This window comes from Hippopotamus amphibius, chromosome 2 (assembly GCF_030028045.1).
Source record: "Hippopotamus amphibius kiboko isolate mHipAmp2 chromosome 2, mHipAmp2.hap2, whole genome shotgun sequence".
Classification (NCBI taxonomy): Eukaryota; Metazoa; Chordata; class Mammalia; order Artiodactyla; family Hippopotamidae; genus Hippopotamus; species Hippopotamus amphibius.
Window position 1 is genome coordinate 206,245,142 of NC_080187.1, and position 119,939 is coordinate 206,365,080.

General features: G+C 42.6%; 3 protein-coding genes, 1 long non-coding RNA gene and 1 pseudogene across 14 annotated transcripts; 2 read left to right on the forward strand and 3 right to left on the reverse strand.

The window, feature by feature from the left end:
* Positions 1-1,233: 1,233 nt before the first annotated feature.
* Positions 1,234-12,711, forward strand: LOC130846384 (uncharacterized). Its single transcript, XR_009051556.1, has 4 exons — positions 1,234-1,272; positions 3,009-3,190; positions 12,032-12,343; positions 12,508-12,711. It is a non-coding gene; the product is annotated as an uncharacterized LOC130846384 (long non-coding RNA).
* Positions 12,712-16,943: 4,232 nt separating this feature from the next.
* On the forward strand, positions 16,944-42,105 carry ANKDD1A (ankyrin repeat and death domain containing 1A). The gene is made up of 12 exons (XM_057722831.1): positions 16,944-17,036; positions 21,901-22,005; positions 22,687-22,785; positions 26,607-26,705; positions 27,244-27,342; positions 30,101-30,199; positions 33,597-33,695; positions 34,715-34,813; positions 35,873-35,968; positions 38,312-38,516; positions 40,497-40,628; positions 42,011-42,105. The coding sequence occupies exons 1-12, from the start codon at positions 16,944-16,946 to the stop codon at positions 42,070-42,072; spliced, it is 1,287 nt and encodes a 428-aa protein (XP_057578814.1). The 3' UTR covers positions 42,073-42,105.
* SPG21 (SPG21 abhydrolase domain containing, maspardin) lies at positions 34,218-81,793 on the reverse strand. Of its 10 annotated transcripts, none has more exons than XR_009051414.1 (11): positions 81,648-81,779; positions 77,793-77,879; positions 75,085-75,246; positions 74,606-74,650; positions 65,874-65,954; positions 64,844-64,989; positions 62,846-62,954; positions 62,040-62,147; positions 59,923-60,063; positions 59,216-59,369; positions 58,147-58,826 (listed from the first exon to the last, which is right to left on the reverse strand). XR_009051414.1 is itself a non-coding variant. In XM_057722836.1 (11 exons), the coding sequence occupies exons 3-11, from the start codon at positions 77,853-77,855 to the stop codon at positions 58,710-58,712; spliced, it is 972 nt and encodes a 323-aa protein (XP_057578819.1). In that variant the 5' UTR covers positions 77,856-77,879; positions 78,150-78,280; positions 81,655-81,778; the 3' UTR covers positions 58,147-58,709. The 10 variants fall into 10 exon arrangements, 9 of the variants coding, with proteins under 9 accessions (XP_057578823.1, XP_057578824.1, XP_057578819.1 ...); XM_057722836.1 differs by lacking the exon at positions 59,216-59,369 and adding an exon at positions 78,150-78,280 and having other exon boundaries at positions 81,655-81,778; XM_057722835.1 differs by lacking the exon at positions 59,216-59,369 and adding an exon at positions 78,150-78,258 and having other exon boundaries at positions 81,648-81,749.
* A 7,376-nt stretch (positions 81,794-89,169) lies between these two features.
* On the reverse strand, positions 89,170-110,028 carry MTFMT (mitochondrial methionyl-tRNA formyltransferase). 2 transcript variants are annotated; one of them, XM_057722829.1, is made up of 9 exons: positions 109,791-110,028; positions 107,747-107,956; positions 106,136-106,258; positions 103,981-104,083; positions 102,782-102,857; positions 99,166-99,257; positions 91,718-91,796; positions 90,753-90,835; positions 89,170-89,571 (listed from the first exon to the last, which is right to left on the reverse strand). In XM_057722829.1, exons 1-9 carry the CDS (start codon positions 110,009-110,011, stop codon positions 89,386-89,388), a joined length of 1,173 nt encoding a protein of 390 aa, XP_057578812.1. In that variant the 5' UTR covers positions 110,012-110,028; the 3' UTR covers positions 89,170-89,385. The 2 variants fall into 2 exon arrangements, with proteins under 2 accessions (XP_057578812.1, XP_057578813.1); XM_057722830.1 differs by lacking the exon at positions 90,753-90,835 and having other exon boundaries at positions 89,441-89,571; positions 109,791-110,025.
* On the reverse strand, positions 91,803-99,151 carry LOC130845519 (protein kish-A-like; annotated as a pseudogene).
* Positions 110,029-119,939: the final 9,911 nt, after the last annotated feature.

Below are 119,939 nucleotides of genomic sequence, written 5' to 3' on the forward strand. Positions count from 1 at the left end.
ACTTCTTCGAGGCCAGGGCTGGCACCAAAGACTGGACCATGAGCTTTGGGAACCCCCAAGAAAGAGCAGCATTTTGGGTCTGGGGCAATCAGAGAAGCCTCCACAGAGGAGGTGTCCTGCCTAGCCTTTGTACTGGTTACAGAGCACTTTTAGAACACTGACTCATTGAATTCTCACAATAGCCCTTTGCATTAAGTAGTCGTATTATCTCCATCTTTCAGATGAGGAAACTGAGTCCTAGAGAATGAAGGTCTTACCCAGCTCCATCCTCCTGGCTCTCAACTGCCTTTTGCCTTTCTCTTTGCTGTGCGGCCCCCATTACCTCTACCCTCAGCCTCCTGCCCCACATCCTGTGCCACCTTGGCTGGGCTGGCAGAACCCTGCACTGTGGGCACTGCCTATGGACTCTGCCCAGAGCTGGGTCCTCCTTAAAGACGCCTGAGACCCAGACCCCACTGTCCAGGTGGCCTCGGCTTTCACAGCTGGCTGGCCCCCGCCCCTGCTCTCGGACCCCAAACCTCACGAAGCTGCCTCATTTCCCAACCAAGGAATGCCAGGGCATCCTATCCCATCCCTTCTCCAGGCAAACACCTCCTTCAGAAATTAGGTCTTCAGAATTTCTTTTGGGTTAAGCATTTGCTGCATTCTACATTCTTCTAAATGCATGCCACTCTGACAGGAACCCACAGTAATTCCCAGAAGTTCTGTGTGAATAAAGTTATTCTATCTTTTCCCTCAGGTTAAGAAAGGTCTGAGGCTCTATGACAGGTCCTTGTGAAGTGGGAAATAAAGGGAGTGGAAATTAAACTGGCAGTTAACCCCATACTACCAACATCTCCTTTGCAACTCTTCCTCCCTCATCCCGTCCTCACCCAAGTCCTTAGCCTGGCGTTCAAGAACCTTCACTGGTAATTCTGGGGAAAGCCTCAGAAAACAGAGCAGCAGGAAGCCCGAAGTGGAGGACCCAGCAGGGAGAGCCTCCTCCTTTACTGAAGGAGGTAATCAACCTCAGGTCAGACTACATACAGCCTGTATCCATCAGCCTGTCTGGTGATGGGAACAGATTACATACGCGCATACTAGAGGGAATTACGGTATTTCCCTACGGCGGTTCTTTGCCGGCTCTGGCTCCCCCGCGTGTCGGCAACAGGAACTGCAGTCGAGCCAAACCGGCTCCGCCCACTCCCGGCGGAGTTCCGGGAGGAGGCGCAGCTTCGGGAAGTCCGGCCCCGTGCGGGCGGTGACTGTCTCGTCCGTCTCCTTCGCACCGGGGTACTTGCTTGCGCTGGTTTCTGAGGTTTTCCCCCAAATCGCTTTCCTTCCTGACGACAGAGTTACCCGCTAGAGTTGGGGTGCTCTAGCGGAAGCTGGCCCGAACGACGTCCTCGGGCCTCATCTGCGGCCGCGCCCGCAGCCCCGCCCGGAAGCAGCAATGAGTGCGGTGCCTTGGGGACCACTGAGTTCGCCTTGGGAGAAGCGCAGCTGAATTCCACTCTGAGCGCTCACTTGCTTGCAGTGTGTCCCTGGGCGAGTCATTAACCTTTCTGAACTTGTCTCCTCTGTAAAATGGAGGTTAGATTTACTAGCACTTGCATCATAGGGTTGTAAGATGACTCAATGGGATGACCCAGGTGGCAGGTGGAGAGCAAAATAATCACCACCATAATGGGACGCTCACTGCGTGCAGGGAGGAGACTTCTCTAGGCATTTTGAAATGGCCCTATAAAAAGGTATCATCCCCAGATGAAGAAACTGAGGGAAGAAATTGAGATTTAGTGATTTTCCCAGAGTCAGACAGCTAGAGAGGCAGAGCTGGGACTGGACTCAGGTTGACATGGGTACACAAGTGCTAGGGGTGGGGGTCCAAGGTTTGTGAGTTCAGCGGGATGCTCAGAGGCTTGAAAAATATCCAGCCCTGCCTCCCTTTGGGTCGTTAATCAGTGCTTTCTTATAATGGATTGTTCGTGTCTTCTTGATATAATACTTTTGTGGGCAGGGATCTAAATGACAATGCATGCCTATTACCTTATGAAGAGCCAGGGAGAGACTTGTCCAGGGTCACATGGCCCCACAGCTCAGAACTGAACTAGAGCTCAGTTCTGTCCCTGTGCTCCTGCTCCTCCACCCACGCTTCTGCTGTGGGGGGAGCAATTCTAGTGTGTGTGTGGGGCGGTGGGGGGGGGTGGAATGCTCCTTCCCACCCACAATCAAACTGCCACTCAGTACAGGAGCCTCTCCAGGGGCTGCTCACTGGCCACCCCTGACCCCACTTGCCAGGACCTTGTGCCACTCTCTCCCTCCTGCACACACTTCTGGCCTCTCTCCCCTCCCAGGGGTAATTCTTTGAGCAGAGAGGAAACCAGTGCAGCCTCTGGCTCCCAAGTGCTGGCACAAGATCAGCCAATATTTTGCCACCGTGTGCGCTTGTGTGCATGCATGTGCATCTTTTTGTTGTTGTTGTTAGAAAGGGGCTAACCTAAAATACAGAGCAAGTGATTGCCAGTGGCATCATTGGATAGATGAGTTGTGGGTATTTTTTTCCTTGTCTGCGTTTTAAATTTTCTTTAGTAATGAACAAACATTATTAAGACAAGAAATAAAAGTTGTTCTAAAATTCTCTTAAGAAAAAGGCCAACAGTCATAAAGAAAAATGAGCTAGAGGTAAGAACAGATTGTTCCCTGAAAAAAAGAAAATGTTTCTTAAACATAGAAAAAGATAACCAACTTTGCTTATACTGATAGAAATGCAAAGTAACATTATACTGAGTTAGAATTTCTTACGTATCAGGTTGGCAAAAATCCAAGTCTGACAAGTTCTGTTGGGAAGGCTGTGAGGAAACACTTCCATACATTGCTGATGGGAGTGCAAAATAGTATAGATCCTACGTAGGGCATCTGACAATAGCTAGCAAAATCACACGTGTTTTGACCCTTTAACCCAGAAATGCACTTCTAAGAACAGATCCCATAGATGAACTGGTAAAAAAAATACCAAATGATGCTTGCAGGGAGCTACTCATCGTAACGCTATTGTAATAGTAAGAGACTGGAAACGGCAAACATCCATCAGCAGGAACTGGTTGAATAAGCCACACACTGGAGGACTCTGAGGCTGCAAAAGGGATAAGAAAGAGCTCATACTACTGCAGAGAGATGGCTGAGGTGAGAGCCGTCCTGTGAATAAAGCAAGGTAAGTGTCCAGAATAGGCAAATCTGTAGAGACAGAAAGTAGATTAGTGGTTGCCTGGGGCTATTGGGGATGGGAAGACTGGGGAGGGGAATGAGAGCTGTAGGGTATGGGGTTTCCTTTTTTATTTTTAATGAATACTTATTTATTTAAATTTATTTAATTTTGGCTGCGTTGAGTCTTTGTTGCTGTGCTCAGGCTTTCTCTAGTTGTGGTAAGCGGGTGCTACTCTTTGTTGCGGTGTGTGGGCTTCTTATTGCAGTGGCTTCTCTTGTTGCAGAGCATCAGCTCTAGGTGTGCGGGCTTCACTAGTTGCAGCATGTGGGCTCAGTAGTTGTGGTGCACAGGCTTCGTTGCTCCAAGGCATGTGGGATCTTCCTGGACCACGGATCAAACTCATGTCCTTTGCAGGCGGATTCTTTTTTTTTTTTTTTTAACTGCTATTTTTAAAAAATTTATTCATTTATTTTATTTATTTATTGGCTGCATTGGGTTTTTGTTGCTGCACACAGCCTTTCTCTAGTTGCTGCGAGCGGGGGCTCCTCATAGCCATGGCTTCTCTTGTTGCAGAGCACGGGCTCTAGGCACGTGGGCTTCAATAGTTGTGGCACACGGGCTCGATAGTTGTGGCTCATGGGCTCTAGAGCACAGGCTCAACAGTTGTGGCATACGGGCTTAGTTGCTCCGCGGCATGTGGAATCTTCCCAGAGCAGGGCTCAAACCCGTGTCCTCTGCATTGGTCGGCGGATTCTTAACCACTGCACCACCTAGGAAGTCTGGCAGGCAGATTCTTAACCACTGTGCCACCAGGGAAGTCCAAGGGGTTTCTTTTTTGGGGTGATGAAAATGTTCTGATATTTACTAGTGATGACTGCACAACTGAACAATACTAAAAACCATTGCATTGTACACTTAAATGATGAATTGTACAATATGTAACGTATCTCCATAAAGCTGTTACTAAAAAAAGACAATGTGAGAAAAGTGTGTATAGTATGCTACTGTAGGGAAGGGAGAAAAAAAATATATGATTGAATTGAACAATATAAGGCTAAGCAACATCAACAAAAAAGGTTGTTGTGTCCGTCAGGTATCAGTCAGGATTCAGCTGAGGAACAGAATTACTTTGAGGTTGTGGGATGGAGGCTTTGTGATAGTAATTTGCTTTGCACAGTTGTGGAAGGAGCTGGGGAAGACAGTGATCAGAGGAGAGTCAGACCATCAGAGGAGTCACTAGCCACTCTGAGAAATCAGGTTGGTCCAGCTGTGAAATGGAACCACAGGGGAAGCTGCGGGAGGTCTGTGGGAAGCTGTTTCCTCTGTGTAGAGGATGCCTCTGGGTCTGCTGTTGAGCATCTGTGGTGGCAGGAGGCCACTGGTCGTCAACTGGGTCATCAGTCGGGAATGAAAGCCGGATATGGAGTGGAGGAGAAGGAGAACAAGGTGGAAGCTGCAGGTCTTAGACAGCCAGCTATGACAGCCTTCAGAGACTTGACTTTGAAACAAAATTAATGTTAAAAAATATCTAAAGAGTCACTGCTGTACATTATATATATGAAAGGGTAAATTCTAAGACTTCTCATCACATGGAAAAAAATTTTTTTTCTATTTCTTTTAAAAAAATGTATTTATTTGGCTGTGTCGGGTCTTAGTTGCAGCATGTGGGATCTTCATTGAGGCATGTGGGATCTTCAAGTTGTGGTGCGCGGGCTTCTCTCTAGTTGTGGTGCGTGGGCTGCAGGGCGCGTGGGCTCTGTAGTTTGCGGCATGCAGGTTCTCTTTTTTTTTTAAGATTTATTTTATTTTTTATTTATTTTTATTTTCGGCTGCATTGGGTCTCTGTTGGTGCACACGGGCTTTCTCTAGTTATAGAGAGCAGGAGCTACTCTTTATTGTGGTATGTGGGCGCCTTATTGGGATTGCTTCTCTTGTTGCGGAGCATGGGCTCTAGGCATGCAGGCTCAGTACTTGTGGCTTGCAGGCTGCTCAGTAGTTGTGGTTCACAGGCTCTAAAGTGCAGGCTCAGTGGTTGTGGTGCATGGGCTTAGTTGCTCCATGGCATATGGGATCTTCCCGGACCAGGGCTCGAACCTGTGTCCCCTGCATTGGCAGGCAGATTCTTAACCACTGAGCCACCAGGGAAGCCCCACACGGGCTCTCTAGTTGAGGTGCATGGGCTCAGTAGTTGTGGCTCACGGGCTTAGTTGTCCTGTGGCCTGTGGGATATTAGTTTCCCGACCAGGGATTGAACCCGTGTCCCCTGCATTGCAGGATGGATTCCTTACCACTGGACCACCAGGGAAGTCCCTCTATTTCTTTAATGTTGTATCTACATGAGATGATGGATGTTCACTAAACTTATTATGGTAATCACTTCATAATGTACGTTAAGTTACATCATTATGCCATATACCTTAAACCTACACAGTGCTGTACATCAATTACAACTCAATAAAACTGAAGGAAAAAAAACCTGAAAAGCAGAATGAAACAAATAAACCTATGCCTGTTGAGTTGGTAGCATAACACAAAGAGAGGAACTATTCCAAGTGGCTTTAATACAGTAGTGTGACTATACAGTTATCTGTTGGTATCCTCAAGGGATTGGTTCCAGGACCCCCTGATATCAAAATCTGCAGATGCTCAAGTTCCTTACAGAGTGGCATAGTGAAACAGGAGGGAAGGGGGCAGGGCACAACCTTTAAAAGAATGACATAGGAACTTCCCTGGTGGTGCAGTCATTAAGAATCTGTCTGCCAATGCAGGGGACATGGGTTCGAGCCCTGGACCGGGAAGATCCCACATGCCACGGAGCAACTAAGCCCGTGCACCACAACTACTGAGCCTGCACTCTAGAGCCGTTGAGCCACAACTACTGAGCCTGTCTGCCACAACTACTGAAGCCCATGTGCCTGGAGCTCACGCTCCGCAACAGGGAAGCCACTGGTTTGAGAAGCCTGCGCACCACAATGAAGGGTAGCCTGCGCTCACCACAACTAGAGAAAGCCTGCGTGCAGCAATGAAGACCCAACACAGCCAAAAATGGACAAGTAAATAAATAAATGATAAATAACTCTTAAAAAAAAAAGTTTAAAAAACCCCCCAAACTTTATAAAAAAAAAAAAAAGAATGACATAGCCATAGGACATGACAAAAACACGTTAGAACCAAAACTAGGTCGAAGATGGCAGAAGATTCAACTTCCAGTGGACCTTGAGCCTCATTATATGCTCATTGTAATTTATTAGCATCTAAATAACACATCCACCAGCGCCATTACAGTTCTGAGGCTAACCATAAAAAGGCCAAAAAGTGGGCAGTGGCCCAATTCCTGGAAATCCCTGCCCCTTCCCCAAAATAGTTGGAATAATCCTCAAACTCATTAGCCTATGAAATTACACAGTCCATAGAAACTAACCACACCATATTTCAGGGCTTCTCACTTTCTGAGGTGGCCCACGCTGTCTGTGAAGTGTGTTTCTCTCTAAATAAATCCACTTCTAACCTATCGCTTTGTCTCTCACTGAATTCTTTCTACAAGGAAACATCAAGAAGCTGAGCTTTATTAGGTCCTGAGACCAGGTGTGTGATCTCAATTAAAAGACCTTGGGTTCAAGTCCCAATCTGGGTTTTGGCTGGGTTTGAGTCCTGGCATGTGGATTCAGGTCCCAACCTGAGTTGCACGGTTTCAATAGTATTTGCATATAGCCTACCCACGTCCTCCCACATTCTTTAAATCATCTCTAAATTACTTGTAACACCTAATACAATGTAATGCTATGTAGATAGTTGCCAGTATGCTGCAAATTCAAGTTTTCTTTTTTGAAATTTTCTGGAATTTTTTTTCCCAAATATTTTCAATCTGGGGCTGATTGAATCCTTGGATGCGGGTCCTGCAGATACGAGGGCCAACTGTATGCCCCTAGTGGGGCATATCCAAACGACAAGACAAACTTTAAAAACAGTTTTCCGGAATCATGTTATTGGTTGTTACATTGAAATTGTTATTCTGAGACTGTTGTGAGTAGGTTATAGGGTAAAGTGAAAGAGGATTTCCCACATGGGAGAAAGAAAACACAGATGTAATTTTGTGTGTGTGTGTGTGTTTTAGGAGAATATTTAATGTGAAGACAGATCGTTCCAATATGACATTCAGAGAAAAGAACAGAATACAAAACAGCATGATCCCAGGTTTGCTAAGCACATGGAAGTCAGTGCAGCGTACTTGCCAGGCATGTACATCCTGGAGCTTTTCTACCTGGGTTCAAATCCCACCTCTGACACCTACCAGTCATATGACCTTCATAAGTTTCCTATTTTCTAAGTTTGAGATAAGGATAGCTCATCCCTCACTAATCATCAGGAAAATGCAAATCAAATGACAATAAGGTACCATCTCACATCCATCAGGATGGTCGTTATCAAAAACAAAAGATAACAAGTGTTGACGAGGATGTGGAACCCTGTACAGTGTTGGTGGGGATGTGAAATGGTGTAGCTGCTGGAGAACATAATGGAGATTCCTCAAAAAATTAAAGAGTATTTATATTTGATCCAGCAATTCCACTTCTGGGTATTTATCCCAGAAACTTAAAATCATGATCTCAAAGGGATATTTGTCCTGTCATGAACCTTGCAGCATCATTCACAATAGCCAAGATGTAGAAACAACATAGATCCATCAACAGTTGAATGGATATAGAAAATGCGGCAGAGATGTACAAAGGAATATCATTCGGGCTTTTTAAAGAAAAAATTTATATACTTATTTGGCTTCGCCAGGTCAAAGTTGTACCACATGGGATCTTCAGGTGTGGCATGCAGGATCGTAAGTTGTGGGGTGTGAACTATTACTGTGGCATGTGGGATCTACTTCCCTGCCCAGGGATCAAACCAAGGCGCCCTGCATTCAGAGCGTGATGTCCTCTCCACAGCGCCACCAGGAAAGTCCCAGTCGTGGCTGTTTATATATTTAATTTCTTTCAATCAATTTGATGTGATGCTAAAACTGAAACCGCACACCTCAGATTAGGACTTGAACCCAGGTGGCTGGGACTCAAATCCAGCCCAAACCCAAGGTACACAGATGTAAATTTGATGATGTTAGCGGTAAAACCCTGTTGTCTTGAATTTGAGTTGATAGTCATGAGTATGAACTCATGATGCATTTTGTCAGAAGACAGGCAAATGAACATTTCCTAGCTCTATCCACTGAAGGGTCTTAGAAATAAGACCTTTAAACCCAGTAGCAATTATCACCCCTAAGTTTACCAACTTATTATAAAAGGATATAACCCAGGAACAGCCAGAGGGAAGTACGGGAAAAGGGTGCTCTGCTCCGGGTTGGTGCTCCCCTGGAATCTCCACGTGTTCACCAACCTGGAAGCTCTCCAAACCACCTCCTTTTGGATTTTTATGGAGGCTTTATTACCTAGGAATGATTGATGAAATAATTGACCACTGGTGACTGATTCAAACTCCAACCCCTCTCCCCTCCTCAGAGGTTGGGGAGGGAAGAAGACTGGAAGTTCCCACCCTCTAATCTCAGTTGGTTCCCCAGGCAGCCAGCTCCCAATCTTAGGTCACCTAGAGGCTTCCCAGATCATGTCATTAGCATAACAAAAGACACCTTTCTGCTCTCCACACGTGGGAGATTGCAAAGGTTTTAGGGGCTCCGCTCCAGGAACCCAGACAAAGACCAAACATATGTTTCTTATTATGAATCACAATATCATAGTAGTTTATAAATGAATTTAGGGAACCATCAGTGGCTCCTAACATCACACAGAGGGACAAGACGTTGTGTACTTTCTGATGGAAATACACACTGCTTCTATGAAAGGAGCCTCTCTAAAACTCCGTTTACAAAGCTTTTGATCAATCTACCAACTTATAGGAAACACAGAAGGCAGAGGAATGTGTTAAATGACATCCTAGGAAAGTCATCAGCAAAATATAGACTGTGGGAATCTCTACAGGATACACGACCCAGTACAGTGAATCAACAAATAAGTTGTGAGAGGGAGGGAGGGTGGGAAGGAAAGAGAAAGAGTGGAAGAGGGAGAGGGAGAGAGAGAGAGAGCGCGCGCGAAACTTGTAGACTGAGACAAATCAGCCAATTTCAGTGTATGGAGCTTATTGGAATTCTGATTCAAATAAACTATAGAACAAATACATACATACATATGACATTTGGAGAAAGTTGAACACTGAATAGTTGATGATATTAAGGAATTACTGTTAATTTTTAGGTGTGAAAATGATATTTTGGTTACGTTCTATTTTATTTTTTAATTAATTAATTAATTGGCCGCATTGGCTCTTGGTTGTTGCGTGCAGGCGTTCTCTAGTTGTGGCGAGTGGGGGCTGCTTTTTGTTGCGGTGCGCGGGCTTCTCATTGCAGTGGCTTCTCGTTGCGGAGCAAGGGCTCTAGGCGCAAGGGCTTCAGTAGTTGTGGCGGAAAAAAAAAGTATTAAGCTAGGCGTCTTTAGAGCCTCTGAGGAAGGAGACTGGCTGCTTGGGGGCACCGCATAGGGCTGTTGGGGCGATGGAGGAAATCCCAGTTGGCAGGAGGGGTGAGCAGACAAAATTGTTCTATGTGGAAAACGAAGCTGGGCAGAGAACATTTGGGTGTCACAGAGAGTCTGGCTAGAAGAGAGCCAGCAAAGGAGACTTGGGAGACGTGGGGGCCCTATTGGGATGAGCAGACCTTTGGGGAAAGAGATATGGAAATATGGCTTTTAGGACATTTTGCTGTGTCTGAACGTCCCTGAATTCATTGCCACTTGTGTATCAGTTTGATATCCCAGCTGTTTATGACCGAAACGCAGTTGTTTTAATACACATTTGTGTCAGAGACAAACAAAAAAAGAGTTGTTTTGAGAAGTAAAGTTGTTTTGATATAAGAGTGAAGTAAGCGGTGTCAGGATGTCTTCTCATCTGTTGCTGTAGATAAGCACTTAGTAGCTCAGCTGCTGAGGGGCCCCGATGGGGGCTTATCCATAAGAACGTGTGGAGAAGCAGCTATGGCAAGGGGACATTTAGACTAGAAATACGGAGAGTTTGGGGGGAATATCTGAGGATTTCGGTCTGGGCAAAGCTACCTTTTGCTGATCTAGCTCTCCAAAGACCTTGGGGCATTAGCTCCTGCCCTGGTAAAGGCGACACCGTTATCAGCGGTGGTGACAAACCACACAGCCTAGAAGGACATCTGCCTGCCAGTCAACACAGGCTCCATCATTGCCTAGCAACATGCTCTAGCAACAAGGGACTTTTATTTTTGCGTTGATAGCTGGATGTAGCTCTCCCTTTGCAAAGATGTCTCTCCTGAGAAACCAAAACTGGTAGATAAGGTACACCTCAACTGAATTTGGGCTTTATTGTCTTCATTTGCCCCTGCCTGGAACAATAGTGTTATTAATCTGTCATTTGTTTGGAGTATGTTATTTCTCTGTTAGCTTTTTAAGAGACATTATCCTGTATGCTAATAGCTTGTGAAATTATTATAATTCCTGCAGTGAGCCTGTGTTAAATAAACTCACTGTTGACAATCTCACTTGCATTATTTTTCAAGGCTTTGGAACCATCCTAGTGTTTCTTTCGAGTATGAAATGACAGGGCAGTGGACTCTGAGTGGGAATAGGTGGACCCAGTGTTATTTGTGTGTCCCAGAATCACAAATTGTGACCTCTCTTTAGAGGAAACGGCATCGCAGGGAGGTTTGGAAGAGAACGTGAGATAATGCTGGTAAAGGACTGATACAGTAGCTGGTACACAGCTGGTGCTCAAGAAATGACGAGAGCTCAAAGAGATTAATTAGACCTGCTTGGGGAAAATAGGCATAAAAGCCTGAAAACGATGGATTGGAATGAAGTGGTGTTGACAGCTTAGAGCAGTGCTTCTCATATTTCCATGTGCACAGGAATCACCAGAGATCTCGTTGAAATGCAGGTTCTGATTCATTCAGTCTGGGGTGGGGCCTGGGATCCTGTCTTTCTAACAGAATGTCACCCAAATAACAGAGGGGTATGAAATCAACTAGGCAGATTGTGAAACACAAGTCGCGGTTTTATTTTGTAAAACAAAAAAACCCTCTAATTTCTCAAGAGATGAAGTAAGAACAAAGAAAAACTAGGAGGGCTATCTTGTGGAGAAACCTGCTACCAGTGCTAGGGGTGCTCTCAGGAAAAATCACTATGGCTTGTCCAACCATGGACCATCAGGGCTGAACAGCTCACAGGCTCTACCTCCAACCTAATGGTTTTACAGATAAGGAGACTGTGGCCCACAGAGGGGAAAGGACTGACCTAGATCACCAGCTACTTATAACATCTACAAGGGAGCCTTCTTGGGAGGCTGGAGGCTAGGGGTGGGTGCTATGGAGTTGAATTTGAAGGATGAAAAGGGGTTGAATAATAATAATAATAATAAAAGGGGCAGTTTGGTCCAGACTGAAATGGCGGTGTGATGCAGTGTGAATTTGAATCCAGCCTCTACCCCTGTTTGTTGCTGTGACCTTGACAAGTTATCGGACCTTTCTGAGCCTCAGTTTCCTCATTCATTAAATAGGGGTGACAATGACTGTTTTGCAGAATTGTTGTGATGATTAAGTGAAATAATGAATTTAAAAATCCCTGGCCAGAATGTGGGAGCACTGAAGGCTGGGGGAGGCCTCCTAGAGGAAGCCCATAGAACCTGCTGGGTTTACCTGAAAACACTGGATGCATGTGGCCTAGCCTGGGCCGGGGCAGCTGTTCTGGTGGAGATGGCCAGGCTTCTGTCAGTCACCCACTTCCCAAGGGTTTCTCTACTGCTGACTCATGGTCACTTAGGTCTCACTTCCAGGTTCCCCAGGGAAAGTGTGGAGACATAGACTGTCTCCAGGCAGCAGGAGGAAGGTGATAAAGCAGCAGCCACTTCGTTTTGCTGGCTCAGGGCCATGGACATCAAGAATGGCAGCTGTGCAGCTGTGCCAAACAACTGCTTCGTGGCACCTCTGCATCCATCAGGGAGGCCAGGGCTTGGAGAGTGACCAACCACCAGCTGTCTGCAGCTTTGACTCCATCAAGGTCCTATCCACCTACCCGATGGTCCTGCCATGGCTCTTAAATCAGATCAGCTGGGTTAGAACCCTGGCTCCACCACTTACCGTGTGAGGTAGGGAGAGTTATTTACCCTCTGTATGCTTCATTTCCTCCCCCATAATCTGGTGATAATAATGTCCATTTCATAGGGTGGTTTGGGGGACAAAATAAGATAATCCACACAGTCTTATCGTGGAACTCATTAATTGTTAGCTATTATCATTATATTTTTCAAAGGCCATTCCAAGTACTTCCTCCTCCAGGGAGCTTTTCTGAACTACACTAATGACTGAAAGATATTCATCCTCCTCTGATCCCAGAAGAGAAAGTAATGACTTCCTGCCTTGGAATAGAGATGCCTGGGACCCCACTAACCCAAATCTGAAGAGGCTGCAAATGCCTAAAAGGCAAAGAAGAGAAGACATGCACATCCCCCAGGGTCTGAAGTACAACCCTTTCTGCTGTGTTTAATGTGTATCTTTTTGTTTGTACTGTATGTATCTTTGCAAATACATGTTATTTGTGTGCAAGCATTTTTCTTGGTATTGTGTTTTAGTTCTCATTTGGTTGTTTTATTCTTTCCACTTAGCACTTGGTGTCTCAATCCATATTGCTGTAAATACACCTGGTCCCTTGCATAGTAGTACCACATTTTACCTATCCATCCTCTCCCCCAATGTGGACATTTAAGTTGCCTCCAACTCCCAGGAACCACAAAACAACCCAACAACAGACATCCTCTTACATGTCCCCTTATGAGCCTGTACAAGAAGGAGCTGGACTTTAGGGTCAGAGTTCGCTGTGTTTAGTTTCTTTTAGTACTGCCAGACTCTTTGCCAGAATGGCTGTCCCAGGCTACCCCCACCAGCAGAGCACCTGGCTGTGACACCTCTCATTCCCCACCACCATTTGGTATTATCCAGCTTTTGTAATTTTTGCCAGTCTAATTAGTGTAAGTGGTATCTCATTGTCATTTTAATTTGTATTTTTCTGATCATGAAAAAAATCTGACCATCTTTTCATATGCCTGCAGGCTTGCGGAAGTTTCTGTTCCTTAAATGCCCACCCAAGTGCTTGGGGTCTGACTTTCAGCGCCTGGGGGCGCCAGACCAGACCCTCCCGAGCCAGGGGCCTGCGGGAGGTCGTGCATCCGGGCCCGGGAGGCTGGGACAGCTCGCGGGGGAGACAAGCCCATGGGGACCCGCGGAATCCCTAGTGGCTCCGACCGCCGGGCCGTGGGCTGGTCGAGGGAGCCCGAAGAGGGACCCGCAGCTTGGCCCGGGATGTGGGGCGGGCGGAAGGCCGCAGCAGCTGCGCCCGCATCATACCCAAGGGGCGAGGAGGGCCGAAGGGTCTGGAGCAGCGGCTGCCACCTGCACCCCGACGCTCCCGGGAGCCTCATCCTCACCCCCAGCTCAGCTGCCCCTCCCGCAGCTCCTCGGGCCCCGTCGCGCGGCTGCGCGGCTCGCGCCCAGGCAGAAGGCAGAGGGGCTCCGGAGCCGGCGGCATGGTTGACCAGCTGGCGTGGGAGACCCAGGGCCGTGAGTTCGCGGGGTGGGGGCCGGGGCAGGGGCGGGCAGAGGCCGAGAGGTCGCACCCCCGCGGGGGCGACCAAGGCTGCGATTGGCGCGGTCCGCCTGGTCACCTGCGTCTTGGGCTTCTTTGTGGCGCCGAGAGGAACGCGCACCTGGCCGAGGGGACGTTGGCTGCTGTCTGGGACTCGGGGGCGCTCCCCGCCCTGGAGCAGGGAGCTTGGGTGGGTGACAATTAGCCCGAAAGAAGATGGTAATACGATCCTTTATTGAGTACTTACTTTGTGTGCCAGGCTGAGCTGGGGCACGCATGTTATTTGATCTATTTGATCTCCACAGTGGCCCTCTGGGTAGGACATGCTGGTATCTCCATTTTGCAGAAGAGAAAGCTGAGGCAGAGTGGTTACACCCTTAAAGTGGTAGAAATGCTGAAGGCCCCAGCTCCCTCAGCATGTCTGCGGGCTGGATGGGGAGTGAAAGAGGGGTGGTGTGCTGTGGGGGAGCGATGAGGGCACCTCAGAGCCTTCCTCCAAGAGTGTGCCTGCTGCTAGGACCTCTCGGCCTGGCAGTGGCATCCCTGTGGGCATCTGCCAGCTTGGGGGCCTTTGGCCGCACTGCCTGGGGAGAGAAGGATTGTGCCATTGTCCTCACTGGGGTGGAGATGTGCATGGGGATGCTAAGTCTTTCAAAGGGTACGGGGTTTGGGGCAGACGTCACTTGAGCAGGCCCTTAAAGAATGTGCAGCAGTGGAGCACTGGGCTGTGTGGGGGGAAATTCTGAGCAGAGGACCCAGAGTGGGCAAAGGCTCAGAGGCCAGAGTGCAGTATGTGTTTGTTGTAGCGAGAAAGGATTGCGATGGATGGAGGAGATGCGATTGAACTTGATTTGATCCGTGCTCTGCAGAGTCTCCTTGCTCTCATTCAGACTCTTGGCTGTTTGCTGACACCAACCAGGCCACTCCCCTGAGGCTTCCAGCTAGAGACAGGGAGTCAGAGCTGGAAGGGATCTTCACAGGTCACTTTTTCACCCTCCCCCAATTTTACAATGGAACTGAGACCCCCAAGGGGGCTGTTTCCTGCTGTCAGAAAGTGGCAGGGTGGGTACTAAATCCCAGCTTCCCTGAGCTCACACGTGAACTGCCAGATCTTTTGCTGAACCTGGATCGTGGTGTTTTTCATCCAAGAGGTTAAGGAAAGGAAAGCTCAGGACACAGTGCTTCCCAGAGATGTTTGAAATCTAAGAGGGATTCTTCTAGAAGGGCCCTCTCCAAACCTCTAGGAAAGGCAGACCCTATCAGTGGGGACCACACTTGGAAGGCAGTGTTTTCCCCTCTCCCCTGAAGCATTGACACGAAGCTGGCAAGAGGCTCTGGCTCCCAGGACTCTCCTCCCCCAGCCCTGAGCCTTGACCCTTTTCATTCCCAAGTTCCTGCGGGCTTCTCCCCCCGGAATCTGTCCTGTGTGTATTCTTTCCCTTCCTCATCCAGCCAGCCCGCAGTTACGGATCGTCTAACAGTGCTGGGTCTCCTGGCCTCTTTGGCTCTAGCTGGGACCAACTCCTGTCCCCACTTGAGGGGCTGTGGTGGGTCCAGCCCCTTCCCCAAGGCTTCAGGAGGAAGGGCTTACATTCTTGTGGTCACTCTTGGCTCTTACTTCCAGCTTCTGCTGTCCTCTTGAAAAATAGCTCTTCCTGAGGTGGGCTCTGCATTTCTGTTCCCAGCTGGACTTGGGGGCATTTGCCCGCTACACGCCTGCTTCTTATGCTTGTGGGGAGGTTCTTTGGTCCATCAGTACAAGGCCACACCGTGGGCTCATTCTGTGAATGACAGGCCATTGGCCTTGCCAGGGGGCCCAGAGCCACATATGACCCTGTTTCTGTGGGAGAATATGTTCTGGTCTATGAATACCCAACTTACAGACACACTTTGGGGCTGCCCAAAGCTGCGAGAGGCCAGTGCAGCCTGTAGGCGGAAGGTGGTGGTGATCTCCCAGGCCTCTGTTCTGCTCAGACCCTGCCTGATGTCACCACACTCAAGGAAAGACAGAGAAAAACCACTTCCAGGAGGGTGGCTGGCTGTCAGTGCATCCTGGGAGGTGAGTTTGGAGGCCTGGGAGTGCTCTTCACAGAGAAGGGAAGACTCAGTAGATGTGGGAATGAGGGCTGCCCTCAGATGTAGAACCCCACGAAGGTGGAGTTCAGTGCAGGGGCTCTGGTGACCTGGAGGCACTTTGTAAATGTTGAGGAATGGCATCCTGCAAATAGGATCTGGGCTGTCATCAGAAGAAGGCCTACATGTATTTTCAGTTGCTCCAAAGGGTCAGGAGGGTGGAAAGCACAGGGATGCAGATTTCAGTTCAGCGTGAGGAGGGACTTTTCACGGTGAGAAGTGTTTGACAGTGCAGTGGTTGTCTTATGCAGCGGCGAGGTGGTGTCCCTGCGTGTGTGCAGACCTAAGCCATCTGCCTGGAGGATGTTCTGCAGGAGATGCAAGCAGCTGATTCTCAAATGCCCATCCAGGATAAGGTCTTCACCAGTCATAGCAAATTAGAAAATTAGAACAATGCAGTGTATGTTTCATGAAGCTGTATTGGAAAGAGGATACTCTGAGACTGGCTCCTTGCAAATTTGTTGTGTTCAAATGGTCCATCGTTATGAACTGGTGGTGAGAGGAGATGGCAGCTGTTTTATTTTTGAGTTTTATTTAGTATCCCTGCAAGTTTGCCGTTGTTGGGAGAGTAAATCTTCAGAGTTCTCATCACAAGGAGAAAATCTTTTTCCCTTTTTTCTTTTCTTTCTTTTTATTGTATCTATATGAGAGGATGGGTGTTAGCTGAACCTATTGTGGTAATCATTTCACAATATATGTAAATCAAACGCTCATGCTGTATGCCTTAAACTTGTACTGTGATGTATGTCAATTATTTCTCAATAAAACTGGGGGAAGAAAGTTTGCAATAGTATATCAGCCTCTATTTAAAACAATTTCCTGGACTTTAAATCCCTAAAGCCCAGAGCTCCCCAGCCTGGGTGGCACTTAAGGTCCACGCAGTTTTGCAAAGCAGACTTGGGCCCAGGTGGCACAGCCACGCCTCCTCACAGGCCTCCTCACGTCCTGCCCCATGTCCTCTCCCCCAGTTTGGGATGAATGCGCTTCTCCTGTCTGCCTGGTTTGGCCACTTACGGATCCTCCAGATCCTGGTCAACTCCGGGGCCAAGATCCACTGTGAGAACAAGGTAAGGCCTCAGCTGCAGCCCCCCTGCCCCCTCAGCCCCCCGCTGCACAGGGCTGCCCCCACCTCTACTGCCTGTCCCCACGGCTGTCCCTTCTGTCCCCTCACGCTGTGCCTCTGCCTGCCCCGGCTTGCCCCGACCTTCTGAGAAGCATTCTGAACCCCCCGCTGAGCTCAGCCTGTGAAGCTGGGAGAAGGGCCTGGGGATGCCTCTTCCATCAACGTTGAAAGCCCCTGTCTTCTGATCCCCCCACCCTTTACCACTCTGTGACATTGGGACAGTCCTCAGTCCTCTGGCCAGCCTCCTGTTCACAAAGAGAGATTAAGGTAACACCCTCAGAAGATTAAATGAGGGGGAGGTGGGGCCCCTCCTGCAGGGCCCTGGCTCCCTTGGGGTCAGTATGGCCAGGTGGAAGGAGCAAAGCACTGTTTACTCTGGGATCTTGGGCCAGTTATTTTATGACCCTGAGCCTCAGGTTTCCCATTTGGAAATAGGGCTGCTAGTACCCACCTCCAAGCTGAGGCAGAAACAAGAGCGGTACTGTGTGTAAAGTACCTGGCCCAGTGCCTGGCACGTTAGGGACCCTGGCAGTCCCCCTTTGCTCACTGGTGTGTGCTGTGGTTTGAGGGAGGAGAGCTCCAGGGAGTCAGAGTGCCCAGAATCCCTGCACTGGTGTCTCACCTTTTAGGGGGTCAATGGTGCTTACGAAAACGCAAACATTTCTGGGCCAAATACGTTCAGCTGGGAGTTCTCAACCTTGGTCCTTAGAGAGACAGAATTCAGGGATCCATGGACTTGGAGGGGAAAAAAATGTACCTTTTTTTTTTTTTTTTTTTCTTAAACTGCCCTCTGCTTGAAATTTTAGCATTTCTTTCAATGGTGAACGTAGGTAGTGTTAATATTACCTGTGACATTGTCTCTAAGACAAAATGTAGCTCTTTCCATATCACATTACAGGTTTTGCAGTTATCTCAAAATACTGTTTATGCAAGTCATTACTTTGAAATCATGGCAGTAGTTATTAGACCTTTCACTAGATCTTGTTGTTTAATGGATCAATAAAGCACATATAAGATTAAAAATTTGGCTTTTGATATTTTGATAATTGTATTTCAGTATCATTGTGTTTCTTTTGTGGTAGGCAGAATACTGTCCACCCCAAGATGTCCATATCCTGCTCCCTAGAACCTGTGAACTCTAGAACCTAACCTGGCAAAAGGAATTTTTCAGATATGATTGTTACGGACCTTGAGATGGGGAGATTATTCTGGATTACCCACGTGTGCCCACCTGTCCTTTTAGGGGAAAGAGGGAAGCAGGAGAGAGTCAGAGAAGGAGATGTGATTGAAGGAAGCAGAGGTTGGAGTGATGTGACCCACAAGCCAGGGAATGTGGGCAGTCTCTAGAAGCTGGAAAGGCCAGGAAATGGATTCTCCTAGAACCTCCAAAACACAAGCAGCCCTCCCAGCCCATTTTAGACTTCTGACCTCCAGAACTGTAAGATGATACATGGCTCCTCACCAGACACCGAAAAGGGCTGTGTACACAGGAGGTCTGCCCCGTGCCATTGTCAGGATCTTGTTGGCAATGGTGGGAATGTCTGACAGCTCCCGGTGAAGGATGGCCCTAGATTATAGGCCACAGGATCCAAGCCCAGAGTGTGGGAGTGAGAGAGAGAGGGGCTCTCAGAAGGTCACGCCATGAAGATACCCAGGTTCAAGCTGAGGGCCCTCCTGTCCAGTCTTGCCTGCCTGGCTTGGCCTCGGAGAGTCTCGGTGGTCCTGGGGAATCCAGTAGTGAAGCCGAATCCGGCCTCTGTACCGCAACACCAAATTAAATCTCGGAGACAGAGTTTGGGGTGAAATGGAAAAGAATAGCTTTATTGCTTTGCCAGGTAAAGGGGGTCATAGTGGGCTAATGGCCTCAAAACTGTGCATCACCAACTTGAAGAGGGTAGTGAGAGGTTTTATAGTAGTGGTTCAAAGAGGGCGTGATCAGCTCGTGGACATTCTTCTGATGAGCTCCGTGGGAGTCAGCGTCATGGTTCCAACTGGTCTGGGGTCTACGTGCTTGTGGGCAGCATGCCGTCATCAACTGTTAACTTCTTCCACCTGGTGGGGGTTTCAGTCTCTGCAAAACAGCTCAAAGATATTGTTGTGTGTCTCCCTCGATGAGGAACCAGGATCTTGCCCCAAGGCTGCACTATTGTTTCTCCCTGGTCTCACATCCCCTCCCTTCCCTAATGAACACCTGCTTGGATCTTCCCACTGGAACTCTGGGAAGGTCTTGGAGGCTGAATGAAGGCTGTTTCTTGTAATCAGAGAAATGGGGGACACAGGGAGACGTTTGTGCCCAGGAGCCCCACAGGGCCCTGCTTGGCATCATAGCTGTCGCGATGAAATTTGCTATCAACATAGAAAGAGTCAAAGTGTTCTAGAATGAGGGAGGTGAGGCCTTAGGTGTGTGTGGAGGGCAGGACTCTGAGTAGTGGACTCTTCTGGTTAAGCAGATCCACCCCATTTTAGTTTTCTATTTTTGGTAACAAATCACCCTGAAATGTAGTGGCTTAAAATAACAATGATTTATTATTTTTCATAATGTCATTTATTATTTTTTATAATGTCATTTCATAATGTTCCTCTGGCTTGCCTGGGCTCACTTAAGAGAACACAGTCGGCACATGTCTGGGGCTTCTGCAGGGGTGGGGAACGTTGGGGATGGTGTGTCTCCAGGTAGTGGCTGATATTCATGGAGACGTCCTTCTGTGACCGCCCCAGGATGTCAAAAGAACAAGAGTGGAAGTGGCAGGATTTCTTGAGATATTACTTCTACCACATTCTACTGGTCAAGGCCCGTCACAGGGTCAGCCTCATTTCAGGGGGAGGAGAATATCGGATTCCTTCTCTTGATGAGAAGAGTAGCACAGTCCTGTTGCTTGATCTTATGACAGTTTCTCAGTCTGTCCTGTTTTTCATGACCTTGCCACTTTTGAAGAGTACTGATCAAGCATTTTATAGACTGTCCTTCAATTTGGTTTTGTCTGATGTTTTTCTCATGATTAGATTGGGGTTATGGAATTTTGGGAAGAAGACCATGGAGGTCAAATGCCCTTCTCATCGCCTCCTATCAGGGGGGCATATGATACCATTGTGATTTGTCACTGGTGATGTTCTCTTGTTCCAGTTATGACACTAATTCCGATAAGTGTTTTTTCCACATCACCAAGCAGTTAACTCAATTCCCCATGGACACTGACTGGAAGTCCATAAATTTAACTCAATTCTGACACTACCTGGAGATAGTGTCAGATTCTGCAGGTTCAGGGCTCAGTCCTACAAGACTGCCCCAGTTCGGATGCCAATCACGAGTCCAGGTGGTTGCCTGGCTATTTAATTGCCTATAAAGCAGACGTTCCCACGACCCCCTCCCCAGGTTCGATTAATTTGCTACAGCAGCTTTCAGAATTCAGGTAACCAATTTACTTGCTGTATTACTGGTGTATCACAAAGGATATTAAGGATATGAACCATCAATGGCCAGATGAAGAGATGCATAGGGGAACGTCCCAAACACAGGTGCTTTTGTCCCCATGGAGTTTGGGCCCTGGCACATGAATGTGATCTGATTCACCAACCTGAAAGTTCTCCGAGCCCCATCCTTTGGGGTGTTTAATTGGAGGCTTCATTACATGCACTTGGTAGATTAAATTCTCAGCCCTTGGTCATTGACTCAACCTCCATCCCCACCCCTCTCCCCATAGGTGGGGAGGTGGGACTGGAAATTCCAACCCTCTAATCACTGTTGGTTCCCCAGGCAACCAGCCCCCAATCCTTTGGTTACCCTAGGGGCTTCAAGTCACCTCATTAACATCATAAAAGACACCTTTCTCACTTTTACCAGTTAGGAGCTTCCTAGGGTTTTAAGAGCTCTGTGCCAGGAACGAGGATGAAGACCAAACATATATTTCTTATTATAAATCACAATATCAAGCTTGATCACTTGGTTAAACTGGTGTCGGCCAGGTTTCTCCACTGGAATGTTAGCATTTTTGCCTTTCCAAGCTCTATCGTTAGAAATCTCTTTGTGGTTTTAATTTGCATTTCAATAACGATTAATGATGTCATATATTTTTTCATGTGTTCATTTGCCATTCCACATATCTTCTTTGGTGTGCAAATTATTTTTTAATTGGTGTAATTTCTTATTGATGTGTTTTTAGAGTTCTTTATAAATTTTGGATGCATTTCAAAATAAATTGCAGACATCAATGTACTTCCCTCTAAATACGTCAGCATGCATATTATTAACTAGAGTTCACATTCTTTGTATACAATAAAATTCCCACTGAGATTGACAAATGCTACTCCTTTGTAACCCAAACTGCTGTCAACATGTAGAAGACTGTTGTATTGATTTTTATGACCCATAGATGGATGCAATCTATTTGAAAAACGTGCTCCAAACAATCTAGCTGTAATGCAAGGCCTGGGTAGAAGCACTGGGATTTGCAAACCTCCCTCACTTAAATATTGCTTCTGGGGCTGAAACCTTCAATAAAGCAAAATGCAATGAGCCTGTATTATCCTCATTTGATCTACGAGAAAATGGGGGCTTAGAGAAGTACAGGTAACTTGCCCAAGACCACAGCGCTGATGCATGCTGGAGCTGAGATCTGAACTCTGCCATCCTGACTCCCACTAGCCCCTGTGAGGCTAAGTGGGTGCTGCGGTTGCCCCAGGGGCCCATCCCCATTTTTCAGTGTGATTTCCTTTGGAAAGCTGTTAATACTCATCATTTGGGAGACAGCCAGTGTGTGAGCAGGGCCTCCCTTCACAGACTGCAAGGACCACCCTGGGCTTGTTTCCAGGACGGCCTGACCTTACTGCACTGCGCAGCCCAAAAAGGCCACGTGCCAGTGCTGGCGTTCATAATGGAGGACCTGGAGGACGTGGCCCTGGACCACGCTGACAAGGTGAGTGTGGCCTCAAGGCTGTGTGTCCTTCCCAGTGGGCTTGGGATTCCTGGGGCCTCTCCTGTACATTCCTTGAGTGCATCCTTTGACCCGTGGGTCGTGCAGACGACCCACTCAGGGAGCTGCTGGTCCGAAGGGGCGTTAGGGCACGAATGAGCAGGGTGCCCGCAGCGTATGCTCAGTTCCCTCGGAGAGACCCTGATATGGACTAGACGGCTTTGAGAAGGGAGGCATTGACTTCTGCTTCCTGGAGGAAGTGGAATTTGATGAATGAACTAGCTTTCATCAGTAAGATTAGAAAGCAAGGGGCGTTCCAGATGGAGGAGAGACCATTACTAGAGCTTTAGAGGAAAAGGGCTTTTGGTGTGTGAGTTCAGATGGATTAGAATCTTGGGAGTGAAGCCCTGAGAGGTTGTTGGGGGCCCTCATGGAGATCTCAACCCCAGCCTCAGGAATGGACCCTTTATTCAGTAGGCAGCAAGGAGCCACAGGAGGATTTCATTGGGGGAAGGGCCCTCCCAAGTGGGGTCTTGTTGGGAAGATGGTCTGGGCTTTCCAGGCAGGGTGTTAGGGCAAGGGGAGGGGAGAGTGTCTGGGGCACTGCAAGCTCAGAGTGGATGGGGAAACTGAGGCCAGGTGGGCAGGGCGAGGAAGATTCACTTTCTTTTTCTCCCCGGGCAGCTGGGAAGGACGGCATTTCACCGGGCTGCGGAGCACGGGCAGCTGGATGCTCTGGACTTCCTTGTGGGCTCTGGCTGTGACCGCAGTGTCAAAGACAAGGTACTGTGACCATGGGTCCCAGGGGAGGACCAGGACCTGGGCTTCCGACCCGGGTGGTCACTGGCAGCTCACCTGTGTCAGCTTCCAACTCTAGCATACTAGAGGGGCTGGTGGCCCAAAGACTGGCGTGTGTCTGAAGTTCACCCAGCAGAACATTTTATGTATGTATGTATGTATGTATTTATATCTTTATACAATTGTTGCAGGTTGGTTTCCCAGGAAGCAGGCCTTGAGATGGAGATTAGACTACAAGAGGTTTATTAGGGGGTGTTCTTAGGATCAACACCTGTGGAAGGAAAGGGAGGGAAGCAGCACTGGACAGAGGAAAGTTGGCTGTGATGCACTTTCAGTGATGGCCTCAGTCAACCGTACAGGGAGCTCTGGAGCTTGGGTGGCCCTTTGGAGGTGGCCCTATTGCGGGCTGGGGAGAGTGGGCAAAGCCTTAATCCCTCCATGTCAATAAACCATTGAATGTGGGCTGCACTGAAATTTGACTGAAGTTACCCAAGAAACTGAAGCCAGATTTCAATCCCCACTAGAACTGAAAGTTGGGAGGGTGCTGAGGTTGGGGAGTTTATCCTCCTGGCTCCCTCCAGCAGAACGTTTTTGAGCACACACTATGGGCCAGCCTTGTGCTGTGGGTAAAGCGCACAAAGATGCCCAAGACACAGTTTCTTACTCAAGGAATTCAATGCCTCAGTCCTAGTAAAGAGCTGTGATCCAATGTGGGGACCCCGGATGGCAGATCTGATTGGTTGGTAGTGATGCCTGGAGTGGGTTTGAGCGGGGCTGTGATTCCACTGGGGATGTCTTGCCGGGGTGAATGGGGAGGAGTCAGGGGGATGGTAGCCACAGGCCTGCTGGTTATTTGCTTTCTCTGTGTTTTTGTAATCTATGATTATGGCAAAAGTAGATGAGAGCGCTGAGGAGGGAGTTCATTCAGGGTGGAGCGCTTACAAGCAGGAATTCACCAATCTGAGAATAGATGACAGGTTGGGACCCAAGGGGACTACCCTACAAATGACTTGTATCAGTGGACCATTGCAAATCATTAGGCAAATATGTGGCAGCAAATTCCAAACAGTGCTTCCAACAAAGGGAGGAATTGCCCACTATTAATTTTCTGATTAATATGCTTGGTTAGGATACAAGGAGTTCTGTTTATAAGCTAGTGACAGAGCTCACAGACTAAGGGACCACAGCATCTTAGATGAAGGGCCAGTGCAACCATCTCATTTTACTGATGTGGAAACTGAGGCCCAGAGAAGGGGATACTTTAGCCAAGGCCACACAGCAAGACAAAGGTCGAGCTGGGTTTGGAACCAGCATCCTGATGCCTACCCCTGTGCGCCTCCCTCTCATCCGGCTGCCTCCTGGGGCTCTGAGCCCTGGGAGTCTTACCAAATCTGTCTGCCCACACTCATCCTTTCAGGATGAAAAGGCTAAGTCAGGTCCTGAGGTTCAGATAAGGCTGATTTCCTTCATTCCAGAAACACAGGCTGAACACGTTGCGCTCTGTGCCAGGCCCCGAGCCAGGAACTGGGAGTACATAAGGGGTAAAGGACAACCCCTACCGGGACACTTCTACCCAGGAGGCAAAAAAAATGATGTGCTCAGGAGCGCTGGGCCCCAGGACAGCAGGAGCAACAACACCAGAAAGCAAGAAAAGTTCAGGTGTGGTGACTTACCTAGAATCTTGCAATCAGACATTCTAGAAAGAAGCTTTTAAAATTGCATGCCCCTAAGTGTGGTACTTTCCAAATGAGGAGTGTTTTCATTTTGAATTTCATTGGGGGAGAGGGCACAGGAAGCTTTTCAAGGCTTTGGGCCTCTGAAGGGCTGACTCCTGCTAGGACCCAGCCTGTGTAGGAGGACAGACCTGTCGGAACAGGCAACAGCACACCTCACGCTGCAGGTGCTGTGGGAGGGAGGCTTTGAGAGCCTGGAGAGAGGGATTAATTCCTCTGGAAACATCAAGGAGATGCTGACAGGGCCTCACAGAGGTGGAGAGGCTGGATATCCCCACAGGTGGCGGAGAGAGGCCAGGCCCGAGGTCAAAGCCTCCTTCCACCCAGCCCCCTGCCCTGCCTGGGCAGAGTGTGAGGACCCTGTTAGGGGGTCCTTGCCACCTGCAGCTTCAAAGGGCAGGAAGTGGATATTTATAATCCAGAAGGAAGAGGAAAGCCTTGCCCTGTCTCCACAGCCCTGCTAACAGGGGGCCCCCCACAGTGCACCCACTTCCTGCCTGTCTCTTTAAACACAGAGACTTCCCGCCGTGGCTACAACACAGAGACTTCACGCTGTGGCTACGTCGCCCACAGCCGGATCCTCCCTTGCCGTGATGAACCGACCACGGAGCCGGGGAGGGGAGCAAAGCTGTTGAGGGGATTTTTTTAAACTTAACTTTATTTATTAATATAATATGATGATGATGATAAAGGAAATGTAAGTGTTTCATCTTTGATCCTGCAGGATAATTATAGCTGTTTACGTGTGTGGGGGTCTAGCATGGGGGCGGGATGTTTATAGCTACTTTAAGTACTGCTTTGGCTTCTGTATGTGTCCACATCCTCATCGGGACCTTTATAGATACCTGTGCCTAAACTGAATGTCTTGATTCCTTTCTGGGGAAGGTACTGAGACAGGCCAGGGTGCAGGAAAGTGCTTAGTTCAGATCAATCGTCCCCTGGCCCTCTGGGCATGACGCATGGCCAAAGCTGAGTCTTCCCTTCTGGATGCTTTTGTGGGTTCCTCTGGGGTCCTTGTCCTGGTCCCCCATGTGTGGTTCCTCTGTAGGGACTTACCTTTTCTCCGGCTGGCCATGTCCCGCTGCCTTCTCTTCCCTGGGCCTCTTACCCTCCTGCGGCAAGATCCCTTTAAGGACGACCCCAAACAGGTTACCCTCAGTGGGGCCACTTCCAACACAAAGAACACTATGCCCTTTGCCCACCCAGTGGAGCCACTTGTCTTGGCTCTGTCAGTGTCACTTTTAGACTTCTCAAGGCTGAGGCTGCTCCCGGTCCTCTGGCTATCGAGTTCCAGGAGACACAGGTCAAAGTCTCCATCACATTATTTATTATTATTGAGCAAATATATACTGACTGTCTGCCATGTGCCCCAGGCCCTATTCTAGGCACTTTGGGGAAACTTCAGAGAACAAAATAGACAGAAATTTTTGCCCTTGTGGTGCTTATGTTCCAGCCAAGAAAGTCAGACAATAAACAATTAGCACAGTATACAAGTAGACTGTAGAGGGTGTTAGGTGGTCAGTGCTGTGGGGGAAAGGAAAAGTGGAGCAGGATGGGGGGATCAGGAGGACAGGAGGTGAGAGCTGTGGTTTTCAATCTTGTGGTCAGGGTGCGCTGCACCATTCAAGGAGAAGCTGACATCTTGAGCAAAGATGCAGGAGGCAGGTGATTGGGCCATGCAGCTTCTGGGCACAGCCTGAGCACAAGGGGAGTCTCTGGGGATGTGGCCTGAGCAGAGGGAGGGGATGGATCCTCAGGTCACAGAGTTGGGATCAGCTTTAGACTGGAGCATGGAAAAACAGGATTTTTTTTTTTAAAGTAATGTGTGTGTCTTAAAGGGTAAGAAAAGATACCAGAACTTGTCCTTTGAAAGTGCCCCTGGTTTTTGGTAGTTTTTGGCACAGTTCTCAGAGCAGGGTGGCGTCGGCCCAGCGTGCAGGGCTGTAGCTTGTCACCGACCTGCTCTACCACCCTGGACATGTCTCCCCTCTCTGGGTCTCAGCTCCAGTGGGTCCCCAGGGCCTGCAAGGGTCTGTGATTCCACTGACCCCTCAGGAGCCCTTCTCCCCGCAGGAGGGGAACATGGCCCTTCACCTGGCCGCCCGCCGGGGCCACCTAGCTGTGCTGCAGCGACTCGTGGACATTAGGCTGGACCTGGAGGAGAGGAACGAAGTGAGTCGCCGCCTGGAGGGTGCAGAGATGTGTGACCCTGGCTTGCCGCCTGCCTTCCAGGATCCCACAGCCCGTGGTGCCGTCTGATTTCCCCTGGTAGGGGCCCTGAAGCCAGGAGCAAAGACATGTCCTCAGACTAACAGCCCACGAGGAAAAGAGGAGGGACAGCACAAGACTCCAAGCTCAGAAGGGTGCTGGGTGTGAGGGGTTATAGGGACGCCATCACCCAGTGTGTGTTCAAAGAAGGGAGAGGTCACTGTGGCCAGGGTGGAGCAGGGGGAATAGACAGAGCAGGGGTGGCTTGAAGGGCGGGGAAAACATAAGCAGAGCTGCGGGGGAGGCCGTGAGTACACCACATGCCCCTCAAGGTGAGAATCGGCTGCGGGACTCAGGGAACCACACATCACCAGGTCAAGTCTGCAGCAGCGGGGAGGGGAGAGCTCGAAGAGCCCTGGACCCCTGGCAGAAGGGGTGTCGTCCCTCCTCGGGCTCTGGCCTCAGCCTCCTGCCGTCCTCACACTGCTCCCCTGTGTTTCAGGAAGGTCTGACCGCCCTGCACGCAGCTGCTGAAGGGATCCACCCCGACTGTGTGCAGCTCCTCCTCAGGGCTGGGAGCAGCGCGAACGCCCTCACGCAGGTAGCCGGGCCTCCTCAGGACTGCTGTGTGTCCCCGGCTGCTCGCCGAGCTGTGACGGCGTCTGCTGCAGCAGCCGCGATGATTCCTGAACGTTGTGTGAACAGGGCTGTGAGGCCACAGGCTCAGGTTAAGGACTTGGCTTCTCTACTGCTGAGCTCTGTGACTTTGAGCGAGTTACTTAACCTCTCTGAGGCTTCTTTCCCAACTGTAAATTGAGATGGTGTATACTTACTTTTTTATATTGCTGTGAGGACTTAATACCTAGCATCTTGTCCAGGACATAATAGGAGCTCAGTACCCATTAGTGTCTTACTGTTGGACACTTGGCAGTTCACAAAGCCCTTTTATGACTATTACCTCAGAAAAAATCCCCCCATTTTACAGATGACAGAGGTTCAGTGACTTTCCCAGATGACAAGCTGGTAAGAAGCAAAGGTGAATCTGAAAAGCCTATTCCCTAGATTCCAGAGCCCATGGCCTGAACCGTTTGCCTTGCTCAGTGGAGGTGTGTGTGGGGGGGTGTCCCCAGCATGAGGCCCACACCTCAGTTAGAGCTGGGGCCTGGGTGTGACTCTGGGACAGGCCTCTTTTCTCCCTTACCATTGCACTCTGTGAGTTGGCCATTAGAAATTCTCTGTGTCCGTGAAAAGAGGGGTTGTGGCCTTTCTTTAGGTAGGAAGTTGGTGTTTTTGTTTTGTTTTGCTTCTTATTTTTAGATCAGTGACAAATAATCTTTCTTGGCTGGTTGAATAGCTGCAGGGTCTGGAATTATCTTTTTGTTCTAAATTCAATAACGTAGCAAAAATAATATTAATAGTGAATAATATAAATAATAGCAAAAATAGTTTAAAAACAGGAATGAAAATGATATGCTAAAAATATTTAACACAAAAGAAGCAGTCAAAGGGAAGCAGAACAAAAAAGACAGGAGACAATCAGAAGAAAAATAGCAAAGGAATTCCCTGGTGGTCCAATGGTTAGGACTCTGCACTTTTACTGCTGAGGGCCCAGATTCAATCCCTGGTGGGCGAACTAAGATCTGCAAACTGTGCAGCATAGCCAAAAAAAAAAAAAAAAAAAAAAAAGAAAAGGAATAGCAAAATGGCAAATGTAAATTTAATAATAATATCAATCATAAATTCCCTTAAATGTGAATAATGCTTTATAAGCCACAAAACATTTAATTTTCAGAACTCCCCTGGAAAGTGTGGAGACTACTGCCCCGGGGGCGGAGTGGGGGGATATTACAGGCCAGAGACGGAAAGTAACCGTCTCAGGCACCAGCCATATCCTTCTGCTGCCGGTGAATTTAAGGTTATTTCTTGGTTGTGAAAGAATTCAGAGACGAAGTGATAGGTAAGAATCAGATTTATTTAGAGAGAAACACTCTCCACAGACAGAGTATGGGCTGTCTCGGAAGGCAAGAGGCTTCAAAATACAGTGTGGTTAGTTTTTATGGGCTGGTAATTTCATAGGCTAGTGAGTGGGAGGATTATTCCAACTGTTTTGGGGAAGCGGCGGGGATTTCCAGGAATTGGGCCACTGCCCACCTTTGGACCTGTTATGGTGGGCCTCAGAACCGTCCTGGCGCTGGTAGGTGTGTTATTTAGATGCTAATGTATTACAATGAGTGTATGATGAGAGTCGCGGTCCACTGGACGTTGAATCTCCTGCCATCTTCGACCTAGCTGGTTCTCATTAGTTTTCATCATGTACTGTGGTTATGTCAGTACATAACCTTTTTTTAAAGGTCGTGCCGTGCTCCCTTCCCTCCTGTTTCACTGCCATCAGTAAGATGTTGCTCCTTAGTCAGCAAGGCCCTTTCTCTGTGCCCAGCGGTAGTCAGGGGGAGGGGGCACAGGCAAGTCCTGCCATGGCTGCCTCCTCAGCGGTGACGGCACAGGAGTTTAGAGACTTGGCCGGGGGCGGGGGGGGGGGGGTGTCAAGTCCAGCTGGTGGTCGTTGGTGGCTCGGAGCTGCCCACCTCACTGGGCCTCGTGCTCCAGCCTTGACCTGAGGTTTCTGGCAGAGGCCACGATGCCTTCTGACACTCCCACCCCCAGCAGTGTCGTGTAGCAGGGTCTCTGGCGGGGGGGGGGGGGGGGGGGGGGGAGGAGCCCAAAGGGATTGCATTTCCCACTGGGAGGTGGATGGGTTCCCACCCTGTAAACTCATTCAGACTTGACTTTGGGAGGGTGACCAACTCATCCAGGTCTCCCCCATTCTGTCGTGATTTTAAAGTAGAAAGTCTTGCATTCCAGGAACCTTCAGTCTCAGGCAATCTGGGACAGTGGGTCACCTGGTGGGTCCTGCCTGAGATGAAGACTCATCCAGGAAGAAGCCCTCCCTCTGGCCCTGCTAGGCTCCTCTGCAGACGTGCTCAGACCAGCTCCTGCTGGGCAGTACCTGCTGGGTGGAGTCTGCCCTGTACAGGCAAATCTTACTTGTCCTCGTCTTTGAAAACCATCTCCTCCCGGTGTCTATACTCCGCATGTCTTTACTGGCTAAGGAATTGTGAAGGCGTTGGCCTTTGTTCCGGAGTCTGTGACTGGCGGTGAGGAAAATCCTAAGACCATAGTGAGCTCCTCTTACTGGTCACCAGGCCTGAGGAAGTCATCGATTTCTCCCGCCTCAGGGTTTAATGGGGATAATAGTCCCAGGGGGTTGTAAGCTGCGAATGGAATGAGTCCCAAAGTGCTTTGTAAACCCCATTCTGAGGGGTCGTTAGGATGCTGCACTGATGCCTGTTTCCCTCTAGAAAAAGCAGAGCTGCCTCCACTACGCAGCCCTTGGTGGCTCTGAGGACACGGCCCGGGCCCTCATCCACGCAGGAGGCAGCACCAACGTGGCGGATCATGTCAGTGTGGGGCCTGGATGGGAGGTGGGGGTGGGGAGGACACTGCAGAGTCTCCCATGATCTCACTGCTCAGAATAGGCATGGAGAACAGGTTAGTGGTTGCTGGAGGCTAGGGATGGGGGGGATGGGGCAGAGAAGGAAGGAGGGTGTGGTTATAAAAGGACAACACAGGGATCCTTATGGTAATGGAACTGTGCTGTGTCTTGTGTAACGGCTACACAAACCTGCACGTGATAAAATTACACAGAACACACATGTATACAAATGACTACAACTGGGGAGATCTGAGGAAGACAGTGCGTATTATCAATGTCAGTGTTCTGGTTGGGATGTTGTACTGTGGCTTTGTAAGAAGTTGCTATTGGAGTGGGGAGAACAGAGCAGACCGGTGGTGAGGCTGGGAAGAAGGCTTTTCACCAGATACCTTTTGTTCTTTTTGGTTCTTTAGGTTTTTATAAATAAAATGTGACACAATGAAAAGCAATACTTGCTCTCTTGCCACGCCCCTTTCCCACCGCATTCCCACAGACCTATTTCCAGGACGTCGGAGGCCGTATCCAGCGTCCTTGGTTATTTTATCTCCGGGGTCTGCTGCTTCCTGGAAAGCCACCATTGTAGCTCTGATAAGTTTCCCTCGCTCATCTGAGTTGTGTATTTGAGCCCGTTTCCCATTGTCTACCCATTGACTCTCACAGCAGACCTTCTTTTGCTGATTTTGATCTCACAGTTATCTAGCAGTGATCTGAGGACACTGCTGAAATTCTGTGGTAGTTTTACCTAGGTTTTTAAATTTTTTCTAGATGTGTTTCAGAATACTTTTCGTCATTTATTGCAATTTGGGTTTGGGATTACATGAAGCCTGTAAATAGCATAAGAGAAAATGGTCATCTTCGTAATATTTTATTTTTTCACTAGGAACGTGTCTTGCCATTTCTTGATGTCTTCTTTTATATCCCTCAGTGATATTCTATGGTTTTCATTTGCCTTTGTAATAGCCATTTCCAATTATAGTCTTTGTAGGTACTTTATATATATTTTGACAGTCATTGTAAATAGACTTTTTTTTTAAAGATTATTTTTATTTTTATTTTTTGGCTGCGTTGGGTCTTTGTTGCTCTGCTCTGGCTTTCTCTAGTTGTGGCGAGCAGGGCTACTCTTCATTGTGCTGCGGGGGCTTCTCAGTGCTGTGGCTTCTCTTGTTGCAGGGCATGGGCTCTAGGCATGCAGGCTTTACTAGTTGCAGCACGCAGGCTCAGTAGTTGTGGCACGTGGGCTCTAGAGCACAGGCTCAATAATTGTGGCACACGGGCTTAGTTGCTCCGCAGCATGTGGGATCTTCCCAGACCAGGGATCGAACCCGTGTCCCGTGCATTGGCAGGTGGATTCTTAACCACTGTGCCATCAGGGAAGTCCCATAGACTATCTTTTTAAAATATGTCATTTACTGAATGTAGGCATTCAATACAGTAATGCTATTGACTTTGGCATTTGTATCTTCTATATGACTTTTCCTTAATTTTGCTAGGGTTTTTTTTGCGGGGGTAGGGTATAACTATTTTAACCTTTGTAGATATACAATCACATTGCCTACAAATAATTGTATAGTTTAAACCTTCTTTTCCAATATCCATAAACTGTTTTTTTCTGGCCCAAACTAGTAATGGCAGTCGTGGGCGTTTTTGTTGTGTGTGTGTGTTCTGTACTCAATATGTGAGGGTGTTTTTCCACAGTAAGTATTGTCTATACCATTTATTTTTCTGGCTTTGTACTATCCCACTATATGTGTGTCACCATACACCTAGACAGAAGGAGGCTGTGGCAGTATCTCCACTTTGTCACGTAGTCAGGGCTCACAGCGAACCACTGGAGATGGAGTCCTCCAGCCTTGAGTGAGGCCTTGGGTGAGTGTTGGGCTTGGAGTGAGACCGCTGTTCTGGTCCCAGTTTTCTCTCTCATTCATTAAGTTCATACATAAATCGTTGTCGGGCACCTACCTAGATGCTGGGGGTAGAAAGTCCAATAACACAAGGTCTCTATTAGTTACGTGTCCTTGGGTGAGTCATGTAAGTTTTATGAACTCATTAAGTGTTCTCATTTGTAGAATGAAAGTACTAATAAGCATAGCATTCCTATGTACTTGCTAGGTTCATGTGTGGAGTAAATGAGATATTAAAGAATCTTAAGGTGCTGTTGCTAGAAGGGACCTCGGCAAGCCATCACTTGCCAGATGAAGAGTAGCAGAGACACGAGGTGACTTGCCCAAAGTCCTGTAGTCAGTTCCTGGCATAGCAAGGTCTCAAACTTGGGATTTTAAACTGATCCACCATGAGGATCAGTTGTGGGCCAAGGGATTCACGCTTTGGGCTATCAATGCCTCAGACCACTCATGTCATCCGAGAAGTGAGAAGGTCCAAACTCAGAAGCACGCTGTATATAGTAAGTCCCCTGTATACGAATGAGTTCCGTTCCAAGAGCGTGTTCATAAGTCCAGTTTGTTTGTAAGTCCAACAAAATTAGCCTAGGTACCCAACTAACACAATCGGCTATATAGTACTGTACTGTAATAGGTTTATAATACTTACACAAATAATACATAAAAAACAAACACAAAAATAAACATTTTTAATATTACAGTACAGTACCTTGAAAAATTCAGTACTACAGTACAACAGCTGGCATCCGGGGGCTGGCATCGAGGGAACAGGCAAGAAGAGTTACTGACTGGAGGAGGGAGAGGAGGTGGGAGGTGGTAGAGCTGAAGGACCGTCAGCAACAGGAGACGGAGGGCGAGCTGCAACTTCACTCACGTCTGATGCTCATGGCACAGGTTCTGGTTCCTTGCTGGGTTCAATTCTATTTACCCTCTTGAAAAAAACAACCCAGTGATGTCTGGGTTGTGGCTCATAGATGACACGGTAGCACTGGATTGCAATCTGAACGGCTGATGCAACTTTTGTGCACTGTTCGATGTTCAGGTCCTGTGCCTCAAAAACTAACAGTGTCTCCTCAAATAAAGAAAATTCCCTTGTCACTTCCTGCATCGTGAATCTCTTCAGTTCTTCAGTTACTTCTTCCTCTTGTCTCCCTTTGTCCTTTCTCCGGGCCTCCAATTCCTTCAGGTCTTCATTAGTAAGCTTCTTGTGCTGCACAGCAACAGTACTGTGCAGTAAGTACAAAAGCACAACCACTGGTAGAGGATGCAGGCGTGTGACAATGTGTGCCAGACATGTGAACTAATTTCCGTGATTGGACGTGTGAACGCATGTTCGCATCTTTGAAAGTTTGCAACTTGAAGGTTTGTATGTCGGGGACTTACTGTACTCCTCCCAACTCCCATCTGCAGCTGGGCAGTCTGAGAGGGACCCATCAGTTGATCTGTGCGTCTCCACCCTCCCAGCAGGGCGCCTCTCCTGTGCACATGGCTGTGAGGCACAACTTGCCCGTCCTGGTGCAGCTCCTCATCGACGCCGGCAGTGACCTGGATGCCACTGACAATGTAAGTGTCTGCAGAAACCATCTGGGCCCCATGGAGCCTCTGAGCATCCTCCCAGGCTGGCAGGGCTGGCAGGGCTTGTCTACTAGCCTGGCCCAGAGTTGAGGAATTGCTTTTTTAGCTTGTCAAAAGTTGTTAGAATATTTGTTGAAGGGTAGCATCATTTCGTCAACCATTCCTCTGTTTTGAACATTTGAGTATTTCAAAACATGCAATCTTTTCCTTTCATTGATTTTTTTTCCCCTTAGGGAAAATTCCCAGGGCAGGGGTGACTGGGTTAGTCTTGTGTAACAAGAGGCCTCTGAGTCCTGAAGTTGTGATCAATCAGGAGTGTTTTTAAATCCCCATCCCCACAGTCCACCCCCCAGCCATACAGTCCTCAGGGCCACCACACACAACCAGTAATGGTGGAAAGCAATGTGACAGAATATAATAATATACCTTTAAAATAGTCAGTATTCACGCATCTGAGAATTGAGCCTCAAGAAATATATTAAGAGCTCATGCACCAAGATATTTGTTGTAGCGGTCTGTCAGTTTTCATTTCAAAAAGGGCCCAAATACCTATTAAGAGAGAAGTGGTTGGGTAAATTATGATATAGACATAGATAGGCTCTTACAGAGCTATAAAAAATGGTGTTTATAGAGTTTATAATATGTAGAAAGTTATACAGATGCAAACTGTATACAGAGGACGATCTCAAATATGTAAAACCATAAAACCAGAAACATTTGTGTTAAAAAAAAGACTAGAAGAAATGTACTAGGAGTGTTACAGAGGTTGACTCCGGTGGGCTAGCGAGCCGTATTTTTTCTTGTTCTTTCCACTTTTTTGTTTTTTACCGTTTTCTCTGCTGAGTATTATGTTTATGATTAAACCCAATTTACCTCCCTCATAACTTCTTAGAGAAACTCTGTTAAGGCCCAGTTGGCAGTGTACCCACCTTGGTCTGTCCTGGCTTTGAGCTGCAGGCTGTCTCTACATGCTTTTCTGCTCCCTGTCCCCTTGGCTTCTCCTCCAGAGGCAGCAGACGCCCCTCCACCTCGCCGCCGAGCACGCCTGGCAGGACATAGCAGAGATACACCTTGTTGCTGGGGTCAACTTAAACCTGAGAGATAAGGTACCTCTGCTCACAACCAGCCACCTGTTCAAGCTTTCACGACTCCCTCTTTGCCAGAGATCCTGATGCAGATGCCTCCTGCTCCCAGAGTGTTCAAGGCTTCCCATTCAGCTCAAAGGCAGCCTCCTCCAGGAAGTCTTCCTGCCCCTCCATCACCTTCCCCTGCCTCCTCTGAGGTCCCTCAGCACTTGGCCCACCCCTCTCCTGGTCCTGGTCTGTGGTACGGTGGTCTTCTGTTTCATGGCCCCCATCAGACTTTGAGCTCCTTGAGTCATCTGCTGGGGAGAGGAGAAGGGGCCTAGAGGAACAGCACGTCACCACCCTACAACTCCCTACATGGGAAACAGGGTCGGGGGAAACATCCCGGGTCACGGTGCCTGTGGGGTGGCCAACTTTTCAGGGGACCAGAGGTTCGAGAAGAGCTGAAGGCTTAGCATGAGACTGAAGAGGCCACAGGCTCATAAGAGGAAGGGCCCTTGCACACACGGCCCGGCCCTTGGGATGGTGTGGGAAAAAGATGGAGACAGGGACCAGGCCCTGAGGCTGAACCTGGGAAAGGCTCCCTGCTTTGAGCTGGGCCCTGGGGCAGCTGGCCAAGTTCAAAGAGGAGCTTCCCTTCTCCCCTCAGGTCCCTTGAGGTGCTTGAGGCTGGCACTGTGCCAGAGGCCTGGAGCAAAGGGCTGGGAGCCTGAAGGGAGGCAGCAAACTTGACACAGGAGCCCAAGCCCCTTCTCTGGGTTCTGGTTTCACCTGAGAAATGGGGCTGGTAACATCTGTCTCACCGATGACCTTGAAGAGTTATGCAGGCAGAGTTTTATAAGCTCTAAGACATCCTATTCTAAAGGAACACAAGAGGGGGTTGCTGGAATTATTATTATTGCCTTATTCTACCTGTGATTTTTCCATACCCGGAGTTATTCTCAGAAAACCTTTCTGCTCTCAGGTGTAGACTGCTGGAAACTGCTTTCTTTGGGCAGGAGGGTTTGTAGTCAGTGCTAGAGGCCACCCGACACCCCTCTAGTAGAGACTCTGGCTTCCCTTCTCACTTCTTACCTGCAGCAAGGAAAAACTGCCCTGGCCGTGGCCGCCCGCAGCAACCATGTCAGCCTGGTGGACATGATCATAAAAGCCGATCGCTTCTACAGATGGGAGAAGGTACTGAGACCCTGCCCTTGGTCTCTCCATGTTGGAAAGGGAGTGGCCATGGTTTAGCTGGAATTGGCTTTGAACCTCAGCCCTGACCAATTCAGGGGCCCCTCAGTTTCCAAGGGAGGGATAATCCCTGCCTTACCTAACACTAGGGTTCTTCGGGGGCATCCACAGAGGAGTGAGCACCCAAACCACACTGAAATAAGGCTGACTGAGGTCCATGCCAGTGTGGAGATACTAGTAGATGCTGCTCTAGCTCCTAGTTGATGGATGAATGCATTCGCCTATGAATAAAGAAATGGCAAGTTGGTTCCAGCTCACTGTCAGCTCCAGGTGATTGGAATTGTGACTTGGGGTGTTCTATTCAGGCACCTTTCTGAGCCCAGAAGGAAAGTGTGCTGGGATTGATTAGTGATGTCTGCTGTGAAGTTGGGAAAGAGACGTGGCAGGTGTAAGATCGGGCATTTGCAGTTCCAGTGTCACAAATAGGAGTAGGTGGAGAGTTTTTTGGTATCTTTGAGGATTGTTTTTATACACAGAGAATAAATTTTTGCATTTATTTCAGTTTTAGAAATTAATTCTAAATTTTTACAAAATTGAAATCCTAGTTTTCCTTAAACTTTAAAATTTATTTTCACAATCTTATTGTATTTATACAACTAGTAAATTTTTTTTTTTTACAACTAGTAAATTTTAACAGTCACTTTCAAGGAAGCCTTTTTTGTAGGGGGAGCAATATTAATGGCATTTATTTTAGCAACGACATTCTTACAAAAGCATAATTTTAATAGGCTTATCTGCTCGGATACTTTAATTAGCAGTGCTCACGTATACAGATTTATGAATCAACTTTGGTGCTCTAGGAACCTATAGAAGAGATAACATTATTCAGAGAAATGTAGTTAAGTTGAAGCTTGAAAGAGATCACATGAAAAGCATCTGGCCCCAGCCTTAACTTTTCCTGTTGATCATAAGTAAGATATCTGCAGTATCTTAGCGCCCCTAAGACAGATGACAACAGAAGACAATCACACATGATGAACTGGTTTTCAGAGGAGTTCTTCTCTGAGTCAGTGAACAGGTGTCAGTTCATTCCTCAAGGAGGCCTTTTGATTAAAGTTTAGTCCCATGTTTAAACTTAAACTACTTTAAACTTACTAAACTTAATGAATAAATTTAATATAATAGGTTCTCTTTTTAAGGACTTCAAATGCTTCTTAAATTCTTAAATTATCCCATTAATCCAGTAAATTAAACCTATAAAGTGAATCTCAAATATCAGAAACTTTCCAGTACTGTATACAAACAGTAAAATTCTCTTATACCTCTCAAAAAAATCATTGACCCCAGTCAATACGATAACAAGTTTCCATAGGAATCATAAGATTTTCACTGACGTGCTGGATTCTCGTAAACATTACAACCCCTTTACATACAGCAGGTTACTCCTAAATATTAATACTAACGATCTGATGAACTGATTCATCTCTATGCATATTTTTCAACCACCTCAGGCTTTAAAAGTTCTCAACAGCAAGGCGGTAGTGCAGTTAGAATCACAAATCCTTCCTTCCTACCCCTAGACCAATTCAATCAGAATCTCAGGGATGAGGGCCAAGCTTCTGTGGTTCTTAAAGCTCCCAGATGACCCCAATGTAAGCTGCAGCTGAGAACATTGCTCTAAAGAAACATTTTTTACCACCCCAGGAGAGAGCCAAGCTCCCAGGTCGTCACCTCCCAGGTGACTGGCCAGACACTGTTAACCAGGGTGTCAGGTTCAGAGCTGCAGATGCCAGAAATCACCTGAGCTTTTAAACAACGAGAACTCTGTATCCACGTCCCTTCGACGGGCTTTTGTGGGTTTAACTTATGCTATTACATAATTTTTTGGTAACCTCTTATTTTGTCACCTGCTTTGCACAGAAAGAATTCTGTAACCTTGCCCCTCTCTACTTGTTGGCATTCAGGAAGTTTAGTGAGTGCCTGATTCTTGGCTTGCCTAGTTTTAGCCACAGCTGCTGAGTCATGCTACTGACACTCGTGCTATAAGAACACAAAGAAAAGAGAGAAATTGGGAAGGCTTCCTGGAAGAGGGGGCATGCAGGTGGTCTTTTGACTATGGCAATGGGATTGAGAGACAGGGAGGTGAGAAAAGGAATTCTGGGTGGGGAAACAGTGTAAGCAGCTCAGTTTCCAGCACTCAAAGCAAGGCATAGAGTCAGAAAGCAGAGTAATGGACAGGAAGCCCCAGGCCTGTGATGACACTGGTTCTGGGTCCAGGCTCATAAGGGAGAGCCTGGCAGGGCTTTCCCCCAGATGGCGGCTGCACTTCTGGGATCTGCCCCACAGGACCACATCTCGTGCAGGGACCTCTGGGACCCCTCTGGGAAGAGCCTGACCTTTAAGCAGGACCATCGGCAGGAAACCCAGCAGCTCCGCTCTGTGCTGTGGCGACTGGCTTCCAGGTACCTGCGACCCCACGAGTGGAAGAAGCTGGCGTATCGCTGGGAGTTCACCGAGGCCCACGTCCATGCCATTGAGCAACAGTGGACAGGTACCACCTTGCCTTGGCGCCCCAGAGCCACCCTGGGGGAGAGGGCGGGGGCACGTGGGGTGTGTTCAGTTTTCTGTGCTTCTGGGGAAAATCCTCACCAAGCCACACGCCATTTCCAACACACCACGTGCTCTTCCCCTCTCCAGGCCTTTGCACAGGCGGGGCCCTCTGCCCCTCCCTCCACACTGACCTGTGAACTTCACATTTTTCATGAATCAGCTTTAGCTGATAGCCATCGTTTACACACGAAACTAAAGGCACTCCCTATAAAAAGGAGAGGAGCTGCTGTTGCCACTGTTATCTCACATCTATTTGGAAATTTTGGCCCTGATATTAAGGCATGAAACAGAAATAAAAGTTGAGTGTAAATATTAGAAAGGAAGAGAGAGATTTATTAATTTCAGATGCTATAATTATATACTGGAAGCCCAGAAGCATCAACGGAAAAGCTCTTAGAATAAAATAATTCAATGAAATGGCTAAATATGATTAAATATACAAAAACCATAGTATTCCTCTGTACCATCAATAAGTAGGTAAAGTATATAAAGGTATTTTTAAAAATATACTCCATTTAGGGGCTTCCTAGGTGGTGCAGTGGTTAAGAATCCGCCTGACAATGCAGAGGTCACGGGTTCGATCCCAGCTCCAGGAAGATCCCACATGCCACGGAGCAACTAAGCCCGTGTGCCAAAAAAAAAAAAAATATATATATACTCCATTTATAATAGTGTATGTTTCTAAAAAGAAATATGAATGACATATTAGTAAGACAATAAGACAATACAAAGTATTTGAACTATAAAAGAAGGCTTGGGTAAGTGGAATGACATTCTATATTCCCAGCTAGAAAAAGTGTCATGTAGATATTGATTTTCCCCAAATTAAAGCTTTGATCCAATTCTAATCAAATCAAAATAGGTTTTTGAAACTTGACTAAAGGATTCTACAGTTCATCTGAAAGAAGAAACAGGAAATATATAATATTCTGGGGAAAAAAAGCAAAGAGGGTCCAATTCAACCAGACTCCACCTTAGAAAGCTAAAATATTTAACAGATTCCTGACATAAACATAGGCAAATCAGGTAGTGGAGTCCACAAGTGAACTCTATTACAGACACGGATTTCACAGATGATGAAGGAGCACTGGTAAATTACGAGGCTGGGGACAAAGGCTAGTGGATAAATGGGTCAAGTGAAACTACTGCATCAAGGGTGGCACCAGGAGGACGTGCCTGCTGGGGGCCCACGGACGCCAGGGCATCAGGGACGTGGTGGATAACTGACTTGGACCCAACGGCTGTGCCCCCATGGCTGTGCCAGAGCGTCTGTCCCTAGCTGGGAGAGCTGACCTTGTCACAGTTTTATAACAAGTTAACCCCACCACGGGCGCTGAAGAGCATGGGCACTTATTTTCCAAACATTGGAATCACCTGGGAAGCCTTAACACCATTTGTTGCCTGGGCTGCACCCAGACCCAAGTACATAGGAGTCTCGGAATGGGGAGAGGGACTCAGGTATCAGTGTTTGCTAAAGCCTCCCAGGTGTTTCCAATGAGCACTTATGGCTGAGACTGGCTGGTTCAGGAGAAAGAACAGGGCCACTAGCATGCAAGGCACAGATTATTGTGAGCAGCCAGAGAGGTGACTCTACAGTCGTGTGCATGGTACTACCACGGTGATCGCCGATTCTGTCTCTCTTCCCAGTGACACCAATAGGATATATGGTGGGTGCTCAGGAGAAAGCCTGGGGCTGGGGAGGTTCATGTGTCCCTTACACGAAACCCCACCCCCATCCCATCTGAGGCTCCTCCTCCCCTCCCCTCCCCTCCTCTCCCCTCCGCGTCTCTGGGTTGAGCTCTGCTGGAACTTGGAGAAGGGCCTGGCGTTCTGGTGGTAGTCAGGGGTGTGCTCAGACCTGGCTCTGGTGAGGCAGGCGGGGTTGGCGCCCTCCCCCTCTTTCTTCCCTCATGGTCCTCAGGCACCGAGAGCTACCGGGAGCACGGGCACCGGATGCTACTCATTTGGCTGCACGGCGTGGTCACAGCCGGTGAGAACCCTAGCAGAGCCCTATTCGAGGGCCTCATGGCTATTGGCAGGCGGGATCTAGCTGGTAAGTGTGCCCCGCCGCCAACTCCCTGCCCAGCTCCTGCTGAGGGCAGCGCTGGGCCCCAGAATCAGAGCTGCATGTCCCTGCTGGAATGTAGCAGGGCCCTCCAAGGCTGCTCAGACCACAGTGCCGTGGCACTGGCTCCGAACCTTCCAGATTGCCGGTCCTAGCCCTGCCTCCTCCTGGAACCCAGACAGAGCCTTGGGCAACTCACAGTACCTCCTGGCCCCAGTCTCCCCATCTGTGCCTTGAGGGTGGCCCAGATGATCCCTGTGACCTTCACAGCCCCAAGGCCACTGAAGCTACAGTTCCTTCCTATCCAGCTTTCTTTTTTTTTTTAAACTTACAGCTCTCACATTGTGCATATATATATATATTTTTTTTTTTTAATTAATTTATTTATTGGTTGTGTTGGGTCTTCGTTGCTGCACACGGGCTTTCTCTAGTTGCGGCGAGCTGGGGCCACTCTTCATTGCAGTACATGGGCTGCTCATTTCCAGGGCTGCTTTTGTTGCAGAACATGGGCTCTAGGTGCGTGGGCCCAATAGTTGTGGCTCACAGGCTCCAAAGCACAGGCTCAATAGTTGTGGCACACGGGCTTAGTTGCTCTGGGGCACGTGGGATCTTTCCGGAGCAGGAATCGAACCGTGTCCCCTGCACTGGCAAGCGGATTCTTAACCACTGCGCCACCGAGGAAGCCCCTATCCAGCTTTCTATACTACTTTGATTTTTTTTTTCCCCTCCAGTTTGGAATAAGGCGGGAACAGGCTGCAGAGTTGTTTTTCACAAACATTAAGACCTATGGGCCAAAACTGGCGTAAGTTGAGTTGAACTAGTAAGATCTGGTTAAATTAAATTTCTGAGGCCGTCACAACCTATTTGGGTCTCTCAACCCCTAAAGCTTTTTTTAGAATTTGGGATTTAGGGCATCATGTAGAACCATCAGGCAAGTGGCATAACAGGTTCTAACAATGATCTCTCATTAAAAACAAAATCGGTTCATGATGAAAAAGGCTTAAACTCTGTAATGTCCATTGGCCTGGTGCGTTACCGGGCAACCACAGCATGGGGTACTAGGCAGCCATCCATTGTAATGAAGCTACATCAGTCACTTGGCAACATGCACAAGTGTTGATAGCATGTTATTGAGGGGCAAAGGGAAAGTCCCCTGTGTGGTGGGTCTCCCCCAGCTGCCACACACAAGGTGGGAAAACAGTCATTTCGGAGGGGAAGAATTAGGGATGACTTGGTTCTTTTTCTAGCACGTTCTTAAATATTATTGCTGTATCTTCTTTTAACACAAACTCTGCAATTAAAACATCAAACCAGCCCTGTGAGACAGTGCTTAGGGCAACAAGAGACAATAGGATTCTTGTCTTTTGCAGAAAGCATCAGGAAAAAAGCAAACGATGACCCTAGCACCCCAAGGAGGTGCACAGCTATGTAACTGGAGGGACTGGACCTTCAGGAGCATGGGACCTCAGAGTGGGGGCCACTGAACAGAGGAGGACTTCCGCTGAAGGGCTTTAAAAAAATTACTGTAAACAAACCTCCAGCTGCTTCCACTGAAACCCATAGTTAAGCAGGACCAGCAGGCAAAATGCTTGAGATCTTTTTTACAGGGGCCTGTCTCAGGTTTTGCAGGTAATCCCTTCGCATAGGTGTGGTCCTTTGCATCTCTCAGCTCACTTTCATCTCCTGCATCTCATGGGAGCGCCACAGCAGCCCCCTGAGGTGCAAGGAGTGTCTTTTCATAGAGGACACTGGGCACAGGGTGGATAAGCAGCGAATCAGGCAGTGAAGTCAGGGGCCAAACTCAGCCTTCCTGTCTCCCCAGCCTGGTGAAGGGCTCCATCCATCCCGTGCAAGAAGGACTGCCCTTAATTCAATCCCTGACTTGTATGAATACTGCACTTACTCCACAGCTGTTTCTAGTCGCAGCTTATTTGTACATTTTGACGGTTCCAGGAGGCACACACTCTCATTTTTCCCCTCTTTTTCAAAATAATTTTTAGAGTTTTCAACTCTTAGTTTCGAAATCATTTCAGACTTATGAAAGAGTTGCAGAAATAGTACAAAGAATTTCCAAATACTCTTAACTCAGCTTCCCCAAATATCAACATCTTACATAACCAGGAAATTAACACTGATAGGATACTATTAACTCACCTCACACCTTATTCAAATTTTGTCATTTGAGCCTGGAAGTTCTGCCTGAAAGCTGTTTCTGTCTAATGTGAGCTCTCCTGCATGTGGCACAGCTGGCTGTGGCCAGTTTTGGAAACCATATCTTAGAAAAACTCCCCACAAAGTTAGCCGTTGGACATGAGTCCTGGGAAGGAGATAGAATAAAAACTGCTAGAGCTGAAAGGGGCTCCAGCTATCATACATGGCTGATGGGAGTTCACAGTGGTACGATCCTCTGAGAGGCAATTTGGCATCATCCACCAAAACTACAAATACATTTATCCATTGACCTAGCAATCCCACATCTAGGAATTTATCCTACAGAGAAACCTGCAAACATTATATAATACTAACAGGAATGCAAGAGGACAAAGGGGAGACTATGCTGTGAGATGGATGTATGGGAACTCTGTACTATATGCTCAGTTTTTTTTTTAAACCGTTTTTAAAAAATAGTCTATTTTTAAAAATAACTGAAACTAAAACTTACAAAAAGAAAAAGAGGCTTTGAAACCGACCCATCAGGTTGATGGTTTGAGAGGTGTGTCTTGCCTGAGGCCTCACAGTTTGCAGGGGGATTCAGACCCCAGCATAGCACACAGCCTCCCTGCCCTGTGGCACCTTTCATCTGCTACATGCTGTGTTGAGATGGAGAACCTTCTACCATTTATTCCGTATGAGAAAGGTATTTCATACCACATGGGACTTGGATCACTTACCTGGATGAATTTTGTTTTTTTGTTTTTTGAGACAAAAAAGCAAGTCCTTAAATAAAGTTTAAATGTTGAAATATATCTAATTCAATATTTATTTCTTTTGCTTGAGAGATCAGTAGCAAAATTTCAGACACGCTGTTGTGAATTTTTTTTTTTAAACAGGATTTATAAGATTGATTTATAGGGTTCCCATGAATGATCTCTTGTTGCCTACTCAATCAACCTGTAAACAATGTCTTAAAACTTTTAAAAATGGTTTTTCAAACCTTTAAAACTATTTAGATCAGTAATTTTTATTGAATTATAGTTGATTTACAGTATTGTGCTAGTTTCAAGTGTACATCATAGTGATTCAAGTTTTTTCTGATTATGTTCCATTATAAGTATTTACTCTATATTAAATATAGTCCCTTGTGCTACAGAGTAAATCCTTGTTGTTTATCTATTTTATGTATAGTAGTTTATCTCTGCTAGTCCTGTACTCCTAATTTGTCCCTCCCCACCTCCCTCACTCCTTTGGTAACCATAAGTTTGTTTTCTGTGTCTGTGAGTCTGTTTTGTAAATAAGTTCATTTGTACTGTTTTTTAGATTCCACATATAAGTGATATTATATAGTATTTATCTTTCTCTGACTTGCTTCACTAAATATAATATTCTCTAGGGCTATCCATGTTGCTGCAAATGGCAGTATTTCATTCTTTTTTATGGCTGAGTAATATTCCATTGTATACATATACCGTATCTTCTTAAGCCACTCATCTGTTGATGGGCACTTGGGTTATTTCCATGTCCTGGCTATTGTAAATAGTGCAGCTGTAAACATCAGGGTGCATGTGTCTTTTTGAATTAGAGTTTGTGTCTTTTCTGGATACAAGAGTGGATTGCTGGATCATGTAGGAGCTCTATTTTTAGTTTTTAAAAAATATTTATTTGTTTATTTTTATTTATTTGGCTGTGCCAGGGCTCTTAGTTGCAGCTTGCAGGATCTAGTTCCCTGACCAGGGATGGAACCCAGGTCCCCTGCTTTGGGAGTGTGGGGTCTTAACCACTGGACCACCAGGGAAGTCCCTATTTTTAGTTTTTTAAGGAACCTCCACACTGTTTTCCTTAGTGGCTGAACAATTTCCATTCCCACCAACAGTGTACTAGGGTTCCCTTTTCTCCACATCCTCTCCAACATTTGCTGTATGTAGACTTTTTGAAGATAGCTATTATAACAGTTGTAAGGTGATATCTCATTGTGGTTTTGATTTGCATTTCTCTAATCATTAACGATGTTGAGCATCTTTTCATGTGCCTTGGGTCATCTGCTCATCTTCTTTGGAAAAATGTCTATGTAAGTCTTATGCCCATTTTCTGATTGGATTGTTTGTTTTTTTGATATTGAGTCGTATGAGCTGTTTGTATATTTTGGATATTAACCCCTTGTATGTCACATCATTTGCAAATATTTTCTCCCATTCCTAGGTTGTCTTTTCATTTTGTTGATGGTTTCCTTTGCTCTGAAAAAGCTTTAAAATTTGATTAGGTCCCATTTGTTTATTTCTGCTATTATTTCTTTTGCCTTGAGAGACTAATGTAAGAAAATATTGCTGTGATTTTTGTCAAAGAGGATTTTGCCCATGCTCTCTTCTAGGAGTTCTATGCTGTCATGTCTTATATTTAGGTCTTTAAAGCGTTTTGAATTTATTTTTTGTACGGTGTGAGGGAGTGTTCTAATTTCAATTGATTTACATGTAGCTGTCCAGCTTTCCCAACACCACTTGTTGAAGAGACTGTCTTTTCTCCATTGTATATTTTTGCCTCCTTTGCATAAATTAATTGACCATGGGTGTGTGGGTTTATTCTAGGCTCTCTATTCTGTTCCATTGAGCTATATGTCTGTTTTTGTGACAATACCCATGGTGTTCTGATGACTGTAGATTTATAGTATAGTCTAAAGCCTGGAAGGGTTATACATCTGGCTTTTTTCTTTTTTCCTCAGGATTGCTTTGGCAGTTCTGGGTCTTCTGTGGTTCCATATAAATTTTAGGATTACTTGTTCTAGTTCTGTGAAAAATGTCATTGGTAATTTGATAAGGATTGGATTAAATCTGTATATTGCTTTGGGTAGTATGGCCGTTTTAACAATATTAATTCTTCCAATCCAAGAGCATGGAATATCTTTCCATTTCTTTGAATCATCTTCAGTTTCCTTTATCAGTATCTTTTGGTTTTCAGCATATAGGTCATTCACCTCCTTGGTTAAGTTTATACCCAGGTATTTTTTTTTTAAACATGATTTTATTTTTTATTTTATTTATTTATTTTTTAAAAATAAATTTATTTATTTATTGACTGCATTGGGTCTTCATTGCTGCACATGGGCTTTCTCTAGTTGCAGTGAGTGGGGGGCTACTCTTCATTGTGGTACACGGGCTCCTCATTGTGGTGGCTTCTCTTGTTGTGGAGCATGGGCTCTAGGTGTGTGGGCTTCAGTAGTTGTGGCACGTGGGCTCAACAGTTGTGGCTTATGGGCTCTAGAGCACAGGCTCAATAGTTGTGGCACACGGGCCCAGTTGCTCTGTGGCATGTGGGATCCTCCCAGATCAGGGATTGAACCCCTGTCCCCCACATTGGCAGGCAGATTCTTAGCCACTGCGCCATCTAGGAAGTCCCTTTTTTTTAAAAAATAAATTTATTATTTATTTATTTTATTGGCTGTATTGGGTTTTTATTTTGCTGTGTGCGGGCTGTCTTTAGTTGCGGTAAGTCTTCATTGTGGTGTGCAGGCTCCTCATTGCCATGGCTTCTTTTGTTGCAGAGCACAGGCTCTAGGTGTGTGGGCTTCAGTAGTTGCAGCACATGGGCTCAATAATTGTGGCTCACAGGCTCTAAAGCGCAGGCTCAATAGTTGTGGCGCATGGGCTTAGTTTCTCTGCGGCATGTGAGATTTTCCTGGAGCAGGGATCAAACCCGTGTCCCCTGCATTGGCAGGTGGATTCTTAACCTTTGCGCCACCTAGGAAGCCCTAGGAAGTCCCTATTTTTTATTTTTTTATTTTTTCATATTTTAAAAACAAATTTATTTATTTATTTTGGCTGTGTTGGGTCTTCATTGATGTGCACAGGCTTTCTCTAGTTGTGGCGAGCAGGGGCTACTTTTTGTTGTGGGGCACGGACTTCCCACTGCTGTGGCTTCTCTTGTTGTGGAGCACAGGTTCTAGGTGCGCAGGCTTCAGTATTTGTGGCATTCGGGCTTAATAGTTGTGGCTCACAGGCTCTAGAGTGCAGGCTCAGTAGTTGTGGTGCATGGGCTTAGTTGCTCCGTGGCATGTGGAATCTTCCCAGACCAGGGATTGAACCTGTGTCACCTGCATTGGCAGGCAGATTCTTAACCACCTCACCATCAGGGAAGTCCCCTACATGATTTTAAATGGGATTTTTGTTTTAACTTTCTCTTTCTGATATTTCATTGTTTGTATAAAGAAATGCAACAGATTTCTGCATGTTAATCTTCTATCCTGCTACCTTTCTGAATTCATTTATTAGTTCTAATAGTTTTTGTGTGGAGACTTTGGGGTTCTCTATATAGAGTGTCATGTCATCTGCAAATAGTGACAGTTTTACCTCTTCCCTTACAATTTGGATACCTTTTATTTCTTATCTGATTGCTGTGGCTAGAACTTTCAATACTATGTTGAGTAACAGTGGTGATAGTGGGCATCCTTGTCTTGTTCCTGAATTTGGTGGGAAGACTTCCAGCTTTTTACCATTGAGTGTTATGTTGGCTGTGGGTTTGTTGTAAATGGCCTTTATTATGTTGAGCTATGTTCTCTCTATACCCACTTTGATGAGAGTTTTTATCATGAATGGATGTTGAATTTGGCAACTGCTTTTTCTGCATCTAGTGAGATGATCATGGTCTTTTCTTTTGTTTCTTTTCTCCTGTCTTTTCTTTGGTTGATCTGGTGCATCACATTGATTGATCTGCATATGTTGAGCCTTCCTTGCAACCCTGCAATGAATCCATCTTGATCATGGCTATGATCCTTTTTATGTTTTGTTGGATTCAGTTTTCTAATATTTTGTTGAGTATCTTTGCATCTATATTCATCAAAGACATTGGCCTGTAATTTTCTTCTTTTGTAGTATCTTTGTCTGGTTTTGATATCAGGATGATGGTGGCCTCATAGAATGAATTAGGCAGTGTTCCCTCCTCTTCAGTTTTTTGGAATAGTTTGAGAAGGATACGTATAAGTTTGTTGTATGTTTGGTAGAATTCCACAGTGAAGCTGTCCAGTTCTGGACTTTTTTGTTTGTAGGGAGTTTTAATCCTTGTTTTCCAGTTGTTTTTTGTAGTTCTTCTTTGTTCATTTTTTCTTCTTTTTGTTTTTCCTTTAATGGTTTGATGATTTTCTTTTGCAGTGTTTGAGCTTCTTTCTTTCTAGTTTGTGTAAATCTATTGTATGTTTTTGATTTGCAGTTACCATGGGAGTTCAAGTATGTCGACACATAACTAAATCTACTTGCTTTAAACTGATAGTCATTCTAGTTCAAACACATTCTAAAAGATCTACATTTTATACTCTCCTTACTCACATTTTGTGATTTTGGTGTCCTATTTTACATCTTCATGCTTATCCTTCTACTGTTTATTGTATTGATAGTCATTCACTTTTACAGTTTTTTAAATTGCTTTTTAATCTATGTACTGGCTTACTTAAGAGATCTTCAGTCTTTTTATATATTTGCCATTCCTACTGTGATTTCCCCTTTCCTGTAGGTTTTTGCCGTTCCCCTATTAGAGAAGACCCTTCAGTATTTCTTTTAGGGTAGGGTTAGTATGGCTGAATTCTTTTAGTTTTTGTTTGTCTGAGAAGTTCTTTATCTCTCCTTCTATTTTAAATGATACTCTTGCTGGGTGGAGTATCCTAGGTTGCTGGTTTTTCCCTTTCAGTACTTTGACTATATCAGGCCACTTCCTTCTGGCCTGCAAAGTTTCTGCAGGGAAATCAGCTGATAGCCTTATGTGGGGGGTGGGGAGTCCCTTGTAACTGACTTTTTCTCTCTTGCTGCCTTTAGAATCTGCTCTTTAACTTTTGCCATTTTTAATTATGACATGTTTTGGTGTGAGTCTGTTTGCATTTATCTTCTTTGGGAGCCTCCGTGCTTTCTGTACCTGGATATCTGTTTCCTTCTTTAGGCTTGGGAAGTTTCCAGCCATAATTTCTTCAAATGCATTTTTGATCCCCTTCTCCCTCTGTTCTCCTTCTGGAACCCCTATTAGGCGTAGGTTGGCATGTTTTATATTATCCCATAGGTCTCGTATGTTGCTTTCATTTTTTTTTTCATTTGTCTTTCTGTCTGCTGTTCCGATTGGGTGATATCCATTATTCTGTCTTCCAAATCACTTATTCTTGTGTCATTTAGTTGACTATTGATTACTTCAAGATTGGTTTTCATCTCGGCAATTGTATTGTCTATTTTTGATTGGTTCATCTTTATAGCTTCTGGTTCCTTTTTACAGTGATTCTGCATTTCTATTGATAATCTTTCTTAATCCAGTTAGCATTTTTATTACCATCTTCTTGAACTTGGTGTCTAGTAGAGCTCTGTTTCATTATTTGTTCTTTCAGAGGATTTCTCTTGCTCTTTTAATTGGGAGTAGTTCCTCTGCCTTTTCATTCTACTTAACATTCTCTGTCTCTATGAAGGTAGGAGAAACAGTTATTACTGTGGTCTTAAAGGGCATTTTTATATGGGAGTGCCTGTGTGTAGACTTTGTGTGTCCAGTGTTTTTGGTGCGAGGGCTGGTTTTGGTATGGATGACAGCTGCTTCGTTCCTCAGGAAGTGCTGGCCATTATCCCCTTGAATAGGGGGTGTGGTTGGTGTTAGAGTATCTAAAGCCTGTGCAGGGTGTGAGGCAGGACATCCCCTCTGCTCCTTGACTGCCATAGTCCTGTCAGGGGTGGAGTTTGTTCCTCAGTTGTTGAAGAAGAAGCCCTGAGGGTTGGGTTCAATCAGGCTCTGTTGCCCTTGGGCATGTGCCCTGCTGCAAATGAGGTGGCTGCTGGAGCAAGGGAGGCCCTTGCAGTCACAGAGGACCTGTGGGCTGCCTGTGCATGTACCCACAGTTCTGCTCAGAAGCAGCCCAAGGTTGTATCCCTTTCTCGGTTGTGTTCATCTCAGATCTAGTGCAAGGCTATGCTGTGGAGTAGGCTGGGGCTCAGGGTTGTGGTGTGTGGCTGAAGGAATTGATGTGGCTGCACTACCAGCAGAGATCTGGGCTGCCTCTGTGGCAGACTTCTCCCTGGACATGTCTACCAGATCCGGCACTAAGCTGTGGTATGGAGTGGGCAGAGCTGAGGTGTTGACTCCTTTGGATTGGAAAGTGTGGTGAGGTGGCAGCCACCAGGGCAAGGCTCTCTCCACCCTGATTGTTAGTGAGCCAGCATGGACGCACTCCTTGTGAGTGGAGTCTAGGCTTCTCCAACCCTTCTCTCTATCCCAGTGGATTTCCCAGCAGGCAAGTGGGCTTGTCTCCTCTGTGCAGGACCCCAGGACTGGGCTGCTTAGATTGTGGCTCAACCTGCTTGCTCCCTAGGGTGAGGGTTCCAAATCCCAGAGTGCAGGTCCTAATCCAATGGCTTTTTTCCCCATCTTACCCAGTTACATGGAAATCTTTCTTGCAGGTTTGGTTATATAGGAGTTCTTCTGCCAGTTTCCAGTTGGTTTTCCACAAGAATTGTTCCACATGTAGATGTATTTTTGATGTGTTTATTGGGGGGAGGTTAGCTCTACGTCCTCCTACTCCGCCATCTTGATCCCCCTTTTCTGTCTCTGAGGAGGGAGGTGAAGGGACTGGCAGCACAGAGCTGAGAGAACTTTTTTAAATTGAAGTATAGTTGATGTACATTATTGTATAACTTTTAAGTGTACATATACTGATTCACAATTTTTTAAAGTTACACTATTTATATTTATTATAACATATTGGCTATATTGCCTGTGCTGTACAGTATATTCTTATAGCTTATTTATTTTTCTGTGTAGTAGTTTGTACCTGTTAACCCCCTACTCCTATCTTGCCTCTTCCTCTTCCCATTGGTAACCACTAGTTTGTTCTCTATATCTGTGAGTTTGTTTTAGATTCCACATGTAAGTGATATCATACAGTATTTTTCTTTCTTTGATTCATTTCACTAAAGATAATACCCTGCAGTTCCATCGATGTTGCTACAAATGGCAACAGTCATTCTTTTTTTCATGGCTGAGTAGTGTTCCATTATGTGTATATCTTCTTTATTCATTTGTCTGTTGACAGACACTTAGGTTGCTTCCATATCTTGGCAATAGTAAATAATGCTGCTGTGAATATGGTATGCATGTATCTTTCCAAATTAATGTTTTTGTTTTTTCAGGCAGATATCCAGTAATGAAACTGCTGGATCATATGGTAGTTCTATTTTTAGTGTTTTGAGAAACTTCAATGCTGTTTTCTATGGTGACTGCAGCAATTTGCATTCCCACCAATAGTGTATTAGCGTTCCCTTTTCTCCACGTCCTCACCAACATTTGTTATTTGTATTCTTTTTGATGGTAGCCATTCTAACAGGAGTGAGATGATATGTCATTGTGGTTTTGATTTGCATTTTTCTGGTAATTAATGATCTTGAGCATCTTTTCATGTGTTTATTGGCCACCTGCATTCCTCTTTGATAAAATGTCTATTCAGGTCTTCTGCCCATTTTTCAATCAGATTGTTTTCTGATGTTGAGCTGTATGAGCTGTATAAATATTTTGGATATTAACCCCTTATCAGTCACATGGTTTGCAAATGTTTTCTCCCATTCAGTAAGTGGTCTTTTTATTTTGTCAATGGTTTCCTTTGCTGTGCAAAAGCTTTGAAGTTTATTTAGGTCCCATTTGTTTATTTTTGCTTTTTTCCCCTTTGCTTTAGGGGACAGATCCAAAAAAATATTGCTACGATTTATGTCAAAGAGTATTCTGCCTATGTTTTCTTCTAGGAGTTTTATAGTTTCCCACCTTACATTTAGGTCTTTAATCCATTTTGAGTGTATTTTTGTATATGGTGTTAGACAATGGTTCTAATGTGATTCTTTTACATGAAGCTGCCTGGTTTTCCCAGGAACACTTATTGAAGAGACTTTTTTCCATTGTATATTCTTATCTCCTTTTCATAGATTAATTGACCATAGGTGTGTTGGTTTATTTCTGGGCTTTCTGTTCTGTTCCATTGATTTATGTGTCTGTTTTTATGCCAGTACCTTATTGTTTTTATTACTGTATCTTTGTAGTATAGTTTGAAGCCAGGAAGCATGATTCCTCCAGCTCTGTTTTTCTTTCCTAAGATTGTTTTGGCTTTTTGTGGTCTTTTGTGTTTCTATACAAATTTTAAAAGTATTTGTTCTAGTTCTGTGAAAAATGCCCTTGGTATTTTGGTGGGGTTTGCATTGAATCTGTAGATTGCTTGGGTAGTCTTCTAACAATATTAACAATATTGTTCTTTTAACAATATTAATGGTCATTTTAACAATATTCTTCCAATCCATGAATATGGTCTGTCTTCCTATCTGTTTGTGTCATCTTCAGCTTCTTTCATCAGTGTCTTATAGTTTTCTGAGTACAGGTCCTTTACCTCCTTAGGTAGTTTTATTCCTACTTTACTCTTTTGGATGTGATGGTAAATGGGATTGTTTCCTTACTTTCTCTTTCTGATAGTTCATTCTTAGTGTTTAGAAATGCAACAGATTTCTGTATATTAATTCTGTATCCTGCAACTTTAGTGAATTCATTGATGAGCGCTGACAGTTTTTTGGTGGCATCTCTAGGATTTTCTATGTATAGTATCATGTTTTCTCCAAACAATGACAGTTTTACTTCTTCCTTTCCAATTTGGATCCTTTCCCTTTCCCTTCCCTTCCCTTATTGCTGTGGCTAGGACTTCCAATACTATCTTGAATAAAAGTGGCAAGAGTGGGCATGCTTACCTTGTTCCTGATCTTAGAGGAAATGCTTTCAGCTTTTCACTGCTGAGCATGATGTTAGTAGTGGGCTTGTCATATGCGGCCTTTATTATGTTGAAGTATGTTTCAGTCTGTGCCCACTTTCTGGAGAGTTTTTATCATAAATTGATATTGAATTTTTATCAAAAGCTTTTTCTGAATCTGTTGACATGATCATATAGGTTTTTTTTTTTAATTTCCTTTTTTTTCCTTAAGCTCTTTAGTGGAAAATAATTGCTTTACACTCGCAGGCCAGCTTTTGAGGTACACCAAAGTGAATTAGCTGTATTTATACATATATTCTCATATCCCCTCCCTCCCATGATTCCCTCCCACTCTCCCTGTCCTGGCCCTCTAAGGCATCACCCATCATCAAGTTGATCTCCCTTTGTTATACAGCAGCTTCCCACTAGCTATCTATTTTACAGTTGGTAGTGTATATATGTTTATGCTACTCTCTCACTTTGTCCCAGCTCCCCCTTTGTCCCCCGCCCCCCCCCAACCCCGTGTCATTGGCTGTGTTGGGTCTTCATTGCTGCACATGGACTTTCTCTAGTTGTGGTGAGTGGGGGCTACTCTTTGTTGTGGTGTATGGGCTCCTCATTGTGGTGACTTCTCTTGTTGTGGAGCTTGGGCTCTAGGAGCACAGGCTTCAGTAGTTGCAGCACATGGGATCAAGAGTTGTGGCTCATGGGCTCTAAAGCGCAGGCTCAATAGTTGTGGCGCATGGGCTTAGTTGCTCCATGGCATGTGGGATCTTCCTGGAGCAGGGATCAAACTCATGTCCCCTGCATTGGCAGGCAGATTCTTAACCACCGCACCACCTAGAAAGTCTCAATTCTACTGCTTTTTATGGGATGTTCTGTGTATATCTATTAAGTCCATTTGGTCTAATGTGTCATTTAAGGCCAGTGTTCCCTTATCGATTTGCTGGATGTTTTGTCCATTGATGTAAGTGTGGTAAGTTCCCCTATTATTATTGTTACTATCAATTTCTGCCTTTATGTCCATTAATATTTCCTTTATGTATTTAGGTGTTCCTATGTTGTGTACATATGTTTACAATTGTTATATCTTTTTCTTGGGATTGATCCCTTGGTCATTATGTAATGTCATTCTTTATCTCTTATAACAGTCTTTATTTTAAAGTCTATTTTTTCTGATATGCATATTGCTACCTTGGCTTTCTTTTGATTTCCATTTGCATCTTTTCCATCCTCTCACTTTCAGTTTGTATCTTTTTTTTTTTTAATTAATTTATTTATTGGCTGCATTGGGTCTTTGTTGCTGCCCACAGGTTTTCTCTAGTTGAGGAGAGCAGGGGCTACTCTTTGTTGTGGTGCATAGGGTTCTCACTGTGATGGCTTTTCTGGTTGTGGAGCACAGGCTTTAGGCACATGGCCTTCAGTAGTTGGAAGGCATGGGCTTAGTTGCTCCACAGCATGTGGGATCTTCCTGGACCAGGGCTCAAACCCATGTCCTCTGCATTGGCAGGTGTATTTTTAACCACTGCACCACCAGGGAAGCCCATTTGTGTATATCTTTACATCTGATATGAGTCTCTTGTAGGCAGGATATATATATATATATGTCTTGTTTTTTTATTCATTCAGCTACTCTGTCTTTTGATTGTAGCATTTAGTCCATTTACATTTAAAGTAATGACTGCTAAGTATGTTCGTATTGCCATTTTGTTAGTTGTTTTGGGTTATTTTTATAGGTTTTTGTTGTTCCTTTCTTCTTTTGTTCTCTTGTGATTTGATGACTATCTTTAGTGTTATGTTTGGATTCCTTTTGTGTGTGTGTGTGTGTGTATATTTCAGATTTTGTGTGTGGTTACCATGAGGTTTTGTGTGTGTGTTTTTTTCTTTTTTTAATATTTATTTAGGCTGTGCTGGGTCTTAGTTGTGGCATGTGGGATCTTCATTGCTGCATGCATGTGGGATTTAGTTCCTTGACCAGGGATTGAACCCAGGCACCCTGCATTGGGAGCATGGAGTCTTGGCCACTGGACCAACAGGGAAGTCCCCCATGAGGTTTTTATATAGTGGTCATATATATATGATTTTTTTAAGTTGCTGATCTCTTAATTTCCAATGCCTTTTAACAACCCTGCATTTATACTCTCCTCCCCTCACGTTTACTGTTTTTGATATTATATTTTACACCTAATTGTTTTGTGTATCCCTTTACTGCTTATTGTGGATGTAGATGATTTTACTCCTTTTGTGTTTTAACCTTCCTGTTAACTGTGTATGGATGATTTCCTACCTTTACTGTTTGCCTTTACCAATGAGCTTTATCCTTTTGTAATTTTCAGGTATCCGGTTTGGCCTTTTCTTTTTTGCTTAGAGAAGTTCCTTTAACATTTCTTGTAAAGCTGGTTTCGTGGTGCTGAACTCTTTTTGCTTTTGCCTGTCTGTAAGGCTTTTGATCTCGCCATCAAATCTGAATGAGAGCCTTGCTGGGTAGAGTATTCTTGGTTGTTGTAGGTTTTTCCCTCTCATCAATTTAAGTATATTATGCCATTCCCTTCTGGCCTGAAGAGTTTCTGCTGAAAAGTCAGCTGATAGCTTTATGGGACTTTCTTTGTATTTCATTTATTGTTTTTCCCTTGCTGCTTTTAATATTCTCTCTTTATCTTTAATTTCTGCCATTTTGATTACAATGTGTCTTGGTGTGTTTCTCTTTGGGTTAATCCTGTAGGGTACTCTGCACTTCCTGGATTGGAAATTTGTTTCCTTTCCCATTTTAGGCAAGTTTTCATCTATTATGTCTTTTTTAATTAATTAATTTATTGGCTCTGTTGGGCCTTCATTGCTGCACATGGGCTTTCTCTAGTTGCGGTGAGTGGGGCTACTCTTTGTTGCCGTGCATGGGCTTCTCAGTGTGGTGGCTTCTCGTTGCAGAGCATGGGTTCTAGGCATGCAGGCTTCAGTCGTTGTGGCATGTGGGCTCGCAGGCTCTAGAGCACAGGCTCAGTAGTTGGATTCACATGCTTAGTTGCTCTGTGGCATGTGGGATCTTCCTGGAGCAGGGATTGAACCCATGTCCCATGCATTGGCAGGCGGATTCTTAACCACTGTGCCACCTAGGAAGTCCTATTATGTCTTCAAATATGTTCTCAGATCCCTTTTCTCTCTTTCCTCCTTCTTGGACCTCTATAATGTGAATATTAGTGCACTTGATGTTGTCCCAGTGATCCATTAAATTGTCCTCATTTCTTTTCATTATTTTTTCTGTTCAGCTTTGGCAATTTCTACTTCTCCATCTTCCAGCTTGCTGATCCGTTCTTCTGTACCATTTAGTCTACTGTTGATTTCTTCTAGTACATTTTTCACTTAAGTTATTGTATTCTTCATCTCTCTTTGGTTGTTCTTTATATTTTCCAACTCTTTGTTTAAAACTTCCAACTTCTTTCACTGTTTATCCATTCTTTTCCTGAGTTCTGTGATCATTTTTATGATCACTACCCTGAACTCTTTCTTGAGTAGACTGCATATTTCCACTTTGCTTAGTTTTTCTTCTGGGGTTCTTCTTCCTTCATTTGGAAAATATCCCTCTGTCACCTCATTTTGCCTAAGTTGTTTTTATTTTTTTGTATCTGGCAAGTTGGTTACATTTCCTGACCCTGGAGAAGTGGCTTTTTGTAGGAGATATCCTATGCATCCCAGCAACACATCCTCCTTGTTACCCAAGCTGTATGCTCTAGGGGATCCCCCTATGAGGGCTGCATGGGTCTTCTGCTGTGGCAAGCTGTGTGGGTAGTTTGGTAGGCTTGATTGGCTCCTGGTCCCATTGGTTGCCAGGCCTTGCCTTGTGTGGAAGGTGCTAACCACTGGTTGGTGGGACCAGATCACATGGTGGCTGACTGTGGAACCCAGGAAGGCCTGGACTAGTGCTATGCACTAGTGGGTGGAGTCAAGGCCCAGGAGACTGGGGCTGTTGCCCATCCACTGGTGATGGAAACCAGGTCCTGGGGCTAGTGCCAGCCTACTGGCAGGCAGAACCAGATCCTGGAATCTGGTCATAGTGCACAGGGGTGCCTGAGCTGCTGTCAGATCACTGGTGGGTGAGGCCCATTCCTGACATGGTTGAGTGCAGAGTCCAGAGCATCCTGAAGTTTGTGTTGGCCTACTAGTGGGCAGGGCCAGGGCCCAGCTGCTCCTAGTGCAGAATCTGGCCTGCTGGTTAGGAGTCTGGGTCCATAGGCTGTGGAGCTGTGGTATTCTTGCTGCTGGTGTCTGCCTCCTGGTGGGTGAGGCTGGTCTGGAGGCTAGAGCAAGCTCCTTGGAGTGTGGGACTGTGGCCCAGGCACTGGTGCCTGCTCATGGGTAGGTGGAGCTGGGCCCTATAGTGGGCAAGGCCATGTCCAGAGGTGGCTGTGGGCTCAGGGGGTCTTAAGGCAGCTTATCTGATGGTGAGTGGAGCTGTGTCCCCACCCAGTTAGTTGCTTGGCCTAAGGTGTCCCAGCAGTGGTGCCTGTAGGCTATTGGGCCAGGGCCAGGCTGGGTCCTGGGGCTAATAAGCTGGAGGGAGGATTCCACAATGGCACCAGCACCAGTGTCCACGTGGTAGAATGAGCTCCCAAGAATGGCCACTGCAAGTGTCTGTATCCCTAGGGTGATCTGCAATTGCCTTGTGCCTCTCCAGGAGACTCTCTAAGAGCACCAGGTAGGTCTAACCCAGGCTCCTATCAAATTTCTGCTCCTTCCCTGGGTCCCAGAGCATGCGAGATTTTGTGTGTGCCCTTTGAGAGTGAAGTCTCTTTCTCCCAGCACTCTGGGACTCTTGAAAGTAAGCCCTGTTGGCCTTTCAAAGCCAAATGCTCTAGGTGCTTGTCTTGCTGGTGCAGGATGCTTGGGCTGGGGAGCCTGACTTGGGGCTTAGAACTCTCTTTTGGGAGAACCTGTGCAATTGTAATTCTGTATGTGGGTTCCCCATTTGGGGGTATGGGACTTGGCTGTATTGTGGCTCTGCCCCTCCTGTCCGTCTTGTTGTGATTCCTTCTTTATACTATCTTTATTAGTCATAGATCTCTTTGGTAGGTTCTGGTCTTTCCAAAGTGTGAACTTTGGAAGCTGATTAGAACAAGTCAACTTTATGAGATAATCACAGATGGGAACATTAACTGGATATTAGACAGTATGAAGGAATTATTGGTGCATTTTTTAAAGTGTGATAATGGCATTTTATCTCTTGAAGGTGCATATAGAAATATTTATAGATGAAATAAGGTATCAGAAATTCCCTTAATCCAGTGATAGGCGTAGGTGTGGAAGAAGTGAGGGTGGGGTAAGAGATGATACATCCACAGGTTGATAATTTTTGAAGCTGGGTCATGGGGATGTAGTTTATTGTACTATTTTCTCTACTTTGTGTGTGTTTAAAAAAAATTTTCCACTGAGAGGGAAAAAAGCAGGTATGAAAAGTGTCTTGCACATAGTGGCAGCTCAATAAATGATTGTTTCTGTAATCTAACAATGAGCAAACTGCACTTTAGAGAAATTAAGTAACTTACCTAAAGTCACACAGGTGGCAAACTCCACAGTCTGCTTCTCAGAGAGTCCTCTGTGTAGGTAGCCACGATAAACACAGAGGCCACTCACTGAAATTGAATTTTTATTCCAAAGACTAATGGGTAGAAAGACAGCAGGCCAAAACTGAAAACAGTTTGCTTAACTGGAAATTAGAAGCAGTTGCTTTGCAGGAGAGCAAACAGTAGGTGACAGCCTTGGCACTCTGATAAGTTATAACCAAGAAAGCATAAAAATAACCAATGTCCTTCTGATACACAATGCAGATGTGCAGCATTTACAGCAAATAACAGAAAGAAAGGAAGAAAGGAAAGGAAAAAAATCCACAAAATCCCAAGACTCAGAAATTAACATTCACTTAAGAACATAGTGGTGAAGACTTTTGGTAGCAAAATTTTCACAATTCTTAAAATGGGAGACTTCAAAAGTACTTCTTTAAGTTCAAAAGCTAAAAAAAAACTGAAGCGGGAATAGTTACACTGGCTTAGAAGAGCTGCCGCCTGTCACAAAGATGACAATCAGTCCTAGTTCCAAACACAGTGATAACCGGTGAACCTGACGAACCGAAGAGACAGGCCGACTGGCAGGCACTGACGTCACTGATTGAACACGCTGGGAGCACTCATCACTAAGAGCTACTGCTCCTCCTGACTGATGCCAATGTTGGCTTTCTGCACCTCGAGTTCCTCGGCACTGACCATCGATGGGTCAATAGCTGCATATTTGGTTCCATGAAATTGCAGCAAATGAATCTGCAGAAATGCAGAATAATTATTCTAAACATCGCTGTCATATATTAATGGTTTATATTTCTAAATTTAGAGTACTGGAGGAATGGGCAAGATACGAGTAGGGGGTTAAAAGGTACAAACTACTATGTATAAAGTAAGCTACAAGGAGATACTGTACAGCACAGGGAATACAGCCAATATTTTATAATAACTTTAGAGTATAAGCTATAAAAACACAGAATCACTATACAGAACACCTGAAACTAATGTTATAAATCAACTATACCTCAATAAAAATAAACAATAAAAAATTAGAATAATACATACTAATTAGAGAAAAATTAGAAAACAGAAAAGTCAAACATTAATGTGTAACCAGTCTTTCCAGGTAATGACAAATTCTTACTGACATCTTAAACTGCGGCATGTTGCGTCATGAGTAGGTGCTTCCCCTTCCCCTCTGCGGCTGTGAAGCAGGTCCTTCCCATCCTCTGCTGTTCTAACACTGTAATGACCGTCTCTGGGAATCAAGTTTTTCTGTATTTACAATCCTCTCCTTAGGATCTGTTGCCACACGTGGATGACAGGATCAAAGAACGTGACTGGTTTTTTAAGGCTCTTAATACTACTTGCCAAACCGCAAAGCAACCATTTCTCACCACTATTCTAATGTCCGTTTAGGTAGGTATTACAAGAGGCGGGTGTGTGTGTGTGTGTGTGTGTGTGTGTTTTAATGCATTAAAATTAGACCAAGAAGTCAATTTGTGGGATTCAGATTGACTCCATTTAAGATTTAAGTCTGGTGTCCTGCTCTGACTGAATTCATCGTGTCTGGGAGCCAAGGTCCCATCGTACCAAATGGCTACTGCAGTGTGTGAGTTCAGGCCTGTGATTCTTAGAAAAGGGATAATGGACAGAGAGTCACTGAGGTGTCTCTAATATGCCTGTAAATTATTAATGTAGACCACCTTTATCAAGTCGATGCTTCATTCCTACAGAGAATTCTGTAGTTCTCTTACTCTTGACTCCACCACCAAAAAAAAAAACAAAAAAAACTTTATGTTTCAAACCATAGACTCTGGGTTCAAAGTGCTCTGGGTTCCAACCTAGGACCTACCTGTACATAGAGATTCACCTCTGCACTTCTGCACAGGTATGGGAAATTGCCTCCTGTCTTAAGGTGAGCCCTTCGGGCATTAGGATACAATTTGTACATTTCTTCTTTAGCTTCAGTTGAAAGTGCACTCTGGTCAAACACCTTTAAAAGAACATGAGGTGAAAACTGTTATTTCAATGTGTTCTTTTCACATTAAGCAAAGTGCCCCCCCCAGCACCCTTTCAGGAGACATGGCTGAACCCTCTGGAGACTGGGCCACCCCCTCCCGCTCATCCCTGGCGACTCTAACACCGATATAAAACATTAATATAGATTTTACTGCCAAATGTCTCTTGTGTTGTTTAGGGGAAAAAATTCTACCGTGAATTTCATTTGTCCTCAAACAGTTTACTAAATTAATAGAATATTAATAGCGAACAATCACTGAAAAATACCGATTTCAAAAAGATCGTGAAACCCCAAAAGAATTTATTATTAATAATTATTAATTAAAAAACAGTTATATAAGTAGTATATGCTCAGTGAAAAAAAATTCAAAAAAATTTTTTAAGAGTATAAGATAAAAAGTCCAAACTTTTTCCTGGGGAAGCCACTGTTAGAAGTTTGGAATAATGACTCTAGAATCTTATAATACTCACATAAATTTATGTTTATACACATGCAAAAAATTATTCAAAGTAATTTAAAAGGAACAAAAAAACCCATGAAAATAAAAATAGATGCATCACTACCTTGCTAAAACTTGTACACAGTTTTAAGTGACTGTGTAATCAAGTGGTGAACACAGATTTGAAAGGGCAGGCAGAGCAAATGCACTGTGAGGACCATACATTTCACTGAGTGTACTGAAGAGCTTGCTCTTGGTAAATGTTGGAATATAGCAATTATAGTGGAGAATAAGTTATTGTACATGTTTGTAATGGATAATTTCCTGATAAAAATCAATTCTTAAAAATACCACATTATTTGCATTTAGGAATAAATCCATTATGAGACAGAATAGTTACATGATTAAAATAAACAGTCAAAGCCACAGTGAGATACCACTTCACACCCACTAGCGTGGCCACTAGAAAAAAACAGAAAATAAGTGTTGTTGAGGATATGGAGAAACTGGAAACCTTAGGCATTGCTAGTGGGAATGTACAATGGCACAGCCCCTGCAGAAGACGATAAGGCAGTTCCTCAAAAAGTTAAATACAGAGTTACCAAATAATTCAGTAATTCCACTTCTACGTATGCACTACCCAAAAGAACTGAAAGCAGGAACTCAAGAGGGTATTTGTACACCAATGTTCACAATAGCCAAAAGGTGGAAACAACTCAAATATCGATCAACAGATGAAAAGATAAACATAATATGGTATGTACAATGGAATATTATTCAACCGTAAAAGTGAATGACATTCTAACATGGATGAACCTTGAAAACATTATGCTAAGTAAGTGAAACAAGCCAGACACAAAAGGATAATTATATGATCCCACCTACATGAGGTACCTAGAATGGGCAAATTCATAGAGACAAAAAGTAGAATAAAGGTTACTAGGGACTGGGGTGGGGGGAGGGGATGGGGAGTTATTGTTTAATGGGTACAGAGTTTCAGTTTGGGATGATGGAAAGTTCTGGAGATGGGTAACAGTGGTGGCTGGATCACACTGTAAATGTACCATGCTTTAACATGGTTTCAATGGTGAATTTTGTTATGTATATTTCACTACAATTAAAAAAATATAAGATGGAAGCTTCTATGTTAATTAGACTTTATGGAATTCTTGATTCTATGCCCCCATGAGGCACCTTCACTTTGCTGCTCAGATTTGTAATAGCTAAGGAGTAATATCTGCTGATGAGAAGAGCAAAGCAAACCAAAATGGGCAAGGACTACTATGTTTAAATTTACTTTGGTTTCAATGGTGTTATTCTTGCCAGGAAAAATACAGGCTAAGCAATAAAATATTATTTTGGAATTGAGAAAGCTGGGTAAATTAAAAAAAAAAATCCAAGGCAGCGTTTGAAGAGGCACACTGAAAAATCACAAAATAATTATAAGGTGGATCTTCACATATACCTATAAAAAAGGCAAAGCATCTATTTTATTTGAAGGAAAACTTACATCCATAATGGTTACAGGGATGTCCCGAATTTTATGAGGTTCCACGTAGGAATTTTGACAATTCAGGGTAAGTCTTGAAGCCAGTTCACTCTGACCCAAACTTTCCAGCTGCAGAAAGAAACACAGGTAGTTTTTTTTTTTTTAATTAATTTTTTTTCACATTTACATTAAGTCAACAGATAACATCTGTGCTTATAAAGGTGGTATTATGTGTGGTGGGGCCAGTAAGGTCACCACTGAGGAAACACAATGTATTTGAGACCATAACTGGGCCTTGCAAGTGGTGACATTCTTCTATTTTGGGCACCTGGCCTTCCACAGTCCCCAGTCTGAGCTGCTTCTTCAACCAGGTGCCTGTGGGCAGCAAGCCAATTCCAGCAGCTCAAGAGGACAGATAAACATTTCAGTGATCTTAGAGCTGGAAGAGGCCTCAGAAAAAAACATCTATCCCAGTAGTTCCTAAATGCAAGTCTACGGACCTGCTCCATCACAATTACCGGGGGGTGGGGTGGGGGTGGGGGGTGGGAGAGGAGGAGCGAGGTAGAAACAGACTCCCAGAGCCCTCAGCCAGGGATTCCAGTTCAATGGTCTGGTGTGAGGCCTTAGAATCTGTATTTTTAAAAGCTCCCCCAAGTGATTCTGATGAATTACTTAACAGCTGTAATATCTGTCTGGATGTATTAAAGTTAATATGGAAGAATGCTTACCAAGCACCTCTCATACACGCTCAGTGAGACAGGTATTTCTTCAGGAACCAAGCAGACATGAAAATTTCCAGTACCCCACCCCAAGGCCACGATCCTTACCCTGTCCACCATGAAATCAATGGCATCAGCCATCATAGGGTCCACTGGGCCAGATGAAAAGTTTCCTAAAACTATTTTTTTGAGCATAAATGATGGCATCAGCCAAAAGCTGTAAAAACAAAACAAAACAAACCACACCTGATCAGTTACACTTTCAAGACTACACATAAATGGCAACATTCATTCAACACTGAAGCTTTGTATTAGCTAGGTACTTGGGATCCAGAGATAAAAAAACAAACTAGTCCCTTCCTTTAAAGAGCTAGTTTTGAAGCATCTAGTTTTTGTATCCTTTCTCAAGTTCCCAGAGAGTTATGGTTCAATATGATCCAACTTTTGAGGATTTGGAATAATTATAAGCAATATCCTTCACTGAGGTGGGCATTCTGATGATTCTAAGATTTTTTATTTGGTCTTATTTCCAATGGGTAACCTATTTGGGGTAAACAACACTTACCATATCAACCTTAAGGTTTATATCACCTTTTGATTGACTGACATTAAAGATAGACTTCAAAATAGCAAAATCACAGAGTTATTATTATACCTCCTATTCCTACTGCTGGATTCAGTTGGGCTAATTCAAGGCAATTCAATCTTTATGTATTTCTATATGTGATCTTTAGTTAGTATTTACTCCACTAATTACATTGAGAGCCATTATATAGGGTAAACGTGAATTTCTCTAAACCTATGCTGAAAATGACTTATAAAAGGTGCAGACCACCTTCCGACGCATAATCTCAGTGCGCTTCCCTCACAAGGACCAGGCTGCCATCTTTCAGTCATCCTCAGTGATCTAAGTTCTCTCCCCTACCTCCCACAGCTTCTTCTAAAGGTGATGCTGCCTCGTGTGCTATGTGGGGGGTGCATCTTCTTGCTCTGCCCCTCCCTGCAGCCTCCATGTGGCACAAAGTAAGGACTCAGACATTTGATAAAAAGTAGCTGATATGCAAGAGCACAAAATGGGGAAAATATTGGCTTCTGACAATTAAAACAACATGAAAAATCAGAAATAATCAATGACTTTTAGGGCACCATCTGGACATGAAGTATCTATGCCTAATGTATACAAGAAATTGTTGCACGAATGCTGAGTAAACAACTGAGAAAATATCAGGAAAAATATTTTAAAAATCAGAATGCAGTGTTAAGTAGATGTGAAAACCATGAAAACAGTGTTTATCTAGAACATTATGTGAAAGCCAATCTGATCACACAGGTATGTTTAGTCACTAGGCTGCTTTCTGAGGTAGAGCCTAGCCTGCCTAGCAATGAAAGAAATATCATGAAGTCAGCTTTAAGGTACCATCAGGCACCTATCAAGCTGATTAAAATGATACAATTCATAAAGGGATGGCTCAGAGGAAACGGGTACCCCACTGGTTGCCCCCCAAAGCATTCCATCATTTACATCTTTCTAAAAAGCAGACTAATGTAAAAGTGTCAGGATGTACAGAACATCTACTGACAGACTAAATGCTCTAATCTCTCCCTTTTGGGGAACATATCTCAAGGAAATAACCCAGAAAGGGAAGGAACAAAAGTAATTTGTACAAAGATTTACAGTAGAACATGGTGAAAAATTGGGAGAAGCCAAAGGCCTTAAAAAACTAACAGCCAATACACAGAACTGTGTACACAAAATACTAAGTGGAGCAAGCAGAACACAGTATCAGTTACATATACACTGAAGGGAAACTGTAAAGGCATATGAACGGATAGTAAACAAAGCTAAACAATGATTTAAAGTAACGGAAACAGCTAAATTTAGAATTCTTTCAAGTCCTTTCTTTTGCAAAGGTGATTGTTTCTTTTTTTTTCTTTAAGAACTTTTATTGAGATACAAGGGTGATTATAATTTTAAAAACCAAGGTGGTTTCAGAAGACACAAGTATATATGACCCTTCCCTCCCTAATGCATCAAAAAACCAAAAGCCAACACTCAAAATTCCACTGAAAATAATAAAAATGTTGGTCGAATGTTTACATTCTTACCTGTTTGCGGTCCATGTTTGGTTAAAGATAGAAGTGTCACTGAAGGAATTGCAGAGGATGAGGGAGTGGACTCTGGGAGATTTGTGAGTGTATTCAGCAAACTTCTGGGCCAAAAAGCCTCCCAAAGAAGCCCCAAAGAGATGAACCTAATTGGAAACAAACAGAAAGATCCTAAAAACAATGATCAATCTTGAAGTATCAAAAAAATTGTTTTAATTATCACCAACCACAGAATACAATGTCAACACCAGTCATCAGACTGAAATATTTACAGCAGTTAGAAGTTTAGGAAATAATGTATTTAAATGCAATGTCTACACCCTGTCAAGAAAAAATTCAACTGTGCACATAAATTATACAAATTAAAGATTATTCACAGATTACATTAGAAAACTAAACTATTTTGTAGTTTCTGTTTAAGAAAACTATGATTTGGTAATTCCACTCGTAGGTATGTACCCAAGAGAACTGAAAACATCTGTCTACACAAAATCTTGTATAAGAATGTTCCTAGCAACATTACTCATCATAACTAACCAATGGAAACAAACCAAATGATGAATGGATAAATAAAATGTGTTATAGCCATACAATGGGATATTATTTGACAATAAAAAGGAATGAAATATTGATACAATCTGCAACACTGATGAACCTTGAAAATGTTATGCTAAGTGAAAAAAGCCAGTCATAAAAGACCACAAATTACATCATTCCACTTACATAGAATATCCAGAATAGGCAAATCCATAGAGACAGGGCTCTGGGGAGGAAGGGTAGGGAATGACTGCTAAGTATGGGGTTTCTTTTTGGGGTGGAAAAATGTTCAAAAATTGACTGTGGTGATGGTTGCACATATCTGTGAATATATTAAAAACCAGTGAAATATACACTTTAAAAGGGTAAACTGTATGGTATGTGAATTCTATCTCAAAAGAACTGTTATTAAAAAATAAAAGACACCACCAGACTTAACAATGTAAATGTTGCATTAAAATCACATGTGAGTAATTAGTTTCAAGGTACTCACTTTATCCAGCTGTAAATGGTCTAAAAGTTTTCTGAATCCATCACAGAATTCAAGATGGTCCCAATAAACTGGATACTGCAACTAGAATAGTAACAATAATTTTAAGATTTATTTTTAAAACTGTAAAGGTAAAATGCAACTCATACATATCTGAAAAATTTTGGACTTTCCTAATAGCATTTCTCATTTGCTCAATCTCTGCTCCTTATTCAAAATATGTGAAAATAAGCTTGCACCTTATCATAAACGTCAAAATTCACATTTTATCTAACAGAACAATTTAAAAAATAAAAATAAAAAAGCACACTCTAGTGATACTGTATACACAACACTCTTAGTTCACATCAATTTCCTTTTCAAATAGCTGAGAAACTCTGAGGATCAAGGGTGAACAGAGCAGAACCCATTCAAAGGAAAGAAATTCTGTTTTCCCTTTAAACCAATTTCATTCTGAATTATGGCTCAGGAGAACTAGAAATAAAATCTGTTCTAAAGAGAGTTTCCTCTCTTTTTGGTAGCATTTCTTTAAGGGAGTATTTAATAAAATTGTTCCTCTACTTCTAATGACTTAGTCATTCTACCCAATTTCATGTAGTACTTTTGTTTGTGACCAAAAATTTCAGGTGCTTGACTCTAAGTAGCCTATTAATGTTGACAATAATGAAGACAAAGAAACACAAGTCACTAATTCCCTTCTAGGGGACGGAGGCTTGTCACCCAAGAGTTCCCCTCTCTTTAATACATGTAAAACCCATCTTAAAGGGTTGATATATTAAGCACTTAGATTCATTTTGCCATTGACAAATCATTGGGATAGATACTGCCATGTATTAATAAATTACATGGGATAATTTCAGATATTATATAATATGTTACTTTTACTATTAAAATTCCATTTGTGGATAGGATTCTACTTTTCTGAGGCAGGATGGAGAACAGACTCTCCCTAGCAGAAAAGTTGAGAATTTGAGTCAGATGACAGCCTAAAAGAAAGGAGATGACATTTTTATGAATCCTTTAAAAATATCTGCGCCTTAAGGGGTGTCCCAAAGCTGAGATGTCAAGCATGACCATTTCACACTAGGAACTCTGGCCCGAAGTGCCAGGTGGGTGGTCTCTGCATGCAGTATCTTGTGAGCAAGTGAGACTGTATGCAAAAGGAGAAAAAAAAAAAAGCTGGAGACAAGATGGTGGAGTAGGACTTGAGCTCACCTTCTCACACAAAGACACCAAAATCACAACTAACTGCTGAACAACCATTGACAAAAAAGACTTGAACCTATCAAAAAAGATAACCTACACCCAAAGGCAAAGAAGAAGCCATAACGAGATGCCTGTGGAAAGGAGACCACAAACACAGAAAAACTGACAAAATGAGATACACAGAAATATGTTCCAGGTGAAGGAACAAGATAAAGCCCTAGAACAACTAAGTGAAGTGGAAACAGGCATCTACCTGAAAAAGAATTCAGAGTAATGATAGTAAAGATGATGTAAGATCTCGGAAATAGAGTGGAGGCACAGACCAAGAGGATATAAGAAATGTTTAATAAAGAGCTGGAAACGTTAAAGGACAAATAAGCAGAGATGAACAATACAACAACTGAAATGAAAAATACACTAGAAGGATCCATAGCAGAATAAATGAGGCAGAAGAACGAATAAGTGAGTTGGAACACAGATTGGTGGAAATCACTGCTCCAGAATAGAATAAAGAAAAAAGAATGGAAAGAAATGAGGATAGTCTAAGAGATCTCTGGGATGACATTAAATGCACCAACATTCACATCATGAAGGAGAAGATAGAAACAAAGGGACTGAGAAAATACTGCAGAGATAATATCCGAAAACTTCCCTAACACAGAAAAGGAAACAATCAAGTCCAGGAAGTGCAGAGAGTCCCATATAGGATAAACCCAAGGAGGAAGACACTGAGATACATATTAATCAAACTGACAAAAATTAAAGACAGAGAAAATATTAAAAGCAACAAGGGAAAAGCAACAAATTACATACAAGGGAATTCCCATATGGTTATCAGCTGATTTTACAGCAGAAACTTTGCAGGCCAGAAGGGAGTACACAATATATTTAAAGTGTTGAAAGGGAAAAACTTACAACCAAGAATACTCTACCCAGCAAGGCTCTCATTCAGATTTGACAGAGAAATCAAAAGCTTTACAGACAAGCAAAAGCTAAGAGAATTCAGCACCACCAAACCAGCTTTACAACAAATGCTAAAGGAACTAGATGGAAAAGAAAGGCCACAACTAGAAACGAGAAAATTGCGAATGGGAAAGCTCACAGGTAAAGGTAAACATACAGTAAAGGTAGGAAATCATATACACAGAAATATGATATCAAAACAAGCAATTGTGAGAAGAAGAGAGTACAAATGCAGGATATTAGAAATGCACTCGAAATTAAGAGACCAGCACTTAAAACAATCTTGCATATATATAGACTGCTATATCAAAACCTCCTGGTAACTGCAAACCAAAAATTTACAAGAGAGACACACACAAAAAAGAAAAAGCAATCCAAACAAAACACTAAAGATAGTCATCAAATTACAAGAGAAGAGAACAAAAGAGGAAGGGAAGAAAAAAGACCTACAAAAACAAATCTAGAACAATTAACAAAATAGTAATAAAAACATACATAGCGATAATTACTTTAAATGTAAATGAATTAAATGATCCAACCAAAAGACATAGACTGGCTGAATGGATACAGAACCAAGACCCATATATGTGCTATCTACAAGAGACCCACTTCACATCTAGAGAAACAAACCGACTGAAAGTGAGGGTATGGAAAAAGGTATTCCATGTAAATGAAAATCAAAAGAAAGCTGGAGTAGCAATACTCATATTAGACAAAATAGACTTTATTTTTTTTAAATAAATTATTTACTGGGTCTTCATTGCTGTGCGTGGGCTTTCTCTAGTTGTGGTGAGTGGGGGCTACTCTTTGTTGTTGTGCAGAGGCTCCTTGTTGTGGTGGCTTCTCTTGTTGCAGAGCATGGGCTCTAGGCATGTGGGCTTCAGTAGTTGTGGCACGTGGGCTCAATAGTTGTGGCTCATGGGCTCTGGAGTGCAGGCTCAGTAGTTGTGGCACACAGGCTTAGTTGCTCTCCGGCATGTGGGATCTTCCCGGCCCAGGGCTGAAACCCATGTCCCCTGCATTGGCAGGTGGATTCTTAACCACTGTGCCACCAGGGAAGACCCCAAAATAGACTTTAAAATAAAGACTGTTATAAGAGACAAAGAAGGACACTACATAATGATCAAGGGATCAATCCAAGAAGATATAACAATTATAAATATATATGCACCCAACATAGGAGCACCTCAATATATAGGCAAATGCTAACAGCCATAAAAGGAAAAATTGACAGTAACACAATAATAGTGGGGGACTTTAACACCCCACTTACATCAATGGACAGAACATTCAGACAGAAAATCAATAAGGAAACACAGGCCTTAAATGACACATTAGTCAAGATGTACTTAACTGATATTTATAGAACATTCCATCTGAAAGCAGCATACACATTCTTCTTAAGTGTACATCGAACATTTTCCAGGATAGATTACATGCTGGGCCATAGAGCAAGCCTCAGTAAATTTAAGAAAACTCAAATCATATCAAGCATCTTCTCCAACCACAATGCTATGAGATTAGAAATCAACTACAAGAAAAAACTGTAAAAAACAAATATGTGGAAGCTAAACAATATGTTACTAAACAAGCAATGGGTCACTGAAGGAATCAAAAAGGAAATTAAAAAAATACGTAGAAACAAATGAAAATGAAAACACAATGATCCAAAACCTATGGGATGCAACAAAAGGAATTCTAAGAGGGAAGTTCACAGCAATACAATCTTACCTCAGGAAACAAGAAAAATTCAAATAAACAACCTAACCTTACACCTAACGCAATCAGAGAAAGAAAAACAAACAAAATCCAAAGTTAGTAGGAAAGAAATAATTAAGATCAGAGCAGAAATAAATGAAATAGAGACAAGGAAAACAATAGAAAAGATCAATGAAACTAAAAGCTGGTTCTTTGAAAAGATAAACAAAATCGATAAACCTTTAGCCAGACTCATGAAGAAAAAAAGGGAGAGGACTCAAATCAATAAAATTAGACGTGAAAAAGGAGAAATTACAATGGATGCCACAGAAATACGAAGGATAATAAGAGACTACTACAAGCAACTATATGCCAATAAAATGGACACCCTAGAAAAAATGTACAAATTTTTAGAAAGTGCAGTCTTCTAAGACTGAACCATGAAGAAATAGAAAATATGAACAGACCTATCACAAGTACCAAAATTGAAACTGTGATTAAAACACTTCCAGCAAACAAAAGTCCAGGACCAGATGGCTTCACAGGCAAATTCTATCAACCATTTAGAGAAGAGTTAACACCTATCCTTCTGAAACTATTCCAAAAAACTGCAGAGGAAGGAACACTCCCAAACTTATTCTGTGAGGCCACCATCACCCTGATACCAAAACCAGACAAAGATACCACAGAAAAGAAAATTACAGGCCAATATCACTGATGAACATAGATGCAAAAATCGACAAAATACTAGCAAACTGAATCCAACAATACATTAAAAGGATCATACACCATGATCAAGTGGGATTTATCCCAGGGATGCAAGGGTTTTTTCAATTTCTGCAAATCAATCAGTGTGATACACCACATTAACAAATTGAAGAATGAAACCATGTGATCATCTCAATAATGCAGAAAAAGCTCTTGACAAAACTCAACATCCATTTATGATTAAAAACTCTCCAGAAAGTGGGCATAGAGGGAACCTACCTCAACATAATAAAGGCCATATATGACAAACCCACTACTAACATCATACTCAATGGTGAAAAGCTGAAAGCATTTCCTCTAGGATCAGGAACAAGATGAGGATGTCCACTCTCGCCACTTGTATTCAACAATAGTTTTGGAAGTCCTAGCCACAGCAATCAGAGAAGAAAAAGAAATACAAGGAATCCAAATTGGAAAAGAAGTTAAACTGTCACTGTTTATAGATGACATGATACTATATACAGAAAATCCTAAAGATGCCACCATAAAACTGCTAGAGCTCATCAATGAATTCAGTAAAGTTTTAGGATACAAAATTAACACATAGAAATCTGTTGCATTTCTATACATTAACAATGAAAGATCAGAAAGAGAAATTAGGGAAACAATCCCACTTACCATCATATCAAAAAGAATAAAATATGCAGGAATAAACCCACCTAAGGAGGCAAAAGGCCTATACTCTGAAAACTATAAGATGTTGATGAAAGAAATTGAAGATGACACAAACAAATGGAAAGATAGACCATGTTCTTGGATTGGAAGAATCAATACTGTCAAGATGACAATACTACCCATGGCAATCTACAGATTCAATGCAATGCCAATTAAATTACCAATGGCATTTTTCACAGAACTAGAACAAAAAATTTAAAACTTTATATAGAGACACAAAAGATCCCACATAGCCAAAGCAATACTGAGAAAGAAAAATGGAGCTGGAGGAATCAGGCTCTCTGACTTCAGACTATAATACAAAGCTACAGTAATCAAAACAGTATGGTACTGGCACAAAAACAGAAATATAGGTCAATGGAACTGGATAGAAAGCCGAGAAATAAACCCATGCATCTATGGTCAATTAATCTACAACAAAGGTAGCAAGAATATACAATGGAGAGAAGACAGTCTTTTCAATAAGTGCTGCTAGGTAAAATGGACAGCTACACACAAAAGAATGAAACTAGAACATTCTCTAACACCATAAACAAAAATAAACTCAAAATGGATTAAAGACCTAAATGAAGACTGGATACTATAAAATTCTTAGAGGAAAACATAGGCAGAACACTCTTTGACATAAATTGCAGGAATATATTTTTGGATCCACCACCTAGAGTAATGGAAACAAAAACAAAAATAAACAAATGGGACCTAATTAAACTTAAAAGCTTTTGCACAGCAAAGGAAACTATAAACAAAATGAAAAGACAACCCACAGAATGGGAGAAAATATTGCAAACAAAGTCATGACAAGGGATTAATCTCCAAAATATATCAATAGCTCACGCAGCTCAATATCAAAAAAAAAAAAAAAAAAAAAAACCCTATCAAAAAATGGGCAGAAGATCTGAATACACATTTCTCCAAAGAAGACATACGGATGGCCAAAAAGCACATGAAAAGATGCTCAACACTGCTAATTATTAGAGAAATGCAAATGAAAACTACAATGAGGTATCATCTCACGTTAGCTAGAATGACCATCACCAAAAAGTCTACAAACAATAAATGCTGGATAGGGTGTAGAGAAAAGGGAACCCTCTTACACTGTTGGTGGAAATGTAAATTGGTAGGGCCACTATGAAGAACAGTATGGAGGCCCCTTAAAAAACTAAAAATAGAACTACCATATGATCCAGCAATCCCACTCCTGGGCATATATCCGAAGAAAATCATACTTTGAAAAGATACATGCACTCCAATGTTCACTGTAGCACTATTTACCATAGCCAAGACATGGAAGCAACCTAAATGTCCATTGACAGAGGAATGGATAAAGATGTGGTACATATATACAATGGAATATCACTCAGCCATATAAAAGAATGAAATAATGCCCTATGCAGCAACATGGATGGACCTAGAGATTATCATACTAAGTGAAGTAAGTCAGACGGAGAAAGACAAATATAATATGATATCACTTACATGTGGAATCAAAAAAAAATGATACAAATAAACTTACTTACAAAACAGAAACACTCACAGACTTTGAAAACAAACTTATTGTTACCAAAGGAGAAAGGTGTGGGGAGGGACATATTAGGAGTTTGGGATTAACATATACACACTACTGGGCTTCCCTGGTGGCGCAGTGGTTAAGAATCCACCTGCCAATGCAGGGGACACAGGTTCGATCCCTGGGCCAGGAAGATCTCACATGCCATGGAGCAACTAAGCCCGTTTGCCACAACTACTGAGCCCGAGTGCCACAACTACTGAAGCCCAAGTGTCTAGAGCCTGTGATCCACAACAAGGGAAGCCACCATACTGAGACACCCATGCACAGCAAAGAAGAGTAGCCCCACACGCTCCAACTAGAGAAAGCCTGTGCACAGCAACAAAGACCCAATACAGCCAAAATATATATATATACATACTACTATATATAAAATAATCAACAAGGACCTACTGTATAGCACAGGGAACTCTACTCAATATTCTGTAATAACCTATATAGGTAAAGAGTCTGAAAAAGGATGGATATATGTATATATATATTACTGCATCACTCTGCTGTACAGCTGAAACTAACACATTGTAAATTAACTATAAGATAAAAATTAAATTAAAAAAAATCTGTGCCCTAGACAGGTGATAAAATTGTATACAACTTAATACACACACACACAAATGAGTAAGAGTAAAACTGGGAAATCTGAACAAGGACGGTGGACTACATTGACATCAATATCTTGGTTGTGATATCTTACTACAGTTTTATAAAATGGGAGAAACTGGGCAAAGTATATAGGGATATCTCTATTACTTCTTACAACTGCATATGAATCATAATTATCTCAATAAAAATGTAAATGAAAAGAGGATCCATGCACTTTAACTGCTAGATACTAACAAACACCTCGTAAATTTCAGAACCTCCTGGGGTTGGGCATTTTCATCAAATCTTAAGGACAAAGTTTTTTTGAAGATGTTTCTGGCCTTTTCCTTGATTCATTACCTAGCTAAGAAATAGGGAAAGCCCACATCAGGAAGCTTGAGGGCAAGAAGAAATATCCAGCCAGAAGGCAAGGCTCTGTGCCCTGCCAGTTTAGCACGATAAACACACTGTCCACTTTGGAGAGTGCTCTAAAGTGAGACAGACACCTGGGGGCTGCTCAAGTTCCCCCTCCCTGGCTGATCAGCCATGACCACAAGGACAGAAACGGTCACGACTTAAGCTGCAGAGGACTGGAATGAGGGCGGTTACCACCCTGCTCTCCTGGAATGCTGTCCGCTGAGGGGGATTACTGAATACCCAGAACAAGGGAGGATTATGTTGCAGGGATTCAAACACACCATATGAGGAACGGTTAAAGAATCTGGAGAAACTTAGCTGGAGAAGAAAAGACCTGGGGGGGAAGGCAGTAGGCGGCCAATAATAATTATTTTTTTCAAGAAAGAGAAGGGCTGTCCGGAGGAAGAGGAATTGGATTTGTCTTGCATGACCCCAGTTGGTGGTAACCGCAGTGGAATTTTCAGTTAACTTCCAAGAGATCTGGCCCACACTTTCTCTCCTCTAGGCAGTAAATAAAATGTATACTAACAGCAGTACTCCCACAGAGAGTACCGTTTACATGTTAACACTCCAGGTCCCTGAAACAACTGCTGGCTCCAAAGCCAGAGCCTCTCCTTCTGGGAAGTTAGGAAACCAAAGTCCATTGTCCTGACCTGGCTGAGGCACACCAAACACTCCAACGTGAGCAACAGTGCCTTCCCACCTACGCCATCCTCCCAGAGGGAGATTAAAGAATGATCAACGCGAAACCAGATTTAGACCGAACTCAGTGATAACAATTAGAAACAAAAAACTTCATAATCAAATGCGAAGGACAGGAGCTAATTAATGGGCCTCACCTCACCTGTCAAGGACTCACATTAAAGCAAGCTTTCCGTCTCCTGGATGTCAGTGGATCCCTCTGCTGCCCACGAAGCAGTGATGTAATAAAAGGGGAGTAGAAATGGGGTCAGAAGACTGAGCTGCGTTCTCCCTCCACAGCCTCCTGGTTGTGTGACCCTCGGCAATCACTAAAATGGTCCAGACCTCAGTTTCCTCATCTATAAACAAGGACGATGCTTCCTACTGGTCAGACTTATTCAGAAAATGCACGTGTAAGCTGGGGGTAGAGAAGGCTTCCGACAGAGGTTTGTCCCCTCTGCGCCTCTGTATGTTTGCAAACCACCCCACCTTCCTTCAAAAAACTCCCTCTCATATTTTAAAAAAAGGAAAACAGTACTTTACCTCAATAAAAACCATGCCCATGACTACAGTTAGTCAGAAAGAGGAGCACGCATACACACACACAGAACCGGAAAATGCGGACCTGCATTTTAACCCTGAACCAGTAATACTTACAGCTATAACTCGGTAACCCCATCCAGTCAAAGCCAAAATCTGCCGGAAAAATACATCTGCAGTTCCGCTGACGGGAGGGAGGAATATGAGAGGACACCTGATGTTTCTGGGGCCTGCATCATAGAGCGACCAGACCTTGCTATCATCATCATCCACAATAATCTGCAGGGAAAGTTACAAGAAAAAAGTGAAAAACCTCATGGATGGGATTTTACATAGTTATTTCGACACTATAATTTCGCTGATAATTTTAATGCCACTGCCTCGGTTGTTAACAAGCTAATGTGGGGATTACACCAGACCAGCACATGTAATAAACAGCTTTGTCTCCTTTTGCGTCTTCAGTGCAGACATAGTTCATGGAACTGCTTTATACTTTTCCCAAGAGCTGCTTTTTCTACCCGTTTTGAATTTTCCATCCCAGCCATGATTATATGAAGTTTATTTTGTTTACCATCAAACAGTAACCTCTGTACACAGCATCTTATTTCTTCCCCATACTTCTGGCTGTGTGTGTGTGTGCATGCATGCACGCACGTAGGAAGAGAACAATTTGCAGAGTCACTCTTGGGTGCTGGCCCGGAGGGCTGGCTGGGATCAGCAGGGTCAGTGTGTGAACAGGAGAGGCGAGGGGCAGAAAAGACTCCAGCTCCGGGGAGAAACTGGGTAGAGATGGGATCACTCAGGAGATCCCACTTCAGGAGCCTGATCTAGACCAAGCCTCTGAGGGGGAGACGTCTGCTAGAGAAGGAGGGATGAGGCAGGAGTAGGTGTCACTGTCCCCAGAGAATGTTTCACACTATTCAATCAGGTGTGGGGAATGGGTTCAGGGAAAAAATGGCTTTCTGGGGAAAAGGGGGTGAGAAAGAAGAAGGTCATCAGAAGTCCTCCTGATTTAGTGGTTCCTGACCTAACAAGAGAAAAACATGAGCATTACATGAGCTCAGACAAATCAGGTGTTCAGCACGGAGTCTGGCTGTCACTGAGTGTTCAACAGTGTCGCGTGGTAGCTACAGTATGCATTGTGCGATAGTTTAATTTTTGTTCTCTTTGGCTGACTGTTTGGTGGTATTGGGAAAAGTCCATTCACTGCTTGAACTTTTGGCAATGCAAATCAAAACTTATCCTACTTTTAGATTAAGAAGTTCAAGGTTCTATTTTCTGAGAGCTCCCAGCTGGCAGAGCTGTGGGGCCCATGGTGTCAGTGTGGGTGGCAGCACAGTAACGGGGTAACTGGCATCACCGGGAGCCAGTTACAGGGCAGGGCAAAGTCCAGAGGGCCCTAACAAATACCTTCGGGACTTCCCCAGGTGACAATATATCTCACGATTATGTTTTTGCCCTTTGTATTTGTCACTCAACATTTTTGCTTTTCATGGTTTTTTTTTGCTCTGATTGTAGTAAAAAATCTTAGTGACCTCTGACAGTGCATACAGTAAATTCCAACCTTAAAAGGAATAAAATTCATATGAGATAAAGTATTTAGATCCCTGAAATTAAAATCGAACACTACGAAATTTCAAGCAAATTTTTCATGACTTGTGGACCAAACTGACCAAAGGAGAAAATTACATCAATGAACCTACTTCCTATAACTACTTACAAGAATATCTAGGTAAGCTTGTGTTGCTTTGGGGCTGGTGATCAGCTTGCTTGCTTATTAGTGAGTCCATCAAGAGGAGCTCACAGGAATTACTTGAGGGGATGGGACAAGGCAGAGGGACTCCAAGGGGCAATTCTCCTAAGCATGGGCAGTAGTTCCTAGGGGAGCAAGAAGAATGGCGGGTTCCCTTTGGTAAGCTGCCAATTCGTTCTGGCTTTGAAGCCAGATTAATTTGATTTTAATTCAAACTCTATTAGACTCTACACAGTCTAGTAGAGTTAACCTCCATGAGCCTCAGTTTTCTCATCTGCAAAATGGGCACACCACTATCCACTTTGTTAAACCGTTGAAAGAATCAAACAAGGTATTTGGGGACTTTTCCCAACAGTGCCAGGTACATAGCAGGTATTCTGTCTATACCTGGAGACTGTATCTCAAATTTCTATAATTCTGAATAATTTCATTATTAATTCAAACTTGCATGATACTTCCACAGCTATTTCCCCTGACAAAATAATTATAACAGAGACAGATGGTCTTCAGATCACAGTATTCTAATACTTCTGCAAGCGGATCAGCAAAGATTTTATTCTGACACAACTTTTGTCTAGTGTGATCCCCAAACATTTGGGATTAATTTCGGACTCAGAGTCAGCAAACTTCAATATAAATGTTTGGGAGTTTTGGACATCCCAGGGCAAATAAAGTTTCCAAAAGACGACCATGGCAGAATGAGTATATATCACGGCAAACAGAGGATCTATAATGTGACTCATTGTAAATCTTAAACCTGAGGAACAGGACAATGCTTTCTAATAGAATTTAACTGTACTTACTGTACAGTTGCTACACATATTGCTGCTTGCTTGAAAATGTAAAAGCAATTATAAAATAACGAGTACAGTTATTCTCACTTTTACTCTTAAATGAATCTCAGAAGTTGATTGTACTTGACAGGGAAGAGGTGAACTTTATGCTCTGCAACCCAGTCATGATACTTGGCAATAACCTTCACTCTCAAACACTACTAAGACGTAACATCTAAATCACACATAAAAACAATACAAGATTTTGCAAATAAGAGGTGTAGTAAAACCATACATACCTTTTTAAGGGGGACTGTACTTCTAAACCAGTTATAATCAGGAGAGACTTTAATCTCTCCCATGATTAGCTGAAATGGAGGTTAACCCTGAAATAAAAGCATGTGATGTTTCATGTCAAGAATTCATGTTTAGATCAGAACTAAATGTAGAGTCTGGTCTAGCTCTAACAACAATACTTAAAAGGGTAAAACTGAGGAAATGGGCTATTTTACCTTGTTGGCATATACTTAAACTACAGAAAATAATTTAGCGCAAGCCTATAATCCAGGAATAGGAAGGGACCTGAGAGGGAATTATTCCAACCCCCTTAGTTCCTCCAGAAGAGGAATCTGGTCTAGAAAATTTTAATGACTTACCCAAGATTCCATGGCTATTGCAAAACCAGGACCAGATGCAGAACAGGCTTTTCTGACACCTCACTGCCTGTCCTAGTTAAATGACTCCAAATGCAGTAGCATAACCTGTCTTTTGACAAAATCTTAAGAATCTATGTTAATAAAGATATTCCCGTCTGACAGAATTCTAGGAACAGTCCACACTAGAAAAAGGAGTTAATGTAAGCCTGCTTCCTGATAAATTCATAAAATGCCATAAATCTAACTCTAGGGGAACACAGCTTTAGAAACTCACACACAGTTTCTAATGCAAAATGGAGGAAAACTTGCTGTTCATATGGACATTGTTAAAAGTGATATAATGTACTCTGAAAAATCCATAAGATACCAGAATAGACCTGAAGGCACCATAACCAGCAACAAAACAAAACAAAACATGTGCCTTTAGAAAAAACCTGTGGTCTTCTGTTGTAAGATTAGTGACTTCCAGCTTTTATAGCTCTGTGACCTTGGAAAAGTCACTGACCCTTTTTGGGCTTGTTTTCTCATCTATGACTGTTTCACCACTCTATCTCCAAAGCGTAGAACAGTGCTTGGTACACAGTAGGCACTATCTGTTAACTAAATGAACGACTACATCCTAAGCAGGCCGAACTAGGCAATCCTAGAGTCCCTTTTAACCCGGGTACCTATAAGTGTGGCATTAGCAGGGCATTTTCAAGTTAAAGGCTGCTCCTCTTTGCTCAGGCATCTGTGTTGTGTCATAACGGGAACCTGAAGATTATAGTTCCTTATTGCAGATTCTTATTGCCAAATGAAGAGCTTCCACCCATCGGTTTGGAAGGATTCAAATGTTTGTTTGCATCATGTCCTCTACCCCAGCACAAGCCTGGATTTTCCTAGCAGGGCTCGGATGAGTTTGAGACCCTAGGACTTAACTCCTGGGCTAACTCTGAACTGCCATTTCAGAGGGGCTTCTCTGGACTGGTCAGGAGTTGGGGATTCCAAGGCCAATGAATCTTCTTCCTTGGCCTTCCACATCTACTCCCTCAAGAACACAGGGCACTCAGCAATCTTAACTATTACCTTCTACCTTGGGGGTTACTAAACTGAGCCCCAAGGAGATGGCAAATGTAGACATCCAATAGCAAACTAGGTTTACAACCTTGACATTGTAATAATGTCTCTTCTCTCAAGGCTAGGATGGTACTTAGAAAAGTTTATTATACTCCTAAGTGGCTGTAAAATACCAAGAAAATCATCAGCCAGTCTTATGCTGAAAATCAATGTGAACAGATGTAGTTCTTATTCATACTGAAATAAAGAAAATCATTCTTTGCATACCCATTTTCTCTTAACAAATATTCACTGCTAAGAAATCAAAGCCATTTGAACTACAACCTTTCTCTAAGCTGGTCGCTGCTTTTAACTGAAAGCAACTAGCACATATAGTTAATTCTGGAATATTTTCTACCTGGACGGACTTGAAATATTCCTACATCACATAAATTTTGCCTAATGGAGACACTTCCTAGTACTGCAGTACTATTAACAATCACTATTCTACAGGAAGAAATATCAAAAACATGTTTAGAAAAAAAAAACCCCTCAATAGATTTATAAAACACTTTAGCTAATTAAAGCCAGAAGGTATGCTTCCAGATTCACTGAACTTGGGATAAAATAAATTTTTCATAGTTTGGAATCAGTTGCAATGTACAAACCAAACTACCATGCAAATATACATACACACATCACACACAGGCACACACATTCACTGTCATCCAATAAGCAGAAAAACGTTCCTTACCACAGTCCTCGGTATTATCCACAACCACCCAATATTATAACATTTTATAACTAACCTTGCTGGACAAAGAGATTCCACCCAACTGTGACTAAATTTTTGTAGAGGCAAGTGATTTTTAACACTTGTGCTGGTTTGGCAGCACATGAAAGGTAAGATAGAAACCAAATGCTGCATCTGACCAACTGACGTTTAAGTGAAAAAAACTGCTGTAAAGGGAAAGCAGCTGTGAGTGGTGTGAAAAGGAAGTTTGTTCTCCCAGCTCTCTTTCATCCACTACAGGGCAACACTTTTCCAAGTCACAAGGGGAACATTCTGGATGGGGTAAAAAGAAAAGGTTCACTGAGATTGTGACCCACCTGGTCAGTATTAAATAAGAAAGAATGTGGACCACGAGCTCAGCAACGCTGATTTGATCTCTCACAATTCAATTCTTCACAAAAACAAAAGCACCTGTTTTTGTTGCTGGGGAAAGGGCTGCAGGAGTTTTGCCTTAATCTTGCCTAAGGAAACCCCTCCTCAAGGAGTGCTCTGGACACCCGGTCCTCTCTGGCCCCCGTGCTGCTCGACAATAAAACTGCCAGTTATGAGTGTGCTCAAGAATTACGTGCCCTTATCCCTCCAGGTTTCAACAGAACCAGCCAGTTTACAGACCACTTATCCCTGAGGGTTTCAACAGACCCTGCCAATTTACAGGTAATGAAATTGCCTTTAGAAATATTTAAGTCATCGAGCCAGTTTAACTAGTCAGAGGTTTTCTGATCCTTTATCTCAACCATATGATCTACATATGGACAATCTGTGATTATTATTAACACCAGCAATAACGAAATATTAGAACCTGAGACTCTCTGGGCGACGCCACTGGCTTTTTCATGCAAGCCTCCATACCCCACACCAGTACAGAACTATTCTTTTTTTAGGTTTCCTCAGGGGACGATTTATCCCTCCTTTCTTCAGAAACTTATTCTATTATCTTCTAAACCTCATGGGAGGAAAAGCTGACTACTTGACATTTCGACATTGACACCTCATCTCGTACTCTGTCTTAATATAAAAGCTTTTGGAAATTTGCACACAGCTATTCTATTACCCCTCAGTCTCTTGAAGCTTTGTGCCAACAGGAGCTGGAACACTGTGGGCGGAGACAAAGAAGCGGCACAAACGTAGCGCTTATGACTCCCCAGGAAAAGAAGAGGAAAAGTGAGACAGCCTAGCCCTGCTACTTTCCTCATGCCTCATTCACAAGCCTCACACCTGGCCCGTACTCAGCAATGACAAAGGCATTTCTCACTTTCAGGCTGAGATGCAGTCTCCAAAATAACTAGTCTGCTCAGAGTTCTTAAAAGTTTACAGGAAAAAATATGTTCCTGGGCTGCAGCAGTGTAGCCCCAAGATGGGATTACAAGAGTATGCCCAGGTCAAGCGCCCCACCCCCACCCCAGGCGACCCACACACAGACCTCCACCTTCTCCCATTCCCACTGGTGACAGCCACACAAAGGCAGGGTCACAGGCACACCGATCACCCGCATGAACTCAGACTCGACCTCAGACACACAGGGACATGCAATCACGTGCATGGTCACATGAACCGACCCCTCAGGGCCACACAAAGTCACACGGACAAAGGCAGCCGCGCACACTACAAACCATACTCACCTACAAACACATCACACACCCACATCCCCCGCTTCCCAGGGCCTCGCCCACCTCTCACCTGCCGTGGCCGCCCCCAGATCCCTTTCCCTCCTCCCCGAGGCGTCTCTTCCCTCCAGTACGGGTGCGGGCCCGGGAGGCTGCTGGGCGCGGGTCGGGGCCGGAGGCTTGAGCGTTCAGCACCCGCGAGCGCTGCAGACCCTGGGGGCGCGCTGGAGGGCCGGCCTCCGAGGGGCGGGGCGCGCGGCCCAGCAAGCCACGGCCGCCGCCCTCCCTCCTCCCGAAACCTTCGCACAGCCAGAGGGAGCCTCAGGTTTCCGGGTTCCAAGGGGCGGGACCACGTCGCAAGGAAGGGGTGGAGCTGCGTGACTCGGCGGTCACCATGGCGACGGGGCGGGTTGGCCCGCAGGGTGAGACTCCGGCGCACTCTGTACAGTCTGCCGGGTGCGGAGTCGGCATCCTCTCTGGCGGTGGCGGCGGGCGCGGGGAGGAGGTCCAAGGAGCCTCTAGGTCAGTTCCAGGTCACCCATATGACGTGAGCATCGAGGAAGAGGTTGTGGGACTGGAAGAAAGGGGCGCCTGACCCTTGGGACCTGCCTCTGCCTGCAGTTCGTACCCTCTTGGAGGAAGCAGATGCCGGACCTTTTCTTTACAGCTTTGAGGGACCCCCTTTGGGTTACAGGCTTTGATGAACAGGGCTTTGGATACTCTCTTTTCTTGGCAAGATGTTTTTTTCCTTTGACACAGCCACAGACCCCCTTCAAAATCCTCCACTGTAACGCCCCCACCTCCCTTTCCAGACTTGTGCCGAGGTCCTGGGCATTTCTGGGAACAGCTCCCACTGAGCCTCCAGCTCCTACATCACTTTTCCTTAAGGGAATAGAGAATACTTATGTATTTATAATCATTTTTCTTAAAGAAGATGTTGCAGAGGTCACGACTCTCCTTTTCAGTAAAACATTTGAAGGCATGAAAAGTTTGAATAACATGTAAATCTCCTTGTTGGAAGCTATTTCATGATCTTGCTGAAAATGCCTCTCCCTAATCTGTTTTAGGGAAAACTTGTACCCTATTAAAGACCTTTGCCTTTACCCAGGCAACTGTTTTGGGGATTAAGGTCAGGGGAGAATCCGAGTAAACTGCATCCTGCGTCATGACTGCTGCCCTCCTGCTCAGGAGCCTTGGATCCCAGTCTAGAACTTGCACAAATCCCCAATGAATTTCCCAAGAGCACAATAACACATCTGCCTCCCCCCTCCCCCACCCTGCCCCCACCAAATCATCTTTTCGGAATTTTGAGTCAGTAACAGAAAGTGGTCTTCTATTATAAGCACCACATAGGTGCTCTACAGGGACTGTTTCTGCGGAAGATTTTTAACTTTGGGACTTTTCCTCAAAAACTTGGAGAAGTTTAATGAATGGAATAACTGGCAAATCCCTGGGTGTATTTATGTAAAATTCATATGGATACTCATTACATTATTTATCTGTCTCTGCTAGTGGGCTGGGAGCTTTAACGTAGAGCAAAGTGAACAGAGTGATTTAACCAGTGCCTTAGCTGTTATGACCTGGTTCATAAGTACTAAATGTGTATTGAATGAATTAATTAGTGAATAAAGAAATCTATTGACTTGTATTCCTAAAGCTGTATTCCTCATATCCCACATTCCCAGACCTCACTTGAGTATCAGCCCTAAAGAGACATGAACTACGGATGTGCCCAAATGTATTAGAAGTCCTTATTCTGTTAGTTTGGTAATAATAAGTTTTAACTTGACTGTTGATAATGGCAAACCATTTCACTATGTAGATACGTTTTATTATACGTATACTTTTATTAAAAGATCGAACCCAAAATAGTGAATGTTTTGTTTCCTTAGAAAAGGACCCATGGTTATGTTTGGATCTTGGTTGGTCCGTAACACATGGCAAGCACATTGTCCATTCCCTAACCTGAACAAGCAACATTTAATATCTGTGAATGCCAGCTGTCCTGTAATTTCACAACTGCAGGAAGCAAACTTTTGACCCAGGGCAGGCCACAGTGCAGGCAGACCTGGTGGATACGACTGGGAGCGTTTGCAGCTGTCATGGCTGGGGTCTGCTAGATGGTTCCCACAGCACCAGTCCCTGTGTGAGGATCTCACAAACTAGAATGTACACAGAATATGTGAACACCAAGCAAAGTAAACAGGTGGCCAGCTGGTTCTCAAAACTGCCCAAACCCAAGCTCTTTTCCTCACATTGATCTTTTGACAGGATAATATTTGTTTTAAAACACATGTGCAAAATAATCCTAGATATATCTCTTATGCATGTATATATACCAAACAGAGTAGTGGTTACCTATGAGGGGAAACTGGGAATAGAAGGGGTGGTGAAGGAGAACTTGGCTTTAGAGTTAGTATTTGAATTTATATAAGCATGTATCCATATGTTATTGTGAGATAAAAAAAAAATTACTTAAAGGCAACTGTATTCATGCTTTAAATGCTGCTCTAAACCCTGGTCTAAATCCTTCAATAGCTTCCCATTGCCTTCAAGCTAAAGTCCAAAGTGCATGGATTATAGCAGGTCTGACTCTCTCAAAGCAAGCATTTGTGTATACTCTTCCCTCCACTCAGAGTGCCCCCCTCCACTTGACTCACCAGAGTTAACTTTCCCTATTTTGCGCCCAGGAACCATGGGTGAAAAAGTAAAAGAGGAGCAAAACACTTAGTTTTTCACACCAATACCAATTCTTGGAATATCATCCTTTTAAGCTTTCCAGGGTACAACTGACTGCACTGTTATATATCAAAGTATGCTGAGAACCAAGATTGAAAATGAATGCTGTTTCCTCATTGCCAGGCCCAGTCTGTGACATACACCTACTATACTGGACTATAGGGATCAGACACAGAGTGGGGATTCTAAAATTGCCCAAGAAAGATACTGACATGACTATTTTACAGCTTGCTACCTAAAGGTCCTATCAAAGAAGTTATATACAGTTACTTATAATTAATAATTTATCATCCAGGAGTTAAGAAACCTGAGTTCTTAACTTGGGCAAGACATTTCCCCTCTTTAGATGTGGTTTTCTTCTCTGTAAAATGAGCCCAAAGTTACACTAAATGATCTCTAAGTTCTTTCCAATTCTAAGATTTTAGATTCTATGTACCTATGAGAGCTTTATTAGAGAATCTTCACAATAGCCTTTCCTCACAGCTGCTCTACTCTGATAATCCCCCCAGTCACTCCCAATCAAACCTAAAAAAAAAGTAGCCTGCACACAAAAATGCCTCCTTATGGAAATAGTATTTTGACTTCTTGGATAAGTTAATGTTTGACCATTACTAACTTGGTGAAATAAAAGTTCCTAGGCAAAGGTACCACATCTTTTGTATCATCTGCCCACCTAGCATCTCATTAATGTTTCTTCCATAAATAACAAGGCAATAACCTTCTGGAAGAAGAGCTGCAATTAAAAATTCCTGGGAAACAAGAGCTGCACTATAATACTACAAAATAAGGCAGCTTCTATCTGTAGGGTTCTAGAAAACCTTGAATTCTTAGAGGTAATAAAGACAGTGATTAAAGAGTAACTAAAATGGGACAATCTTTTTGAAATTGTCTAGCCTAGTGCCTGCATATGATGGGCACTCAATTAACATGTGCTCCTACTTCTTCATTTCTGAGCACAAAAGCCTAATACATTAAATTCCTTGATCAAGGATAAAAACATCTGCAATAGAGGCAGGGTACCAGAGTGGTTAGGTCCACAGACTGATGTCAGACTACCGGACTGTGAATTCTAGCTCCACCGCTTATTAGCTAGCTAACAGTCTGGAAAAATGAGGATCAATAACATTACTTGCCTCATAGGGTTACTGTAAAGATAACATGAGATAGTTCAGGTCGAGTCCTTAGAAACAAGACTAGCAATCAATAAATGTTGGCTAATAATAATGGTATTGAGAACCTGTTGTGTTCCAGCACTGTGCTGGGTGCATTGCATATACTATTTTTATCCCTCATGAGAATCCTTGCAAAACAGGTACAATTTTCATTTCATAGAGAAGGAAATAGATTCAGAGAGGGTAAGTAATCAGCCTAGGCTTAAAGTCAGTGGCAGGGCTCATGCCATGTTTGCTGAATCTAAGACTCTACCTCTCAAAATCATATCTCCTTACCTTGAAATTGTTTGATAAAGAAAAATGGTGAAAATGGGTTGTACTGCCTTTAACACAAAGTTTAAAAGCAATAAACATCCTTTCAGCAGCCTTTCTCAAGAGCTCAATTTTAAGCTCAGAAACATTTCTTCTGTCCCTCAAATTGAACCAAGAATAAAATCCTTTTTTTTAACAAAATCTGCAGTCGTCTTCGGGTTCTAATATTGTCACTAGCTAGCTGTTGCTGGACCCATTTTATCATCTTCAAATTGAAATTTTGCGTACTAAATCAGAGTCTTTCCCGCTCTATATCTTTTCCTCCTGTTAGTCTAAAGGCAACCCAGCAAGCTGCTGCTGCCATCCAGAGGAGAAAATACTGCTGCAGGCCCCAAGAAGGCATTGTAGCAGTGTTAAGACTGTGATGACAAAAACAGCTACCATTTACTGTCTTCCCTGGGCATATTCTATATGTATTTCTATTCTGCAAGGTAGGTATTACCCACGTTTTTAAACCAAAAAATTAGAATTAAAAAAAAAAATTTTTTTTTTTTACCTCACCACGCGGCATGCAGGATCTTAGCTCCCCGACCAGGGATTGAACCCACGCCCTCTGCAGTGGAAGCACGGAGTCTTAACCACTGGGCAACCAGGGAAGTCCCAGAATTTAAAAATCTGTCCAGGGTCACCCAACAAGCAACGAATAACTGAATTCTGTTTTGAGTTTGATGTTTTCTCAGCAATGACAAGAATCAAAATAGAAGCATCTTGCATAAGGAAGCAAGGTGTTTGCAAATCCATCCTTTCAGCCAGAGTGCAGAATAGGCTGTGTTCCACCCTTTCTTGGAGGACGTCAGACCTAAGGGTCAGCATGTGGCTCCACGTGTACTTCTTGCTAGTTAAAGCTGTTACTGCTCTAGCATACAAATTATTTGTAGAGTGTGATAAAATGCAGAGTCTCATATCCAGAGATTCTGATTCAAGTGCTGGAGTAGGGCCCAGGAATCTACATTTTAAACAAGTACTCCAGGTGATTCTGGTTCAGGTGAGAAACTGCTCAGTCATTCTGGGTTGTGGTGTCTATAGGGGGCCTGAGAGAGTGGGTCATCTTGTTTCCCGAGGACTATCTGGGATGTGCACCATTTAATTTTTCAAAGAATTGGCTGTCAACAAAGAGATGGCATTCTAAACCTGGTGTTTGTCCTCAAGCCCATGGGGGCTTGAGGCTCCCTGGGTGGGAAACGGCCCTCTGTGAGATGGGCCTTGCATTCGTATCTCAAGATTCCATACATACAAAAGGTATTTCATGTTGTCTTAAGTGTGCCAACCACATTAATCAAGATGACCAGCTTCCCTTTGCAGCTCACACAGCCTCACCCACAGCTCCCTACTTGGCATTAGGCTGAATGGTTTATGCAGGTGAAATCACCGGACTGGGGCGGGTCTTGACTCACTGTCTGGCAAGGGCTACGGGTGGTCTGGCACGAAAGATTCTGCCCAGCAAAGGCAATGGTAATAAGCTAAACAACCAGATAGGTTCCACCCAGAATGCAAGGTGGCAGACGTGAGACCATTTATCACCATGCAGTAAGAGATGAGAACTTATAAGCAGAAGTCTGTGCCCTCAGTAAGGTTCCCCACTCCCTGTGGCATTGTCTAAGTGGGTACCTCCTGAGATTCCCTGCAGAAGTCACCGCTAAGCTCCCAGAGGACAATGATTCTCATTCTCTCTGAATTTTATAACATGAGCTTAGTGCCTGAAGGGGGGGAGTAAGTGCTCAGTACACATTAACTGAAAAACAACAACAGAAAGGCACTTCACACTTCAGCCCCATCTCAAATGCGAGGAAATGAATATTCAGTGACGTTTAGTAACTTGTTAGAGATCAAAGAGCTAAGCAACAGTGAAGCCAAAACTCTCCATTAAGAATATAACACCCAGCCAATAACTCACGTTCTTACTTCCGCAGCAAAAATCTTTTAAGCCATTTTCTCCACCCCCATTAACTATGTTGCCATAGTGCATATCTTCCTATTTCTAACCTCCCAACAGACCTTCCTGTCCCAGGTTTTACCTCCAAACTACCTTCACCCCATCACGAGTTAACTTACCAAAATGCAAATCTGTTGTCATGTCACTGTCTTGATTGTCTATTGCATACAAGACAAAGATCCAAATTCATATGGTCTTCAAGCCCTCCATGATCTGGTCTTCCAGTCTCATCTCCATCGTTCTATTCCATTTCTATCAATTCTTCCAGTTTCTTTAAAATACTGCTCTTTTCCTGTGTTTAACATGCCATTTGTTTCTCTTCCATGATCCACCATTAGCATTCTCCCAGCCAGCTATATATACACGAATGTAAGCATATAACTACCTCATACACTGAAGAAAGTGCAGAGCAAATTTATGGTTTAAAGAATGATAATACAATGCAATTGTGCTCCCACCACTTAGTTTAACAATGTTACCAACCCCTCTGTAAGAGAGTGTTCTTTTATGCCTCTGTTCCTCTGCACATGCTAGAATGTTCTTCCAGGCCTGCATAATGAACTCATCATTTGGAACCTCAGATTCAGCTGCCTCCTCTGGGAAGCCTCCATTGACTGCCTTGAGGGAGACTTAGTGCTTCCACTATACCTGCACTACGGCATTTGTAACAGTATTGCATTTGCTTATGCTTGCGTCCCCAGTAGACTGATCATACCAAATATTTATCTCTGAATCTCCAGCAATCAGCATAGTCTGGTTACACTGCAAGTGTTCGATAATTAGATGTTTACACAACCTGGTTTACCTGGGAGAGTCCTGTTTATGCCTGTTGCCCAGGAGTAATTAACATAAGTGCTTCCTTTTACTCATGAACAGGTCCAAATTTAACCAATTATCTGATCATGCTATCAATAAATGCTGAATGGATGAATTAATGATTGCAGGAAGATTTTAACTGATAGACTTTAGGTAGGAAAAGCTGATATGTAAAGATTTAAAAAAATTCAACAGCTGGCCACTGCACCTCCTTCTTCCTCCAGAAGTGCCTGACTCTCCTGGAGACAGAGAAGATGAGCCTGCACAGACCAGATGCTCAATAACCTTTACTGCACAAATACGTTGACGAATGTTACTATATCCTATTTAAGCAAATCTAGATGTAAAATGTGAACTTATAGTACAGATCAATGTGACAGAGATTATTACACATGGTGAGAACTAGATGGCAGACAAATTTAAAGAGCTGACTTTACTCCTGTTGAGAATCCAAAATGTAGATTAAATATTGCTGAAATGGTAACACAGTCAATGGGGACATATGATTTTGAAAATTTAATAGATGCACTTTTTAAAAGAACCTCTCTTCACTATATACACATACCAGTTAGTTGTACTCGCACTGAAGGAAAGATACAATCTCCATGAGTCTTGATATTATAAATAAAAATTTAATTTAAAGCTTCTTTTGTTATTCAAATAGAAAAGGCTGTTTTTAACTACTGTTAAGTGAAAAGCGAGGTAATTCATCTTTCCTTCCAACAGTGTCATCTTCTTTGAAAGTCAAAGCAATTCCTTGTAAATAAGGCTTTTAACAAATTACAAGTATGTAGTAGGTTCTTGTCCATCTTCTTCCTAACTACTTGTTGCACTATTGCATAGCAACAATTTTTTTTTTCTGTTTCTTCTTCGGTGGAAGTCTGAGAGTCTGAAATCTGCATTGGCTTGGTTGAGCCTGGGAATTTTTCTTGTACCAGGGGTGTAAATATCCATTGTAGAAATCAATAGCTTTCAGTGTTTTCTTGAGCATCACTGATTGAACACCAATCCAGCCATCCTAAAGGGCAAAAGACAAACAGTGAATACGCAGTACAGGCAAAACTGGTGGTAAATTTTAGTTCACAAAACTTTTATCATTGAAAAAAAAAACCAACAAATCTTTACTAAATGCTAGGCTGCAAATAGCACTAAGTAACATATATGTTTCTTTGACTCTAAAGTTTATTTACAAGGAATGATAACAAATGTATAGACCTATTTAAATCTATTTAAACACAGACTGGGCAGGATGAAAAGGAAAAGGTATGTTGTATTTGTGTGGTGCTTTACAGTTTTCAGAGTATGTCCACGTATCTTATTGTTACTGGTCGTCAAAATATAAGCACTCTAAAAAGTAGGCAGATCCAATATTATCCCCAGAGAAAACTGATTTTAGAAGAGAAAACTGATGCCCAGAGAGGGTTAGTGATTTGTCCAAGGTGATAACTGGTGGGACTCAAACTCACACGTTGAGACAACCCATTTGTTCTATGAGAGCAAACTGTGGATTGCAATATAGATGTATACAGGCCCAGACAGATGCACCCAGTGTTATTCCAGAATAAGTTGAAGAGAGATGAAGAGACGTTGCTATAGGCATTCTGTATCTACAGTTTGTATAGGTCAGATCAACCTATCACACATTTTAAATACTCTTTCTTGAGCATGGAACATCGCACATAAACACCACATGAAGGAAAATACTCAGGAAATGGAAGGAACATGGAACACTTCTCAGGACAATGCCATTGTCTTAAAAAACAGTAATGGTTCCAAAGTTATTTTAAATAATTAAGAAATCTCCTCTCTAATCACTGTTGAATAGTAAAAGCAAGTAGGATACATGCACTGTTGCAGTTCAGTGAGATACTTCGATACAACCATTTTTTTGTGATAGTCCTATTAACAAGATGACATTAAACTGGATTACTGAGAATATACAAGTTTCTTTTGAGAAAGAACTAAAATTACTGAACCTTCTTTCATTGTCTAAGTAATAATAACACCCTGGTAAAACTTCATTGCTTAAAAAAAATTATACTAGAGATTCTACTATTTCTTGAGAAGAAAATTAAACTGTCCATTGGCTTAATCTGATGGACAGGCAGTTGAGTGAAGTCCCAACTAAAAATGACAAATGATGCAAACTATAAACTCAGTAAAACAGGTGTGATAATGTGAAACTAAAGGAAAATGTACCTTGCAACAAACCAGCAGTATTTGTGACTGTTTGTGGTATATTACTGATCCTGGAATAACAGCCTGTCCTGTTAATTTTGGATCTAAAGAAAGCGGAGGGGTAAAGAGAGAGATGAGAGAATAAATAATTATGCAACTTCATGGTGCTTCTTAAAAAATCAAAAAACATTCTGAAAGACAGTACTAATATTGGAGAGTACACATTCTACTGATGTCCTGACTTTGTAATCCAAAACTTACGATAGAGCCATGGTGCTCTGTGTTATCCTGAACATGGAAAGGGAAGCTTTTCATGTATACAAGAAGCTATTAGTCCTTTATCCAGCTTCCCAGAGATCAACCTAAAATGCTGAATCTAGAAGTTTTGACCATTTGGAGGAAATAACTAGCTACCAGTGGAGAGAGATACAGGAGACTTAGGATCATCTAAGCTGGCCCTTCCATCCATGACCAAACAAGTCCCAATTCCTAGATTTCTGGGGGACTCTGACACCCTCTGAACTATACCAGCTCCCTCTGTGGCTCATATTCCTTTAGTGAACCAGGATGGGAGGGCACTGATGGGCCTCTGAATGGCCCAGGGTCATGAACTGCTACACCCTGGCCTAAGATTCTCAGGGAGGTGCCCAGAGAGTTCCGTTATGATATTCACCAGGATGAAATCAACCTAGTCACTCTGCATTTCCTGAAAACCTTAATACAAGAAATCACAGAGCTTAAGATGAGATAGTATAACACTGCTCTGCCTACGTCTCAGGTTCTTATGATGATTAGAAGAGAAAGTACACGTGAATGGACACTGAAAAGAATAAGACTATAAATGAATGTAAAGTATTACTGTTATCAAACTGAAATGAGCTAAAAGAATCCTTATTTTTAGTAAATGTGACCTACGGTAAAACAGACACATTTTCAAATAGACTATACTGAAAACATTTTCCATGTCACTATTCAAAAATAAGTACCAGTGAGGACTGAACTATTAACTTCTACCAAATCCAGAAGTTTAATGGTATTATTCATCCAGAGTGTCTGCAACGGAATCTGCAAATAAAATGAAAGAAGGATGATAAAGAAATATACTCAACCCCCAAACCCTTTTCAACTACTATTTTGTGTTAATCTGGTCTGACTTCTCTCCCAATTACAGGAAATTGGGAACTCAGTTTTTAAATCTTATGGAACAGAACATAACATGACCCCCTACATCAGTCTCCAGGATTTATAAGATCTTAAAACTAAACACTATTTTAAAATCAATGTTTACATCTTTATTAATATTTCTAGTTAAAAATAATGCTCATTATAAAAAGTACAAGCATTACAACAACTATGTTAAAAAAAATTAGAAAGTGAAAGTATTCTGTAGTCCCATCCCCGAGGTAACCACTGTTAATAGTTTGATGTGTATATCCTTGTATTTTTCCTACAAATATAATTATCACAAAAATCTAAAACATACTGTTTGATAAGGAAGTTTTTTTACTTAACCATAAACTGTGGACAAATTTTCATCAGTACACACCTATTTCACTCTTCTATCTGCTGCACAGTATCCCATTTTATAAAATATACCACAATTTATGCAACCAATGCCTTTATGATGGATATTTCAAAACATATTACAAAATTCCAAAATTCTTAAATGTGATAATAAATAGCCTAGTAGATATATCTTTGAGGACTTTTTATATTTCTGGAGAATAGTTGTTTTTTTTTAAGTGGACCACTTGGGTTAAAGAGCATCAACATTTACTGTTAAATTGCCTTGATAAGAGAAAAAATGGCAATCTATTGCTATTTACTATTAGTGAGGCTGAGGAGCAGTCCATATCTACTTGCACATTTTATTTATTTCTTAGGTGTATTTATGCCCTTTGCCCATTAAAAACAAACAAAAAAACCTGAGTTGTTCATCTTTCTTATTAATTTGTGAAAGGCTTTTATATTTTTAGGAAATAGCCCCTTAGTTCTCGGATGTATTATGAATATTTTTCTAGTCTGTTGACTTTTTAAAACAATTTGTTTATTTATTCATTTATTTATTGGCTGCATTGGGTCTTCATTGCTGAGCACAGGCTTTCTCTAGTTGCGGTGAGTGAGGGCTACTCTTTGTTGCAGTGTGTGGGCTTCTCATTGCGGTGGCTTCTTTTGTTGCGGAGCATGGGCTCTAGCCACGTGGGCTTTAGTAGTTGTGGTACACGGGGTCTAGAGCACAGGCTCAGTAGTTGTGGTGCACGGGCTTAGTTGCTCTGCAGCATATGGGATCTTCCCAGACTAGGAATCAAACCCGTGTCCCCTGCATTGGATTCTTAACCACTGTGCCACAAGGGAAGTCCCTAGTTTACTGAGTTTTAATATTGGGTAATTTTTTTTCCATGTATATGTTTTTCATTTTATGGAGTAATATTTATCAGTTTCTCATGACTTCACTGGTTCATGTGACGCTTTAAAAAGCCTACCCACATTTATCAAACATTACAAAATTATTCAACTGTGCTTTTTCCCAGTTCTTTATGGTCTCATTTTTTAAAAACACTTAGATCCTTGATCCATCTGGATTTCATTCTGATTTTAAAAGATGAAACTTGAGGGCTCCCCCTTCTAACAGCTAACCAGCTGTCCCAAAACTATTTATTGGATAATCCATCTTGCCTTTCAGTGTGAAATGCCACCTTTATTACATTTTGATTTAAATATTTAGGGTAACAGAAATTAGCACACACCAGGAAATAAGTTGTCTCAAATTTCTGAAGTAAATAAACTGATTTTCAGACGGTGGTTCAGTCTTCTATTTCATAGACAAGGAAAGTGAGGCCCAGAGAAATGCAGCTGTTTTCCCAAGTTTAGACACAGCTACTTAGTGGTAGAACCAAGGATCAGAATCTATGTTTTCTCATTCTCAGCTCAGTGCTCTTTTTATGACAACCTCTAAAGAGGACATTTAACTTTCAGAACAGTTAGGTTGCTTCAAAGATGTGAATGATCAAATCAGAGAATTAAATATATTTGAAGAAAAGTATTCACAACCTTACATGTGTCATATTTTGGTACAATATCCTCTTCTATACTTTTCTGACATTTTTCTTTCATCAGCTTCCAATAAAAGTTATGAAATGATTTTTATGTGTGTAACTTTTTTCTTTCCAAGAACTCAAAACACGTCTGAAACTTGCTTACTGATTGAAAAATGTTTATATTTAGTGAGAGCTATCAATATAAGTATAGAGTCAGAATATACAGTTCCTGTTCCTGAGGGGGTAAAGCTCATCTTCACTTTATCATCAGAGCACTGCAGAAAGGAAAGGGATGGTAGGAAAACAGTCATTTCTGTATCCACAGTCATTATTGTCAAAATCATATGTTGGCATGGCTTTAAATTCACAGTTTATCTCCTTTCATCTTGACAGTTGTGGACCTAGTCATTAACCCTATTTTACAGGTAAAAAAGCAGAAGCTCAGAGAAGGTAGATGATCTACCTCAGAAGATAAGGATCTTGCTCTTGGTTAATACATGGCAGATCCTCAGAAGATAAGGATCTTGCTCTTGGTTAATACATGGCAGCTCTAGGAATCAAATTTCACCTTCTGGTTCCAAAATAAGCACTTCTTCAGTTATACAATTTACTTAGGTCTTCTTTACTATTTATTTGCTCTATTAGTTTTGGTGGGGGGAATTCTTTATAATTTTCTATATATAAGATTACATCATCTGCAAATAGAGATAGTTTTACGTTGTTCCTTTTTTCTTGCCTAATAACCCTGGCTATAACCTCCAGTACAATGTTGAATAGAAGTGGTGAGAGTGGACATTTTTGTCTTGTTTCTGATCTTAGGGGTAACACCTTCAATCTTTCGCCATTTTTTTGGACTTTTAAAAAAATATTTATTTATTTTTGACTGTGTGGGGTTTTTGTTGCTGTGCATGAGCTTTCTCTAGTTGCGGCAAGCAGGGACTACTCTGCTGTGGTGCGCAGGCTTCTCATTGCCGTGGCTTCTCTTGTTGTGCAGCACAGGCTCTAGGTGCATGAGCTTGAACACTTGTAGCACATGGGCTCAGTAGTTGTGGCTCGTGGGCTCTACAGCGCAGACTCAGTAGTTGTGGTGCATGGGCTTAGTTGCTCCGCGGCATATGGGATCTTCCCAGGCCAGGGATTGAACCTGTGTCCCCTGCATTGCCAGGTGGATTCTTAACCACTGTGCCACCTGGGGAGTCCATCCTTCTCCATTAAATATGATATTAGCTTTGGATTTTTTGGTAGATATTCTTTATCAAGTTGAGGAAGTTCCCCTCTGTTCTTAGTTTGTTGAACACTTTTATCACGAAAAGGTAATGGATTTTTCAAATGCTTTTTCTGCATCTACTGAGATAATTACGTGGCTTTTGTCCTTTATTCTATCAATATGGTGTATTACATGGACTGATTTTTGTATGTTGAACCAACCTTGCATTCCTGGGCTACATCCCACTTGGTCATGGTGTATAATCCTTTTCTACGTGTTGCTTGATTCACTTTGCTAATGCTGTTAAGGATTTTCGCCTCTACGTGAATAAGGGCTATTGATTTGTAGTTTTCTTTTCTTGTAAAGTCTTTATCTGGTTTAGCTTATTTGACTTTCGTACTAGCTGCTCTCTCTGTCTGGAATCCTCTTTTTCCTGATCTTGGCATGACTTGCTCCTTATTGTCTTTCACAACTAGGCTTAAATGTCAGTTCAGAGTGGCCTTCCCCATCTAGATATCCAATCTAAAATAGCCACCAGTTAATCTATCATATTATATTTTAATTTTCATCAAAGAGCTTATTACACTATCTGATATTTTTCTTATTTGCTTATTTGTTTCCATCTTCCCACATCACCCCATCTCTAATTCTTAGAATGCCTGACACATAATAGGCTTTCAATAAATATTTTGTTTAATGAATGAATAATAGCAGATATCATTTAATGAGTACCTACTCAGATACTGCACTAGATGCTTTATATACACTACATCATTCTAATTTTCAAATGAACTAACTAAAGCTCAGAGATTAAATAACCTTCTCAAGTCTACAAAGCTGGAAGCAGCAGACAGAAGATGGAACCCAGCTCTGTCTGGCTCTAGTCAATGTTCCTTGCCCTATGCCATTCTCTTACAGTGGGAAAAGTACAGGGTTTGAAGTCAGGCAGATCTGGTTCAAAACCTGACTCTCACTAACTAGCAATGTGACCTTGAGTAACATTCAATAGCCATTCATTGAGTATCTTCTTTAAGCCTCAATTTCACCAACTTAAAATGGGATAATACCCACAACATGAGATTGCAATCCTCACTGAAGAACTTGGCATGCTACAGATATTCAATGGCAGTTCTCCATTTTAACCAACAAAGGTGGTCCATTAAAAACCTCACACTTAGGACTTCCCTGGTGGCTCAGTGGTTAAGAATCTGCCTGCCAATGCAGGGGACATGGGTTCAATCCCTGGTCTGGAAAGATCCCACAAGCCACAGAGCAACTAAGCCCGTGCACCACAACTACTTAGCCTGCTCTCTAGAGCCCATGAGCCACAACTACTGAAATCCGCATGCCTAGAGCCCGTGCTCCACAACAAGAGAAGCCACTACACTGAGAAGCCCACACACCACAACAAAGAGTAGCCCCCACTCGCTGCAACTAGGGAAAGCTCCTGCATAGCAACAAAGATCCAATGCAGTCACAAATAAATACATAAATACATTAAAGAAGTACATTAAAAAAAACAAACCTACACTTGGTAGACTGAGAATTCAAAGAACACAAGAGGTTATTAAAATGAAGGGAAAAAAATCTAATAAATTTGTCAAAGAACTGAGAATTTAATTCAGATATTTTAACAAGTTATTACAACTAGATTTTTTTTTTTCTTAAAAAAAAAGTTTATTCTTTTTATCTTTATGGGGAATTAATAGCTGACAACAATATCTAATTAATACTACCCATAATGGGCAATTTTAAGCTAAGAAGTTCTCCTTAGCTTTGAAACTTAAACTGAATTTTGAAATGTTAACCATGAATGTGTAATAACTGCTTTACTACAAAATTTATGTCACGTTTCCAATGTTACTCTTGCCTTGATGAAAATTACTGAAGGTCCTCCTTTATCATCAAAGCTCAAAGACATTTATGCCATGGCATATGGTAAGTAGATTTGAAAACTGTTTATCATCATGTGGTAAGTTATACAAGATTCCAGTTCAAGTTGATAGACAAAACATAAACTAGATTTAAAGTGCTGTATTAAAAAAAACCACACAGTTTGCATTTTGGGGTAACTGAAATGTAGAGACCTAACACTAAAAAGAATGAAAAACACATATAATTGATTATCATTCTGTAATTGTTCTGTTTAGCTCTTTTTACTCTAAGCATGTAGTCTTATTCAGAGAACGACAGTTAGCTGGTCAAATTTATGCTTAAGACATTTATCCATACTAAGCCAGAGGTTTCAGAGACGATAACACCAGTCAGTATTCTGAATTCTTTCAAATAGAAACATTTTCTCAGTACTACTCAAGTCACATCTCATTTATCTTCTTCCTTAAGAACTGCATAGGCTTGTTTTAAATAGTTTAAACACCTGTAATAAACTACAGTTTGCTAAGAGTAGAGGTACTCTGGTTAATGCTCAGAATGATGTGGCCAGAGGAAAAGCAAGCATTATTAAATATGAATGCAATCCCTACCAACAGAAATTGAACGTTTTCTTTTTCAATAAAAAAGTTAGTCCAAAAAAGGGTCTCATTTTATAAAGATTTATCATTTCCAAATCACAGTGAAAGGAACTTAAGTAATTTACCAATTTTGTTTTCTACTATGTGCCTTAAAGATACCTCACTAAAAACTGGCATCTGACACAACAGAATGACATATGCAGACTGTAATATTGTAGTGACAGTACTACTGAGGTTGATTGTTACAGACATTTAAACTCTGAGTATTAAATGGTTACATCCTAACTATTTATATAGAACATTGGTCCAATAACAAAAATAGAGAACAGCAGCTGAAAATTTATCTCATTCAATGTTCAGAGATAAATGGGTTAACCATTCTTTCCATTATTTTCTGCAGGTAAGTCCTTTTTTTTTTTCTTTTCGTATTTAAATCTGATGGCAACTGAATTCTGGCATTTTTCCAAGCTACTGTATGAAGAGGATGCTGAAGGCCATCACAATACAGCATACTGCAACATAAGGACTCTTCCGTTCACCAATTCTGGCACACTTCCAAAACATACCCAACAACCCAGTTTTATTTCTGTCCAGGAGGCTGGGTGCCAAGGATCGGATAATAAGCACAGGTACATATAAGCAGCAAGATTACAGTCAACAGACTCTGGAAATTGAAAATGGCAGACATAGTGAGGCCGGTGAAGCCCCAGCCTCATCACCCTTCTGGGCCCGGGGCGGACACAACTAGATTTTGTATGCAATATGTAGAAATCAAGGATTTAAGAATTCAGCTGTAAAAACTGGCTAAAGGCAGAAAGACATACTGGTAAAGCACTGGATTAGGAGTTAGAAGATTTAGGTTCATTATTTAGTGACTGGGCAGCTGAAGTTAGTCACTTCATTTTCATTCTCCTCATCTATGAAACAGGACAATAAAATTTAGTTATGGAAAATGGCAAAATACCTATTTTAAAGTACTTTGTGAATTCTAAGGCCCCTATGAAAACTTGAAGTTTAAAGAATATTTTAAAAAATGAATGTCATATAAACAAAAGAATTGAAACAGGGACTCAAACAGATATTTGTACACCCATGTTCACAGCAGCATTATTCATATTACCTAAAAGGTGGAAACAACTCAAACATCCATCAACAGACGAATGGATAAACAAAATGTGCTATATACATACAATGGAATATTATTCCAACTAAAAAAGGAATAACATTCTGATACATGGTACAACATGAATGAAACCTGAAAACATTATGCTAAGTGAGATAAGCCAGGCACAAAAGGATAAATACTGTATGATTCCACTTATATGAGGTACCTATAATAGGCAGATTCATAGAGAAAGGAAGTAGAATAGTGATTACCAGGGACTGTGGGGCAGGGGGGAATGGGGACTTGTTACTTAATGGGTATAGAGTTTCAGTCTGAGATGATGAAAAAGTTCTGGAGATGGATACTGGTGATGGTTGCACAACAATGTGAATGTACTTAATGCCATTGGACTATACACTTTAAAATGGTTTAAATGGTAAATTTTATGTTATATATATTTTACCACAATAAAAAGCAGTTATTTTTTAAAAAATGAATTTCAGGATCCTTAGGTTTTGTTTATGAGATTTATTCCTAAGTAAAAATATTTCAAAAGTAAATTATATACACACACACACAGTTAGGTAAAATGGCAATTTGACTTTCAACTTACTATATTTCCAATGGCACGATGAAGTCTGAATATTTGCTCTGAAGTTTGTTCCTCCCATTTTATACAGCTGGTGGCAGCAGAAATCTTAGGGGCTATAAGATAAAACCAATAGTAAGAATGAATATCAGGTCAATAACCATAAGTTGGTAATTACTGATATGTATGACAGCTACAAGAGAATTCATTATATTATTTTCTCAGCTTTTGATGTTTTAAATTTTCCATAATATAAAGTAAAATATATATATATACACACATAATAAATAAAAGTACTAGAAGAAAACATGGGTAAATTTCTTTACAATCTAGGAATAGAAAAAGTCCCTCTATGACTCAAAATCCAGAAGCAATTAAAGAATGATGAATGTGACTACAAAAAAATAAACTTTTGTAAGACAAAAAGAAATGCCATTCATCAAGCCAAAAAACAAATGACAAAGTGTTTGCAATTTATATCACAGTACTTTATATCTGTTTATATATATTCTATGAGAGATATATCTATGTAATAAATACAACTATTTACATATAATTACTATATATGTGTTACGTATATTTATATTTAGGAGTACTCTGTATCTATTATAGACATTTATTTATACCTATTACACAAAGTACTCCTAAAAACTGAGACAAAAAAGACCAAACACCAGATAGAAAAATGGGCAAAAGATACAATGGACCGTCTCAGAAAAAAAGAAATGCAAATAGTCCTTAAACATATGAAAAACTCCACAACCTTACTCAAGGAATAATGTAAATTAAAACTACTCCAAGACACAATTTCTTACCTATTAGATTAGGAGATAACATATGCATAAAGTTATTCATAGTGGCATTATTTGAAATAGCAAAAGATTAGAAACAATCCAAATGTCTACCAATAGGGGATCTATTGATTAGATTATGATTTACCCATACAAGTGAGAACTATACTGCCATAAAAAAGAACAGGAAAATTTCTTCTTATTGATAGGAAATGACCAGCAGGATACACCGTAAAGTGAAAAAAAGAAAGATGCAGAAGAGTGTATATTTTATGCCACCTTTTGTGGAAGAAAAAAGGAAAAATCAGTGTTAAGGCATGTGTTTTTGCTTATTTTCATAAAAGGAAACAACTGAAAGGCTAAATCAGAAACTACTAACTCTAGAGGGAGGGAAACAGGATTGGAAGAGATAGGAATGGGATGGAGTCAGACCTTTTCCAATAGTTTTAACTTTGAATCATGTAAATGTTTTATATATTCAAAAATAAGATTTAGTTGTAAAGAAGAAAAAGCAACCCTGAAAATTAAAAACAAACTAAAACAAAGAAACTTAACTATATATCAAACTAGATAACAAAACGACATGGAAAAAATAATTATCTCCAGTAAGTTGTGAACACAGTAGTCTGACTATATACCCTCAGTAGGATATATTTTAAGGACAAACAAACAAACAAACAAACAAACAAAAAACTGCATTAAAATCTTAACTCTTACTTGGTAGTTATACCTTTTGTAGTAATATTGGTGTTGTAATCTTAAAATTATTTTATGCACAGCAAATAAAAAACAGGTCAGCATTGATTTAAGAAAGATTTTCTATATGAGAGAAGATACCAGAAAAACCCTGTACTTTAAAATTTGAATCAGAAACAATATGAGCTCAAATATATTTTTTTAAGTCTTTATTGAATTTGTTACAATATTGTTTCTGTTTTATGTTTTGGTTTTTCGGAGGACGTGAGGTATGTGAGATCTTAGCTCCATGACCAGGGATCCAACCACACCCCTGCATTGGAAGATGAAGTCTTAACCACTGGACCACCAGGGAAGTCTGGAACTCAAATATCTCCCTCTACCCTCCTCCACTGACACCTCATTTGGAAACACATCATTGTATTAGATGGTTTCTAAATACTATCCCTCCCTGCCCCAACTAAAATGAACAAGGGAGAGGTGGCTGATTCCAATGTGGGAAAGAGAATTTACAAGGTGAGCCTGGGACATCTTGTGATAGAAACAAGAAAGCACTCAAAAACTAGTTGGGGGTGGGGGGATGTCAAAAGGATGGAGGAGCCACTTTAAGAGGCTACCACTGGCCAAATTTGGGACAACTTGAGCAGCACAAAGCATTATGAATGTAATTAACTATAAAACACAGTAAATAAAAATCCACAAGTCAAATGACAAAAAAACTCACTTGTCACCATAATTGAAGGCGATTATGGCACCAACTCCCTATTTTAAAAATTGATAATTAGAGAAAGAATGAAGCATCTATCCTGCCATTTTAGGATGAATTACAATTCACCCCCAGTTAATGAGGAAAAGCTCTTCTTTACAGAACAATGCCAACTATTAAATATAAAAGGAATTGGAAAATCACCATTTTGATTTTCACTGAAATAATTTATTCAGGGAAGGAGCATCATTCCATGCTAAAATTGTTATGTGAAAGGGTAGTAGGGAACCAGATATTTGCATGGTACCAAAGTATTACCCCACGGATTACTTGCCATTTGCAAAAGGAGAAACACATCTTTACACTGGAAAGATCTGCTGGTCACCACCTCCACCAAGTGATCAAACTTAGCTTTACCAGCCTTGATGCAACCTGGTATTATGGCTTACCGATATGACTTGCTAAGACTGTAGGGGACAAAAGCAGAGACTTCTCTGAGCATGTCCTTTAAACAGTTTTAACTTTTGAGTCATGTAAATGTCTTAAATAGTTAAGAAATAAAATTAAATCATAAATAAAAATAAAAAGCAACCCTTAAGGTTAAAAACAAACTGAAAGAAATATCACTGGAACACAATATCATCTATGAAATACTCCTTCCACAAACTTTAAGCCTGAATCTAATCAAGCCTTTAGAACTCCCGATTTACAGGAACTTTAAGGCTAGAAAAACAGTCTAAACAACACTGGCAGGAAACAGTCAATTGGCCCGGTCTCTTCAAAAAGTTAATGACATGGAGGGAAAAAAATAGGGGAGGAATTACTCTGATACTAAAGAGACATATGACTAATTATAACTGGATCCTAGTTTGAAAAAATACACAGCTATAAAATATGTTTTTAGACAGTTAGAAAAATTTAAATATGGACTGGCTATTCGATGCTATTAGAGAACTGTCATTTTTCCTAGGAGATGCATGTTGAAATATTTAGGGATGAAAAGTCATGATGCATACTTTCAAATGGTATAGCAGAAATTAAAATATATATACTACGGACTTCCTAGGTGGCGCAGTGGTTAAGAATCCGCCTGACAATGCAGAGGTCACGGGTTCGATCCCAGCTCCAGGAAGATCCCACATGCCACGGAGCAACTAAGCCCGTGTGCCAAAAAAAAAAAAAAAAAAAAAAAAAAAAAAAAAAAAATATATATATACTACATAAACACATACACATATATATAAAGAAAATATGGCCAAACATTAATAATTGTTGACTCTGGGTTAAACAGGTGTTCACTGTCTTTCAACCTACCTTTGTAAGCTGACACTCAATCTTTAGTCAAAATTAAGAGAAACTTGAAAGTGAGGAAGTCACAGTGTTCAGATATCAACACAACAAACAAAACCTTAGGAAAGATGGAAGAGTCTCTGCCCTCTGCACTTACCATGTGTCACCCCCTCAGCTGGCTGCTGCCTTCCACTGTTCAAACTTTCAGGCAAATTTTTCAAAACCGAAACAAGCTAAAAAAAGGAGAGTAAGATATTCAAGATGAAAAGCACAAGAACAGAAATACAGTACCATGAAATTATAGCTTTAAGAGCTGTGTGGCAGGATAAGGCAGTAAATTGGCTTAAGCTGTGAAGATCTGTCTACTTGGTGGAGTTTCAGCGGAGATGATGCTCTCTGTAGAATACAGGTCATTGATTTCCTTCAAGAGAATGCTGAGCCTTGACTGGCTGTCAGAACAGCCTGTACTCAGCTATCCACACTCTCACTCTGCAGGAAGGAAGGCACAGAGACTTAAAGATTAAGAGAATGTACTCTGGAGTCACATAGTTCTGGGTTCAAATCCCAGTTCCACCACCTGCTAGCTGTGTCACTGTGGAAAAGTTATTTTACTTGTCCTTGGCCTTCAATGTCATCATCTATAAAATGGTTGAAAGCAATAGCTACCTCAAAGGTTTGTTGGGAAGGTAAAAAAATATAAGTCTATAAAAGTATCTAAAACAGTCCTGGCACACAAGCCAATGCTCAGTAAATGACAGACACTAGTATTAGTACAACATTTCCGAGTTGAGTGCCTAGAATGGGAAGCGCCATCTACACAGCTGGGGGAAAAGCTTCCCTCTATAGAAAATTTAGTTCAGATGAAAACCATTAATTGGGTCATTAAGCATTTACTCAGAGCCTATTGTATGCAGACTCAATGAAAAAGTCACAGAGTTCATTTACAGCTAGGGGGTCAGCAGAATTCCAATGCATATGGATGCAAATGACTGGAACACAGGCACATCAGTGGGAGGAAAGCTATGACTTAGGAAATGCTGTTGGTTCAATTGGACAGGGGCAAATGGTTTGTCTATGAGACTAAGGACAGTGAAATTGGGCAGAAGAGTCTAAAAGCCTCACTGTGAAATGTAACAGACCACATAAAATCACATATTTCATTCAAAAGCCTTGATTAAGTACCTCCTCTGTGTAAATTCTCAAAGACTAACGTAAGATCACAAAAGCCAAGCTAATTTTTAGGAAGCCAGGGATAGAAATCACTTTTAAAAAGAAGCTTAAAATTACATATCATAAAATTGTTCTTTTCATCATAACCACTTAGGAAACAAGCAGGGGAATATTGGAAAACTGTACCATGTTGGCACCCAGTCTTGACAGCACTGCTTCCAATTCCTTTGAGGTGCTCTCGGGTGGCACAGGAACCGTTTCCTGTTTGAGAATTGGACCTACATCAAACCTACCAAAAAATCAAAAGCAAATAGCAACATGATTACTGACTATTTCTTAAGATCAACATGTTTGTCTACATGAATGTTTACATACCACAAGGAGTTTTGTTTGTTTGTTCCACTGGGTTTTTTGTGTGGTTTTTTTTTAATGCCACGCAGTGTGGCTTGCGAGATCTTAGTTCCCTGACCAGAGATCGAATCTGGGCCCCCTGCGGTGGAAGCGCAGAGTCCTAACCATTGTACCACCAGGAAATTCCCCCACAAGGATAGTTTAACTATGGCCATGAATGTGACTGTCAGCCATTGGCAAGGGAGAAATGTCAGTCTGAAAGAAGGGAGAGCAACATTAGCATGTTCCTAATATCACTTTAGTCTATCAACTAGATAGTTTAAGTCCATTAACTTCTCACCGTTTTCTGCATTTTCATCTGCTTTATTCTTTTTCTTTTTTTTTAAAATTTATTTATTTATTTTATTGGCTGTGTTGGGTCATTTTTGCTGTGCGCGGGCTTTCTTTTTAGTTGTGGTGAGTGGGGGCTACTCTTCATTGTAGTGTGCGGGCTCCTCATTGCAGAGCATGGGCTCTAGGCACGTGGGCTTCAGTAGTTGCAGCACATGGGCTCAATAGTTGTGGCTCACAGGCTCTAAAGTGCAGGCTCAGTAGTTGTGGCGCACGGGCTTAGTTGCTCTGTGGCATGTGGGATCTTCCTGGAGCAGGGCTCAAACCCGTGTCCCCTGCACTGGCAGGCCGATTCTCAACCACTGCGCCACCTAGGAAGCTCCTGCTTTATTCTTAAGTACCATTTTCTGGTCATTTATGGAAATAATACTTGAGCTTGATGAAATTAAATTCTAATATAGTCATTTTACTAAACTATTAAAATTTTAAAAATTAAAATCCATAAAATTAAAAAAAAAAAAAAGAAAGAAGGGAGAGCAAAATCTGGCCTATATTTAGATTTTAGGTTTATTTTTTTCCCAACGGAAAAAAGATGCATATCAGGGATCTAACTGCAATTTCAATAATTCTATCATTAGTAGTAAATAGTACAAGAAAAAAAATCTCTATTTCTACAGTGAAAGCAGAGAGCAAAGAATTTATTTTCCGAGGAAGTACAATCAAGGAATTTAAAATCATTCCTTTCTATGTTTCCTTTCTCCAAGGACAAGAGTTTTGCCTGAATTATAATCAATAGTGATTATAAGTAGGTGCAAGTGTATCTGCATTTCCACAAGTCTTATATTCAATATTTTACATCAAGCTCTGCAAATACATTGGCCATCAGCTTTTATTAGAAATAGTTTAATGTTTTAAATACTTAACTTTGTGGTCTGTTAACAATTTTTAACCTATGAACTTTAATAAAATGCTTATTATGAAAAGTAACAAACATTCCCAAAACAAAGTGAACAGTCTAAGGAATCCCCATATACACATCACCCAGGTTTGAGAATTACCAAAGTTTTGCCACTCTTGTTTCACCTGTTACTCCCCTCTTTTTTTTTTTTTTTTTTTTAAGTAAGTTAAAGCAAATCCCAGATATTGACTTGGTCTTGTGAACCTGTGAATTTTTCTTTTCTATGCGGATGTTAGGTGATAACAGGCAGAGGCTTAATACACTCCTGAAACAATTTAAAATAGTTGTTTCTGAGATTGTAGGTATGATTTAAAAAATTAAACAGTTAAGACAATTATATAACACACTGATATACAACATATTCTTACTTCAGGTTCCAAAAAATTTTTGACTATAGAAACCAAAGTCAGCAGAAGAGATTCAAAACAACTAACATACAAGAATTCATCTCTCTTTTACACACTGTCATTTATAGAAATAGTTGTTAATAATTTATTTCAATTAACAAGTTTAAAAAGACACTGTAAATACCAAAACACATGTGGTTTATATCAGAAACCAGAAAAAAACAGAAGGGGAAAGCACCCAGGAGTTAGAGAAATATTAATTAGCATCCACCCATCCGCCTCCACTCCCCCCCAGGCAGGCTGATACCAAAATTCAAAATCACAGAAAGTCTCAAGAAAAGAAAATATACTCTACCTTTTAGGTCTAATTTGCATGATCGTTACTCCAGCAACTGTGTCTCCGTGAAGGACGGTATGGATTATAGGGGCTGGACCACGCCACCTCGGGAGGCAACTGGGATGGACATTCAAGATGCCACTGAATTAGAAACGGCAGAAATTAGCATGCAAGTGGGCAGACATTTAGTTTACTGCTACCTAAACTAATATGCTACTTTTCATCATTAAACTTTCCCAGAAATTTTGAAAAACAGTTCAATCTAGTCTGATATTAACTGAAGCAGGAGTCAGAGCGAAGTTCAATCTCTTACCATAAGAGACCAATGAAACAATTAAAAACAGACCAAGAACAACTATTCTTTGCTCTAAAGATGTTCCACAACAGCTCGCAATGTCTGGGAGTTTTTAAATAAAAACAAAAAATGCATTTTTTACTATGAGAAGAACCACTCAGACCCAATCGGGCATCTCATGGATGATGTGAATTGTAGTTGAGCTACATAATTACCTTCACTTCACTTAGTTTGCATACAGAGTTCCTAAAACAAGCTTCCTAAATCTCCACTGGGGAAAAAAAAATCCCCATTGAACGATTTATTCACCTTTGCCATTTATCCCTATACACCTTTCACCCATTAATGAGCAATTTTAATAGTTAACTAATCTGTCATTAGTTTAATGATGTCTCCATCACCATGAGTACACATGTGCAAGTGTGTATGTGTGTGTGTGCCTATATGTATATGACTCATATTCTAAATTCCACTGTTCAGCCCAGTCTCATTCATGCAACAAATATTTACTGAGCACAATCCATGGTCTGGCACTAAGTGCTGGGGATATAAGCAACAGTGAACCACACAGAAAAAAAAATTCGGCCCTCACAGGCCAATACAAGGACGTGACTTTTATTCTCAGTGAGATGGAAAACCACCAGAGAATTTTGAGCAGAGTGACATGATCCGACTTACGTTTTAAAAGGATCACTTTGGAGTTGGGTGGTAAAAGTCTGAGGGGCCAAAGACTGAAGTGGAGACCACTTAGGAGGCTACTGCAGTATGACAGCCAAGAGTGGTGGCAGCAGAAGTGATGAGAAACAGTCATTCCAGACAGATCTCAAGGCAGAGCCAACAGGGTTTCCTGATGGACTGGATGCATGCTGTGAGATAAGGAATTAAGAACACCACCAAGGCTTTGGGTGCAAGCAAATAGAAGGCTGGAGTTGCCATGTACTGAGATGAAGATTTGGGGAAGGAGCAGGTTTTGGGGAGAAAGTTCAGGACTGTTGTTTTGGACATTTTACATGTAAGGTGCCTATCAGACACCCAAGCAGGGCTGTGGAGGAGGCGGTAGGTACCAGGGGCCTGGAGTTGAGGGAGAGATCTGAACTGGAGGGACAAATTTGGGGGTTGCCGGCATATATATGGAATTTAAATGAGGGTGGGTGAGAGCCCACTGACAGTGATAAAGAGCGTCATACATTTTAACAATTTGTGCCACTAATAAAATCTTTTAAGAGAAAATACTAAAGAAAGCAGAATTAGAGTTCAAGTTATTGCACTTTAGATACCAGGTCCATATATAAAGACAGGTCTCTACACTGTATTTCCTTACAAATAAAACTTACTAGGGAAATTTAAGAATAAGAGCCTCACTCAAAAGTCGGCCAAATGAAGCTACCACTCCGACATCATATTCTCCAGATCCCGCATCTGGCCACTCGTACACTGGAAGCTGAGATTGGACAGCATATTGCTTCACCGGCAGTCCTTTTGGTGATGGGGAGGGCACTGTGACCACCTCCAACTTTTCAATTAACTCTTCCTCTTTGTTCTCCCTAAGTTGGAAAGATTAGAAGAAAATGTGACAGTGTTAAGACAATGACGGGAAGCTAAACTTTTCACACATTTCTAAGGCATTTTTTATGATTAAATTCACAAAGCATTTAAGGGTAAATGATTAAAACTAGTGCAACTGAGAGACTATAGTTTTATTTTTTATTTAATTTTAATTGTTTTAAATTTAAAGAGCCACAAGCGGCTACTGGCTACTGTTTGGACTGCTATGGTTGTAGAAACTTCCTGTGTATACAGGACAGACATTTTACACAACCGTAATTTTATATATACTGTCCTGCATTTTGTTTTTTTTTCTTAATGCTATGTACGTTATTGTGTGAGTCTTTTTCAAAAATGGGTTAAATATACATTTGCTTGTATATGCATCAAACATTTCTAGAAAAAGAAACTGAAAACAGTGGCTATCTTTGAAGTGAAGAACTGGGAATGGGAGAAAGAGATGGAAGGAACTGACTTTTCATTGTATATCTTTTGAATTTTTTTTTTATTATAACCACGTTATTCAAACAATAAATACTTAAAAATATTTACATATATACACACCATGGGCATCATTCCATGACACTATATGTAGCACTACCTTATTTTTTTACCTGCTGCATTGTATTCCAGTGCCTGGGGCTGTTCATTTACTTATTTAGCAGGTACTGCATCATATGTTGAGGAGTTATGAGAAAAAGAATAGACAGAAGGGCCCAAAAGAAAAAGTGCAGGAGTGCTGGAGCTGCCAAGTGAAGCATCAGCAGAAGCGTTCAGGATACATGCAGTGAGAGATGCAGGAGGCCATACAGGGAAAGTAGCATGTAGAGAGTGCATTGCAGAGGGTGTGCAAAGGGAACATGCGTGAAGGAAGAGTTTCAGGGTGTTACAGAGGGGAGTGTGTGAAGGGGGGAATACGAGGGGATTCATTAAAGAATCAATATGAGGGTCTGCTGGGAAGTATTTGTAGAGAAGACTTGATGGAGGGAGATGACAGAAATGAGTGTGGGGGTGCATCAGGAAAAAACGGAGTGGGGAAATAAAAAATGGAGGCTGGGGGAAAGGAGACAGAGCAGTATATATGGGTATAGCCGCCATATACTATGAACTTTCAGGACAGGCTGGATCTCAATTTTTTTTTCCCCAGGAAACACAATTTGTTAAATTTTAGAAATACTAAATGTATACCTGAAAGTTCTGATTTATAAATTTATTCATTGGAAAACAGTTCGTTTTTGGACTATGTCTTCATTTCAGTCCCAGAAAACTGGATCCGGCTGTATACAGGGAGGAGATGGGGAGCGAAGGCGTGAGGCAAGCGTGTGCAGAGGGATGCCTGTGCCTGGGAAGAAGCCCAAAGGATTAGAGGGTACAAATCAGGTGAGTAGGAGGGCGCAGGAGGAAGTAGAAAGGGGAGGTCTTTGAAGTCAGACCCCGTTTTAAGTCCCAACCGGCTCAGCTGATGACCTTGGGCAATCTCTTAACCTCTCTGAGCTACGGTTTACACGCAAAACGGGCAGGGAGGTGGTGGGACTGGACGGAGGTGATGCCTGTAAAGCAGCCAGCGCGGCCTTGGCACCGCGGGGCGCCCGGTGGAGCTCAGAGCGCGGAAAGAGTGGGGCGTATAGACCGGCCAGGACCAGGCTGGCGCCCCGGGGCTGACCCAGCAGGGGTGGCGCACCTTCCGGTCGACCCGAGACGCCAAGACCGGGGCCCACACTCCTCCGGCGCAGCTGCGTTCCCTGACGAGGAGTCCAAACCCTCGAGGCCTGCCGCAGAGGCTCCACAGCCGCGCCCTCGACACCCGGGCCTCCCAATCCCCGGCCCAGGTACCTGGCGGCGTGCAGCGCCCTCAGCGTTTCGCAGGCGAACTGGTCAGTGCCGAAGAAGAGCACCCGCCAGGGCGGCTTCTCGCGGACTCGAGTGCCTCGGCCGTCCTCCCCCCCGGAGCACCCGCTCAGTCCGACCAGAGCTCGCCACCGAGGGCTCGGCCTCCAGCCCGCGCCGCCGGCCCCTGGCAGCGGCCCCCAGCAGCTCCGCACCAGAGGCCTCATTGCCTCCGCGGGCAGCCTACACTGCGCAGGCGCATGGAGGTGGAGGCGGGCGCTAGGCCGGAGGGGCGGGGCCGGGGAGGAAACCCGATGGGCAAGGTCTTTCAGCGACTGGGGCGGGGCCTGCCCGATTGGAGGCGTGGCAGATGAAGGGATTTGCCGGTTCAAGCGTCTCCGTGACTTTTGCTGGGTTTCCCTCCACGATGTAACCAATCTCCCCAAACAACTCTTTCGGAAACAAATCATATGTGTTTTCAGACAACGAAATAAATCTCATTTACGTATGTGTATGTATGTATGTATGTGTCATTTTCTCAGCCATTATAACTAATATTTACTAGATGCCACGCTTTGGCTAAGCATTTTATATATCCGTTAGTTTAGTTAAACCTCGTATCAACCATACCAGGTAGATATTATTACAACCATTTTACTGAAGAGGATCTGAGGCACTGTGAAACTAGGGTGATTACCTGTGCAAGGTCCTCACAGCTAGCCCCATGTAGCTCCAAATTCTGTGATCCTAACCATTTGGCCTTCATAGCAGTCCCATGTACTAGGGAAGTCAATGTCGCCATTTTGCGCCTGAGGAAACGGAGGCTTAATTCTTGCTTGCAGTCACTCTGGTGAATCAAAGGCCCGCTCTTGCCCATACCCTGTGGGTTCCCTCCCACACAGAGGGATCTCATAGAAGATACTCTTAAGGAAAATGGGCAGGGGAAGCTGTCCTCAGAAGATCTCTAAAGACCATCAGTGCTTAGATTCTGTATTCCTGAGGCCTATGCAGTGGCCTTCTCATTGAGGATGGTCACACATCCTGGCTGTAGAGTGGAGAACAGATTCCCTTCTAGTCTTATTGCCCTCCCCACCTCTCTTCCTCTCTAAATGCTATCTATCCATTCTTCAATGCCAAGGTCAGACATCCTTCCTGAAGCCTTGAGCTCTTCCCTGCATCAATTTAATGTCTTTCTCTATGTGCCCTTTTAATGCTCTGTGGGGACCTCTGCTTCTCACACAGTTTGGAATTACTGAGGGAAGTTGTCTAACGTATGCACAGACATTGACAAATTCACCTGTGTGTTGAAGAGAAAAGAGAGAGGCAAAGAGGAAGGGAGGGACTGTATCTCCAGTGATTCTGCTCATCTGATCACATATGAGAAGGTGAGCTAACTGGGATCCCAACCTTCTATTCCTTCAATCAAGTTCTCTTCTAGTATCCTCTCTTAGGGTAAGTGAAATATGATTCTAATATTTTAAAAATGGTCTTTTCCCATACAACATGATCTATAAATACAACCCAAATAGTCATTTGGGTTTTCACCTTAGACTCTGACGGTTGTCTAAAGTGTGACTCTTCATATATGTGTTTATGTAATTTCTCTCCTTGGGTTAGAGAGCCTGCATTACGCCACAATTTATTTTCAGCAGCCCAAATTCTCCACAGGGAGCCCCGACCCACAGAGCTGCCTCGAACCGCTCACAGCGCCCTCTGCCGAGCACATAGCGACTGCTCAGTCGGAGGGGCAAACGCCAATCTGTTTTCTTTCCTCTACACAGTTGCCTCCTACCACTGACATCTAATTTTCTAGTGGGTGCTCTTTTTATTTTTAAAAAAAAATTATTTATTTGTTGGCTGTGTTGGGTCTTTGTTGCTGCGCGCTGGGTTTCTCTAGTTGCGGTGAGCAGGGCTTACTCTTTGTTGAGGTGCGCGGGCTTCTCATTGCCGTGGCTTCTCTTGTTGCTTCTCTTGTTGCAGGGCTCTAGGCACGTGGGCTTCAGTAGTTGCGGCACATGGGCTCAATAGTCGTGGCTCACGGGCTCTAGAGCACAGGCTCAATAGTTGTGGCGCACAGGCATAGCTGCTCTGCCGCATGTGGGATGGAACCCCTGCATTGGCAGGCGGATTCCTAACCACTGTGCCACCTAGCAAGCCCTGGTCTTTTGATTTTTAGCAAACTTATTTCTAAAATGTAAACATGATATTATTGTAACGGTTTAAGTTTTCCCAGGAGACTAAAATAGAAATCTTTCTGAAACTGTTGGTGGTAAATTGGGGTTGTATTGGGGGCAGGGGAGTCCATTTCCAAGTCCAGACAAATCCACAGCTGGAGCTACTATAAAGCACACAGAGAAAATGAGGACGTTATCTCCTAATGGCAAGGAGTTTTAGGTAATAAGTTAAGGTGTTCAGAAAGCACCTCCAAGAGAACTGGGCTATCATAGAACCCAGATAATGCTAATTTGGCTGGTGCTCCAGTTTCCAGAAATTTCTCTCCCCTGATGAATGGAGTATGTGTGCATCTGAATCAATGAAATCACTCCAGTTTCTGAGTCTGGGTGACAAGACAAGAGGGTGACTGAGAGGAAGAACTGCTTGGTGGTAACCATGACGACGTTTCAGCTTTAATTGCCTTGAAACTGAAGTGATGCGACAAGCAAGTGGGGATGTCTGGTAGAAATCTAGAATGTGGAACTGGCTTCCATGACTAGAGCGGGTCAGGGAACTGATCTCAGAGTGTGAGGAAGCATGAACATCTCCTCTCCCTATTCCCCATCGTCCCTAAACCACCTATGTGTCTATGATTTCTGAGGAGTCGGGAGACCTGCCACAGATCGAGTTTGTGTGTGTGTGTGTGTGTGTGTGTGTGTGTGTGTAATTAGCCCATTAGCGTTGAGAGTCAAAAAGGGGAGCAACCGGAGCCCTAGGAAAGATGGAGCAGGGGCATGAGAGGAAAACGGTCAGAAGAACTTCAGCTCAGAAGGACTTCCCAGCGGATCCAGTGGTTAAGACTTGAGCTTCCACTGCAGCGGGCATGGATTCCATCCCTGTCCCGTAAGTTCCGCATGCTGCGCCCTGCAGCAAAAGGGGTGGGGGTGGGGGGAAGAAATTCTGGTTGGTACGTGGCTGACCCTTGAGTCCACAAAATTCCTGCGTGTGGCCAGGGAGGCAACGCCACATATGACCAGGGAGAGGGTTGCCATACACAGGTATCCCGCCAGTGTCAGCGGCAGGAACTGAACAGAGGGACGCAGGCCAGGGATGCCTCCTGGGATGTGGCTTCTTAGAAGTTCCATATACGGCCATCGACTGCCTGTGGTTGCACCAGAAGCCCACAAGGGGGCGCTGCGCACTAATTTCCCGTCACTGAGCGTGGGGGACAGTTACACATGTAACTTTAGAGCTTCTGACTCCCATTTGGCTGTCTGGCTGTGTTGTTAGTGCCCTTTGTGGTCTCAGTAGATGTCACTTCCTAATGTGTCCAGCTGCTCTGTAAAGCAGGGTTGTCTGTAAGGCCACCCGCTAGGGAAGGACAGGACGTGCTGGCCACCCCCAACCCTTATACCCGCCTCAGCTCTTACAGATGATACACAAATGTTAAAGAGGCTGTTCTATGCAGCAGACTCTTTCCCACCGGGGGCGTGGGATGCCTTTCCGTCCCAGGGGAGAGCTTAAGAGGCAGTGTGGGCCCACATGACTGTGTGTCCTTGAGGAGAGAGGCTGGAGAGGTTACATGACAGCTGAAGGATGCCAGAGTCCCAGGAAGTAAAGCCAGATGTGGTAGCATAGGAACGAGAAGCAGTCTAGGGATAAGAGAAGGGGCTAAGACAGTTTCTTTTTGCTGCCCACAGTCAACCTAGTAAACCAAGGGAAATATCAACATACGCTTAAAGGGATCAAATCATAAAATCTTTGGTTTGTTTCTCAGCCCCTTCCCCCCAAGCAAAAGAGCTGTGCAATATTAACAAAGGGAGAGTACAATTTCTTTTTATAAACTACCTTTGCCTACCCACAAGGAAATTAACAAGATAGTAAAGCCTCTCACATTTAATGGAGCTCATAATTTTACTGGTCTAGAGACTGGTAATCATTTACACAAATTTTAGAGCAAGGGTTTCAAGAACTCTTGGGAAAATAAAAGGAGGAAGAAAGAAACAAGTGTTCAAAAAAGAACAATGGCATTTTAGTTAATAGACAGTGTCTGGTTGCTAAGACAATATAGGGAATGAAAACCAAATAGGTATTATTAGACTAGCCCTAAGAAAATCTTTCTGTATAAGCCTTTTAAACCAAGATATTAAAAGTTTTATCAAGGGACTTCCCTGGTGGTCCAGTGGTTAAGACTCTGTGCTCCCAATGTAGGGGGCTGGAGTTTGATCCCTGGTCAGGGAACTAGATCCCACATGCATGCCACAACTAAGAGCTCGCATGCCGCAAGTAAGAGTCCACGTGCTGCAACAAAGATCCCACGTGCCACAACTAAGACCCAGCACAGTCAAATAAATAAATAAATATTAAAAAAATACAAATAAAAGTTGTATAAATACTTGATAAACAAATAGAAGAGAATTATATACAATTACAATTTCAAATACTCTTGATCATGGTAAATACCTGGACAAGTTAAATATGTTTGTGTTAAATATGGTTTAAGAGAAAGCTATTGTGTGTCTCTGAAAAAGGGCTTGTATCCAGAGTATATAAAGAATTCCCACAGATCAATTAAAAAAGGCAGATAACCCAATGGAAAAAAGAACTGGACACTCTACAAAAGAGGATATTCAAAGAACCCATAAGCATATTAAAAATCAAGGAAATGCAAATTAAAACCACAGTGAGATATAAACATGTGACGATCAGAATGGCTGAAACCAAGGGACAGGCAATACCAAATGTTGGCACTGATGCAGAACAACTGGAATTCTCATACACTGTTGGTGGTGGAGCCATTCTGGAAAATCATTTGACAGTATCTACTAAGGCTGAACATAAGCCCACCCTATGACCTAGCAATTCTACTCCTAGTGTACACATGTTCACCAAAAGACAAGCTCACAAATGGTCATAGAACTACTCTTCATAATGGCCCTAAACTGGAAGCAACCCCAAAGCTGTCAGCAATAGGATGGATAAATAATGTAAGACTGGTCCCAGATGGAAGACCACAGAGCAACTCCACCTGCATGCAACAACATGGATAAATATCACTAACATCACACTGAGTGAAAGAAGCCAGACACAAGAGAGTACATTCTGTGTGCTTCCACTTACATAAAGTCCCGAATACACAAAATACATTCATGGTGTTAGAATCAAGACAGTTGTATCCTTGGAGGGCGTTTGGTGGTGGTGACTGAAAGGAGCACAAGAGGGGCTTCTAGGTGTCTGGTCAGGCTCCATTCCTTTTTTTTTTCCATAATTTTTTTTTAGAACTTTTATTGGATATAATTGACATACAATAAACTGCATGTATTTAAAGTGTACAATTTGATATTGTTTTCCTTATTAGTAATGTATATATGGCAATCACAATCTCCCAATTCATCCCACGGGCTCCATTTCTTGATCTGGGGGCTGATTACGCAGGTGTGGTCAGGCTGTGAAAATTCCTCAAGCTCTACATTTGTGATTTATGGATTCTGTGTGTGTGGTATACTTCAATTTTATAAAAGGTTCTTATTTGATCACAGTGTGGGTAAAATGCCAACACAACATTTTAACTCATGTAAGGCTTGGATTTATATTCTGATAAACCTAATTAATTGGAATTTTCTAAATTCCTCATGCTTGTCTTATAGATTACATCAGTAATCATTCCTTTTTCAATTTTTTAATTTTTTGGTTGTGTTGGGTCTTTGTCGCTGTGTGCAGGCTTTCGCTAGTTGCAATGAGCTGGGGCTACTCTTTGTTGCGGTGCACAGGCTTCTCATTGCAGTGGTTTCCCTTGTTGTGGAGCACAGGCTCTAGGCGCTCAGGCTTTAGTAGTTGCAGCACGTGGGCTCAGTAGCTGTGGATCACTGGCTTAATTGCTCCATGGCATGTGGGATCTTCCTGGACCAGGGATCAAACCTGTGTCCCCTGCATTGGCAGGTGGATTCTTAACTACTGCGCCACCAGGGAAGGCCCAGGAATCATTCTTTACACCAAGAATATAAAACTATGTAGACATAAACATGGGGTCTCAACTAAATGCAATTATAATAACTAGTGTGATATGTAAAATTCAGGCAACGTTGCAAACCATGTGGAACCACAGAATTGCTCTGCTTGCAATACCTGAGTGAAAGTTAGGATGTGTATTTAATATCAACAGTATTAATTATTTAACGTCAGTTTAAGTAGTAATTCCAAGATCACTAATTAATTTTAAGAGCTTAGACATATTAATTAAAAGTAATTAATACATAACTTTTGGATATCTGAAGAAAAATTAATAAATTAAAAGGAATAGAGACAGAAAGCATACAAGTTCTTGAAGACTACACAATCCTTTCTACAACCAGTCACGAAAGATCACAAAAGACCAAATAAGTATATAATTCCATTTATATGAATGTCCAGAATAGACAGATCTATAGAGACAGAAAGCAGGGCAGGGGTGGGTGCTGGGACAGCTGAGGGGTGCCTCCAAGGGGTACAGGGTTTCTTTTGGGGACGATAAAAACATTCTGAAATTGGTTGCATTGATGGTTACACAGTTCTATGAACTTACTAAAAGTCATTGAATTGCACACATTTTAAATGAATGAATTGTGTGATGTGTCACGTATATTTCAATAAAACTGTTAAAATATTTTTTTTTACGTACTCTTGTCTGTATGGAGTGTACTTTTTTCAAATTACAAGAATAAAATCAGTGCAGTAAAAAGTATTCTAAAGTATGTTTATAAAGCTAATTTTATTTTTAAAGTAAAAATTTTAAGCTTTAACTAGCATTGTACCTATCATTATTTAGGCTGCACATTCAAAATATATACATATTGAGCTATATTAAGATTAATTAAATAATTGGTAAGCTTATGCATAATAAAGTACTAAAAATCCAGCTTGATATATCCATCATATGTCTGATCATAAGTATACAGTTGTCCTCAATGTGAGGTAGTGAAATAAGTTTGTATTTTTAATGTATACTACTAAAAGAGTCTATTAACTTTCACGAAGCTTTTGGAAATATAAAATCTGCAAATGACTGTAAGCAAACAGATCTATAAAGGATTCCTCGCGTCTAGAGCAGCTGGAATTCCTGCTTGTTGTGTTGCTTTCTGCTCTGGTGTTACAAAGCATTGCAAAACTCTGGTTAATAAAATAGCTAAAGCCGTGGCCATCTCCTGTTCTTGGACACCTGAAAGCCCTTTTCGATGCTGCTCTTCTCTGAAATTGGGCCCCACATCTGAAGTAAAAAAATAGCTAGCCTGACCTTTACACCCAAACCACCTTTGCTATTTCCTAGACAGCTACTAGACAGCACCAAAGTCTCGCTCCCTTACCAAGTAGCACTCACAAAGAAGAGGGATGCTAGAAATAGTTGCATGTGATTGATGCTCTCCCTAGTTTTCAGTTACCTCAACAGCAAGCTTCTCTATTTATTGGATTCAGAATATGGGGAAAGCTGTCAAATTAAAAAGAGAAGCGCAAGCTACTCTATTAGTTTCTATAGGTAAAGTGTCACTGTGGATATATTATTATATAGCCTGTGTTGGGTAGTAGCATATTTCTATTCATGTATAAAGGCTGTCAATAAATTTACTTCTAAGAAGATTTCTCCTAGAATTATAATAATTTTGTCAGTTGGAGGTGATTGTGGTATCCGCTTTACATGTTACAAGACAGAGTGTCATACCTTGGAGATTTGTCAAAACCTTCACTGTCCGTAATATTACATTCCTTCCTCTGGGAGTGATGATCAGTTAAGTCTTTATGTAAGAGTTATGGAAAGGCCCATGGCATCTATCCTGCTCTCCAGTAGGGAATTTCACTCTCTTCCATTCTGAGGTAGTTGACACTGTAATAAATTAAAGCAGAGCTATCCAGTCTTGTCATCAACAGGTGGTTTTGCTCTCTCATCACATTTGCCTAAATGCCCTTGTGTATAAGTTAGAGGTCGTGGCTTCTGGAAGAAATATAGGAAAATCTTATAATCTTGGTGCTAAGGACTGTATCAGATACTCTTTATTTTTTAAGTTTTATTGAGATATAATTCACATCTTAGTCAATTCACCCATTTAAAATGTACAAGTTAGTTAGTGGCTTTTAGTATATTCAGAGTTGTTCACCAACTACTTCAGTCAATTTCAGAACGTTTTCATTACTACCCAAAAAAATCCTATTCCATTACCCCTCTCCAACGCCCACCCCGCCCCCATTGCCCCTAGGCAACCACTAATGTATTTTCTGTCTTTATAGATTTGCCTATTCTGGACATTTCATGTAAATGGAATCATATAAGATGTAGCTTTTTGTGACTGGCTTCTTTCACTATATATTTTTAAAGCTTCTTCTGCATTGTATATATCAGTACTTCATTGCTTTTTTTAATACATTTATTTATTTATTTTATTTATTTATTGGCTCTGTTGGGTCTTTGTTGCTGCACACGGGCTCTCTCTAGTTGCTGAGAGTGGGGGCTACTCTTCATTGCGGTGCACGGGCTCATTGTAGTGGCTTCTCTTGTTGTGGAGCGTGGGCTCTAGGCCCGTGGGCTTCAATAGTTGCGGTACAGGGGCTCAGTAGTTGTGGCTCACAGGCTCTAGGGCACAGGCTCAATAGTTGTGGCGCATGGGCTTAGTTGCTCTATGGCATGTGGAATCTTCCCAGAGCAGGGCTCGAACCAGGGTCCCCTGCATTGGCAGGTGGATTCTTAACCACTGCGCCACCTAGGAAGTCCTTCATTGCTTTTTATAGCTGTCTAATATTCCACTGCTTATTCATTCATCTGTTGAGGGACATTTGGGTTGTTTCTACTTGTTAATTATTATGAATAATACTGCTGTGAACATTCACGTGCAAGTTTTTGCATGGATGTGTGTTTTCAATTTTTGGGGGTATAGACCTAGGAGTGGAATTACTGGGTCATATGGTAACTTCACATTTTTCTTTTAGAAGAACTGTCAAGGTGTTTTCCAAAGTGGCTGCACTCTTTTATGTTCCCACCAGCAGTGTACAACCGTGTGTCAGCAAACTTAACTATGGACACTTCAGGGAATGAACTCATGAGTTCTGGCCCTTTGGTGTGAGTTGACTTTGCCTGGCAGGCCGTACCTGAGCACTTAAATCCCAGAATTTCTGGAACTCCTTTACCTAGAAGCAGATAAATCTGTAAATGTGGACAGCTGATCCAATATTTGCCTATGGAGAATTCATCATGTAGGACTGAATGAAACCAGTGATGGATCGTGGATTGCGCTTTCTTGGAATATTGTTGGTATTTTTCTACTGCTCTGTATTCTGCTAGGCATCTGATTAAGGGCCTTTGTACTGCATCACCAACCCTCAGTTTAGCAGGCTTTAAATGTTCAAACTGAAAGGAACTCTCTCTCTTAACACGCAGAGTTAAAGGAACTATTACACTAAATCTCCCTGATTATGAGCTTTGTGAATCCTTCCCCGTAGTTGGTATTTTATTTTAGATGACCCCTCAAGATCCATGAAAGAAATAATATTGTATACTTCAGATCATCCAGTTTTTGGAAGCCAGGGACTAAATGCCTCAGAATACCTGCCCACATTGTCATACCCCTTAGAGTCCAGGATGTATAAAATATCCTTCTCTGCAGCACTATCCAGAACAGAGGTCAAGAGGGCCCACGCTTTCCAGGGAGGTGATTGGCATAAGTTCAGTAAGAATTGGTTCTCCTTCCCACCAAAGTATGACTAGAAAATCCAAATGTGTAACCAAGTCTAGCCCCAGGAGGGTCATATTTAGAGATGAATTTCTTTTTATGAGATTCCCATGGATAAGAAACAAGCACTGCATTTTATATATGGAAATCATGCTACAAAACCCTTCAAGGAAATGGCTTTTGGGATCACAACCTTACAGGTAGTAAAGGCTGACACTTCTAGGCAGGCCAGAAACATCGACAAACTTCAGGGAGCTGGAGAAGGGATGTGGAAACTGATGACCAAACCTGGTGAGGTGAATTAGATGGT

What these genes read in the sequence shown, in the direction of transcription:
- SPG21 (XM_057722833.1), bottom strand. Translation starts at nt 77,855, where the DNA reads ATGGGAGAGATTAAAGTCTCTCCTGATTATAACTGGTTTAGAAGTACA. An exon ending in GTACAGTCCCCCTTAAAAAG is followed by an intron (nt 75,247 to 77,792) that starts GTATGTATGGTT and finishes CTTTCCCTGCAG; the next exon opens with ATTATTGTGGATGATGATGA. An exon ending in TTGATTTCATGGTGGACAGG is followed by an intron (nt 62,148 to 62,845) that starts GTAAGGATCGTG and finishes TTCTTTCTGCAG; the next exon opens with CTGGAAAGTTTGGGTCAGAG.
- MTFMT (XM_057722829.1), bottom strand. Translation starts at nt 110,011, where the DNA reads ATGAGGCCTCTGGTGCGGAGCTGCTGGGGGCCGCTGCCAGGGGCCGGC. An exon ending in ATGCAAATTAGACCTAAAAG is followed by an intron (nt 104,084 to 106,135) that starts GTAGAGTATATT and finishes ATTTTTTGGTAG; the next exon opens with GTTTGATGTAGGTCCAATTC. An exon ending in TACTGCTGGTTTGTTGCAAG is followed by an intron (nt 89,572 to 90,752) that starts GTACATTTTCCT and finishes TTTGCCCTTTAG; the next exon opens with GATGGCTGGATTGGTGTTCA.
- ANKDD1A (XM_057722831.1), top strand. Translation starts at nt 16,944, where the DNA reads ATGAATGCGCTTCTCCTGTCTGCCTGGTTTGGCCACTTACGGATCCTC. An exon ending in ACCTGGATGCCACTGACAAT is followed by an intron (nt 33,696 to 34,714) that starts GTAAGTGTCTGC and finishes CTTCTCCTCCAG; the next exon opens with AGGCAGCAGACGCCCCTCCA. An exon ending in CATTGAGCAACAGTGGACAG is followed by an intron (nt 38,517 to 40,496) that starts GTACCACCTTGC and finishes CATGGTCCTCAG; the next exon opens with GCACCGAGAGCTACCGGGAG.